Here is a 106104-nt window from a genome sequence, read left to right on the forward strand (position 1 = left end):
CTAACCACTAACCGTGGTAAATACAGCAGCGAGTTTGACACGTATAAAGCAGTAATTAGAGGTCTTATTGGCCTTAATCCTTTTCTCTTTTTTTGTCTGGCTGGATGTGACTTCCACAAAGCTGAAGTCAAACAGGGCAGAGGCCTGTTGTCAATGACATCATCGCCAGTGAAGTCATCTACCTCTTAAACACACGCACGCACGCGCACACACACACACACACACACACACACACACACACACACACACACAGGTTTGTATTACTATACTTGTGAGAACAGTGTTGAAAATAGCAAACAATAGCCAGAAAAATAGCAAATCTGCAATTCTGTATAAGATATGGAAAACTCTAACCCTATCCCATAAATGTAACCTCCAAATGTCTTATTCTAACCCTAACCCCAAATGAAATATTTTTTTATTGTACACATATCTCTAAAGAAATAGTTTTTGAAACAAGAAATGATCACATAGTGATATTTGTCAGGTGAAAGAAGCACTGGTTTCTTTATTTAGTAACGAACGCTCCACTCAACCGGCCGGTCTCAATCATAACATTACGTTACCACACACACACACACGCGCGTGCGCACGTGCACTCGCACACACACACACACACACACACACACACACACACACACACACACACACACACACACACACACACACACACACACACACGCAAAGAGACAGAGTGAAGGAACTGAAAGTCATGCATAAATACTTAATACTCACACAGAGGAGCTGGTGACAATGACATCAGCTCATCAGATATCACACAACTAGACACACGCCACACGGACACATTCACGCTTATCACAGTATTAGTCTCTGCTGCTACAGAGAGGAAGAAAAATGCAAGTCATCTTAATATATCACATCATGTCATAAAATGCATCTTTTGACTTGAACATCTCTTTGTTTTTCTTTAGTTTAGCCAGTGCTTGTCCTTAAACTTTTTCAAGTCAAGGAAAGCAAATTGTTATGTTTGGGTGCGGAAACCCATCTGAAAATGTTTTGTGTCACGGACATAAGAAAAGATTTGTGTTATTCAAACTCTTCAGATTGCGGCTGCAAATTGGGATTGAGTCTGCAGTTCTGACTGCAATGGGGAGTTTGCTCCACAAGTTTTGGAGCCATGAGGGAGAAGAGAGAGAGAGAGAGAGAGAGAGAGAGAGAGAGAGAGTGCATTGTTAATACTACTGCAGTCTCCTGCTCCTAAAGACAGAGACCAAAGACAGACTCATAATAATATAATGTATTCTCCTGCTACAAAGAGTCACACTAGAACAAACCACAGCACACGTACATTCCACTGTTTCATCATCAGTCACATGCGAATAACAGTCCCAACATATCATTGCTGTCGGGCAAAAACCTCCTATCTATATTTTCACTTTTTGTGTTTTTTTTGTGTACAAATTAACACCCTGCCTATACTACTTGATCATACTACAGCGTCACACAAAAAGCATCAAAAGTAGCAGGTCTGAAAGCTTTGAACGTAGCAAGAAGTGACGCGTTTTGAGCTTGTAGATCTGCTACTTTTGCTCCTACTTTTATTAGAATCCTAGTGTAGTTTTGGACTATGAGATTTTCCACCTGACAGAGACGATATTTTCCAACAAATGCAATCTACCATGGCAACACCAGAGACAGAGAGACAAAAAAATTGAAATAAAAAACATTCCATGAGTTCAAAGGGAAGGCGGATTTGAAAAACATCTTGTGGTTGTTGGTTAAACCAATAGTTTAAATCTAACCACTGGTTTAAGCACATATGTGTGGGATAAAAAAGAAACATGGTCTCACGTTTGTTTAAACCAGCAACGAGGAACCCAATCTGAGACTACTGCTTTACTGCTAGTTAAACCAGGGCTTTCTCAGTTCTATCCCCGGGGGTAATCTGTCAGTACCACTGCCTTAAATATGTAGTGTTGTTGTTAGTAGGAATAAACAGAAACACCTAGGAGGAAGTGGATTTAGAAAGGGGTGGAGCCAAACCAAGGTTATGAGGTTATAAGTACTAAGTTGGCCTATTGTGTAATAAACACTCAACAAAATATATATTCAATTACTGTTGGTAACGAGAAAAATAAAACTACTGGCACAGTTTCTATTACAGTTTTTATTTAGTTCAGTTAATGAAAATTATTTTTTTGTTTGTTTTTTATGTTAGTTTTCGTTATTCCATTAACTGTCTATAATATTAATAACCTTGAGCCAACCGGGGGTAACAAACTGGTTTTCATTCTGTGTAGCTGCCTCATCTGGGACGAATTGAACCCTGGGACACCAGGTGAATTCAATTCATGGCACTGATGGCAGAAGTTCTAAGCATAGAGTTCTACGTTGCCTGTAGTGACATCTGGTGGTGACAAGCAATAATCACACTGTTTTGGACCCTGTATTGTATAACATAGTGCGCCTCTATTCAACTAATTTTTCCTTCCTTCCTTCCTTCCTTCCTTCCTTCCTTCCTTCCTTCCTTCCTTCCTTCCTTCCTTCCTTCCTTCCTTCCTTCCTTCCTTCCTTCCTTCCTTCCTCCCTCCCTCCCTCCTTCCTTCTTTGGTTTCTTGTTTCCAGAGTAATGTGAGACACTCCAGCCAACCCTTGACAACTCCTGTGGTGTCAGCTGCCACTCCCAGCCTGCAACACAACCTGCTGTACACTGCATACAACAATGGTACTGTTCCTACATACATATACTTACTGGACAAAAAAAGAGCTAATGCAATAAGTGCAATATAGGTACACTTTGAGCCACATTTTGAGCTTATCTGCTACTTTTGATACTGTTGTGTGACACTGTATAGTAGTATGATCAACTTTGTTGATTTACAAATAAAAATCACACCTGTGTGAAGTGAGTGGTGCAACTCTGTCCGGGAACTTCCAGATCCACAGGAATGCGCAGAGGGTGCCGGCCCGGTTCCGGCGAGCCGCCCCGCGTTCCGAAACGGTCAAGAAATGACACAGTGACAGTGTGGGGGTCCCTATCCCCGGGGGTCTCCAGGGGGTCCGCGGAACATCCAGACCCCCAGGAACGTGCCCAGGGGGCCGGGTCCGGTGAGCCGACCCATGTCCGAAACGGTTGAGAAATGACAGAGTTACCGTGTGGGGTTCCCCCCCTACTGTACTGTATTGTACTGTACTGTCACTCCCGAAATAATCATATATACAGTTAATGTGTGTGTGTGTGTGTGTGTGTGTGTGTGTGTGTGTGTGTGTGTGTGTGTGTGTGTTAGGCTGCGCAACAATGACACTGCGCAACAATGACACTAACCAAACGCTATTTTCGTGCTCGGGCAGACCCAGGGACCCAGGCAGGGACACACAAAGCAACATAATGGAGTGGCTGCACCACTCAAAAACACAAAAAGTGAAAACATGGAGATAAGAGGTTGCTGCTCGAAGCGACGATACGTGTCAGATATGTGGGGGAGACAGACGCCTGTGATCTTCTCTGTTGCTCTCACTGTCCTAGGGGGACTCTCTCACTGTCCTATAGGGGGACTCTCTCACTGTCCTAGGGGGACTCTCTCACTGTCCTATAGGGGGACTCTCTCACTGTCCTAGGGGGACTCTCTCACTGTCCTATAGGGGGACTCTCTCACTGTCCTAGGGGGACTCTCTCACTGTCCTATAGGGGGACTCTCTCACTGTCCTAGGGGGACTCTCTCACTGTCCTATAGGGGGACTCCCTCACTGTCCTAGGGGGACTCTCTCACTGTCCTATAGGGGGACTCTCTCACTGTCCTAGGGGGACTTGAGATCAGCAGCGGTACAGTTCCCGTACCAGAGACAGTGATGCAGGTTGATCCAGGATGCTCTACAATGGCAACCTGCATCACTATCTGGGAACTATACCACCACAGTGCCAGAATACTTCAAATTAGAGCTGTTCGCGGACCCCCCGATTCCGAAAATACAGAGAGGATCCGCACGGGTCAGAATCACTCGGGGCCGGGTCGGAATCGGCCATATATCCAGCGGAAACTCAGGGCTGTCTATCATTATGTGTAATACCTGAGTGAATCCGAGAAGACCCGTCCTACCGTGTCCGTGTGACTGTGTGTGACTGTGTGTGACTGTGTGTGACTGTGTGTGCGGAGCGACCGCGCCAACTGCACCGGTGAAAGAGAAGCGCAATGAAGTGCTGTTTAACTTGATTAGGATAGATCAGTTTAGGATAGATCAGTTTAGGAACAGCAGCCGTGCAGCGCACGGCAAAAAAAGAAGTTGAGCTACATAATGCATGCGTTGGCCTACCATACTGCAAGGCAAGCCAGCTGCCGCTGTTTGCCAGTCTGATCTGATTTGTATAATCAATGATTACTCGTCGGGTCTCTCAGAATCATCTGATTATTATTGGTTTTCTTATTGGAAAATGTTTTCGGAACAGGTCGGAATCGGATCTAATTTCACAAATCCATTTTGGGTTCGGGACTATTTTTTTGGGGACCTGTGAAGGGTTCTACTTCAAATACAGCACGTCTTTTGTCTTCTCCTTCCAGACTACTGTCTGTCCTAAACGTGTCTTTTGTCTTCTCCTTCCAGACTACTGTCTGTCCTAAACGTGTCTTTTTGTCTTCTCCTTCCAGACTACTGTCTGTCCAGCGCTGACCTGTCGGCTCTGCAGAGCTTCAGCCCCCCCTCTGCGCTCCCCCTCAGCTCTGTGTCGTCATGGCAACAGCATCACCAGCTGGGACAGGCTGGGCTCGGCTCCCTGACGTTAGTACACATAATGTACAGAGACTGTCATTGTTCAAAACAAAATCAATGAAATAAACCTCATCATTCTCCTCTCCTCTCCTCTCCTCTCCTCTCCTCTCCTCTCCTCTCCTCTCCTCTCCTCTCCTCTCCTCTCCTCTCCTCTCAGCAGGTCAGCAGACGGTCAGCTGTCCATCAACACCTCCCATCACCACCACAGCATGAACATCAAGGCGGAGCCAGTGTCTCCGCCCCGGGACCGCATCGGCCAATCGGCGGCGTACCTCACCCAGGCTCAGGCTCTCCCTTGTCACAACTCCTCCTCTAATAGGCCGGAGACGGGGCGGTCGCCGGCCAACAGCGTTAGCTCCTCCTGTAGCTCCTACGAGGGGAGTGACCGCGAGGAGGCACACCGAGCGGACTTCCACGCCTCCCATCGTCTGGGGGGAGGCATGGTTGCCAGGCAACTGGCGGGGTCTGAGGGCAGAGAGAGCCCCTCGATGAAGCGCATGCGCATGGATGGCTGGGTGACCTAAGGAGCACAGGGGTCAAGGGTCATCGAGGGTGGGTTGGAAAGACACATCACATGAACACAGCGGACTGCCCCACAGAGGCCAACGGCAGGAACTACAGCTACGGTAGTTGTAAGACAAAAAGTGGTTCTTAAACTATTTTATTTCAAGGACCCCCATAACTCTGAGAGCGCACAAATGGTTCCATTTGTTTGCTCTCAGAGTCACTGACCCTGTGAGGGTCCATTTGGAACCCAAGGAACCCTGAGGGTCCCTGCTGGACCCCACTTTGAGAACCATTGGGTCAAAGCCTTTGGGCTTTTGTTTTAACGTCGACAAAACTTAACCTTCAAATTCATGTACATTATACAATGCCATCTGTTCTTTAGTAGCATTATATATTGCAAAATATAATATTACTAAATGATACACCGTCCAGTTTTGCAACAATACCAACAGGAAGAAGTTTTAATACTCAGGTAGTCTCGTTTGGCCAGACTGTTGCCTCTTGCAATTTTCAAATGCTTCCGTCATACAGTCTGGAGCAACGGAAGCTCTATCATGAGTAAGCGATATAGTGAAATTGGAGCCTCCTCCCCAGTCCCCACTTCCGTTTAGTCTTTACAGTCGTGAAAATGTATCCTAATATAAATAGAAGCATATATAGCTTGCTGCTTAGCAGAAATGGAAATAAACAAATAAATATATTTTCGTGAACGGAAATGCCAGCTTCCTTACTCTGATTTCGGGAGGTGAAGTTCCAGACTATATAGCATTCGGAGATTGTGGAATAGTTGTCTGGCTACGCGAGACTAATAGTCAGGCAGTTACTCTAGCCCCTTTCAGAACCCTGTATACCCTTTTTGTAATTGGGAAAATATTGTTCTCGCTCCATGTCCCGCTTCCCCCGTCTTTGCCTAGCCAATAAAAAGACGGGGGAGGCGGGACATGGAGTGTGGAAGAGAGGAAAGCAGAGTAAAGTATGGATTAAACATGTTTGATGGCAACAGTTTGTAAGGGACCCTACTGCAGTACGGAGTAACTTTGAAATCTCTCTGCAACACTGCATAGATGTTATATTTGTCTGAGTCCAGAGCCTAATACAAAAAGGTATACAGGGTTTGGAAAGGGCCTAACAGTTACTGGTATTGGAAGTTGTAGGGAAAATCAGTCAGGGTTAACATACACAGTGTGTGTGTGTGTGGGGGGGGGGGGGGCGGGGGATGAAAAGACATCGTTTTATGCAAATTAAGTGTTGATTTTTATTGAATTTTATTTTTTTCTTGTCAGATTTTTGGAAGTCCAGAAGCTTTATTTGGACTGAACTGCAGCAGCTGATTGACTTTTTGTCGCAGACGTTTCTCCTCAAATCTGAGAAATACTGAGCAATACTTTTCACCATCGTCTTTCTCTTTATCTCAAACACTTATTTATATCAGCCAATGCCATATGCTGTTTTTTTTGTATGTTGTCACTGTCAGTGTGTGTGTGTGTGTGCATGTGTGACTTGTGTGTGCATTTTAAAATATATATATATTGTACATGGAATATGAAAATATTTCAGACCGATAAAAATTTGAAAGCCATGGACACTTGCTCTATGAATATTTTAGATAATTTACTTGCTTGTTTTCTATATAGTAACTTTAATCCTTTAATATAGTAAATACAATCCATTGTGCTTTTCCATCAACTGTCTCATACCATTGGCTAGGGCTGCTTTCTTCATTGGATTAGGGAAGTGGTTCTCAATCCTTTCTGATCCATGAAGGCACCAAGCCCCCAGAAAGGCTGGCGAACGTTGAAGCCGTCGAGCCTCCTGGTCAAAGCTGGAACTGCAGGCGGGCCCGTGCATTTAGCACGAGGAAACCCTGCGCTGCTGGAGTTTAACATTGAGCACTCGTTTGCACCAACAGTTGGTGGTAAAATGTGAAAGTAGAGTGTTCTTCCGGGTGCTTCAAAACGCCACTGAGCAACTTCCATTGAAATGAATAGCCGAGAGGGGGGGGGGGGTTGGCGCTGGCGCTCTGTGGCCCGCTCTCTGTCCTTTATAAAAGCACCCACGGCAGGAAGGGGATAGATATGATCAATCAGTCAATTATGTTCTGCTTTGATCAACGGCAAAGTTCATATTTATTGGTATGACAATCCCTTTTTTTCTAGGTTTTTAAAGGTTTTATATCTTTTTTTCTATCATCATATATTATAAAAATCTTTTTGGCCAATTATTTGGGGGCCCACTTGCAATATCCTCATGGCCCACCAGTGGGCACCCAGGCCACCACATGTTAAGAACAGCTGCATTAGTGACAGGGGGTCACACATTTCGCTTCAGAAGCTTCCAGAAGTGCCAGCGTCCCGTTCACTGCCATCCTATAGGAGCAAATGGGGGCGGAGCTTCTGGTTGCAGCGTTCAGACGTGACGCAATGTCACTTCATTTCCATCCACCAGCTGTCTAAAAACCAGGAAGAGACGCCTGCTAGGAGCGGCTTTAGGCAGCGCATGGAAGCTCAAGTGTGCTTACACCCATTGGAAAACCATCTTTTTCTCAAGCCACAAAAGATCACGGTGTCTATTGAATGTGAAGGGGAGGTGACACATTGACATGTTGAGCCTACGACACACAGTATGGCATCCCCCTAGTATCCCCCTTTACATTATGTAGATCCCGTGATATTTTGTGGCCAGATGTAGGCCTACGTCATTTCCTGGGGTCTAGTAGGACTATAGTAAATAATAATAAAGAAATTGCCGTAAGATTTTGTAAAAGAAAATGTAGCCACTTGTTCGAATGCCCCCCCCCCCCCCCCCCCCCCCCATGTGAAAATAGCTCAAATTGCTAAAACGAAATAAATAAAATAAATAGTTGTCCTTTTAAGTTTGAATAGCTAAAACACATTTTGACTTGTGCCCATATAATGAAGGAGGATTCTAATAACCAACCTAAATGTTCAACCAATCGACTCCAAACACGAGTTGCCATTTCAATAGTGTTCTGTAATGGTATCAGAAAGTCCCCTCTTTCTACATAGACCATAACGTTGTTTATCAGAGTCGCCTTCCTTTCACTATCAATAATCCGCTAACCTATCACAAGAACACATTATTGTGTTGTGTACAAATGTGTGGGTCTGTGGGACAATAAGAAGGATAAAGTATGTGAAGGTTGTTTGTGTTTTTTTTTCTTCTAAATGTCTTGATAAATCAAACACCATAGTCATTCTGACTCTGACTGACCTGGGCCTATACTTAAACCCTAAGTACTTTGTTGACCGGAGTAACCCCCAGGGAGTCTATACCACCCCCCTCCTTTTTTCTCTCTTCACCAAATTGCTTTGCCGAAAATTACTGATTAGGCCTACAAGCTCCAAAGGCATCGCACTGTGACCTATTGCAAGCTTGTAGATCGGCCTATCTTTGCCCGTGTGACTTGTGTTCCGTTTATTTATTAAGATCATTGGTGTTTAGCTGATTTCCTTAACAGACAGCCTTCAATGAGTGAGAAGGTAGCCTACAGCGGCTCAGCAGGACTCATTGGTACTGTGTTGTTAGCCTGGAAACACAAATCTGCGAGTACAAAAAAACAAATAAAAAATCAAAAAGCCCTCTGCCGTTTTGGTCTGGCCCCGTTCGTGTGATTAGAATTCGCTGACCCCAAAGTTGTGAGGTATCAATCAGGGCCCAGTAGGCCTATGCAAATATGGGGCAGGCATTCACCAGAGGCATTGGAAAGGCAAGCATACACATTGTAAAGTGTGCAATGGTCTTGGATGTTGTATTTCCTTAATGTCAACATGTTTTCATATTAATTAATTACCTAAATGGCTCTTCAATATGATCTAGATTCTAGAAGCATACTGAGATTTTAAACTAACTACATTGTACCATAGTTTTTCAGAGGTGGGGTAGTGGTTTAAACAGCTTACAAGCTGTTTAAACCACTAGACTACCCCACTGAAAAAGTCACAGGTTCAAGTCCCTGCTGAAACCAGCCCAGCGTATCATGTGAATTCCTTCCAACTCATGTCTCACTCATTCATTGTCACCTTCAAATAATGGCCCATGTAATGTTTTGAGTATTTTTTTTGTTGCCTAAATCAGCTCTTCATGACACTGGTAAAATTGCCTATATCCATATTGAAAAGACGGCCTATATGTCAAGAGTGTAACCTAGGCCAGCCATTGTATGCTGCCTATTGTAAGTCTGCAACTTAGGCGTAAGTCACATTCTCTTGTGACAACAATTTACTAAACGTAGAGTAAGTCAGTTATTCCACAAATAATTTGGCTTAAATCAGGTTTACAATTGCCTGCCTGTGTCAAAACACAAATTGGCCCGAGTCATTTACCATAATCCTCTTATGTTACATAACTGACAGATAGTGTTGTGCCAATAGTCATGTATTGTTACAAACCTTTTGGGTCACTTGATTAAGAAATATCATATAGTTTGTTTTGGTTCAGTTTTTTCTGTTTTCTGAAAAAACATTAAAACTAATTAGCCCTACATTAATTTAAGACGGCATGTTCAGCTAAAATACGTCAACCTGGATTCAAGTTTGAAAGAGAAGGAAATGTAATAGCCATATATATGCACAGTATGTGCTCTGAGAAATGTATTAAATGGTTAGGTTTCAATTTGTTGTTTGTTTTGTTTTGTTTTAGTTTGATACATTTTGTCTATAATATTAAGATGTAAATGTGTACATATTTAACTGCTGAAGTCTGATTTAATCTCAGATGTTTGAGTGAAATATATCTATCTGCACACCAATGGTGTTTTTGTATACTGATCATTTTCTTGTGTTGTTTCTTGTGTTGTTGGCATGATGTTATGCATCATACATTTTACATAGCCTAATGCACTAAATGCAGTAGGCTATTATACACACTTACTATTACATTAGTACATTATTTATATCATCAGAAATAGACCGTATTAGATGGATTTAAGTTCTCAGTCACCATAGCATGGCACTGTCATTTGGACTCCATATAAGCCAGCATATGTCTTAACTTATATGAAAGCATGTTGTCTATAGTGAAAATAGACAATCTGTATGTCTGTGACGCATTGAGTCAAGAGCTTAATTTGTAGATATAAATACCCAAATGCGCCCAATGTTCCCAAATGTGCTGATCTCATCACATTTGTCAAGATGGCTATGGCCACTTTTAGGCCAAGGAGTGTTTTTCAAAAGGGACTCCTGAACATCCAAAAAGACCCGTAGGAGGTGCAAGTCTAGTTAGCAGGCATAGACATCAAAAAAGAGAAAAACCTTCCTAGGAAGGGACTGCACACTCCAGGGAACAGAGACAGACAACTTACTGCATCAAACTTATTTATTAGCATGACGCGTTTCGCCGTGAGCTTCGTCAGGTGCTATATATAAATTATATATATATATATATATATATATAACATATATACCGTCTTGACCATCTTGGCCATCTTGACCTTCTTGACACACACACACACACACACACACACACACACACACACACACGTGTGTGTGTGTGTGTGTGTGTGTGTGTGTGTGTGTGTGTGTCAAGATGTGTGTCAAGTGATGGTCAAGATGGTCAAGGTCAAGCTGGTCAAGATGGCCAAGATGATATATATTTAACGTCATTGTCCAGTTTGAAGATTGTAATCATGATCATGATTTTCACACTGTGTGTGTGTGTGTGTGTGTGTGTGTGTGTGTGTGTGTGTGTGTGTGTGTGTGTGTGTGTCAAGATGGCCGAAGATGGTCAAGATGGCCAAGCTGGTCAAGATGATATATATTTAACGTCATTGTCCAGTTTGAAGATTGTAATCATGATTTTATGCATTTTGTTCCAGAAATGTGCAATAGCAGCATCAACACGGTAGGTGAAGAAGAAAGAAAGGTGGCAGCAAATAATCTCCTTTATATCCTTCTGTGACTCTATGGTAAAACTGCGTAAACGCTATATCGAAATAAGTGTCTTATCGAATTATTGACTGTCATTTCTGGAAGATTTGCCGTCGGGAGTTTTAGACAAATTGTGTTTAAGAGTAGAAAATGCTAGGAAATATTTCACATAACAAATTAAAACTAAAAACTAAAATTAATAATACCCTTTCAGCCAAATCGGAACTATAAGGCAGAACAGAACTTAGCAGGCTATACTACTTTCCCACAACGAACAATCTCAAAGATATAAAATATCAGGACTTGCCACACCACCATCATCTGCGTCGACTGCGTGAACAGACTAAACTTCTAAAGCAATACATTTTTACTCCTCCTAAAACCCTTGCAGCTGTCACAGAATCCGATAGGTCGCCAATTTTGGTGTAACCGAGAAACACAGACAGTTGAGTAGTGGATCACTGGCTCTAGCAATGAATTCCTTGGAGCAGGCCGAAGGTAAGGAAATATGGAATCAAACCGTCAGGTTTTAGCAGTACTTCATTGCCGGTCATGCGTAGCAACCAGCGTCTATTGTTCGTCCTGGAAAATACATGTCCTTTACGTGTTTCTAACGGTTGTTGTCTGCTACGTCTGCTAACGCCTGTTAGCTTGTTAGCCAAAACTTCAGTGCTTCTTGTAGTAGAACCAACCATGCAGTGAAGTGAATGTTGTTCACTGCTAAAGTACTGTGATGTTATACAATTTCTGTAACTTCAGAAGATCTGACTGCAACACTGCCAGATTCAAGTTTCCTCTCAGGTTTTTGTTACACATAAACATTGTGTTTCAACTTGTAGTTTAGTTATGTGTAGTAACTATACTGTATCTGTGCACCGTGCTGCCTATTAAACGAGTTCAGTGGCTGCTAGTCCTAGATATGTCTATCTTGTGTTGTAGACAAAAGGTCATCATACGGCACACTTTGCATACAGTGCTTCTTCATTTCCAGATAGGTGGAAATGTTAAGTTGCTAATGGAGTCACTTAATTGTGATCTAATTATTGACAGTGATTCAGAATCACTTCATTTTATTTCCAAGTATGAGATTGATAGTGTATTATTATTATTATTATTATTATTATTATTATTATTATTATTATTATTATTATTATTATTATTTAAATATTATTTATATGCCTTTTATGCCTTCATTGATAGGACAGTAGACTGACAGGAAATAGGGAGAGATATTTGGAGAGTGACATGCAGTAAAGGTCGCCTGGATTGGGATTCGAACCTGAGACACGCTGTCAGGCTGGCATTGCAGCCTAGTCAAAGTCAAAGTCGTACGATTTGTCACACACACGACACGTTACCGCAGTGAAATTTGTTCTCAGCATTTTAGCCATCTCTTGGAGCGGCCGTGCCGCGCTTGGGAATCATTTGATCCCCCAATCCAACCCTTGCCAAGCATCGAACCCCGACCTCCCACAATGCCACTGTTTGGTGGCCATTTAAAATTCATATAAAGTGGAATTTCTTAGGCATGTGATAGTCTTCGATCAAGACGCTGACGGTCATCATTTAATATGACAGTCTTCTTGTATCAAGGCTATAGTACAGTGACAACCCAATAAAATGACTACACTAACTGGCCACACTGGGTCTCTTCATTAGCCCAACAATACAGTATATTGGTTAAATGCATAAAGAAAAACACCAAAACAACCTTGAACCTACCATTTCATGCTTTATTTATAATGTTATTTTAGTCTGGGCTTGTCCTTTAAGCCTTGTTGTCTTAATTTGGGACCATCCTCAGAGTGAGTCTCTTTTTTTCTTTAACCAACCGCTTGTGAATTCAGGCAATAAATAAAAAACACAGAAAAGCTCCCCACGTTTGACAATTGACATTCTTGGCTATACTGATATCATGCAAAATTAATTGCGTGTCCCTCTTTCTTGACAGACTTAAAGGCCTTTGAGAGGAGACTGACAGAATATGTTTCCTGCTTGCAACCTGCCACAGGTCGATGGCGAAGTAAGTAAAGCATGCCCTGACATCATGATCATGTATTACGTAATTTATTTATTTTATAATAATGAGAGATTGGCTTTTTTGTAATAGCAGTGTAATGTAGCAAACCTCTGTTCTGAACATGGGCATAACCAAAATGTATTTTATAATTAATATCGTCTCTGTCGAGTGGAGACCTCATATTTCCAAAAACGTTACTTTTCAGGATTCAACTTCAAAGATAGCAAAAGCAGCAGATCTACAAGCTCAAAACGCTTCGCACCGCGTTTCAATCTTGTTGTTTGATTGGTATCGCGACAAAAAATAAAATGAAAGGTTATTGTCGCTGTAGGACAACAACCATGTCCTTATTTAAACTTTTCCTTTTGTTGTAAATTAATGTCCTACTTTATCATACAAGAATGTCGCACAAAAGTAGTGAACATAGCAGATCTCACATTGCCACCCGACAGCAACGATAGATCACTTACATCCCTATTAAGTGGTACCGTTAACTTAATAATGTTCATATGTGGTTTCAGTGATCTTGATAGTGATCTCCGTTTGCACGGCTACGGGCGCTTGGAACTGGTTGATAGATCCAGACACACAGAAGGTACACTTTATTATTTCACTGTTATTTATGTGGCAAATCTTTCACTTTTATGTCATCCTTCATACCAGTGATTTTCAACCTGTGCGCTGAAGTAGGCCTCCATTGACAAAACAATAAGATTTTAATGATAATATAACATTACTATAAAAAACAATATAATGTAAAAAAGGTCATCATGATATATGTTGTAAAAATGTTTTCTTAATTATACCAATTATCCATGAATTGGAACTTAAAGTATACTACATTAGTGCCATTGATCCAAGCCAGAACACATTGGATTGATTGAACGTTAAAATAAACATCCTCTGGAAATACACGCGGCCCACCCATCTGATCACTTGATACGCTTTTGAGATTTTCCAAGTTGGCCCTGATTCAGAAAAGGTTGAGCATCACTGCTGAAACTCTACAGTAGAATGACCAGGAGCACTGTGACTTGACATATTTTAACATTTCTGTATTGTGTTTCTGCAGGTGTCATTCTTCTCGTCGTTGTGGAATCACCCTTTCTTCACAATCAGCTGTGTCACACTAATAGCTCTCTTTTTCGCTGGAATACATAAGCGAGTTGTTGCACCATCAATGTATCCTTCTCCCCTTCCTTCCTGTGTGTGGCAAAACGATCTCCAATGTAGGCCTTTAGCAGACGCTCTTAGCCAGAGTGGCTTACAATAAGCAAGGTAATCACATACCTCAAATGCAGAGAGACAGTGTAGTTAAGTACCTCTGTATGCAAGGATCACATTCACAGGTAAGCCAGGAATCTAGAATCAGATCAGTCAGAACAATATACTGTCAAAATAATGTACATTTAAACTATAGTACACCAGGTAATCAATCAATGAACCTAGTATCTGTTTAAATAACATACACTGACACGACAACGCATATTCAGGGCGGAGTCACCACCCCCAGGGTAAGTTGTGATTTGCTCTCGTTCACTGCAATGCAATTTGCGGCATTTTCAAAACAATATTGCGCAGAGTAGCGATTATCAAACGTATTTGCAATGACATAGGTTGAAAGATCTGTTGCCCGTAGACAAGGCACGTTACCTCCGCAGGTTAGATATTATCGGCATAGATGTTTGTCCGTATGTGATTAAGGATTGGAAAAAGTTGCATTGGCAGCCATAGAAAGTTCTGCCCAGGGTAAATGTCCCGGATGTGACGTTTTGGGGCGTTCCTGTCTTGTTTCGTGTCAGTGTATAAATGACATGTTCAAATATCTGCACGTTTTCTTTCATGAAGCCATTATGCAGTCGTGCGGCATAGTTTTGACTTGTGATTTAAATAATCTATGGAGAAGTTGGTGTGTGATGTGAATGTTTATGTGGACTTTCACTATAAGAGCTCGTTTAGCTCCTAAACAACATAGTTGTACTTTCGGCCAAGAATGCTGGTCAAAGACATGTTTAATCCATGCTAAACATTAATTAAATTATAGAGGGATTTCTCCTAATGTGATAATAATAATGCATTCTCAAGGTGATATTGTAGTCCGGGTTAATGCATTATACAACACAACCTCTGGTAATATGTTACTTAATGGCTTAAAATGTTCCCATACCTGGCCCCCACACACACATAAAGCCTCTTTGAGTAAGCGCTATATACATTCCATTTGTTAAAAATATTTATAAATATGCATAACAACTTAGATGTGCTGGTCATACTTTACTTTATTTAGAACAGGGGTTCTCAACATTTTTGGCTGGGGACCCCCTGAAATGCTTTTGCCATGTCCCGCGACCCCTGCCCCACCCTCCTCCACACCCCCTCCTCCCCACCCCCAATACAAATTGAACGCTACAATAACTTTAATAATAGAGAAAATACATCATAAATAAATACTAAACCAGATGTAATCATTAAGGAAAGTTTGTGTGCTATGCAAACTTAATTTCCATTTTGCAGCCATTCAGTTTTCTGTTTTTTTAATAATCTGGGGACCACCCAAAATAATTTGGCAACCCCCTCCCTTTATACAGTACAGATGTGATGAATTATAGATAGGCCTGTCACAATTATTTTCGCATAATATCAAATCTAAATTTCCATGATGAAAAATACATTTTCAAATATAAAAAAGTGGAAATGGCTAATCTACAAGATTGATCAGTTTGTAGATTAACAATTTTCTTTTTTAAGTATACAATTATTAAATATGTCTGTAATTTCTTTGTGTATATATATAGGGTGTGTTCGGAAATGTGCCCTGAACACACTGCTGTGCTCTCTTGTCGTTCGTTTTTTCAGTGCACTCGGTGCGTTGTCGTTCGAAAATCCAGTGCGCTGCGCACCGGGTGTGCCGAGTGCCCGCACTGAGCGACCCTACCCTGAAGCTGGGGTCGTCCGGTGTGAATGCGTCACAGCCGTGTCGTTTGTGAATAAGGCACACTGAACGCACTCTGTGACATCACCGCCCACCACACTCAACAAACTGACCACATTCCCGGTGTGCATATCTGAACACACCCAAAGTTATTTGTCATATCTGCACTGTGCAATGTTTAATTACAATGCCTAAAAGCCCAATTTTTATTGTTAATCGCAATTTGTCTGACAATTAATTGTCAACTTCTTGTAATCGTGACAGTCCTAATTATAGACCCAACCTTTAAGTAAAGTGTTACCAAACCTCTTTGACATGAGGTGATATTGTATCCTATCAAATACAGACTGCATCTGTTGACTTCATGCTTCATCCATGAATCTTGTATGTCCTTGACCTTTGTCCTCCAGTATAGCTGCTCGGTGTCGGACAGTTTTAGCAGAATACAACATGTCCTGTGATGATGTAAGTTCCCAATCATTACTAGTCTTTCATTACTTCTGATGTGTGTTTTTTCTTTGTTGTAATTGTAATATATATATATATATATATATATATATTTTTTTTTTTACAGACAGGGAAGCTTATTCTCAAACCTCGGCCAAACATCCAATAACCAGCAACTCTCTGGAGGTGTGTGTGTGTGTGTGTGTGTGTGTGCGCGTATGTGTGCTTGTGAGAGTGCATGCGTGTTGGACTGTGTGGTTAAAACCACTCGACTACAACGGATCACAATATCCAGGGAGTCATTTTGAGATGGAAGAGAAAACAAGGTAGCCGCAAGCACTGTGCCATCTGTATCTAAGTTTGAATACCCTCCACCTCCATTAGACAGCCTTTTTGTGAAACAGAAAATTCCTGTCTTGTTGCATTAAACTGTGATTAACTCGCTAATATTGGACCTGTACGGACAGCTTTGGCTATCCTTTTTGTCTCTGTCAATACTTTGTTTCCTAAAAAAAAATCATTTTTGTCCTATGAGCAATTTTCTGCCAAACTCTGTGCATTTTTGCGTTCCGAGTTTGAAGCACTCGTTGTAAATCAGTCAATGTTTTTCATACGTCACCTATTGTCAATATTGGTCAGTTTATCGCTGTTGAAGCAGATGGGACTTTTCTGTTTCATGACAGGGCTGTCAAGTGTCAATGGAGCCTGGTATTGCAACTTGGATGCAGATTGGATGCTTGCGGCTAGGGGGCAGCACTGGATCAGTTTGTCTTGTATCTGTACAAGTGTACAGACTTGAAAGAAATCCAAGACTTTTGGACAGTGTCTGGTCTTCAATGTCCGTTTCTGTTGACATAACTTTTGGAGATTTATTTTACTCATTTGTCATGAATTCATGTTTATTTCTAATCATACATAATATGTGCATTTGTTTTAGATAAATGTAGTCTGTGATCTATTTTTAAACTGTTATTTGCCAAATAAATGCATTGGTGTGACAATTAAGTGTTTGCTGTTCCTTGAATTCTTGAAATATTTTGTTGACTGTTGTTGCATGGTTGGTTTGGTGGGGGACAGTGCATGGGTCTGGCAGTACTGTAATGTTATCAAATAAGTGTGTCAAACTGCCTAAACTGACCATAGTGAAGTTCACTGGAGATGTGAGTCAATGGCAAAGCTTTTGGAGTCAATTTGAGACAGCAATAGCAAAAACACGAGTCTCAGTAAGTCTGATAAATTCACATTTAAAGTCATTCTTAAGTGGCACAGCCACAGCGGCTATGTAGTCGTGGGATTGGCTTTATCAGACCAGAATTATGACTATGCCATTAAAATGTTTACCAGTCGTTTTGGGCGCAAAGATCTAATAATTAATGCCCACATGAACAAACTGTTAAATCTGACTCCAGTTAAAAGGGCCACAGATGTGATTGCATTACGCAAACTGTATGATGACATTGAGATACAAGTAAGAAGCCTAGATTCAATGGGAGTTGTATCCGACACGTATGCAACGTATTGTGCCCAATTCTCATGGAAATGATGGAAATCACATTAGGGTCGTCAAACTGGCCGGCGGTGATGAGGATGGTGAATGGTGATGGGAAGAACAATTATACGTTCAGTGTAAAAAACCTAATGTGATGTCATTTGTACAAAAAGAAGTGGAGAGCCGTGAGGGTGAGAGAACGGCCAATCTTACGCAAGCAACGCATACAGTACTATGCTAAAGATCATAAAGTCAAGTGTCCATCGTTCCTTTTTAAAATTAATTTACCGGTACTTTTCCCTTTGCGTCGTGTTTACGACGCGCGTCCTGTTTTCCGCCTCAAACAATCGGTTTACGGCAGGGAACTTCCACATGGCGTCTTGTGTGCGTGTGGATGGTTGACAGACTGAGCAGCAGCACACCGCCGACTCAACTCCCATGCTCGGCTTAATTGTCCAACTTATTTCATAAACAAATATAGAAATGGGTAAAGCAAAGAATAATAAGTTTAAACGGTCCCAGTTCAACTCCGCCGGGCTGCCAGTGAACCCTGCGAGAGAAGAACTCGAAGTGGAGGAGGACGAAGACCGTTGTCCAGCTGGAGAGTTACTGGAGAAAGTAGGAACATGCGTGCATGTCAACTTGTTAATTAATGTGCTGACCTAAGAAATAATGTAGGGAACATCGTAGACTGTTGCCAAAGAGCTCTGTGGTTGTCACTTATTGTGGTTAAATGACCAGAGGATGTTATCTTTTGCGCTGTCAAAAAAACCCAACCTTAATTCAACTATTTTGACAATTCAGAAGTGTACACAATGTAAACAAATTGTCATGTCATCTGATTGCATTTGTACACTTCTTAGACTTGCACATCATCATGGATCAATTAAGAGCATTGCACAATGCCAACGACTGGTAGTTAGTATGCTTTACACAAAATGGATAAAATAAAAACACTCGCGTCTGTGTATGGATGGACTAACTCCGACTATACTAGACTTGATGTGAAGTCTAAATTCAGTTACGGTAACTCTGTTTAGTAGCAGAACTCTTCAACAATGTCAAATATTTGGGTGTCATTTCAGAAAGACATTTCCCCTTAAGTGCCATTTTCAAAATAGCAAAAATAGTGCAGCTTGCAGTTGTAGATACAGTTTTCTCAATGTTTGGTGGGGAAAGAGAGGAGACAGTGTTTGAAAAGGTTTGCCTATAATAACATGTCCTCTAGTTAAAGTTGTTAATAAATGTATGGTTTCAGACAAGAAAACACATATTCTATAATCTTTAACATTAGCTCTGGTCCATAGCCTTCTACTGCTTCTACGATTCTTCCCTGCATGTGTATGGGTATTGCATTGGGATTTATCTCCCAAAAACAGTCAGAGTTGGGGAACGTAGGGGCGGCGGTGGCTCAGGGGTAGAGTGCCTGGATGGGAACCGCAAGGTTGCCAGTTCGAACCCGGGCTCCCCCAGAGTTACTGTCGAAGTGTCCTTGAGCAAGACACTGAACCCCTAATTGCTCCCGATGTGCTAGTTGGTGCCTTGCATGGTTTCCGCTGCCATCGGTGTATGAATGGGTGAATGTAATGCACAATCTATGTAAAGCGCCTTGGATAAAGGCGCTATATAAATGCACCATTTTAACGTATGCATAAAATAACTAGCATGCCACTCTGACGCTGAATTTAAAATTTGTTTCACTTTATCACAAGAACAACATTTCATAATGGGCGTGGCTAGTGATTCAGAGGCTATAAAAGAATAACAGAATTTGAGGTTAAATATTATCACTAGGACTAAGACCCCCATGTCTTGTGTGGTGGTGAAAAGTTGCAGAGTCCCAATGCTGACGTGAGAGAGTTTGCATGTGCCAGCATCTCCCGGGTGGTGCAGACGAGTCAGAGCATCCCAGGCTTCCTGCAGAGGGATGCTGTGAGGCGCCTGGGCCCCATGCTGCTGGACCAGAGCCTGGCTGTCAGGGAGACCGCCACAGGGGCACTCAGGTGAGAAGTGCCCGCTAACCACGCTGTAAAGTCCTACAGGGTTTCTTTAAAGTAGTGCTGCACAATTAATCGAAAAAGATTGCGATCTAGATTCAGATTCGGACCTACACAATCTCAATTCCTAAATTTGAGCAAGGATCGGGCAGCACTAGTGTGCTGTCCAATTCATTATAGTTACTCTTATGTATTTGCTACAAGAGAGAGGCGTTAAGAGAAGTTTAAGTCATGCAGTTTGATGTTATCTGTTTAAAGTCACAGTAGTTGGCTCCAGGTTAGCTCTGGTCCATAGCATTAATGCTTCGATTCTGCGAATTTCTTTCCTGCATTAAGGCTATGGGACTTTCCCTATTAAATCTCAAATCGAAATCAGACCAGCCTCTCCTCTTTAGTGGAAATCTCACGAACGTTTGACCTACTCACCAATACAAACACGGGTTGTGTCAATAGAAAGCCTACTTTCCTTAGTGGACGCACTCTGAGCCCCCCACCACACGTATAAACGGTACTTTTTGGCCAAAAAGGGATATTTTTTCACCGGAGGAAAAATATCCTCTATGAGGCAGTTCTCTGGGCAATATCAGTAGAGGGCGCAGCGGAGTAACTAAAAATGTTTTTTTTCCGGTGGAAACAAAATCCCTTTTTGGCCAAAAAGTACAGTTTATACGTGTGGTGGGGGGCTCAGAGTGCTTCCACTAAGGAAAGTAGTCTTTCTATTGACACAACCCGCCTTTGTTTTGGTGAGTAGCAAAAACGTTCTTTTTATTTACACTAAAGAGTAGAGGCTGGTCTGCATTCATGCGAGCGGCGGAAGTTGAAAGTAACATAGCTCTAAGGCACGCATTAGAGCTATGGACCAGAGCTAGCTCCAGGTGCCACATTTTGAATGTAGTAGTAGTCTTAAGCAACTATAGAAAAAAATGACAATCGTGTGAGAATCATGATGGAAAATCGAGATTCACATTTGAGCAAGAATCATGCAGCACTACTTTAAATGCTGTGGTTCCCTAACTAATTAATCTTAAGGACCCCACAAATGATATGTATTTGGCTGCAGACCCCAATCTGGAATGCTTTTTGTGCCAGGGACCCCCTGAAAAGAAGATTTGTTAGGAAAAAATATTCAAAATGTTCCAACGACATCTTCGATATTATTCAAAATCACACCCATGTGAACTGAGTGGTGCAACTCCCCTCTCTCCCCCCCCCTCTCTCTCTCTCTCATTAGCAGGCAACAGTGCAGCACTGTCTCTCTCTCTCTCTCTCTGTTTCTGGTGCCCCTACTGGTACTCAGTCATACTGGTGCTCATTAACGTCACATAGTCACATAGGTGAACACGGACATTGCTGTTCCTTGGAGTGGTTGCACCACTCAAAAATGATTAAAGTGACTTGCTGTGAGCGTTGTTGTCACGCCCGCTATCCGCTCATGTTGATCCCCCCCCCCCGCGCTCTGATCCGCCACGCTCTGATCCCCCCGCGCCGTCCCTCACCTTCATTTGCGCACCAGTCACTCCGCGCTCCACTCAGGCCAGTCCGCTCAGCAGCAAAAAATAAATAAATCTGCATGTCGAAACACTTTATCTTCAGCTTCGATGGACAGCTAGGCCTACTATTTAGCAAATTTTAAGTTTTAAGAATTTTATTATTATTATTATTATTATTATTATTATTATATGTAGGCCTCTTGGAGCCCGACGACTCAAAACCGGCATGCATCTTGGAACGGTCGAGAAAACAGCTCCGGTTAGCATATTAGCGTGTTGCATGCTAGTTTAGGGCCGCATTGAGAGGCGGAGAGGATGCGGTGAATACTTCCGGTTCAAGATGGAAACTGCGATTTGTAGTTTTTGTCTGGCGCAGGTAAACGGGTGCCCGTAGAAATGCCTGCCTTTAAATGTTAAATCTTGTGAGTTAATTATTAATCACCAGATTCAAGAGAAGAGAGTGGGGCACGCAAGAGAGTGGATCATTCAGCCAAAGTCACTTGCGTTTCAAATCGTATCGTTTGACTGGCTGGTGATGGAACATAGCTCACACAGCTCTGCTCCACTCACAGCAACCCCCTGGAACCCCCTCAAGGACCCCTGGGGGTTCCTGGACCCCACTTTGAGAACCACTAAAGGTGTTGGATAAGGATTTGCAGCTTTAACTTTGAATACCCCGTCCCATGCTAGTTGTCTCATGTCCATGAACAAGATTGTGCATTTAAAAGCCTGTGTTCATTTATCCATTTGTAAGTCTGAGTGTAAAACCTGAACTGGGTCCATCTATTTTAGAGAATTCCACACCTACATATTGAGCACAATGCAAATTTGAGCACAGCTTTGTGCGGATGGCCAAGTCATAGACGTATGCGCAAGTGCCGTTCATGCCTGTCCTTTGTGGCCGTAATATGTCACTGACTTCACCTGTGCGTTGAACGCAGCTTTGTGGGTTTTCTACTACTGGCCAATCACAGCGGGGCTTTCCGAGAACTGCGGTAAGCACAGAACACTCGCTCTCCCTGTAGTTTCCCGACGGAACCCCTTCTATCCATGCTCTAGTCTACATGACCTGCCCAGGACGGAACCCCTTCTATCCATGCTCTAGTCTACACGACCTATCCAGGACGGAACCCCTTCTATCCATGCTCTAGTCTACACTACCTATCCAGGACGGAACCCCTTCTATCCATGCTCTAGTCTACACTACCTATCCAGGACGGAACCCCTTCTATCCATGCTCTAGTCTACACTACCTATCCAGGACGGTACCCCTTCTATCCATGCTCTAGTCTACACTACCTGCCCAGGACGGAACCCCTTCTATCCATGCTCTAGTCTACACTACCTATCCAGGACGGAACCCCTTCTATCCATGCTCTAGTCTACACTACCTATCCAGGACGGAACCCCTTCTATCCATGCTCTAGTCTACACTACCTATCCAGGACGGTACCCCTTCTATCCATGCTCTAGTCTACACTACCTGCCCAGGACGGAACCCCTTCTATCCATGCTCTAGTCTACACTACCTATCCAGGACGGAACCCCTTCTATCCATGTTCTACACGACCTGCCCAGGACGGAAGAAACACGCTTAGTGGCCAAAGACACATCGCTGTCTGCCTTCCTTAAAAAATTGCGTTTTTTAACTTTTTTTCACTGCAACACAGATGCGTGGCGTTAGATGTGACCGCAAGAGTTAAAGCTGCAATCCAAAATCCTTATCCAAAATCATTCATTGTATATTTCTATAATTGCAAGGAAAAATAGTTCTTTCCTGAATTAACTTTAATGTGAATTAATGTAAAATGAAATAGAATAACTAGGGCTACAAGATATTCCTCCTGGAATGGGATATCCATATACAGTAACATGACAGAAACATTTTTCAGGATGTGATAAATGCAACATTCTCTTGACAACTTTTTCCCAGTTCTACAGTATTTCAACAGGGGGAGCCATAATCCAGTTATCGACAAGAGTTGCTTGGTAAACACTGAGATGAAGATGGTGTTTGGTTATATCATTATTTTATTCCCCAATTTTATTCAGATTGTTCTCTTTGCCAGACTGAATATTTCTTGCCCACTATACTTCAAGTGTGTAAAAGTTTTAAGTAAAGTCAAATAAATGTTCTCTCTCACTCATATCGTCTCTGTCGGGTAGAAACCTCATACTTTTAGGGATTCAGATTCAAAAACAGCTAAAGTAGCAGATCCACAAGCTCAAACTGCGTCGCGTTTTGAGCTTGTGGATCTGCTACTTCGTTGCTTCTGTGTGACTCTGTAGGATGAACAAGTAGGGCAACTCATTCCCTGCGATCATAGTGGAGATAATTATTCTGTGACTACAAACAAAGGAAATATGGGGGGAAAAAGCTGGCAGTGGGTGGAAATGTATGATTTATGAGCTGAGTTTATTTAGGAAGAAACAGTTAAAATAAGGTTTCTGCCCGACGGCAACAATATACTAAGAATATACTGGTTTTGGTTCATGAGTTTACCAGATTCTTTTTAACTTTTACACACACACCCACACACACACACACACCCCCACACACACACACACACACACACACACACACACACACACACACACCCACAGGAACCTGAGTGCATGTGGAGGCCATGAGGTTTGTGAGGACATGGTGAAACATGATGTCATGACCCCTCTGACAGCCCTTCTCCGAGAGGTGAGACACTGGCTGGCTCTTCCACACCCCCTGTGTTTATATTCAGCTTCTGTTCCGTTACTCTTAAAATGCCTCTTTTTCAGACAGCTGTTGTATGTACGCAATACTCCCTCTAGTCTACTATATACATTTTCCATTAATTTCACGGATGAATCTTGGGGAGAGAGAGGGGTGTGATCTCTGAGTGCTTAAATATGCATACAATATAGGAGAGAGACTCATGTTTGAAAGAGGAATGATAACAAGGACTTTGCTTGCGGGCAAACGATCACTCCCATCATCCCATGTCATTCTCATGTCAGAATTTTAGGTGACTAATTCTTTTTAGCAAAATGCCCTGGGGCCAAGAAGAACAAATAAATTCAGTTGTCATGTACTCAATCATGTATGTACTCAATGTTTATCTCTGTGAGGTACAGGGCGTGCTCACATTAGCTATTCAGATTCTTTGCATTGTTTAGATCCATGGTAGCAGTCAGAGTGGAACCATGTGCACTAAAGTCCCATTTATACATAGTTGAGAGATAGTTGCATGCTGGTGTCGTGCGCTGAAAATAGCCGATCCACAAGCTCACAACGTGTTTCGCAGCAACACGTTGTGAGCTTGTAGATTTGGCTATTTCCGGTCCATGTCGCCACAATCAAAGTAATTTGGCTAAGCTTGTATTTTTTCTCACTAGTGTTGTGCTGGCTTTGAGGCCAGCACTGTGCCCATGAAAGAGCCCAGGAACACGGTGGAAGGCGTGGCCAACGAGGCAGTGAACCTGCTTTGGAATCTGTGGTAAGCTAGGGCTGTTGTTGAAAGTGAACATGATCCCCGCTGAGCTTGCTTTTGTGTGTTATTTGTTTTTACATTTAGTGGAGATGACTATCCAGCGAAAATGTCCTTGCATACCATAAGCATTTGTTTTTTGTTTTAATTTATGTTTCAAATGTATATATATTTATTTTTCTCTGCTCCCTGCCAGTGAAAGCAGCAGCCAGGCTCTTTCGCTGTTCAACAAGTCTGGTTTGTTGGATGTGGTCGTCCAGTGTGTGGAGAGACATCCACACAACACGGAGCTGGCTGTGGTTGCCGGTAGGACATGACTTTTACTTCATATGTACGTTTCTACTATCAAATTTGGTTGCATGGCAGGAACGCCGGCCGGCTTGGACTGCATTCGGACTAAGCCATCCCTAAAATTCCCTGGACAACCCTCCACAGTCATATAGCAGCAGATCTACACGCTGAAGCACCGCACGATGCAATGCGTTTTGATCTTGTCTATCTCCTACTTTAGCAGGTTTTGAATTTTAATCCTGTAACTAACAGTGTTGGACATGAGACGATTTTTTCCAATTCCAAACTGGAATAAACTCCCCATTGCAGTCAGAGCTGCAGACTCACTCCCAAGTGTCTCATGTAGTCGCTGTAGTCACTGTCACTGCTTATCACTTTTGTGCTGGGGGTGGCAGACTGGCAGTGATTCAAGAGGTAGTGCAGCTACTTGGGAATCAGAAGGTTCCCGCCCGGTTCGAGCCCTGGCTCCCCCTGCGTTAGTAGTACCAGTAAGTGTCCTTGAGCAAGACACTGAACCCTCCTTCTCCCGATGAGCAGGTTGGTGCTTTGCATGGTTCAGTGTGTGTCAATCAGTGTGTGAATATACGGAACTTTGTAATATATATGCACAGTATTTATTTACCTTTGACTTATTACTAAACCCTGTACTCAAGTCTAAAGGGCAAATTATACTTTTCATCACATGACGCAAGTTCACCAGCTCATGTCCGCGTGCCTCCCTGATTTTGTCACGACCCGATTTTGTGTACTTCATGCACGAGTACCCTGTCTGCACATGTGGTAGAAACGACAAATGGTTGCTTGCTTTGAGGAGAGGTTGAGTGAGAGGAACTGTCCCTACCCTCTGCATTAAATGAGAGGAAATCTATCTCCTTTAATATTAAACATTTTATGGAACAAGAATGCACAGAAGCGACTGCATAATGCTCTTGCCATTGCACAAGTCCTTCAGTTGTCTAATAGAAGTTTGTGCCGTATTGCTTTTGCTCTCGAACATAATAAAGAAAAGCTTACGGTTCGGCTGCCTGGACCCCTGCACCTGCAGCACACGGTGCATAATGTATGTACATCCCATATTGTGTTGATCAATTGTTGCAGTATGCTATAAATCTAAACGCACACATGGTTGTACTGACGTGACCCTTCCAGCCCACTGCCTGCACACTGTGACAGAGGACAACCTGGAGCTGCTGGGCAGCATCAACGGCTCGGTGCTAGGAGCCCTGGAGAGCGTGATGCTGTCAACGCAGAAGGACATGGCTCACACACTGCTCAGGACGCTGGCTGCAGGTACTGTCCACTCACAGAGACATGGCTCACACACTGCTCAGGACGCTGGCTGCAGGTACTGTCCACTCACAGAGACATGGCTCACACACTGCTCAGGACGCTGGCTGCAGGTACTGTCCACTCACAGAGACATGGCTCACACACTGCTCAGGACGCTGGCTGCAGGTACTGTCCACTCACAGAGACATGGCTCACACACTGCTCAGGACGCTGGCTGCAGGTACTGTCCACTCACAGAGACATGGCTCACACACTGCTCAGGACGCTGGCTGCAGGTACTGTCCACTCACAGAGACATGGCTCACACATGCGGTGCTTATTATCAGATTTATCTTACTGTCACTGGTACTCAAAACAACAGTAACCTTTTTAACACAGTGGTTTACAGCAGTGGTTCTCAAACCTTTTGTTGTAAACTGACAATGCTTTGTGCCAGGGACCCCCAGTAGTGACTATTTGTGTTTTAGAAAATACAAATCAATTAAAATACTTACAAGATAATAAATAAATGCAAACACAAAGGCGCTGCAGCCCTCTTTCCCCCGTGTCCCCTGAACCGTGCAGCAGTTGTTTTCCCAGGTGGGCGTGCTCTAGGGCTGTCACAAATCTCACAAATAATTGCGATTAATGATTTAATTGTGTTTTTTGCATTGAACATTGGAACATGAATAAAGAATACATTTCTATTTGCCTGGTAATCAAAAGAAAATATGCACATGGCAGATAGACAAATATTCAAAGAAATTACTGACATATTCATTATAGGTGCATCACAAAGTGACGCGTTGTAAGCTTGTAGATAAGCTATTGTCGTTGTGTCCTCTCTGTCGCCTCCAATAGGGACATTGTGGAACATGAAGAGCAACTTACCGGCCGGCAGCCAGGCCCAGACCCTTAACGCTTTGGCGGCCGTCTTGGGGCAGACCCTGGAGCTGGACGCCGGCGTGCTGATCCCCGAGCTGCGGCGTGCCGAGGAGGCGCGTCACCTCAGCGGTCCTCTGGCCTCGACCTCGCCGGTCACCAGTGGTGGAAAAAGTACTCATGTTTTACCGTATTGTGCCGAATATAAGACGGACTCTGATTATAAGATGACCCCCATTTTTCAAGTCTCATTTGTGTAAAAGATTTACTTAAATGTTCCTTTCCACCACTGCTGGTCACAGAGGAGCAGGAGCTGGCTGCTGGAGGGCTTGAAGAGGAGGACATGGAGGAGGGAACTGAGCACAGGAGCAACGGAATGGCTGCACGTCATGTAGATACTGACTTCTCTGATCTGCTGCCGGTGAGTGATTATATGTCGTCTCATCAATATGTCCATACATGTAGTGGAGGCTAGACTTGGCCTTGTTCGTGGGCAAATTCTATGTTTAGTTTTTTTTACCCAGCTTTTTATAATATATTTTGATCATAAAGCCCAAACCACGCCAAAGGGTCCCAGCGGTGTGTCCTGTTGTGAGTAGACGCATGCAGACGCAAGTCGACTCGAGTGATTCAATTACCGTAGTTCAATTCAATGGTTGCTTGCAACTACAACTACATGCATCTACTCGCAACCGTTTGGTTGCAAGGAGTTGCATGGCGAATCATTGGTGTGGTTTGGGCTTTTGACCCACAAGTCTCCAGGTTTTCTTCAGAATATGTACGACACTGATTTACTATGACACCATGTATGGAAGTCTACTGGTGTGATTCTCAAACGTTTTATTTCCAAGTACCCCCATATGGGAGTGTACAAATAGGACGGGTCCATTTGGTACCATTTGTACAGTACACTCAGAGTTACAGACCTGGAATGGTCATTCCAGCTCTTTTTTGTGTTTTGTGTACTCATTTTTTGTGTCCGTCACTCTGCTTCCTGTGCCCCCTGTCCAACTGGCGGGTCCGAGATGAGCTTGTCCCTCACAGCACCAATCACAGCGCGGCTGCCATGATCACGGCTGACACTTTACTGGTGATCCTCCGAAAATAGAAGCCCATCATATCATGGAGCAGCTGTTTGTAGCCCTCCTTTCTCTGCTTCTCCTCTATATTAATACCATGGGGGTTCTCACTAATGCTCATTAGCATTAGTAACATTACTGTCTATTCTCTCCGTGTCAGAGGAGGGCTGTTCGTGTAAGTGGACAGTTCTGAAGCCTGCCTACCAGTCACAGCTTTGGTCATTTGTTTCAAACACGTATATCTATCTCCAGGAACAATGGCTTGTCTGTAATTTATTTTTGCTTGGAATCCCCGTCGATGACCATCGATGATCATTGGTAGGCAGGTTTCTTAACTGTCCACAGCCCACCATGAGACGATGAGTGTTACTTAAAGATAATGTTGATTAGTGTTCCTTTATGTATCTTGCTCAAGGACACATACTGGGCGAGCTGGTCGGGTCGAACCAGCAACCTTCTGATTCTCAGATGGCCTCTCTACCCACTCCTCTAATCAAGGCCCACTCCCACTCTTCCACAGCCATGCCATGGACTTCTCGTTAACAGCATTGAAAGCTGGAAAGTCAACCCCTACATGTTTATTCATATTGGATACCCCCACTCCCCCAACTTTATTTATCACTCAAAACAAAGTTACAAAATGTTTCACTTTGAATAAATCTGTGCCAGGGTACAGAACAAACTATCTTCCCTATCTTCAATCTATCAATCGCTTATTAAAACATATATATATATAAACACAGTAACACATACATACAGACATTAAATGTACATAGACTAGGCTGCCATTCAATTTACGTCATAAGTGCATTCATTACTGTGCACCACTGGGCATTAATTAAGATGAAAATAGCAGATCAACAAGCTCACGCTGCGACGCGTAGTAGATCTGCAATTTCCAGCATGTAACTGAACCAAGTATAAAATCAATCAAGCCATTGCCATCAAGGGCCAAAATGCAACAAAATTAACAGGTTAACTGCCACCTGGTGGATGCAAAAGCAAGAGCTAGACTGAGCAAGAGCTAGACTGCTAACCCGGATCTATTTTGTCAATGCTAGCGAGCTTTAATGAGTCCATCCTTGCTCTAGAAAGCACCAATGTTCCGCCGGTTGGATTCTAATTGGCGGAACGTTCCATCACGAGCAGTTATTTTTGTTAACTGTTGATTTAGTCGACTAAAATCATATGTTATTTAGTCGACTAAAACTTTACTAGACTTACACTAAACCATTTCAGATGACTAAAATATGACCAAAACTAAATGAAACTTTTCGTCAAAAGACTGACTAAAACAAAGATTTCTGTCAAAAACAACACTGATCTTGCACTGTGTTGTTGACTCTCAACAACGGCTGATTTCTCTTATGATCCAGAGGGACAAGGCAGAGCTGCGGGAGGCCATCGCATTGCTGACAGCCCAGCAGACGTCCCTGGAGATCATCGTCAACATGTGCTGCCCTGATGGTGAGTGAGTGCCCAGGGTGCCACCGTGCCTGTCCCAGGCAGCCTCCCTTCATCAGCCACTGACTGCACATCGGAGCGCAGCGGTGAAGTGCCAGTCCACCATAATGGAACAGAGTCTGTCGGTTCGAATCCACATATAAGTCAACTTTGAGGCTTAATGAGATTTTGAGGCTTAATTAGGAGTTTGGCCAGGACTAGACTGAGTGATATTTGTCATTGCCCGTAGTAGTCCTACTTGTTTGCGGGGAGGGTTGAGCAGGAGGTTTAGGACGAAGGCTTTACGTCCTCCCAGTGGGGGCTCCTCCTCAATGGCAAGTGAAGTCAGTTGGATACAACAGCAGTGGCAAGGAGTGGGAGGAATTATTTGGCACATAAGACAAAAAAAGGGGGTACAGTTAGGAGCTACGTAAATTTAAATGAAGATGACAAAAAAAAGACTGCCCTCAGCAATTCCACATCCGTGAACGTTCATGTTTTCAGACCCTTCGGATGACGAGTGGGAAGAGGAGTCCAGCAGTGACGAGAGCGAGATGGGCCCTGACAGCCTGTGTGACGGACTGTCCAGCCTGCTGTCTCCCCTGTGTCTGTCTGCTGAGATCCACAGTGCTCTGACCAACCACAGCATCCCACAGAAGGTGTGTTCCACTTTAACTATTGAAAAATAGCAGATCTACAAGCTCATAGCGCTGAGTGCTATGAGCTTGTAGATCTGCTATTCTTTTTTAATTTGTGGAAAAAATCCCCTCATATCTTTGCTTCTGGGGGTCCCTGGAACAACATATTTTCAAATAGGGGTCGGCGGCCAATTACATTATATATATGTTTTTGGGGTCTTTGACATAAAATAGTTTAAGCAACACTGACAGGTTTTTCAGATTTGGAAGACATTAGTAAACTAGACTTAGTAAACTGTACCTGTGTCTGTCTGGGTACACCCAAACATATGCAACAAGAGGTGGCAAGATGCCACCTAGAGCAGGTGTCTCCTCTTTTAAACAGCTGGTGCACGGCTGCAACTTGACGTGACGGCTCGAAACCCGGAAACGCTTTTCCCACACTACAAGTGGTTGGAATAATGGCGTTGGATGGACATTGCCTTTGCTCGCTAGCATTAGCTAAAACAGAGTCTGATCCGGTGGCACCCAAGCGCCACCACTTTTGTCCACCAGGTGGCACTCATTGTGTTAACAAACTGTCCTCATTCAACTCTCCAGGTACTGAAAAAGACGCAGTTCCCCAGCACGGAGGCCATGGATGTGTGTCTGCAGAACGCAGCATGGAAGTGCCTGGTTAAAAGGTAACACTGGTGGTTTCAATAGATATGTCAAATACCTCCATTCAAATCACTGCTGCTAAGAAATAAAAGATCAAAAACATAGTCGTTCACCTTAATTCAGTTATAGCAGTGGTTCTCAAGGTGGTGGTCTTTGAGGGTCCAGGGGGTCCCCAGCAAAATAAGATCCGAGCTTGTAGACTATTTCTTTTAAAATCTCGGGTACAACCTAAATCTTGTTTGAGGGGACTGTGTCCCAAAATATAATGGTAAATGGTGCATTTATATAGCACCTTTATCCAAGGCGCTTTACATAGATTACATTCACCCATACATACACACATTCATACACCGATGGCGGCGTAAACCATGCAAGGCACCAACCAGCACATCAGGAGCAATTAGGGGTTCAGAGTCTTGCTCAAGGACACTACGACACTAACTCTGGGGGAGCCCGGGTTCGAAATGGTAACCTTGCGGTTACCATCCGGCCACTATACCCCTGAGCCACCGCCGCCAAATATGTTGAAATGGGGTTCCGCAGCCAAATATTAATTTGGGAGCACATTAAAATATTTGAAAACCTGTGGTGTGTGTGTGCGTGTGTGTGTGTGTGTGTGTGTGTGTGTGTGTGTGTGTGTGTGTGTGTGTGTGTGTGTGTGTGTGTGTGTGTGTGTGTGCGCGTGTAGGATGCAGCGTGTGCAGCACAGAGCACTGACCTGCCTCAACAACATCCTGTCTGCCATGGATGCAGAGTCCCTGGGAGGTGGCGCCGCCCTGCAGGCCGCCGCGCTCCACCTGTCCTCACTGGTGTTTGGTGCCGCAGGTCTGACAATTATTCATTTACCCCCTTTTCTCCCCAATTTAGTCATTATGCCAATTAATTCCTCCCCACACACACGGTGCCTAATTTGTAAATCATTCTGTGCCGGAGCTCATGAACCCGTCGGTTTTGCCAATTGTGGTGTTTCTTGTCTTCTCATCAAGTCAAGTTGTAAAGATTGACAACTGTTTTGACGTGAGGGGGAGGCGGATCTCTCCGCCACTTTTCTCATCACGTCCAGCTGTAAAAGGGATTCAGCCACTGTCCTTTTCCATTGCAGGAAGGGACATTGAGTAAAAAATCACTAACATTATGAAGTACATCTCAGTGACATCACAAAAATGTACTTCATAATGTTACTGTTTTTTTCAGACCTCCAGTTCTAAGCAACACAGAATGGGGGGACTTTTTATTATTTCCAGTGCACACAACTCCATAGAAAAATGTTGAAAATTAGTGGTATTCCCCTTTAAGCAATAACACTTTTTTATCCCAACAGATAAACAAGTGCAGCAAGTGCCTATATAAAGGGTCTTCAATGTGTATATGAATACTCAAATGTGCTTTACATGACGGGGCATGAGAAAACAAATAAAAACTACTTTATTAGGGGGGGAAACATTTCACATGGCATGAGGTTGGGGCAAACCATTGTCTGACCACGGAATTCCCACACTTGCTACTTCAGTATGTTTCGCATCGAGGACACCTTGACAGCTTCGTGCTGTCACTGCTGTGGTGAAATCACCGTGCGTCTCCGGTGTCCTGTGTTAAACTGAAGCAGTTAGCATGGAAGCTAACGTTGGTCATATATGGATCCTTTCCCTCTGACATTGCACACAGCCATGCCGCTATCCATGCATCCATCCGATCCATCTAAATGTCCCATCCATGGAGCAAAAGCGATATAAGCGGCTTCTTAATTCGATTCATTTGGGTTTGGGCTTTCTGACGGAGCTGTAGCCTGTAGTGTAGAGTGACCTGCTGCTGCTGCTAGCCTCGCTCTATGGAGCAGAGTGTAGAGTATGCGTGCCGCAGCCAATTCAGTACTAGAAACGCGCCCAGTGAGAAACGTTCCGCGGTGAAGAAAAGGTGCGATTAAATGCGTAATTTTTTTTAGCGCGTACGTTTTTCTGTAGTTAATTAATCTCAATTAATTCGTTAAAGTCCCGGCCCTACTCCAAATATAATCACAGTTAATCAAAACGGGCTTTATTGACGCAATTTGACGGCCGATCGTTGGTTATCCATGAGCTAACATCCAGTTAAGCCCCGGGGTAATTGTTTCCCTTGAAAAAGGCTCATAAGGCTCTCATACCCTCGGCACATGAATGGACACAGACTGCAACAATGGTGGCCATAGAATTGTTAATAATAATTAGTCTACTCTAAATAAAGACATTTGTATTTTCTGCATTGGAGGCGACGGTACGCCTTCTAGAGGTACCAAAGTGCAGGAGGTAGGTTGCGGGGCCGAGCTCCGGCATTAATTAAGCCCTGCCCACACTACAGTTCAGTTTGGCGTTATCACTGTTGTATCTAAACGGGCTCACCTGCGGACGTAGAGTACGTTTAGCTCTACGTCCGTCCTACTCCTCCCGCCCCCAGCCCATAGGAGTAACGCTAACATTCACGGGCCAGTTGTGTGGTGTAGATATAGATGCTCAACAAAGCTGGTGGATTTTAACCCCTAGACTAGGCGGTGGTGGGCAGCTACTGTACCGCTGCTCCACCCGAGCATCCGGTCTGACATTTATACCATTGAATTGGAGCACGTTTCTGTTCGTTTGCTTAGTTTATTTGTACATGAATAGATAAAGCACAGAATGATAAAGTGTGTGTGTGTGTGTGTGTGTGTGAGAGAGAGATGGTGACTTTATTTATTTGTCTTTCCAGAGATACCAAAGGACGAGGAGTTCCTGGAGGCCGTCACCAGTGCCATGAGGTCACTCCTGCAGATGATAGCCTCTAAGAACATCCCCCAGGTACAGTCCACACACATGACAGCCTCTATTAAGAACATCAACAACATCAGGTACACACACATCACACACTGCACTACACTGCTTCCTGTCAGTGTGTGTAGCTCTGGTGCTACTTTTAATTACACACTTATGGTTCAGCAGGCTACATTAAAACAGGCTCAAAACATTGTCAGAGATGTTGCCCATGTTTAAAATGGAGAGTTTGTACTTCTGCACTGAAGTGGAAGTACATCAGGTTTAAAAACAGTGTCAACTAAAATGTTGAACGAGGCTCTGAAACAGCAGTGACAGTAAGAGGTTAGATTATTCACACTATGTGTGCACTTGTGTAAATGTTGTGTCTCCCTCTGTTATGTATTTTGTCATTGATGTTTTGTGTAAGACTGCAGCAGGGGTGAAAGCCCAAGACAAATTTCCCTTGTGGACAATAAAGTTTACCTTGACTGCTTCACAACAAAATACGTTGAATTTGAAGATTGGCTACTTTCACTTAACCACTTAAACCCTGTAGTCTTTGAGAACCAGACTGGGGTTACAACTCAAACTGTACTTTATTAACTGCCTTTTCCCGTTTACAAACTTTCGCAAATATGACATGGTGTCAGCTTGTAGGTCTGCTACTTTTGCCAAATGTTCCCCCCAGAATAGCCATGCTGGGGTTCAAGTGGTTAATGTTGGCCTCACAAAATGTTGCGATGCGTAGTAAGCATATATATCGCCTTTTTGGACAAATGATTGCCCCAGAATAGTTTTGTGGTTAAACTGGAAATGTAAGAAAGGCTGTCCTATATAGAAGTCGTAGTACCGCAAACCACTGTTGACCCACTTACACACCCGCAGGTGAAACATTCTCAAACGTGAATGGTGCGCCCAGGAAATGTATATTTTACCGCATATTTTAGTTACATTTAATTAGCTATTTGTGTGTGTCCATGCGTGGAGCAGTTGCACTGTGCTGCCACTGCTGAACAAACACAAATGTGTACAGTACACCAGAATCTGTGAGTCTTGTTGGACTTTGTGTTTCCACCCACACACTTGAACCACGTGAACCCTCATCACATCCCTACTAGTAGCAGATCTACAAGCTCGTAACGCACTCACAACTCAACGTGCCGTGAGCTTGCAGTTTGGCTATTTTCAGAGAAGACCCAAGTAGACCCCTGAGTGACCCTGGTCAACTGTATATCGTCTGTCTGGTGGAATCCTAATTATGTCCAAATCTGTCACTTTTCAGGATTCAAATTCAAACTCAAAACGAGCTTGTGGATCTGCTACTTTTGATGCTTTGTGTAACAGTAGTGATCACGTAGGACAGGTACAGGGTGTTAATTTATGAAAAATAAAAGGAGTATGGAGTAACGAGAGGTTTCTGCCTGAGGGCAACCATATATAGGTTTAAGTGGTTAACAAGTCATCTCACCCATGCATGGCTAACCTCAATCTCCATCATGTTTGTTTTGTGTTGTCAGTGTATGAGCCCCCAGCAGCTGATGAGCCTGTGTGAAGCAGCTACCCGCTGTGAGGGAGTCAGTGTACGGGTCAACGCCCTGGCCATCCTGGGCATCACTGGAAGCACTCTGGCCAAGGAGAAAAACACAGCCGAGACACTTCAGGTGACCTGGGATCTTCCTTTTCCACTCTGTTCTACTGTAGCCTCGTTCCCTTGACCAACTGCGGAGAGTCTGTCTATAGCAGTGGTTCTCAAACTTTTTCATATCAAGAATCTAAATGGCTGCGGACACCCAGCTGAAAGGTTATTGTGTCAGGGACCTAGCCTGGCTCCAGCCCTGAATCGCTAGCCACGGAAAAATAATGTATGGCGATTTAAGTCTCGATCGAAAATGTGATCGCAGCAGCTGATTCAGACTGAGACGACGTCAAACAACAAACATGGCTGCCCCACTGTTCCTAGCACTGTGGTAACTTGCGACTGTATTGATCTGGCTATTAAATCGCCCTATGATAAATAGTTTCTTTACAGAAACGACAGGTTTTACAAACATCATCCAACATATTTTACCGTGTTTGTTTACATGCTAGTAGTGCTCGTTGACTGTTTATTTGGTTAGCAACCGGGTTAGCCACATAACGACGTCATCTGCTTTGCTACTAGCCTATATTGATTGGTTGGTGTGAACCAATCACCGAAGACTGCCACTTTGACAACGGCAATCCCAGAAACGGTCTGTCTGAATAATGAAGTGAAACGAAATGAAAATTCAGGCTGGTGTCAGGCTACCAACATGAAGAGACGATTTGTGTTAAGTCCAGAATGATTCAAAATGTTCCAAACGCTTTCAAGAATGTTCAAAAACAACAGATTGAGCTGTGAGCTTGTATATCTGCTATTTTTTAAATAGCCACCGTATCACATTTCATTCGGGACCCCCTGTAACCCCCCCAATGACCCCTGGATGTACCTGGACCCCACTTCGAGAACCATTTGTCTATAGGTCTGACTTCCGTCATATACAGTATGTACTTCCACCTCAAACGGTCTTCTTCGAAACACGCGCTTCATGCACAGAGAATGTAAGCAGATCTGTAAAGCCCCAGTGTCAATTCCCTGGGCGCTTTACTTCTGCCAAATTCATGCTCTCAACAGGCTAGGTCTTGCCCCAGCATGGTTATACTGTTGTCTAGTGGTTTACCAGTCATGGTTTTCTATCGCACAAGCACCCAGGTACTGGAAAGAATACCAGCGCTACTAGGATGAGGATCAGGAACGGGAAACTATTCTAGTCTAATGTGCTGAAATGTTCAGTTTAGTCGTATTCATACTATCTAAGAAATTTGCTCTTTACTCCATCCTACCTCCGAATTGTGCCATTATACCCTTTAACAAATGTTCAATTGTTTTCCAGGTGAACTCTACCCTAAAACATATTTCACTCTAGGCTTACTGCAAGATATATACTATTTCACTCAAATACAAATTTCATAATTACTCTAGCCCATTTAGACCTGAGGCTGGTACATACTAATCAAATTAGTTTTTTTAAGCAAATACCGGTATAATAAAAACGGTACCTAAAATTACAGTGAAACGTATTACAAAGTACAGTATAGGTGTAACAGGTCTAAATGGGCTAGTCTAACCTGAAGATACAGTATTATTTCACTTCATGAGAATTGTGCCACTTTATTCAAGCCTCATTCCTCTTTTTTTCTTTTTCTTTTATCTGTCTTAACCCATCCGTGTCGTTTTTTATTTCTTTGGCTCCTCAAAACTAGCAGATATACAAGCTCATAGCGTGTCTCTTCACTTGTAATCTCTCAAGACACAACGTGTAAAGTTAGGAATGTTAGGAATATAAACAAAGAAATGCAACCGGAAGAGGAGCACTAAAGGAGTGAACAGCTGGTCTCTACAAGTGGAAGTGGGCGGTGCCCCCAGAGGAAAATTCAAAATAATTATCTTTTTTGTTGATGTCTTCCAAGATTGCTTCACATGTAGCTTTTAGATCTGATATTATTTATTTATTTAAATTTGTGCAAATCTTTGAATCTATAAAACTTTTTTTAAACTCAAAACGTATTGAATTTTTTCAGACTTGACTCAAAAAGATTTGAGCATTGAATATAGCAATTTTTCAGGAGGATTGTCAGGAATTAGAAGATATGTGTCGAATCAGCCTTGGGTCTTAATGGGTTAAGTGAGCCATACTCTTGATTACAAGAACTTTCCTGTTTTTGGAGCTATGATAATTTAAGAAATGTGCTTATTCTCAGATGATTGGAAGTGCCTTACTTAATGTCGCTTCCAAAGACGTCAACCTGGTGGTGAACGGGGAGGCCCTGGACGCCCTGTTTGATGTGTTCGCCGACGGGGCGGAGGCAGAGAAGGCTGCTAAGAGCATCGGGCTGCTGGGCGCTCTGAGAGCCCTGCAGCCCGTCTTCAAGGCCAAGGTACTGGAGCGCTGCTTCTCACCCTCTAGTCTTCAAGGCCAAGGTACTGGAGCGCTGCTTCTCACCCTCTAGTCTTCAAGGCCAAGGTACTGGAGCGCTGCTTCTCACCCGGGCTTCTAGGGTATTGCAAGCGGGCCTCCAAATAACAATTTTAATAATATAACATTAATATAAATTTATAATTTAATGATAATTATAACAAACAAAAAAGTGTATTTTTAAACCTTCGAGAAAGAAAGGTTTTCTTTGTGATACCAATTAATGGGAGCTATTTGATTAGGCACAGATAGGCTGGGAGCTATTTGATTAGGCACAGATAGGCTGCCATGTTAAGTCAGATGGGTCAGCGGGAATGTATTGAGATTTTCAAGTGTTCCCTGATCCAGAAAGGCTTGAAAGGCACATTTCTTCTCCCACAAAACACAGCTATGTGCGTACTGCATAGTGATTTAATTGGTAACAAGTCAACTCACCCCTTTTCCGTTTTTCTCCCGGACGTGCGCTTATAAAAAATAAAATATTCGAAAACAGAAGCCAACGCGAGGATAAAGAAAACATTCAGTCCAAAATGTCCAGTTCGCTTATTCACAACAAGTACTACTACTTTGGTGTTGAAACTTTGAATTTCTCTAACTATAAACTTTCACGACCGCAGACAGCCTAACTAAATTTATGAAAAGGCTACTGCAGTGAAGTTGGTTCACGGAAGTTGTTGTAGGCTATGTGGGGATTATCTGACGAGGTACCATTTGAGTGGGCAAAACCTTACATATACTAAACTACCCGGTATACTAAATTGTTTATAGGGTCAATATGAGTAAAATAATCTAGCCTTTCCATAAGGAGTATCTTTTTATATTTCTCCAAAAAAGAATACAAACGGCCAATAGCATATTACAAGTTATCCCCCTCACTGGAGAAAATTCCGGGAGGAAAAACGGGCAAGCACCAGGGTGAGTTGTCCAGTATTAATTGAATTCTCCTATTTTGTTTTTATTTATTTTTTCCTCCACTAGATCCGTAAGGAGGGAAAGGGGAAGTACAGCCCTGAGCAGCTATGTGTGCTTGACAACATCAAAGTGAACCTGAGGAGGTTCATCGGTTACCTGGAAACGGTGGTGAAAAAATGACCAGCTTGCTTTTCCAGAATTTCATCCATGTGGTCAGCTGAACCGTGAAGCCTGATTTAAAAAAAAATACCCGACCTGCAAGCCCAGGTCTGTAGGTCTGCTGTTTTTGGCATGCTATGTGACAGACTCAGACAGAGCATCAATGAGGCTTAATAAAATTACAGTGAATTGACCGAAATGCCGACAGACTCGGAGCCATTGGGTTCTGGATTTCATTCTCTCCTTTTTGTTTCGTTGTTTATTGAATGAAGCCTGCCAATCAAATATTTATTGTGATGGTAGTGGGAGATTCTTGTTTGCCAGGTTTTGTTTTATTTTATTTTTTCCCCCATTTATCTCTCAGTGAGATGCTTTCTTATTTTTCTTAATAGTGAAAATGTAATAATGTAATGTATACAAAAAAAAGATGAATAATAAGAACATAAAGATTTATGTTACCATATCACAATGCGTGCTCCCAGTCAATCAGTGTGTACTTTAATAATGTGCTTTATTTTACTCTTAACTGTTTGTCATAAAAGGTGGTCCTAGGTGTAGTTGATATTTTGTCCATGCTGCTCTCACAGTGCAAATGGCTATACCCTGTATGTATGCAGAGGCTGAATTTCAGAACAAAATGGGAGTGGCAAAGGTAATAGACACTATTTCAAAAATTAACCTGAACTTGTAGATCCTCTATTTTCACTTAAAAATAAATCAAATTAAAGTGAATAATGAAATGCCCAACATACAGTAGAGATGCTGGGTTGAAAGTGGTAAATGAAGGTGTATCACAATTTGGCTGGATGTGGATTGAGATGCACTCACTCCTGATAGAAATTTGATTTATCTGCAAAAGAAAATCATTCAAAAAAAAAAAGAGTTTAAATGTGGGTGACAATTGGAGCTTTTGTTTAAATTGTATTTGCATTTACCACTTGAACCCTATTCTGGGGGGAACATTTGCCGAATGGAGCCGATCTACAGGCTCACAGTGTGGTGCAGAGGGAGAAAGAGAGCCAATATCAAGTAACCTATTGAGGGTTTAAGTGGTTAAATATCTGAAACGCACATTAACATGAATGATCCAACATATTAATAGAAAATGGAATTTATAAACAAAACAAACATGAATTTACACAACACTGATGATAGTGCTGTCACAGTCAAAGTATAAGAAGCCAGCCATCTATGAAATCTATGGAAAAGTTTAATCTGCAACCATTTTGTACAATATGTGGAGTCGCTGCTTCATCTCTTGTTGGAGACCCTTAGTGCTAAACTATTAAATATTGCCATTTTTGTTGACACCATGTTGGTAAGTAACCACTTAAACCCATTATGGTTGCCCGGAGACCCTCAGGTGTATTTTCAGGTTTTTGTTAAAGTTGAAAATGGATCGACAAGCTCACAACGCAGCATGTTTTGAGCTAGGCAATCTGTAGATTTTTCTGCTGAAGCTTTCCCTGGAATACTGGTAGGGTTTATGTAAGTGGTTAATACTAATTAGACATTCATTTTGACATTCATTGCAGTATGTGTTGTGCATTACTATAATGCAAACATGTCCTTTGTCTCATTCATTACGAGCATGAATTGATCTATTCGTGAATATGAATATGATCCTTTTCATTTTCAATGTAAGCAAATTGGATTTTGTTAATTTAATGACTAGCCTGACTAGTTATCCTGGCAACAACCACGGTCACCATTAAAAAAATCTACGAGGAATGGGATGGAAATATTCATAAAGTTAATGTGCCAGAAACTAAATTGCCTAGAGTTTTACTGAATGCAGCATAAATGAAAGGATGCAATTACTTATTATTGTGCCCAAAGATTACTGGCTGAACATTTGATCACAATACAAGTTGAAATGTACTCAAATTGAATGGTAGGCTTGGTAGCATGTACAGGTGTAGTAAATGTACTACTTTTGAGGTATTTTTTTAGTAGTCTTCAGTATTTTTTTTATACTTTACCTCTACCCCACTGCATCTCAGAGGAAAACAGGACACGTTTTACTCCTATTATATCAGAACTTTAGTTACTTTGTAGATTACAAAACACATAACCACTATAGCCATATTTGTCCATTTGAAAATAGCAAATACAATCTCACAATGTGCTGCAATGTGACGCATTGTGAGATTGTAGATCAGCCTGCAACTGAACAAATGCTAATCATTTTAAACCACAATTAATTCAAACCAGTTGTAGTTAAGTTCTAGCCTACCTAAACATGATTCCTGACTGAAATATCCATATTTAAATGTAATGTAATTTCTAATACCAAGCCTTCCTTAATAGATTTTTACAATTTATTATTTGGAGAAAAACAATATAAAAATACAATCTACCCATATTGATAACATAATCAATCAGCGGTTACATAACCTATCTTGCGTAACCGCTTTCCCACATAGGGTACATTTTTACCTTTAATAATGCATGTAATGTAGCAGAACAGCATCAAACATTAAGAGCTTACATTAGCATAATTTTATAACTTAAATATAATGAAAAACATTTGCCAGTAGACCCAACACATTATTGAACTCTGGGAACACTTGTTTAAATTTCATTTGTGCCTATTTTATTACATTGACTATGTTTTTATTATTTTTTGTAACACCTCAATCATAGACTGCGCTTTCTTCTTTGTGAGCTTGCGGATCTGCTATTTTCCTGCGCAGGGCCATAGAGTAAAGTTACGACAAGAGTTGTAACTCTGTCGCTATGGCATTGGCTCTGGCTGAGCAATTTTTTTTAAATATTTTTTTCCTATTGGTTGATGCGCCTGCGCAGTGCGGGTCGTGTGGTGCTGCTCGTGCTCCGCCATTGAGGGATGGACCCGACCGTGTGATCAGGAGGAGTCAGGGTCAGTAGCTCCTCCACGCTCACACAGCCACTGAGCCGCCGCGGACAACACGTTTTCTACCTCTCAAGTCTCTTATTTGTATGTACTTCTGGATCTTACCCCTTCCTCAACATAACATCCTTCTAACAGCCTCCTCGGTTTATCGGACATCGGGGTCTACTTATTATTTCCAGGGATCGGTCGTTTAATTCAGCCAGCAGCATCCCATTCTCCTGAATAAGTAACGGGGCTCACACACGCACACATACACAGATCCTTTAGCTCTAGCATTATCAGGCTAGGTTAGGCTAACGAGGCTAGCTTGGGCTATCTTCGCCGCTAGCAGCAGCGTTGCCCTGCCCGCCCGGGGGCGGCGGTGTGGTGTTGCCTTGCCTCATTGGCCCCAGCCAGCCTGGTTCGGCTTGGTTTTTGGTTCGTTGATGGATCCGAGGATCGCCTGGTTCCAGCCAGAACAACGGGGACCTGCTAACAACCTGTGGATGCAGATCTGGGAGACCACACAGGGGCTAGGCTATCTGCATGTGAACAACAACAACTACACGTCCTCCTCCGGTGGTTCTGGTTCTTCTCAGTCTGGCCTGAAGTCCAACATCAACGGGACATCTTCGGTTACCCCCTCCATCACCTCCTCATCCTCCTTTGGCAGCAGTAGCAGCAGCAAACACGGAGCTGTCAACTCTACCGGCAGCAGCCACAGTGAAGCCTCCTCCAGGCGGTGTCAGGGGATGTCGACGCCGGGGGGCTCGATGGGGGACAACGGCGAGGTGGTCGTGGAGCAGCTGAAGCAGCAGCGAGACTACATACCGCTGGAAGCCAACAACAACCACAACCTCCACCACCGAGGCGGAGGAGGGGGACTTCAGCATGGCCATGGTGGTGGGGTCGCGGTGGTCTGGAGGGGGGTGTCATCGTCGGACATTGCGGGGGGACAGCAGCACCCCAACAAAAGGAAAAGGGACAATAAGGCCAGCACGTTTGGCTTCAACAGCAGCCTGATCTCCGGCTACGCCTCCTACATCGGCACCCCGTGGAAAGCCAGGAACTACTCAGATGGGATAGTGGGGTAAGGATCTGCTGACATGAAATGTCTGTTTGAAAGTCAGTGCACTGAACACTGGTTTTCAAACTTTTTTACAACAAATGTCCAAGTGGCCGCGGCTCGCGGACCCCCATCTGTAAATGTGTGACAGGGAGCCCCATAACACGGTTTGTGGTGTTAAAATGTAAAGCAAGGGCTTACCGGTAAACTGATTTTGATGCTGCTATATTAGTATATTAACTTCATTTTGCTGGGGACCCTTTTGAAGTTCCTCAAGGACCCCTATGGGTTGAGAACCACTGCTCCAAAAGAAGCTTGATCGAAGTCAGAGCTACTCAAACATTCCCTTTTAAAACGCCTCAAATGTGCTTTCACACATAGGCATGTGTTTGGTCCACACAGTAAAAACCTAACTCATTGTACAAAATGTACACTCAGAGGTACAAATATAAATATGGATCGATAAACACTCAGTATTTGACTGTGTACATTTCAGAACATACATCCAGCTTCACACCTCGGTGTGACGTATTTGTATAAACTTTAATAGCAAAGTGTAGGACAAATAGTGAGTACTCCAGTCACTCCACTAGTTAGGCCACATGCACGTCCATATTTGGCTTGCCAGTGCAATGTCATTGGCGCTGAGCCCTCCTTCACAACGTGCTGGAGTAGTGTGACGTTTTAGTCAATGTGGTGACCACTAGTGTTTCAGCTTCTAGCTGACCCTAGTGATGGAATGTACACGGCTTGTACACTGCCTGGGTTTGCTGTCCAACATGTGTCCTCTCAGCCCATGATTTCTCTTCTAGAAGTCGAAGAATAAAAATAGGATGTAAGATATGAGCATGCCTTATGTCACAGCCAAGACATTACATCAGTACTAGAATGCCCTTCCTTGATTTGGTCCCCACCGTGATTACTAGAAGTACCAAGATAATTATGTCATCTGGTTATTCAAGCAACAAAATGATAACCCAGTGAATATTAATAGTGTTTTTAAGACACATTTGAAGACATTCCATGAGTGATAATCTACTGTGAAGTTAAGCGCTCTCACTTTTTACTTTCAAGTGAACATGTTGGAATACCTTACTTTAATAGGATATGTGATAATGTCCCAAGGCCACAACAGTATTGTTACTTGAATTAAATGAGCAGAGCCAGAGGCAGGTCACAGGTGAAATAGTTGGATGGAACCCGTTTGTCTTTCTGCATGATGATTATCAAGCTCTTTCCAAAATAGCAGATGTACAAGCTCACAGCCTCACACCGCATAACATTGTAGTTCAGAATTTTTTGAATAGTCAAAGTATGACAGAGAGGGAGGGGTATGTAATGTGGTGTGGGAGGTACAAACATTTTATTTATTACCAAACTAAAAGTACTCACATTTTCAGAAAATAGACAGATCTACAAGCTCATAACCTGTCACATTGTAGATCTGCTTTTTCTTCAAACATTAGAAATACACAAAACAAAAGCGACAGAGTAAAAATTGCACGAATGTTAATCTACCGTGTTTCTTGTGTCTAGGTAGCTCAATAAGAAAAGCACTTGTCTCTCTGAATGTCGTGGGATCGAATCCTGGCATAAGTAGTCTCGCGTAGCCAGACAACTATTCCAAAATCTCTGAATTCAGCATAATTTTGAGCAATATGGCTCCCCAATCTGGTTTACAAGAGCATTGTAAAAGATATAGACTTCTTCTTGTTGCTACCCTTTTAATTGGCCATGGCCATTGACATTGCATTGGTCGCTTGAAGTTATATATTTTGAAAACTGCAAATTATTTCAAAGTAATAATCAAGCATGCATGCAAGCCCACAGTAAGGTGGATTTTTTTAAACTGTTAATTGAGGTTCTCGGTGAAAGCATGAAGGAATACGGAGTTTTATCACTTAAGTTTTAAATGTTAAATATAAAAAAAACGAATGTGCACCCAGCCAAACTTTACCCTGTAAGTTGTAAGATATTAACAGTTGTAACTTGTGTTGCTTGCAGCGACACCACAATTTCACAACCCATGAATCCTTAAATTAATTTTTGTCGCATTCCTAAGCCAATAATTTGATGACTGCCGTAGTCTCCAGATCATCATCATTATTGGCTTAGAAATGCAATTATTGGCTTAGTAATCACAAAAAAATCTCCATAAATGAAAGGCTTCATGGGGTGTGTAATTGATAGAAAATAAGTAAATGTTTTGGGTGAACTACTCCTTTAATGTTCATATACAATTTCAATCCCAGCTCATGAGCTACTCAACTATTTGATGCCTTCTGACACACCCCATTTTCATGAACTTGACGATAATGTCCCACATTCTGGGGCCCATTTTTAGCCTGCTAAACTTTTTTTCCCCCTAGGAAAATGTTAATATTCCACAAACAACTTTATCTTATCATCTTGGACTTGCCTACTCTTAGTGTCAGTGAGTGTGGTCTAGTTTTATGTCTGTTTATGAGCTTTTCTACAGGACATCATGTCTGATATCACAATCACTGTAATCACATTCACCTCAGCTGCATGTACAATACTGTAAATAATGTACAGGCTGTGTATTAATTAACTTGTCGTTGGTTCATGCCCCCGCCCACCACCACAACCACACCACCGTGCCATTATAACCCTCATACTGTATCTTCATATGTGTGGGGCTTGGTTTAAAGGCCCTTTAGCTGTTGGATGTGTAGATTTTCCTTCATAATTGTTTTGCACACCCTTTCTGCCTAACAAGTGCAGGCAAGCAATGTACTGAGCCTAGAGCGTACTAGTCTTGGCTTATCCTCATTTATAGTAATATTGAAGGCCTGTGTTTGCATAAGGACATTCCTCAGTGATTATGTCCACTAATACCACAACATGAAGCACATAGACCCCTTTTCCACCGGTTGGTTCCCAATGGGAACCGGTTCAGTTCTTTTTGGTTCTTAGTCCATTTTACCTATATTAAATTGTTTATAGGATCAATATAAGTAAATTAATGTATGATTCACACAGTAGTAGCTTTTTCAGATTTTGTTGCATATTATTATATATTTAAAAATAAGAAATGTAATACAATAAATCACTGTCTTCATGTAAATAATCAACTGGGTAAGTTTCATGGTGCTAACAATCTAATATAGGTATGGTTTTGCACACTCAATTCATAATTAACGTTCCAATTTCATGGATTAAGGAAAATTAACGGAACCGGTTCCCATTGGGAACCAACCGGTGGAAAAGGGGTCATAGAGCCCTGATGATCAGATCAGTTAGGCACTACAACTAGTGGGCCCTCATGTCTTTCTCCTTGATATTCACTAGTACCAGCTATTAATGCTCAGCACAGCAGCTTTGCTTTACTATACTGACTTTACGATACTGATACTTTTCTATACTGACTGCTATCCAGACTCAGAGTCCAGACCATTATCCAATACGTCCATGAGAACTCACAGCCCGCTGTTCTTGAAAGTATTTTTCACTTGTTTTTAATCTCAGGTTCATGGAAGGAGGAACATTTCACTGCCTTGTTATCTGAGACGCATGCTGGGAGAGGGAAGCTAATGGGAACGTGATTACCATCCAAATGTATTTTCCTTTCCAGTACGATTTAACCGACAAATCGTTTATACTCAAGCTTACAGAAAGTCACGTAGGGTATAGGGATTGTCTTTCATTTGCTCTTTCGCTACAGAACTAGAATACAAAACCTTTGCAGCAGGAAGTGAAAAGGGGCGAAGGTAGTAGAGGAAGTAAAGAGTAAAGTAGCTTTTCCTTGGGGAAAGTGAACTTGGTCCTGCGAGGTTGGCTGTCAGAGTGGAGGGAGGCCCCGTCTTCTGCCCATGGAGATTGATTCGTGTCCCATGTTTGTGTGAGCAGCCCGTGGCCCTTCTTTTGAACAACAGTGGCTCAGCCCAGAACGTCCAAATAGGCAAGCGGAGGCCCGCCTCTCGGTGGAAGCGAACCAGTGTTGACATGCTGCACGGCACCTAGCCCTCCCCCTCAAAACAAACCCAGCCCATCTGGGAAAGAAACCAGCGCTCCTTCTTTATGATGTCATTCAGACTCTGTCCAATCAGACGTGGAGCTCCTAAGGGAGTGCTTCCACCTCGTTTACAGTCATGCAAAGCATTTTTCCCCTCAGCTTTTCTTCTCTATATGGGAACAGAATGTCACTGTAAGTTATGACAGCTGTGTGGCGTATTCCTTCTCCTTTGAACCCTGGCTTTCTTCTGTTTATTCATAGAGGCTCTTGTTACTGGTTAGATACCTTTGTCCAAAAAGAAATCTACTTTCAAAGTGGATTCAAACTTAGATGTCCGTTTTAGTTTTAGATTCCCACTGTGAAAATGAAATAACCGTGTTACTTTGTATACAATCTGCAATAGTCCCACTCTCAAAATAAAGCTCATAAAATACATTGACCTGACGTGTGTGTGTGCATGCTCTTTTACATGGACACTTAACACCCGGTTATCCTCATATCGTTGCTGTCGGGTGGAAAATAGCCGATCTACATAAATATGGAGATATACAAGGTTTCTTCCCGACAGTGACAATAATCTTCATGGTATAATGTTTAAAGTGTAAACGCTGTTGCTCAGCCAGGAGCACCAGTAGTTCTTCTGGCATAGACCAGTGTTGAAATGTCCCAGCAGCAGCACTCATAGGATAAGGAAACGTGTGTGGCTGACATGCGATGCTGGCTCATGGCTTTCATGAAGTGACTGTCATGGCACTTTTGTGATAACTCTGTCTGACGGCATCGGAACCACGTGTGTGTGTGAGTGTGTGTGTGTGTGTGTGTGTGGGGGCGGGGGGCTGCTCTTTCTCTCTCTTCTGGCTGTGCACCCCACTGACTGGACCTCCAATTTTTGTTTTTTTACCCTAGTTTCTTACCCTAGTTTCATACAACTAGGTTTTGATGTTCAAGCTCAAAATGTGTCACATAGCAATGTGTTTTAGCTTGTAAATCTGCTATTTTTGGCAAATGCCCCCCCCCCCCCCCCCCCCAGAATAGGCATGACTGGAGTTCAGGTGGTTAAACATTTTGGCAGACTTTGAGGGCTCTCTTTTTCTCTGTGTGTACTCTCATTTTGCATTTTCTCTCCCTCAGTCTCTTATTATTTTGTCTCCACTCTCTCTCTCTCATTCTCTGTTGGCTGTCTGGCTGTCAGCCAAGCTGTGTAAACCTATGAGGTGACGAGGTCTGTCTGCAGTGCACGCTGGGCCCTTTGGACTGTAGGCTCTTTGAATAGCACGTGTGAGTGTCTCTCTGTAACCTAGCCTTCCCATGTGCTGCCAGACAGGAATGTGTTCAACCCCCCTCGCTCCCGTACCAATGGGAATCCTCGAGCCACCAGAGTCCAGACCAATGTAGTCAGCAAAGCTACATACATAGCATTCACAATGATCATCTTATTTCTTGGATTGTTCCTTTTACTTTCATTGACAGTGTGTACTATGCTATGGCATGATGAAGGAATATCACATTTGAGATGGTTTGTGTAACGTGTTCTTTATTAACCTGTAATCTTATAAACATTTCAGTTATTAGCAGCTATTTTCATCATGTTCTGCATCAAGGGAAAAGGAACCGACCGATGCAGTGTAGGACTGCCTGCAACGGTTGACTATATTATTAGCGTGTTTTATACAGTATATATCAACAGTAACACATTGACGTAAAAAAGTTTAATGTTTTTTTTATAATTGACTAAATAGTATATACCGGTAGCTGTAGTATATACTCGCATTGAGTTGCCTAGTGACATGTTGAGCTCACAAATCTGCTATTTTGTTTTAAATTAGTTTGTTTGTTTGACTATTGCACCCCTAATTCAGTGACCTGCCAGGTTATTAAATATATATAACTTTAATAAAAAAACTTTTAACTTCACAAAATAAACTATGGTCAAAATAAAGTGTGCTGGTCTGCCAGCAGTGATGTGTAGATAGGGTTGCCCACCCTGCAGTTCATTGATGAAATATTAATGGATTAGACATCTGAGAGACATTGACACCTCATGCTCAGTTTGCGGTTGACCTCCTTTTTTTAAGGGTTAGGGAAAAAAGGACAGTGTGTACTGTGTTGTACCCCTCCTCACCCCCCCTCCATGATGTCAGGATATACCCTTCCTGGTAGCTGTAAAGACAACAATGTCACATGACACTTCACACCCCTGTATCCTCTTTTAAATGGGCCCTAAGGAATGTACAACATACAGTATGATAATGTAGAACACATTGTCATAGAAATGTATGACATCTTTGTTAGTTATAGAGTACTAGAATTTCGTACGCGCTTCGCGCGCACTCATCCCAGAGCTACTTCGCCACGCACTATGGGAAGAAATAAATGGCGGGAGTTGACTCCACATGTAGTAACGGATGGGTTATTGGAAATGTACCATTGTTTTGTCCTGAATATTTCCACAGCCTAATTACTAAAGGATTGTGACTGGGACAGACATACAGTCTGACATACAATAGGCTACACGTGTGCACAGAGAATAAACAATGACCTATATGGCCAGATTTCTTAAATTAACATAGTTGGATTTTAACAGAAAGACAATGCCATAAATCAGTCAAAGTAAGTGACAGACTCAACAGTAGCACACAGCATGCAAGGCAGCGATGCATGCGTGCCAACATGTTTGTCCAGCTGAGATTTAGTGTCTCCATCTCTCTGTGGAAGAGGTTGCACATGACCTGTACGGCCACACTGAGGTGCTCCAACACAAACACAGACACAAAACAACACCACGCTGTTTGTCCAGTTGACCCAAATCAACACCAATACCTAGCCTGTTTGTCCAAAACACACTATCTGCTCGCCACGTTTCTACTTCGCCACAACCTAATGTTAGTAACAAATGTAGGGGAGAGCCGCCAAGGTTGTAACGCTTCACGGTTGTAACATGGACGTTATCTCTTGATTGGTCAACGCCACCATGACGCCATCGCGTCAGTATGTGTACAGCAAGGAAGTTTGAAGTGTTTACCTTCAAAATGCGTATAATTTTACACCTGGAGTATATGTGTGCTACAATTTTTGTCTTTGGTGTTGGTGAATAAAAATCCACATGGATGTGTTCATGCTTATGTTCTTCATTAGTTTGCATCGTGTTTAGACGGAATTCACATTCATTCTGGTCTGTAAGCAACTGCAAAGAAAACTTGCAAAAGCGGGTCATTTGTAACATGTGTTACAAATGGTCCGCTTCCATTCAATGCCATTATATGTAATATTTACATATTTGACATATTGGCCAATATTATATGTTCTAAAATTGTATTGTATTGTGTAGTGTATTCTAAAAGTAGTTTAGGGTTGTATAAAATTGTACAACTCAATCAATCAAACGTTTGTTTAATCAATGTATTGCCCCATTGAAAAAAAAGAAAAGCCCAAACTGGTACACCCGATACTATTTAATATTTCCCTTATGTTTGATACATTTTCTTATCACATCCATGGTATGAAAACAATGCTAAGGAGTTGCTTCAATGAAATATAATTGCTTTAAGCTGAAAACGGGTTATTAGTTATTATGTGTAGTGTAGTGTAGTCAACATGTTAAGGCTCGCTATAATGACGCCCAGCTGTTATGTAATCGCGCATCTATAAATTCTAAGCGTGTGAGCCGGGAGTGTGTGTGTGTGTGTGTGTGTGTGTATATACATTCCGTCGGTAATTCCCTGTAGGCTTCACGTGAATAATGTTGTGTGCGCGCGTGCGGAGAAATAGTTATTTAATGAATCGCATGTTGGTGTGTGTGTGTGTGTGTGTGTGTGTGGGGGGGGCCTTACAGGCGTGCATGTGCGTGTGTGTGCGCGTGCAGGCGTATGTATACATTAGGGCTGTCACGATTCGCCTAGTCCACGATTCAATTCAATTTTCGATTTGCAGCTCACGATTCGATTCGATGTTCGATTCGCTATCACGATTCGCCTAGTCCACGATTCAATTCAATTTTCGATTTGAAGCTCACGATTTGCTTCGATGTTCGATTAAATTTTTTCAATCTATTTTTTTAAAACCTTCTTTTTCAGCATTGAGGGCTATATTCATTATAATTTAGGCCAATATCTTGGTTTGTAAAGAAAAACACTTGTTTCCCAATAAGTCACATGTATTTTCTATAAATAACAAATCAGAATGAGAATAATAAAAGGTTTAACAACTTTGGGTTTGATGCCCTAACATTTTTTAAATGTTTCTTGAAGATGAGATGACTTGTAACATTCTTGTTAAGCTCTAAGTAAGTAAAAGAAAGAAAAAAAAAAAAGTCAAATAGTATATAGACCCATCTGTTGTTAGTTCAAGTATTAAATACTAATTTAAGTGTTCAATTTCACTTATACACTACCTGGTTATAAATAGCTGCAGTAGGCTACACCATTTTATGCAGTATTTTATACTATTTCTATTTAGTGTACATTTAGTGGATGTGGCTTACATCCGGTCTAAAGCCCACCCACTGTATGCGCTGATTTCCATACACAATCCGTATCCTCCCCTCACCGGATGTTGAATTAACAGTACTAACGGCCATATATTTGACGATCTTTTAGACAAAACGATTTTAACGGGCAACGTTTCACATGTATTATTAGTTTGATACATTTTAGGAGTGAAAACATGTGTGACCTGCATGGCATTTTGTAACGTGGTTCTGCTGTTCTGCAACTCTCATTAAATATTGAAAGCCAGCGTTTTCCACCACTGATAGTGGTCGCATGTCTGCAGCTATGCAGACCGCAACTCCGTGCGTTAATTGTTTTGCACGGGGCGAATTAGCTGAGAGCTTTTCTGTATAAGAATATAGTTGGCTGTGTTGTTGTCTTTGTACCATCGTCGTTGGACAGATCGATTTCTTTGTGATGTCTGCTCGTTTTCTTTTCCACACTTATTTCCGTGTATCATCGTCGTCGCTGTCTACAACAGCACTGGCCATGGTGAAACGCAACAGCCGTCTCGTTCTCTCACTTGTCAACTCCTCTCTGTGTGTGTGTGTGTGTGTGTGTGTGTGACTGACTGTGTGTGTGTGTGGCACTGCTCCGATACAGCTGGATTTTCGTCTCTTTTTTTTCTCCATGCATTCGCATGGGCGGAATGGCCCGGCCGCTCGCGGAAGTAAATTGGCTGTGTGGCGAAAATAGGCAAAGTGATCGGTGTAAGGGTGATATGTTGGCACAATCCGATTAATGTCAAAGAACAATGTTGATGTAACTAAGGGAATCGTCGAGTCATTTTTTTTGTAAATAAAGAGATTTAGATGGAATAAGCGAAATAGCGATCGTATAATCTCTCCTGTTCCTTCTGTCTCTCATCAATGTCCTGCGCGAGGGTCGCCTGCAGACCCAGCTCCCAGCGAGTGCTGCTGCTGCAAGCAGTGAGTGTAGAGTAGGCGTGGCGCAGCATTAGAAGGGCGCAGCAAATACGACATTGAGGGGTAGAAACCATCCCGGGCGCGTGGTTCATGTAACATGTGTGTCACTGTGAAAGACTGGCCCCATTAAGTGAACGTAGTTGGCAACAGAGCTGGTGACGTAAGAGGCAGGGTGTTGCCAGGTTTGCGAATTGTAAGCGAGTTGTAGTGTATGTAAGTAGCGTGGTTTAAAGGGCTTGTTTGTGGGCTGGTTGGGCTTGTTTCTGACCGTGTTGGGGCAGCAGTGATTCCGTGTTCCGTGTAGGAATGTTTCATAAAAGTAATATTTAATAGAGTAAATAAGACACTTGAACGGCTAAAAAATAGCCTATGTCAGTTCGGGGAGCGTTCCGAATTTATTTTGCATATAGAGATGTGTGGTGAAAGTGTGGTTCGGTCGGAGATAGAGCAGAAAGAATGAGTATGGGTACACCTTTTCACTTGTATAGTAGATAGAGAGGAAGTTGAATTTTCACCTTTCCATTTAACTGCATGCGTATCATACCTATTTGGGCATGTCATTAAAGGCTAACATTGTGCTTAAACAGGAGAACATTTGGTGAAACTAGCAGATATATAAGATCATAGCCATGCAGAATATGTATTGTAGTTGCGGTCCATTAGCCCAGTCCCGGATGGATGTAGATTATGTGGGTATATTCAATCTTTAGTACAGAAGTGTTTTGTGGGGTGTTTTCTTTCAGTAGTACAACCTGGGTTCTTAGTAATGCACATGCACCATTAGACCAACAATACCGTAGGTTATATTGACACATAATACAGCTGTTTGTTGTGGGAAAAAGCCAGCCAGAGTGTGTGAGAAGTGCAGCGGTAGTGAATGGGGATGCCTCACAGATGACGCGGGTTTGAAGGTGCCTGTGTTTTGGGACACGCTTTGGAACACCGGGCCTGCATGCGTGCCTGCTTGCTAGCTGCTACTGCACACCGTTTTATTTCTGTCCTTCGCCTGGACGGACTGCAGTATTTATAGACGGCTTCTGTTCGACCAAGGGGCCTTTTAAGCGAGCGGGTTCGCTGGGTTCAACAGAGTGACCCTTTTAGTAAGAACTCTGAAACACTATTTCCGAGTACGAGCCTTTGAATCTGAGGACTGCCATGTGCTACTGGAGCTACTGCAGTCACAGTGACAACCCCACATTTAATGATTAACCCAAGATCACCAGCAATTTACATACAGGATAATGGTGCTATGCAACATGACAAGACATTTATTTCATCCTGTTCAGCCTTTAGCTTTCGATAGTAAGTTACTGTGTGTCTAGATTGTTAACTAAGCTGCAAGTCACAGTGGTGTTCAGTGGCAAAGCTGCACACTAGCATACAGGACAATTGAGACGGCTGCATTGTCAAACTGGCTGCTTGAGGGGATGTCTAGTGCTTGCTTGGATAGTCTGTCCTTTGGTCAAATGGAAAGGTGTGATCTTAACCCATTTTGACCTGAGATCAGATAAAAAAAATATCTTCTACATCCTGACAGTTTTCTGAAAAAGCTATGTTTTGTCAGTCGATTTTTCAAAAATAGCAGGCCTACAAGCTCGTAGCGTGCCACTCGGTGGCGCGCTATGAGCTTGTAGATCTGCTATTTTTCAATAGCTAAAGCATAACATAATGCTAACACCAAAAGGGGTTCCCAGCCAAAATGGGTTTTAAGTAAAAGTATCAATACTGCAGCATATAAAGACTCTGTTACAAAGTACAAAAGTAGAAGTAGAAAGTACTACTGATTATGCGGAATGTCCTGTTTCACAAGTTTTCACTTATATTACACAATATTTGGAAAATAGCAGATCTACAGGCCCACACAATGTATCACGAATCACGATGCAACATATTGTGAGCTTAATCTTAAAATGAAATAGTAACTTTAGTGGTCAAATAATTGTAGTGGAGTAAAAGTACAATATTTGTCTCTGAGATGTAGTGGAGTAAAAGTATCCACCTGTTTCCCAAGGAGCTTACTGGGGCTCCTTTGTGTGTGCTTCACTTCCTCCACACTTCCTATTCTGTTGTCACGGCCAGTGTTGCCATGTCTGCCTATTATAAGCGACCTTTGGCTTAGTTTCTGGTTTTTGGGCTTGTTTCTAAAGTGTAGTTGCTTATTTGGCTTGCTTCCTAATGTTGTTTAAACCAGTGGTTCCCACATTTTTCACGTCAAGGAAAATAGTAGCCTCTTTCGGAACCCTCGGTTACCGTTTCTGAATTTTGGCCGACGGTAGCCCGAGAGTGGTTATTCCACTCTCCATGGGATGCAGATGTACATACCCTCCGTTCACGGAGAGCCGCGCCGCCGTTTGAGATGTTTCAAAGATACATAAAGCGGCTATAGGAGACAACAGAAACGTGGGAGAAACGGCATCGGCGGTTAATGCAACTCAATATCATATCAAAATAACTTCGTTCTTCACTAATCCCTCATTAATATTTTAGTCTAGATTTTATTTGTTGACAAATTTTTCAATATGTTTTAGCCATACTTTTAGTCATCAAAGCTTTGTTTTTATTAGTTTTTTTGTGTTTGTCAGTGAAAAAAGGTAGTCGATTGTTTTTGTCTTAGTTTTAGTCCAAAAAATGAACACTTCCCCATTTCCAGCCCAGAGTTTTCCACTGTGAGTGGGACAGGTGATCAACAACAAACAAGATCTTCAACATGACCACGGGCCAACGGTAGTTCCTTGGCAAATGCCAGGATAAAACTCATTGTCTCTCCTATACATAGTAATACAGTCAAGCCCCTAGCAAGGTAGACATTTGTAGCACATTGTGTATGAATACATGCATCGTCATGATGATGAATGCCTCTGGCTCTAGGTTGACTCATTGAACAATATGTTTGCATTGGGACTATTTGCAGTTCATTCATCTACTATAGTATGTGACTGTTGTTGTTACTAGCACCTCACTATCATAGGCATGGCCAGGGCCCAGCCTCGTTTTTACCAAGTGCTCTCATACACCACTTGTTGTGTGTGTTTATTTAAGTTGGGAGTGTCGTGTACCCTGGAAGATCACGTTAAACTAGTTTACTATGCTTTCTCTTGACCAATCTACTCAACCAAAAGAAATTGCCCACCCCTACCCTAGTAATGGTCTTTAAGCCTTAATCTGTGATTTCTTCACCTGTGGAACCGCAGGAAGATTACAAATGTTACTAAAACATCATCATATAATGTTACATATCTCTGCTGTTGGGAAGAAACCACCTAACTCCAATTCTCTTTGAAAATGAAGATATATTTTTCAGAAAATGAGAAACATAGCATTTTCAGGAAATGAAGAAAACCTTGACAACAAAGCAATATTGCCTCATCAAAGTCGGTTTTGTGACTTTATATAGTGTCAATTATGGGGGGTAGAGGTGGTTGAGTTAGCTGTTTTGCGTGCTTGTGTGTGAGCGTGCGGTGGTGGGGGGCTCCTTTCACACTGTTTCACAAATCACACAGTAGGACTTAAGCATTAAAAGGCCTAACAAAAAAAACTTTGGTTTCCGATTGGCTGTCATTTTTGGGCTGAGTAGGTATGGAATTTATTTTATTTTATTTTATTTTATTTTCGTGGGAAGGATGGGTAGCAAGGAATTTATTTTATTTATTTATTTATTCGTGGGAAGGATGGGTAGCAAGGATCTTTTAAAACTTTCTTTTCCCTATGGCAATGATGGATAGGCTTCTTTTTTAATAACTTCAATATTTGCCTGAAATACCATCTTTTAAATAATGAATGGTTCAAGTACACAAACTGCTGCGCCTCCTCCTGCCTGCAACTCAGTTCATTTGAACTGTGGAATCATGGCAGGTCTAAGACTACATTTGCAAGCCCCCTATTTTATTTAGTTGCGCCTGTGTTTTGGGGTGGCATGAATCTTTCATGCTTGTAAACATTGTGAAATCACGCGTACTTCATTTATTGGCCATCCAGTTTTAGGTAACGGTGGCTACATTGGTGTCAGCAACAACCCACCTAACGTAAAACAACCTCTGCTTTCCAGCTCATGTTTTGATATAAAAAGTTAGAACGTGTTGCTGGCATCAACATAGCTAGCTATAGTGCTAGTGTTTAAAAGACAAAAACATAGCTAACGTTAGCCCCATATGTGCCCTCTCCCTACGCTCATTCTGTAGCTCCGAGCTACAGAATGAGCAGCTACAGAATGAGAGGGCACATATGGGGCTAAGCTTTTTTTTTTATTATATTTTTTATCCCACGATTTTGTAACTCATTTTTCACCCCCTCCGCCAACCTGGGGAGAGCAACGGACTTAACTCATGCTTCCTTCATGCTTGAGTGTCCAAGTTGCTCCTTTACACCTGACAGGGGGGAGTTTCCCTGGTTGGACGTAGCGCGTGGAAGGAACACGTCATTCCAACCAGTTCCTTTCCCCTCCATCAGGCGCCCCGGCCGGCCAGGGGGATGCAGATTACTGGGGCTAAGCTAACGTTAGCTATATAGCTCATACACACTACACAGTATAACATCAACTGAGGGGGGGAGAGTATGTCGGCTGAGATGATAGTCCATTTATCCGCTCGGTCGTGTCTCCCTTCTGCAGACTTAAACCGACACCGGCACGGTTTCACCTCCTTAATTATGTCTTCAAATGTTTTTGTACTCAATCGTATGATCTGTGGCGGTGCTTTGCACGGGCAGAGGACAGACACCGTGCACAGGTCCATGCTGTGTTGTCACTGTTGTGTTGGGTTGGGTTGTGTGTCTCCTCGCGATGACGCATTCCAAAACATTTGCGCACGTGATATTTTAGATGAAAGAGAACTATATTTTGACTTCGCGCGTCCCGATGGTCTCATCAAAGAGAATTTTAATTTTAATAAAGACCTTTTGGGTCTTACTCGGTCGCATTCTGAGCTTTAAAAAAAAAAATCACCAAATGCCAATAAAATAATATGAGTCGCGCATATTTAATAGAGTCGGTCGGCAACCGGAAACCTTTTGTTAGGCCAAATACAAAAATCACTTTATATGAGATTAATCCATGTGCTCCTTTTGAGCGGTAGGTAGCATGGTATCGTAGGCCTCAGCATGCCGATGCGACAGTAAACTGGTTTTCTCACTACTAGCCTACCTAGCAGATGGCCCTGCTACACATGAAGGCACTTCTGCACGACAACCCCCCCCCCCCCCCCCCCCCCCCCCCTCTCTCTCTGTGTTACCGGATTGTGCGAGAGAAAAAGCAACTAGGTCTTACGGCTATCACCATTACAAATTTAAGCTGACGATTAACACACAAATAATTGTGGTTAACAATTGAATTGTGTTTTTTGCATTGAACAATGGAACGTTACAATTTGTATTTCTGTTTGCCTGGTATTCATTTAAAAGTTTGGCTTTGGTATTATACACAAATTGCTCAGGGCAGAGATATGACAAATAACTTAAAGGACCATTCAGTGATTTGGAAAAACCCCGGGCCGCCCTGGTAACAAAATGTGCACATACACGCACTACAGTGGTGGGACACGCGACAGGCCAACAGCACACACACCAAGGCCCGCTCCAGCTCGATCATGATTGGCAGAAACCTATCCTGATTGGATAGGCTGGGCCACCTAGCCAAAAACAAAACCTAAGGTCTTTCCACACCAGGGGTTAACTGGGGACAGGGAGTAACTGGTCAGCACACAGCACATAGTAGGGAAGATTATCCCAACAAAACTAAAAAAGAAGTGATATTTGAATTAAGTGAAATCACTGAATATACCTTTAAATGTACAAAGACATCACACACAATCAATTATTCCATCAAAGCAAACGGCATAAACAATATTAGTTTGCCTCTTCTACAAAAATAAAAAAAAGTTACTGTTGCACATGCCAAGCTGTCATTCTCTTGTATTATATCGTACTTGTATTATTTCCCACCACCAGTAACCTCGCGGCTGACTATTCAGCATATAGCTATCCACCTCGGAGGAATGTCTGGTGCGGCCGGCAGTGTCGGTAAATCAGAGGCAGGCGGGACGTTACCATGTCTATGCTCGGACGTAGAAAAGATTCACACTGTTTACAAGCAACTTTACAGAAAAACCAACCCAACGAACGTCACTTATAATAAACAGACATGGCAACATTGCGAGTCCATCATCGCTCTCTTTCTCTTTCCTTCAATCTGTTCCTTCATTTTTATCCATGTATGTTGTCTTCTATTCTATTCCTCTGGCTCTATGTATCTCTGTCTGTATCTGTCTATCTCTGTATCTGTCTATTTCTGTATCTGTCTCGCTATGTGTCCCTCTCAGTATGTCATTTATCTCTTGTTATCACTCTGCCACTTCTCTCATCACCACCCTCCTCCCTCCCTCAGGACCCACATACAAGATTTATGTAGCTAAAATGTTTAAAAAAACATTATTTATAACAGTATTCCCCCCCCCCCCCAGATCTACACGCTCACAACGCGTTGAATTTGGACGCGTTGTATGTCAGGGGTTAAACCTGTAAAATGTTTTTGATGCTATATTAATATGAACGTATTTGCCTGTGTGTGTGTGTGTGTATGTGCGTTTGCGACCATGCAAACTAGTTGCTTCTTTTTGGGCTTGTCTTTCATAGACCTTTTTTGCTTCTTTCTCTCACACAATCTGGCAACTCTCCCTCTCCTCCAGCCCCAGTATTTACAGTATATTAGCTCATGGTCCTTCCTCCATAGCTCTCCTCTCAGCCTGTCATCTCTCCCCCCTCTGTGGCTGGCTGGCTTCCCACACAAGCCTGTCCTCCTTTATGCTTTCCAGCACTACAAGCCTGGCTTACTAGCAGCCACTGCCTGAGAGACGGCTTCTGTGGGAGGGAGGCAGAACACGCTGAGAGTAGTAGGGGATTACATAACAACCGTATGAATGATATAGGCTGTGGCAGATTAGAGATTATATGATAAACTGTAGTGCCAAGGGTCCATGTCGTTAGACTCATTACTGGCTGGCCTCACAGGCCTGTGCGCAACGGCTCACCTGTAATTCCATTTGAGGAGGAGGTAGCTGTAGTTTCTGTCCTCCCAGCCCTGTTTGACTTCTTGGTGTGACTTAACCACTTATGTCCCAACATCCTTAACAGGCCTGAAATTACCGCAGCATAAACGGCCACGGTATTGATATTGTGAGATTTTACTTGACCGTTGGCTCTGTACTTGGTCTTCTCTTTTTTCCCTCAACACCAAAACTCTTTGGCTAATGTTCTTCTAGGGGTGCTAGGGTTCTAGTGGTTAGTGTAAAAATAAGGGTGAAAAAAGAGTCCCTACAAAGATTTGGCGACCCCCGTAGGGGCCCCAGACCCCCTGTTGAAGACCTGTGTTGTAGTGAATGAAACTGACCCCAAGGGACGGGGAGAAAGACACAAAGTGGCTGTGTTGTCAACATGGCTGCAACTCAATTAGTTTCCGCTCTGAGCAATTATTCTTTTGATGACTTTTCAATGACTGTAATCAAATAGTCTTGTGAGCTTGTAGAGCTGCTATTTTACACATGGCAAAAACAGGGATTGATTACTTTTTTTTAACTTTTAATTATCGATTGTTCAATGAAACCGATTAGTTTGTGTTCGTGTCAGTACGGGCGACCACTATTTGAGATAATCACAATTTCTTTCATATTTTCAAATAATGGCAAAAATAGCTAATTATGCCACATTGCTTACAATATTTTGAAAGTATGAAATGATCAAATATGTCATTTTCTTAATTTTTTTATATGTAAGTGTATTGTATGACAATGAATAAATGTCCAGATGGTGACAGTCCCTAGTTGTTAGGTTTCCCTAACACAGAAATGAAAGCTAGCTATTGGTGCAGAAATGAAACCTAAACTCAGTGGACTGAAGCCACTGATCTCTGATGCTCCAGTATGTCTCCACTAGGGCTTCACCACACAGAATGCAGGCACCCCTCCTGATTCCAATTTCACTTATCCATTTGCAGCTGGTATCTCTGTCTTGTCGATGAAACGATGTGTGTGTGTGTGTGTGTGTGTGTGTCACAAATTCACAATGAACTTAACATTTTAAACATAATTAAAAATGAATTAAAGTTCATTAAAAAATGACATTTGAGGACCCCCTTAGTTGTTATATTGAGTATTGCTAGTTTTCCATATCCACTAAGCAGGAGCAGCACTGTAGTACATCCTTAGTGCTAGCAGAATGAACGTCTTATACCTGCATGTGACCTGTCGCCAGTTGTTATTTCCTGAATCACACATTTCTTTCTTCACCCCCCCCCCCCCCCCCCATTTACAACTCCCCTCTGTGTTTATAGTCCCTGTCACTGCCAACCCCTCTACTGTTTGCTCCACTGAGAATTGCAATTCTGATATCTTTATTACCATTTACCCCATAAAGACAAAACCAATTCGTACCATAATATCATACAGCAGTTGTTCCCAATGTGGGGTCCGGTGACCCCTAGGGGTCCTTGAGGGATCTCCCAACTAAATGATCGTTTGGAACCAAATGGACCCTTATGATGAGTCTGTAATTAACATTGATTATACAATATAAATTGGTCCCAGAGATTAACCTGACTCCGCCAGATTGCGGCATTACTGAGTTCACCAGTTCCCTCCTCCTGCCTGCATCTGGGATTTCTCAGGCAGAAACGATGAACCGGAAGCAGCGGGACAACAATCTGATATCTCTATAACATTTTCAATTTGTAGTCTTGTTAGGTTGTGTTTACATTGCGCTGTGGCACAGCTTCAATATGTCATCAGTCTCGCGTTGATCCCGCCTCTAGCGGCCGCATACGGCTGCATATCGCTCCGTTCTGATTTGGTCCGGAGTACATCGTCTCTGCCTGAGAGACACCAGACTCCCTTCTGGCAGAATGCAAATGTTGTCCAGCAGGGGGAGTGGTTTTACCAGGCTACCCAGAGATAGAAATACTATTAAATGGGGGTCCTTAGGCTAGCCTGTTGCATATCAAACTGGGGATCCTTGAAATTAAAATGGTTGAAAATCACTGCTAGAGCTGTAAAATTCTTCTCTTATGGGGGTCCTTGGCATATCTTTTCAAACGGGGGTCCACAGGCTAATGAGTGTGATTTTGGAGGTCCTTGACATGAAAAAGTTTGGGAACCACTGTTCACTGTTATCAGTTGACAAACATGAATGAAAACCCCTTCCGTGGTGTGCTCTGTGTGTTGCTCCGTGCAAGTATTTCTTCTGGCCCAGTCTGTGCCATTCCAGACAAAAAGACGGAAGCCTCTCCTGGAGGCTGGACATGCATGTGTGTGTGTGTTCCCTCCCTCCCTGATGCTCTTTTGTTGCAGCCTTAAGGCGGCGTACTGCAGACCCTAGAGTGTGTGTGTGTGTGTGTGTGTGTGTGTGTGTGTGGGGAGGGGAAGGCACAGCAGAGTGGGTGTGTTCACGTTGCAGTCTTTATCGCAGTGACTGAGCGTGACGGATACTGTCAGCCAGATCGCCTATCGCTGCAGAGTCGCATTCTGCATGACATGCACACGGTATCGTGCACGGGAGGGCGGGTGGCTGCTTTTGTTGCCTTGTGAGAGTGAACGAAACAACTCAAGCATGCCACGTTCTGGGTGTACCTGTGCATTCGGAAGGACGCCTGAACTGAAGCCTGATTTATACTTTATACTCTATACATTGTGAGCTTATAGGTCGGCTATGTTAAGTCTGCAACGCCAGCATATGAGCAGTTAGAATGAGAATCAACTTATTTTTCATGTAGATGTCTGTGACATTGGTGCAGAGAGACTCATTGATGGCACACACCGATGCACGTGGACTTCAGTGCGAAAGGAACAGAGCAGCGCGACTGACCCAACTGATACAATGAATGAATGGGAGCGTAGATCACATTTATGACTCTACAAATATTGCCCTCGAGGTAATGAGTCACTTTGTGCGTTACGTTCAACATTGTGACGCTAGTGTCACCGCCTCCCCTCCCCAGTCAGTCACTGAGCTGTCTCGCAGTGTCATGCGCTGTCAGCTACGCTCGCATACCTCACCTCACTCAGTCACCACACCTAGAATGCCTCGGAAAAATGAATTGGATGCCTCTGTAGGAGAGCGGGTATATCAGACCGTTCAAACAGGTCGTTTTGATGACACTCTTTGCAGTGGCGTGCACAGACATTTTGTGGGGCAGGTGCTCAAGTGAAAAAAGGGCAACCTTGTGCGGTGTGTGGAGCCTTAATTCAGAATTGATCGATGTCACAATGAATGGCCCACATACTGTACAATGATTAAACCAAAATAAAGTGAACAAACTGTACAAAAGAACTTTCACATTGCTGTCCACTGTCCAGAGGGCAAAATGGAAGGTGCTCTAGCACCACTTAGTGTCTATTAGAGTATATATTAATAGAGACGTCACCAGATTTCTCCTCTCATCCATTTGCATTGAGTTGCTCACCCAGCGCATGAGGTGTTCTTCCGGGTTGGAAACGGTGCATTCTGGGATTGCTTATAGGTCAGACGTGAACGTGCTGAGCCGTTGACTATCATTGCAGTTTCCTCTCGGTGACGTCTCTTTATACTCTTAAGGTCTATATGTGCACGCCCATGACTCTTTGGATCTCGCCGCGACCACGCACTCACGTGGTTCATGTAGCGGCCATGCCTTTATACGCATCACCATATCAGTGTTGCCAGGTTTTATGAGAGATACGAGCAACCAACCAGGTCTATGAACAGGTTTATTGTTTAATGTTTTAGAGCATTTTCATGTCAAAGACCCCCAAATTAATACAGGCCTATTGTTGTATTTGGCTGCGGACCAATATTTTGTGCTCAGCGAAGGACCCCTCCATACATGATTTGTACAGATTTGACACAATTGTTTTGCCAAAGCCCAGCTTTGTGTTTGTGTGTACCCCATAGCGATAATTTGATTGGCTGAGCAACCCATAGCGATTTGATTGGCTGAGCATGGGAAACCGCCAAACCGAAACGTGATTGGCCGGAATCTGATGTATGATGATAAGACTGCTGCTCACTTCACCCCAGTGTGATATTTTTTTCAAGATTATATGAAAATGGAATAGCCGATATTCTTTTACATTAGAACCTCAACGTTGACCCGAATAGGAACAGATATGAGACAAAACTAGAATTATTGCCCAAAGCACCACCAGCTGTTCAAATTCCTGGAATAATTATCAGTGAATATGAAATAATATTTGTTCTTGAAATACCCTTCTCTAGAGACTATGGTCATTAATATGCATTACTGGCCATAAGGTAGATAAAATATGTTTTATGCAGTAATATTCACGTACCTGGGTTCAGTGTATATAGCTAATAATGGCAGGCAATACATGTCATTAAGGTCATGCTTAAGCTTAACACAGAATTATTATACAGAAACAAATACAGAAACAGAATACTTGCCCACAATGGCACAACTTACAAACAATTTAACATTTTCCGTGTTTCTGAAACATTCCATCTATGCTGTGTACACAATTTTGTAAAACTAAGGAAAGCATCTTCACATAAGAGTCATAATCGTCTCTGTCAGGTGGATGTCCAATATACTTTATAGCAGGGGTTTTCAAACGGTGGTCTGCGGAGGTATTGCAGGTGGTCCCTGGCCATGCATTAAAACCCCTAAAGAGAGAGAGAGAGAGAACTTACAGGAGTTCTTAAAATGTATGGTGTGTGTGATATGAAATGTGAGCTTATCATATTCAAACAGGTCAAGACAGGAACATTGGGTCAAGCTCCCTAAATGACATTGTAACCAGCAGGCTGTAATTTGCTGGTGGGGATGTGTCTGTCCATTGATATTTATTTGGCACAGCACTAATGCACAGTGTACTGCACCAACTAACTACTCTAGTCTAGTTGCAATGGCTTGTCAACTAGCTACAGTAGCTTAGCCATGGCTAAAGTACCTTGTCATCCTTAATTATTGGTAATTATGCTGTCTGTAATGATGGCATATATTGTTAGCCCATGTATGTACTTAGACATCTTTATTGATAACAAACCATGTAAAATACATACATTTAGCTTGAGTCCCAAAAGACAAATTTGGTGTCTTCCTGAGGCCAAAAATGAAAAATTTGAAATAATTTATTTAAAAGAAAGAGGATATTTACTCGCGAGACACAACCCATGAAAAATGGTTCTTGACCCACTGTTTGGGAAGCACTGTCTTAGGGCATGGAACGGACTTTCTTCTTGGTGGCCAGTCCGTTACTCCGTTCACAGTTGTTAATAGTTTTGATTTAAAATGTGTCACTTTCACATATTCACACGCTGTCCAGCGGTAGCTTAGAAAACAGACAAATCTGACACAGGAAAAAATAAATAAAATGATATTAGTCTGGCCATGCCAGGCCTCTTTAAGGCACCAACCTTGGTTAGCGAGTGAAGCTAGAGACAGAGAGGCCTTCTGGGAACTGGAAGGTCGCAGGTTCTCCCCTAAGGGTAATGTTTTAAAGTGTCCCTGAGCAAGACACTTAACCCGCAATACCTCCCTCCCTCCCTCCCTCCCATGCACTTCTCCTGACTATTTTAGCAGCCTGAAACTGAAATTACGCCGGGGGAGCAATGGATTGTACCGTTTTGTTTCTGGTCCATAGCTTGGTTCTCAACCCGTTTCAGGCGGTGACACCCCAAAATAATCCTATTTTTCAACTGGGGGACCCCCCCACCCTACCAAGCACTTGGAATCGTAGGAGTTGAGGCATTCCATTTTGAAAATAGCCGATCTACAAGGTCACAAAGCCTCGAGGTGCGAGGTGTTGTGAGCTAGAGAGGGATGAGATAGATTGTAGATTGTTTAATTTATTTGACAATTTGACCCCTTTTTCTTGTATACTATAGATTCATTGTTGATTACTTTTGATGCAGTAATGTTTATATTGTTATTATTACTATTTTAATTTCTTTTTTTTAGGTATTAAAAAGGTTTAATAATATAATAATAATAATGTGGGAACCCCCAGGTTGAGAACCTAGGAGGAGCTGATGATTGAACCAGGAACCTTCCAGCCGTAAATGGTACATTTATATCGTGCCTTTATCCAAGGCACTTTACATAGATTGTGCATTACATCACACACACATTCATAGTTCATACACCGATGGCGGCGGAAACCATGCAAGGCACCAACCAGCACATCAGGAGAAATTAAGGCATACATGGGCAACTGGCGGCCCTGGGGCCACATGCGGCCCCAACCTTCACTTAATGTGTTAAATTGATATCGGAAAATACATTGATTTCAGCGGCTATAATTCCAAACATGCAAATATGGCCCACTTTAATTAGGCCTACTTCAGTCTAAATTATTAGCGTAATGAGTAGTATTAAAATGTTATTGATTAATTATATAAGGTTAACATGGAGTGAGTGTGGAACTATAGTGGCCCTCTAGAGTGAGTGTGGAACTATAGTGGCCCTCTGGAGTAAGTGTGGAACTACGTATAGTGGCCCTCTGGAGTGAGTGTGAACTATAGTGGCCCTCTCCATCATCAAAGTTGCCCATCTCTGAATTAGGGGTTCAGTGTCTTGCTCAAGGACACTTCGACACTAACTCTGAGGGAGCCCGGGTTCGAACTGGCAACCTTGCGGTTACCATCCAGTCACTCTAGTCTACCCCTGAGCTACCGCCGCCACCGCCGTCTCTACTTCATGCCACCCCGTAAACGTTCTAAAAGTTAAACACACACGGCAAAGTGCCTTGCTCAAGGGTGCATTGCACTGTAGGTGGAGGTGGTTGTACTGTGCGTTTACTTTTCCCAGACTCCGCCCGGGGATCGAATCTCCTGTGACCTTTTTACGCCTAATTTATGCTTTGTCGCCATACATAAGTATAAATTAAACATAAAGCATTAATTAGGCATTGCCCTCCTGGGTTGGGTTTCAGTGACCTGCGGAAGCATAGAGGTGAAACCTGCATGGTCACCTTCACGTGTTGGGCAAACACACGCACGCATGCGCGCTCACACGTCACACACACACACACACACACACACACACACACACACACACACACGACACACACATACACACACACACACACGACACACACATACACACACACACAAACACACTGTAAAGGCTTTTTGGGATGACGAAGTCTATAGATCATCTATCAATGTTTTCGGAGAAATCGTTCAAAAGGGTCAACATGCAAGAACAAATGTTAAATAAAAATACTACGTTGGATTATGTTGAGATATATGGGCCAACAACATTTCAATATCATGTGTCCCTAGTTTTAGAATAAAGAGGCATTGTTTTTCAAATTCACTGTTTACATGACACGTGTTTTCCAGAATGGACATTTTTTAATGCAGATACAGAAAGGAAAATAGCAGTTTCTTCTCCCTCCACTGTCTGTCTGCCAAAGGGACGGGAAGGAGCATCGCTGCAAGCCTGCTATTGTCCTGATTATATGTTTTACACAGCTGTTTGTGTGCATATATAATACTTTGCACGTGTGTGTCTGTGTGACTGTGTGTGTGTGTTTGTGTAGACCTGCTTAGATGGAAGGGTCAGTGCATGTGGGCAGAATGACCTGCTAATGTTGACTCTCCATCAGAACATGATGTTTTACACATTACAGCCGTGCACTAGGGCACCCATTAGGAAACCCCTATAGGAATCGTTATAGGGAACCGTTAAGGAATCAGAATTGTTACAATCCTAAAGGGTCGCAATCCTGAATCCTATGCATTTTGGGGGTCTTGCTCTGCTGTCACAATTATTATAATCGCAATTATTTGAGATAGCGCTAGATGGATTTCTTTTTTTGTAAAAATGTCCCAGAGATTGAAATGGCTTTAAATGGGGGTCAGTAGCTAATACTGGGGGTCCTTGAAATTAAATCACTGCTAGATCCATAAAAACACACAGCTGCTGTATTGAGGCAAATTAGTTTCAAAACTGTAAATATTCAGAATTACCTATGCTATTGAAAAATATATAACACAACAAACCTGATCAATGAGTGTGAAGTGAGTAAGTTCAAGTTGGTAAAAGAAATAAAATGGGTCAGTTATTCTCATAACCTACGGTTGTGGAACTTTGTTGACTATTATTCTGGGGTGGTTATGTTCTATGTTTTGAGTAATATCACTTGATCAATCCTGATTTTAACATTCCAGACTAGAAAATCAGTAATAAAAAGTATATCAGATATAGAGAGACTTAAATATGTGCTGGATCGGATTGGTATAGGATCTGTATCGAATCGGTTTTGCTGATGGTTGATCGGTATCGGATCGAGAGTGGTAAAAGTGTGATCGAGGCATCCCTAATTTACTGAGAACGAAACCGACACTCAACTCGGTATAACTGAGGCTTTTAATTTGGGTCGTTTTGTGTCCCGAGTTCCAGTTGCACATGAATGTTTTTGTAACTTGTTTTCCTTTTTACTCCTCCTCCTGACCTGCATGTCAGCAGTTCTTTTGAGAGCCACGACTTTGACCACTCGCGTTCCTCTCTGTGATCCTGTCCGTATGTTCAGAGTAGAGACAGAGAGGAAGCCACAGTGTCTCAATTAGCTGGAAGTTGCTAGATGTGTAGATATTATTTGGGACCCTCGTCTGAAATTATAATTTGTGCCAGGGACTCCCGTACCAGTTGGAATATTTCAAAAATATTCCACATTTTGCACTTTTTCCCCCTCCAAGATGTTTTCACAGATTGGGTGCTTGTATAGGTCTGAAGTGCTCATGTGCCTAGTCCCTTCTTTTGGATTCATTTTTCATAGACCTAGTTGCTTATCTCTCTTGCAAAACCCGGCAACATGTCTTGCTGACAGCTTGTGAATATAGTACGCAGACACAAGTATACAAGGTTGAGTTTGAGTGAGGCGAGTTATCTTTCCTTTTCAACCGGAGGCCTTGTTTGGGAAGCATAATGATGATTGGGGCCAGTAGAGCTCTGACACCAGCAGAGAGCTGATTACAGAACTATTCATGGGGCTAGAAGTCTGCTGCAGATGCAGCATGCTCTCTCTTTAGTAATCTGTGTTTACCAAGGGAAGGTTGACCAACCTGAGCACCACCTGCTTCACAGTTCTGTCACACAAATGCATTAATGTGAAGCATTAGGCAGTTTTACAGGCCATTGGTTCTCAAAACGTTTTTAGTGCCAAGGACCCCCACATTAATATGTAATTTGACCACGCACCATTTTATTGTGTTTACTTTTTGACATTGAACATCGTCTAAATGGGTTAATCACTGCCATAGCTGCGGCTATGATCGGCTATTTCCACTATTTCTGAACATGTTTGAAAAGGTATCGACATGTTTCAACATAAACAGCTATGACGATTATTATGCAAAATAACTGATTATCTAAAATAATTGTGATGAGGCAATTATGTAATAATTGTGAGCAGCCTAAATGGTCTACTTTTGGCCACTGTCTGGCAGATATAGACTCTCTATCAACTCTCCTATGGCGTAGGACGTAGTGCGCTAGTATGACATTTTTACTGTATATAAGACTGAAGTGGGTAATGTCTGTTCTGTAATAACAATCAAAATCTATAAAGTAACTAGTTACTAATTAGTAACTAAAGTTTTCAAATAATTGTAGTGCAGTAAAATACAAATAAATACCTTTCTAAATTGTATTTAAGTACAGTACTTAACAATTTGCCGGGGAATCGTTTCAGAATGAAGGCACGATTTTACTCTGAAAAGCCTGCCTTCAAGGAAGGAAACCGAGGAAGTGAACAGCTGCACGCTTGCACAAAACATGGCGTTGCCGTTGCCTAGCAATGGCCCTGTCAAAAAATTGATTACAGCGATCCGGTTATATATAAAAAGGACCTACAGTCTACAGACGTCTCCACACGTCCTTAGCACCCTGCATTTTTTATTGAGAGGTGTGGACACTTCTTTAGAACAAAAGTTGTTAATTGTACTTTACTTCACTGCACAGTACACCACATTTGTACACATGTCTTATCTAGAGCAGTGGTTCCCAAACTTTGTCATGTCAAGGACCCCCAAAATGATACTCATTAGCCTGCGGAAATCCCATTTGAATATATATGCCAAGGACCCTCCTGCCCCCTATTTAATGGCATTTCTATCTCTGGGACCCCAATACATATTCTAATTTAACTCTGAGTGTACAAATGGAACCAAATGGACCCGTCAAGGTTTCAGAGTGTACAAATGGAACGACCCATAAGGGTCCATTTGGTTCCTAATCCTAACTATCATTTAGCGGGGGACCCCCTGGAACTCCCTCAAGGACCCCTAGGGGAACCATTGGAGTGGAACTGGTGACGGCAGGCACTCAAGCAGGTCACATGATTTGGTGACTGATGAGCGGGCGGTGCTGGGGGAAGTCCAGCATGACCCAGTGACGGCGTTGGACTGCAGCTGTGTGATGTAACGGGGCCTGGCCTGTTTTTGTGGCTGTGTGTGACGTGATTGCACTTCTGGCACTGGTTCCCCCCTGGCCGTGTGTAGGTGTGGCATCAGCATCACACCGGCTGCTTTGATTCTGCTGGTGAATGAAGGTGCACCAGACCGTCACTGCACCTATTCTCTGTGTGTTGTTCCCTCCCTATACCATCATTTTGTATCATTTAACGTTGCTATTTGGCATTCACCTGCAGCCTCACCACGTTTGGATGTATCGTTGCTGTCGGGGCAGAAACTCTTATTACTCTTATTCTTTGTCTGTAAATTAATGCCCTACTACTTGGTCATACTACAGCATCACACAAAAGTAACAGATTTACAAGCTCGAAACGTGGCACGAACCAACATGTTTTGAGCTTGTAGATCTGCTACTTTTGCCATTTTTTTCTATTTGAATCCTGAAAATCAACTCTGAGGCTAGACAGGAACCCACCTATGCTTTCTATGGCATAGGCAGCTCCCGACAGGATCCGCCGAGAGAAACTAGACACAGCTGCGAGAGACATGAGACTAATTCATTAGAGCGACAGAGAGAGAGAGGAGTGTGTGTGTGTGTGTGTACGTGTGCATCAATCACATATTCGCCACCACAATCTGCGACACGAGACGGAGAGACAAAGACAGACATACTACTGCCTGCCGCAACAGAGACACATACTGTACCGCAACTTCATACTGTGTGTGTGTCTGTGTGTGTGTGTGTGTGTGTGTGTGTGTCCTGCTGAGTATTTATTTAATTATTACACCACTCCGCGGAATACCTTGGGCTCTTTCGCTCTGCACGTGTGCATGCGCAACAGTTACAAACTACTATTCCCCTGTGTGCCTCCATTCAACAATCAACAGTCGCTGCCTGTATTCAATGCAACGCATATGCGGTTATGCGGTGTGTACATAATATACAAGTGCTTCTAAATCGGCCCAATATGTTTGTGTAAACATCATCTCTGCAGTTCATGGTGTTCAATTACTCCACGTGGACCAATGTGTTCACTTGTGGAGTTGCAGCCGCACCAACTCACAACCCCTGTCACACAAGTCTCAACGACATCCAGATATCAAACAACTCTATTATATAACTACACTGTTACAAACATACACATAATGGACAGGGAGGGGTCCTTGCTCATTGGGGCCAAAACGGATTAACATTTAAAATGGCTTTCATATAATCTTCATATCTATCTTTTTTTCCCCCTCAAACATGTCAGTAAAATTAATTTAACCTTTAATGAATTGCATTTTTTATTAAGGGGGAGAGAGAGTTGAAAGGGACCACGGTGGTTGGAAAAATGCTCCTGTTGGCTTTTTCTTGAATCTAAGGGCGGTTGTGTCGAGGCTACTAGGCAAACGGCTGCTTGTATTTGTAGTCACAGACACATGGAGTGGCCTTTCTGACTCTGAAATATATAGTTAGAAGCATTTACACAGTCCTCTAAGCCGGCTTGCTGTTAATTGAAGCAGCTGTGTAGTGTATGCATGTTTTCTCCTCAGTACTAAGTAGTCTATAGGGCTCGGGGCTGCCCCTGTGCCCTGTGACAAACATTATTTAAAAAACGAATCATTTTGAATAAAGATTTGAAGTTGTTTTGGATTCCTTTAGAGAGGAATAAATTCCACCAACCAGAAGATGGGAACTCTGTGCCCTGCAGTAGGAGGCTAGGCAACGTTTAGTGGGGCGGGCCCGTGTCACTTTCCCCTCCTGACATTAGACTCATAACTGAATCCATCCTATATCATTATCACCGCTAGAGTCTTACTTTCCTGTCAAAGGTCACAGCATGTGTTTAGGCCTGATCTGTATACTTAGCTGCATGTAGGTGTCACACGTTGTAAAGATCTCAAAGTGGTGTCTTGCGGACCCCCAGGGGTCCTTGAGGAGGAACTCTGAGAGTGTACACCCCGTGCGAAATAAGAATAACAGACAAACAAAACAAAACATTTTCAGTTAGGGTCTGCACCCAGTTAGGCGTCCTTGACATGAAAAACGTTGAGAACCACTGCACTACACCATCAACACGGACGAGTCCTGCTTGATAGACGCTAGAGATCTCAAATTCTGACCGAACCTGGCCCGGCCCGACCTGACATTTTAGAGCTGCGTTCGTTCAGTCGAAAGTCACACAACCACAAACTGCTCACATACCTGTACACTATCTCTGTTGCACTCTAATAATGACACAACCCATCCATATGAACAACGCTATCTGGCTGAGAACAGGTTTATGTCACTCTGCTCTCATCTCTTTAGAGTAGACGCCTTGTCGTATAAGCCCTTTGGGCCTCTTGCCTCCTCCTTGCACTTTGTACACACATTTGGTACTGTTTTTATTTTAAAAAATCACACCCGTGTGAACTGAGTGGTGCAACTCCCCTCTCCCTTCTCCCCCTGCCCCCCCTTCCCTCTCTCTCTCTCTCTCATTAGCAGGCAACAGTGACTATCTCTCTCTCTCTGTTTCTGGCACAGTAGTGCCACTTTTGCCCCTACTGGTACTCATAGTCACATAGTCACACGCATAGTCACATATGTTAACACGGACATTGCTGTTCCTTGGAGTGGTTGCACCACTCAAAAATGTGCTAAATAAATCAAATAAAGAGTACTGTGCCAGCCTACAGTTGGCCTCCATGGCTCTTACTGTGTGAGCCCACAAGGCATTCTCCATTTTTCACAACACACCCTGGATAATGAAGGCACTTGAACTTCTATGCAAGTCTTTGCTGGTTGTGTTGTGTGTGTGTATTGTGTCGCCATACTATGATTCAGTGGTGTTAAAAAGATTTTATCAGGTCATGGCTGGTCAGTTTTGAAAGTGCAGGTGACCAACGGCGACGGGTTTCTGCTCGGATGCCTTCATCCCCAAGTTCACCTGATTCTATCACGTTGATGTTAACCTACCACAAAGGGAAGGAACCTAAATGTTTTAACCTACGACAAAGGGAAGGAACTTACATATTTGAACCTACAATTGAACTCTCTTCAAAGAGCACCTGTTTCAGTTTCTGATCATTACGGACCCACACAGTGCTTCCTCGTCTCTTAATTCAACTCTCTGCTTTGAGTTATGTTGTGTTAAAGCTGGGAGCAGCCCAGTGCAGTGCTGTCCTCTTGGTGTTAAAGCTGGGAGCAGCCCAGTGCAGTGCTGTCCTCTTGGTGTTAAAGCTGGGAGCAGCCCAGTGCAGTGCTGTCCTCTTGGTGTTAAAGCTGGGAGCAGCCCAGTGCAGTGCTGTCCTCTTGGTGTTAAAGCTGGGAGCAGCCCAGTGCAGTGCTGTCCTCTTGGAGTTAAAGCTGGGAGCAGCCCAGTGCAGTGCTGTCCTCTTGGAGTTAAACTGGGAGCAGCCCAGTGCAGTGCTGTCCTCTTGGTGTTAAAGCTGGGAGCAGCCCAGTGCAGTGCTGTCCTCTTGGTGTTAAAGCTGGGAGCAGCCCAGTGCAGTGCTGTCCTCTTGGAGTTAAAGCTGGGAGCAGCCCAGTGCAGTGCTGTCCTCTTGGTGTTAAAGCTGGGAGCAGCCCAGTGCAGTGCTGTCCTCTTGCTGGCCGACTGACCAGCTCTATTCAACAAGTTGCCTTGATTCCCTCAGGGCTCTATACTAGGGACTGTTCAGTATTCTGTTATTGTAGAGGAAGCTTTCCCTTATAATAGACAATTGACGCGTCACACGTTGTGAGCTTTTCGACGAAGGCTTTCCCCACATTCTAGATGCTAGAATGTGTATTTACTCAGTATTTGGCAAATCAACATGTCGTGGCCATTTACCGACGTGTCGATCAATTTTCTCTTTTAGTTTTTTGTTGTTGTTGCTGTGCATCAGTTGACAGGAGAGCGCAACTGTGCATCGACTGCTGCATCCATCACATTTAGAATTGGCATCAAAGCCCCAATGAGGATAAAAAATAGACTTTATTTTGTAAACGTGTGTTTATTTAACAGAGCAGTTCCACAGTATGATTCACTAGCCTAAGTACTCTGGTAAACAGAAAGTACTCTGGTAAACGGAACAGTGCACATCAAGAGACGAGCATAGAGTTCTGGAGACAAGACATGCACAGAGATACAGGTCCATCTCAATGAATTATGAATATTGTGTAAAAGTTAATTTTCTTCCGTCCCTCACGCTTCTGTGTGTTTCTCTCTGTGTGGTGTCGCTCAGGCTCCACGAGGAGATCACGGACTTCTACGGCTACATCTCCCCGCGGCCGGAGGAGGAGAAGATGAGGCTGGAGGTGGTGGACAGGATCAAGGGAGTCATCCACGACCTGTGGCCCAGCGCTGAGGTGAGAGGCCTCTCGTAGCCCACTGTGGGAGTAACTGGAGAGGTATCGGGAGGTTTGTTGGGGGGCGAGCAGTATTTTAAAGATTGAGTGCTGTGATTGTTTTCCCCCCTGAACATGATCATCGGGTACCATGATTTTATTGTGTACAAAAAGTGTTAAAACTATGTTTTCTTTTGTGGCCAACTGGCCGGAAAAACCAAAAATACACAGGGAAGACATATTTGATTATTATGAACACACCTGGCGGTCTATTAATTAGAGTAATGTTAACTCCTAGTCCATAGACGCATACGAAACGGCAAAAGTTAAAACAATCACGACACTTCATTATTTATGAATTACCGGTACTTCATTTCACAATAGTGTCTTCAAAATAGATCTACAAGCTCATAATGCAAGGTGATGCATTGTGAGGGTGTAGATTGGCTATTTTTTTTCTTTCTTTTTTGTACATTATGGATTATCAATATATTTAATTTAAAACACATGGGTAATGGGTCTTCAACTGACAAATGTTTGTGTGATAGTTTTTACAAAAGTGTCTCAGAAAAGTCGATTAAGTGATGTCGGACATTGTGATCCTGAAAAATACATTACACATGCTGGAATGTTGAATGTTGTCTGTGTGTTTGTCTGTCCGTTTGCTCAAACCAGTAAGACGCGCAAACGCGGGAAGCGAACGCAGCTGAGACCCTGCAGATCGATGTCTGTCTGTCTGTGTGTCTGTCCCGCTGTTACTGTATATGTTGACCTGGCCCCTTTTGTGCCCATACATGGAGCTGAGTGATTCGTTTGTTGATGCAACACTTTTGTGCCCATATATGGAGCTGAGTGATTGTGTTGATGCAACACACTCCATATTTGGACGTATAGCGGGACAGACAGACAAACAGACAGACAGACAGACAGACAGACACACACAGACAGACAGACACACAGACATGATCTGCTAGGTCTCATAGTAAGTGCTCACTGCGTTCGCAATCACTGCGTTCGCAATTATGCCCAAATCATTTATGGACACAAATCCATAGATTGAGAGATCATTTGTTTTGCGCAAATCGACATTGTTAGGCAAATGGATGATGTCGGCGCAAAGCACCCATTGTTGGGCAACGGTTTTGTGTGTGACATCATCAGAGCTCGGACAGAAAGAGAAGGGGAGGGACAGAGAGCCTCCTTCACGTGACGCTTCATGCCACATTTCCAGCTTGTGGACACTGTAGTATGATGAAGAAGTTAGAATATGGAGCAACGGTATGAGGAATTTGAACTCCTTCCCCCATTGCCAGATTGACACAAGACACTTGGATCCCGTGTCGATGCTTGTGGAGCAAACTGAGAGGCAGCTATAAATAAGTGGACAAGCATTCATAAGTCTGTACTACAGACTGACATGGGGTCTGCAGTAGCCCGCTGGAGGGTGGTCCTCCGTCCTCCGTTTTAATTTCAAGGACCCCCAGTTTGATGTGCATTATGCCATGCCTCAGGGACTAAGGGTCCATTTGGTTCCTTGTACACTCTTGCGTTACAGTCCTGTAGCTTCTCAAGGACTCCTGGGTGTCCCCGGACCCCCACTTTGAGAACCACTGCTCTATTCTATTGATCATGCACACTAGGGCTGCGAATCTTTAGGTGTCCCACGATTCGATTCGATTCCGATTCTTGGGGTGACGATTCGATTCAAAAACGATCTTTTCGATTTTTCCGATTCTCGATTCAAAAAAGATTTTTTTTTCGATTCTAAAGCAGTTTATTTTATTTTATTAAAAACAATTAAATAGAATTTTAGCATGATCTACTCCAGTCTTCTGGCATGAAAGCAGAGTACATTTAGTAAAAAGCTTGTATAATTGTAAAGGTTTTATCAACTGAATGATTTAAACACACAAAGGTTAAATCCAAGAGTAAGAACATGTCTCATGTATTTAGCTTGCACAAATTTGAACCAGTACAAAAGTTACAAAATCTCTTCTCACTCAAAACCAGAACAATACATTAGTATTAAAACAGGTGTAAAATAAATACAATTGGCAGGCTTAGCTTAGCTGGTAGTAAATGCACTATGCAGAAACCCAGGCCATAATGCATTGCATGCACAGGTACATTTGTGAAAGAAAAGAAAAAAAAAAAAAAAAAAAAGGTTTTTCTAACTCGAATCGATTTTTTTTGACAGGCCTAATGCACACGGTAGGCAAGGAGAAGCAACATTTGCGTTTTCACAGCTGATCCAAGATTCATAGGAAGCAAACGTATTTTTTTTTAATTTTATTTGACACTACGATGGAATGAGACGGGGAAGATAAAGCATCGCAGGTGGAGGCCAACACCAATAAACGTATCTTTTCTGATGTAGAGAGCATCGATCTCATCTATTAGTCATTTTAGATTAAAAAAAATACTTACAATAATAGTTTTGCAGTGATTATCATTTATCGTGGTAATTGTTCTGTAATACACGGGCCATGAGTTAGCTCTGTACTACTGCTTTTTTTTTGTTTAGTTTTTTAGTTTTTTTTAGTCCATCCCAAATCTGGCAAAAATAGCAGATCTTGTAGATCTGCCTTTTTTGGCGACTTTTGGCTAAGAGTTTTAAACATATTTTAATTATCGTGATAATATTGATAATGACTCATTCACTGCCATTGACGAATATTTATCGTCATTTCAATCCGAGGCACAGCCTGTCATTGATTTGATTTGTCAGTGTTTATGATAGAGGGCGCTCTTCCTTAACCTGTGAGTGATCCTAGGACTTTCTAAGAAGAGTACACCCGGAAATAACGTGATCTAAAATTGGAAAAATCCATGCGGTCCAGTCAAATTTGTTTCTCCGCTTTCTTTATTTTTCTTGTAATTTGGTGAAAACAAGCTATGTTCAACTGCCAATAACATCACCAGAGTGTACACAGCAACATTGGTTAATATAGCGTCACAATCACACACAATCCGCTGTACATGAATTTTGGGGGTCCTTGACGTGAAAAGGTTTGAGAACTAACTGGCCTAGAGGAAGACCAAATAGGAGATTTGTGGATGTTAGTGAAAGAGGACATGAAGTTAGTTGGTGTGAGAGAAGACAGGGCAGAGGCTAGGGTGAGATGATTCGCTGTGGCGACCCCTGTAGGGAACAGCCCTGAAAGGAAGAGAAGAATGCCCTACTTAATCATCAAGAGTCTCTCACAAAAGTAGTGAAAATAGCCATTCTGAGCTTGTACATTGGTTCTTTTCACCATCTTAAAATGTTTTTAAAATAATAATACATATGGAAACTTATCTTGGACGTACAAAGTTTCCAACCGACAGCAACAATATAGAACCTACATAAATACATCCATACCTCCAGGCTCCTACTAGCACACTATATTATTGTCAGTGAGTTGTTTTTTTTTACCACATGAACCCTACTGTCCCGCACAATGCATTGTGAGATTGTAGAGCAGCTATTTTTAGCAAAGCTATTTGGTGTGTAGAAACTTAAGTGAAGAAAACGGGTAAAGCCAGCTTTTTTCCCATTCTTTTTTGTCTTATATGACCATCCATATGGCAAGTGTGAATATTTAAGGTGGAAGAACAGCATACAGATCATAGGAACGTGCCTCCTAAAAGAGGTATTTTTGTGTTTAGTGTTTAACTGCATCTCTGGCCTGTTCCGGTAGGCCCTTGGCGCACAGGCCTCCATCAACCCCAGTCTCAGGCACTTCTCACAGTCCACTCTAAATGTTCATATAAGGTGAAACACCACTAGTCTCACCCTGGCTGACAGGGTGAGACTACGCATGGACAAGTTAGCTTAGCTGTTAGATTTACAGCTGTAGTTGAGTTAGAATTAGCACATTGTATTGTGAAAGCTTTCAATGAGATTGGAAGGTCATTGTGTACACAAGAAGTATATTTAGCATTCTACAAATTTCCGCCATCACATTCAAAATGAAATTTGGGGAAAAAAAGGATTCTTATAACGAAACTTCTTCACATAACTTTAACCCATTTAGAAGACATTCTACAAAATGTCTTCTAAATCATGGGTTCTCAACATTTTTGGCTGGGGACGCCCGAAAATGCTTTGGCCATGTCTCGTGACCCCTGCCCCGCCCACCAATACAAATTGACCGCTATAATAGGGAAAATACATCAAATTAATACTGAAACCAGATATAATCATTAAGGAACGTTTATGCATGCACTATGTGAACTCTAAATGTCCATTTTCCAGCCATTCAGTTGTCAAAAAAATAAATATATATAATTTCAGGACCCCCCCAAAATACTTTCAGTTTCAGGGACCCCCGAGGGGTCGCAACCCCCAAGTTGAGAGACAGTGTTCTCAGTGGTTCTCAAACATTTTCATGTCAATTATTTGTATTTGGCCGCGGACCCTCATCTCAAAATATATTGTTCCAGTAACGCCCAGAAGCAAAGATTTTAGTTAAAAATGTTCTCTTTGGCCCAGGCGGTGGCGTAACCGTCTGGGCACCCGACTGGTAATCCAGTCGCAGTGTGCCGCGGGTTCGACTCCCGAGCCCGACACGGCCTTTACTGCATGTCTTCCCCCATCTCTCTCCCGTTTCCTGTCAGCCTACTGTCTGTCCCTTCAAAAAACCAATAAAAGGCGTAAGCTGCAAAAAAGTATCTTAAAAAAAAGAAAAAATGTTCTCTTTAAAATATATATTATATTCAACACAAATATCCAAGATTTTTCTACAAGCTTGTAGTGCTGCACAAAACGACACAGATGCTTTCTGGGTTAAAAGTAACTTTCAACAACTGCAAGCAAGATGTGTACTGTATGTGTGTGCATGTTGAACACACTCTTTTTAAAGTGTTTTTCTGTCTCGCTTGTCAACCATCGGTGCGTTCTAGGTTTTCATTCAGCGCGTGTGTGGTGGTGTGCTACCGTACCGGGTAATATTATGCAAGAACTACGATTTCTAAGAAGACAAGATTTATTGTCAATGTCAACTTTATGAGCAGTCAAACGGAGGGTAATGGCATCTTGCTCACACCTAGTACAGCAGCATGCGGCTGTTGAGCGCCGCGCACGGTGCCAAGTCGTAGGGGTGTTCCCGGCTAGGCCTGCATTCATAGGGCCGTCCGCTCAGCCAGATGAGAAGCTTGGCAGCGGGCCCTGGCACTGCTGGGAGCTCTCCACGTGCCACGCCCACACAGGTGACTGCTTGGAATTCTGGTATGCTGAGAGAGAGAGAGAGAGGGGGGAACACTAACTATCCTGTGAGTGTGAAGTTGTCTTTAGTGAGCCTAGGCCAGAGAAATAAGTGGGTTTTTCCGTTTTGTATATCGGCACAGTTGAACAGAAACCTTTATATGTCAAATACTTAGTTTTAAATACTTTTCAGGACATTTCCATGTGTTAATAATTTTCTTTGGTTCAATATCTTGCCACACTAATTGAAAGCCCTGCGCCCGTTTATCCGTTCGCCTTTGTCTGCCTTCTACCAAACCACACTGTTTGCACAAATCTCTCCATGCACAATACCTGTACTGTCCAGACATAACGCACTATGTTGCATCTATGCAACTGTCATAATTACAAGTTCATGTATGTGCAGACTCTTTAAATCACGGTGTGTTTTATATTTGGGTTTTAGTTTTAGGATATAAGATTTTTTTTAAGCTGCACATTTTGTATTGTGAACTTGCTTAATAATTCATTAATTATTTTCATGGCACCCGTCTTTAACCCATTCTGACCTGAGATCAGATTCTATAAATGTCTTCTATATCCTGACAGTTTTCTGAAAATGTTTTTCAAAAATAGCAGACCTACAAGCTCGTAGCGCGCCACTCTGTGTCGCTCTATGATCTTGTAGATCTGCTATTTTTAAATAGCTAAAGCATAACCTAATGCTAACACAAAAAGCGCCCAAAATGGGTTAAACATGTGATCACGCAAAAGTTAAATCCACATACAAACAACAACACAACAAAAAATAGCCGATGTACAAGCTCACCACTCGTGGCAAGCTTGTACATCGGCTGCTTTTGAAAGAGTTTTGCCTCTAATGATGGCACGCTCAACATAGGGATGAAGCCGGGTTGAAAGTGGTCACATCTTCTTGTCTGTTTTTATATTGAACCAATGAAAAGTATTAACAAGAACTTAAATAATAATTGGAACACAGGCTATTTTTCCAAACGCAGGTTATTCTCCCCCAACTCCTCTAGTGTGTTCTGTTTTCGCTCTACATAAAATATCTTTGTTGAAAAAATAGCATTGTGAGCTTGTAGGTCGCCTATTTTCACCATTTCTCTTTTGGGTTTCATGCCCAAAGGTTGGACCTCTGTTAGCAGTGGTTTCTAAAGCATCCTTTCTACTGTCTGTCTGCTGTTATCTTATCCATCCAGTTTGGCACCCTAATCAGCAGGTGTCCTGGCTGTCCTCATTCTCACTGGCTGATAGACATGTTATTTTAACATGGTAATTAACTAGTCACGATCATAAAATTGTACTCGATGAATTGTCATACAAAATGTTCACGTTGTGATTAACGATAATATTGTGCTTTGGCTATGGAATCCGTTTTGGGCGTTTGGACAATTTAAACAAAGTCTGCATGGGGCAAATACGACAAATAACTTAAATGTGGAAGAAGTGAAAAATAAAAAAACATGTCTAAAACTATGACCATTATGTAATAACTTTATACTCAAGATTTGTTAAATAATAGTGGAAATAGCGGATTTCAAGACAACTTGTAGCGTGTTCCACTATTTTTGAAAATGTTTGTAAAAATAAAATTATGATGATTATGCAAAATAATTGTACTTAAGTACATTACTCAAGTAAACATACTTATTTACTGTCCACCACTGTGGATTGGTACTCTGTATTGACCAATAGGATTGGTATTCAGAATTGGCCAATAAGATTGGTACTCGTTGGGTGCAGGTCTTTTTTCCGACAGCATATTGATCCGAAACCTCAATCCTAACCTAACCCTAACCGCAAGCACGGGAGCAGCGCATGTCGGACCATCGCTTTATCGCATCGCAGCGAATGTCCCCCCGCTGCGGATCGGATCGTTGCCCCGTCGGCTAGAATGCTGTCGGAAAAAAGGCCGCCTCCCGTACTCGTTAGGGATGTCCCGATCACATCATGTATATATAACACTTATGCTATATCACAATAGAAAATATCCTAATGTATGTCACTCTAGTGTAGTCTGTTTTGTTGCCTTTCAATTTTTGAAAGGCAAAATGTGACTATACTTTTATTAGAATGACTGTCATTGTGGGTTTTTTTTTTCTATGAAAGCATGGAATCATAGCAAAAATAATTATGTATTGGTCAATTTGAGTGAAATAGTGAATATAGTTCTATAGCTTATAGAACTGAAGTCAAGTTAAAACTCTTAAAGAGTATCTCTTTCATTCAGAGACTACAGACACCTATACCTTCATTCATAGCGGGGGTTGCATTTGGGGGTTTCCTTTGTTTTCATCATAGGTGTCTTTCACGCCTCTGAGTGTGACTAGTCTTTGTTTGATGATCTCTGACTGGAGACAGAAGGAAAACTAGCATAAACACAACAGTTTTTACAAAATCTCATTGCTTATACATCTTTCTTTGAGATTTACATTGGACAATTAAAAATCTGATCTTTTCTCCCCGATTCGGATCTTTTGAAAATCATGAGATCGGAGCCGATTTCCGATCACCCGATCCGATCGGGACAACCCTAGTACTCGGTATTGACCAATAGGATTGGTACTCGGTATTGACCAATAGGATTAGTACTCAGTATCGTATAGTATTTTATAGCCATTCAGTTGCAATTATTTTGGGGACCCCCCAAAACAATTTGGCGACCCCTTGAGAACCCCTTTTTTATTCATTAATTTGACAGGAAATTTTCGAAAAAAATCATTTGAGTCATATTTTAGTAATCTGAATTGTCTGTCTAGTTTTAGTTAACTAAATATCATGTCAATATATTTTAGTCAGTTTGATCATCATTGCTTCGTTTTTGTTTAGTTTTAGTCATTGAAAAAACTTGGCAAAATTAACATGGACTAGGTACATCTCTATAAAGATGGGTATGGTGATATGACGCCATCGGGTCAAGAAGAGAGGTCTCTTTTTGCCCATGCTGTCAGGCCCATGCTTGCAGTATGTTTTAGGCATACCAACTGGCATTGCCACCAGGGTGCCCAGGGCTGTGCGTTGGAGCCTAGAGCTCCCTCTCTCTCTCTCTTCAAGATAAAGAGCACAGTTCATCTCCTGGCTGTCCTGTTCCCACTGAGACCAGAAGTGCAGTGAGCTTATGGATATCCACTCTGTTGGATAGGTGTTTGTTTGATCCGCCTGGACGGCTAGACACCCACCAGGCGGATTACAAAGTGCTCTGAGGTGAGCTCACCAGGTAGCTACAGTAACGGGGCTGCACAATTAAAAGAAAACAAATTCTGTCCCGGACAAATATAGCAAGCCAATGATTTACAATGTGCGTTACATTAAAGCATAGTAAAGTGACTTTGCCCTGTGTTTACATAACATAACAATAAATACATTTTATTCCCTCTGTACCAGCAACAGTCACTGGAGTAGTGTGGTGGTGTTTTACTGCAGAAACACACTGCTTCTCTCCCTGTATTTTTTTTCACTCTTTGTTGTGGTTACCCTGCCTTAAAAGTCCCCATCTATCAAAACAAATAGGGAAATCACCAAAATGCAGCGAGAGGGCAGTGTGTTTCTGCAGGTAAACGGTAAAGGTAAATTGCTGTTTACTGCTGGTACAGAGGGAAATGATGGGTTTGTTTTGTTACGCAAACACAGGTTAAAGTTGCATACTATTCCTTTAAGACACATTGACTTCACACAACAGTGGAAGAGGCAGCAATGCGAGGCACAGTTAGGGGTTCACCGTGTTTTACCAATTGTGTCTCGACTGTCTACTCGTCAGCAATGAAGGAACAGGCAAACCACACCCGTAAGACATGAAACAAACAGAAATATAATTAGATATACCTATGTCACGTCACAGAAATCGAACACCAAATATTTCCTTTCTACCCTGACACCTGGATATACACAGAATAGCTGCTGTACGTAAACATCAGAAAGCTCTGAAACTAGAAACCTATGAGAAATTTGTTATGCATTGCTCCCTATCACAAAGCACAGATTTTTTTTTTTGTTAAAATCTAAGAAGAGATTTTGGGTGTCCTGACCCTTTTAAGTGTTGTTGGCTTGTGACCATTAGATATGACATCCTAAAGTTATGCTGGCTGTTGTGGGTTAATATTCACACCCTACCTGTGCCTCTTGTCTACACGTTATGCTTTGACACTGTACCATACAATTATCATTGTGATAATTTGTTGGCAATGGAACATTGGAGTTACTGTTGATTGTGTTCATTTTGTAGACGAAAAGACGAAACAATGTCCGTCCAATACCTTATTGTCACTGGCAAACTAAATAAATGCATTCACTCACTCATTCATTCATTCATTCTCTATTCCAGTCACATGCACAGGGACCGTAAGCTGATTGAGGAGATAACGTAGTGCTGGTTGAGGGAGGAAGAGGCCCGCCAGGGTTTAAGGGGAATAAAGGCAGGTTTACAGCTTAAGGCTCTATTTCTGTGGCCTTTCTCTCTGTCCTGGACCAGTGCACTTGAATGAAGTGGGGATGGTGGGAAGAACAGCCTTATCCACTTAAACCCTATATGGTTTGACTGGAGTCCCTCAGGGCTCCATACTAGTGTATTATCTGTTTTCACTCTACATTAAAAAAAGTACACTAGAAAAAGTGCCCATCGGGGCACAGGTCTCCACCAGGCCAGGTCTGGTGGCACTCTAATAGGCCAATGTGAAAAGGGTGCCAGTTATCACGCCCTTGATGGCAATTGGACAATTTGAGCCGGCATTTTGTTCCAAAAATGTCTTTAGCAAAAATCCTGTTGGTTGCGCTATCACAGGCCAATGTGGAAAGGGTGGGATTTATTCCTCTGCCTAGTAGGAAAGTGTGTGAAAAATGTCACGTTGCACACTGCGTTCATGATTTGAGGCTTTTTGTTCAAAACGGGCCAACTCTGCAAACTTTGGAAGCCAATGTTAGGCAATTAGGATGGAATATGAAATATCGGACACATCCGTCTTGAGCACATGACTATAGAGATACTGTGTAACGATTTGCAGGATTTTTGGACAGAATCTGGAGGAGTAATATAAATATATATAATAATATAATATAATGTGTTTTACAAAAGTCGGCCTCCTGGTGGTGCTATAAAAGGCACATGTGAAAAATGCAGGTCAAAGGTTTTTCCTTAGCCTCTAGGGAGTGTGCATGCATGCAACGTTTCAAGCAGATCTGTGCAGTTATAGGTAAACATGTGAAAAGCTGCCTCATGCTCATGGTGGCCGTTCTGGAAATTTTGGGACAGAGGTTCGTCGTTGGCATCCAGGGAGTGTGTGTGTAAAATTTGGCCGGGTTAACGGTGCCATAGATTAGCTGTACACAGACGGACGGACGCACGCACGCGCGCGCGCACACGGACGGACGGAAGGACAGACAGAGTGCAAAAATCTTGTATGGGGGTCCAAAATATATTCAGGTGGGGGTCCGCGGCCAAATACTGTAATATGCATTTGGGCGTCCGTCCTTGACATGGAACAGTTAAGAACCATCGTCAAATTTGTTGTAATAGAAGTTCTATTACAACCAATTTGACGATTGCTTTCCCCTGGCACCCCAAATGTAAATGTCTATATGAGCCCCAGGTTAGACAGCTAGAACTAAATCTTGCAACCCTCCCTTCAAATAACTGGGGCTGCGTGCTACTGTATTAGCAGGATCTGCAGAACAGCAAATTACACAGTAATTCTGTCTTTCACTTCCTTTTAATAGCTAGTTGTTTCTAGGGGCCTGTGTCATGTTCCGTCTTGTTCCTCCCTAATAAAAAACAATGGCACAGTTTTGGTCTTGTCAAACCATAATGCCGCTGAGTTAACTCGAAGAACGTGTTTCTCATGACAGCGAAACTCCAAGTGATAGAACTGCTTAGATGTATGTGTGTGGGAAAAAGTAACCCCTTCAAATTTGAGCATGATTGAATCTAGGTTGCAATCTTTTTTCGAACAGACACCTATGCGATCTTATTTCTAAATTTGAGCAAGAATCGTGCAGCACTAGTTGGCTGTCCAATTAATTTTAGTTACTCTTGTGTTTTTGCTACAAGAGAGAGACTTAAAGAGAGGTTTAAGTCAAGCACTTTGATGTCTGTTTAAAGCCACAGTAGTTGGCTCCAGGTGCCACATTTTGAATGTAGTTAGTTAGTTAGTTAGTTATTTACTTTCTTTCTTACTTACTCCTCTTCGTCCCCTTTGGGACATAAGGCTTCAATGAGCGCTCTCCATTGCATCAGATCCCTGGCAGCATGTTGCGCCTCTCCCCAGGACAGGTTCATCTGTCAGGTGGTTTTGGGCCTCCCATGTTTTCTCTTGCCTGGTGGTGTCCATCTTAAGGCCACCTTTGTGATGTGGTCCAGCTCCATCCTCAGCACATGTCCCAGGCATCGATGTGTAAACTCTTTGGGTGATGCTCTGGCTCCCTTTTTGTTTATACAGTTCATTATTGGAGATTGTATTTGGCCAAAAGATCTGGCATATTCGCCGGAGGCATCGGTTGTGGAACACTTCAATTTTCCTCACGTCTGATTTAATTACTCGCCAGGTCTCGGAGTCGTACAGCAGAACAGACTTTACATTGCTGTTGTATAGGAGCATCTTGGTTTTAAGGCTGTGTTGCTTTGATCTAGCCTGGTAGAACCACTCCCCCTGCTGGACAACATTTCAACTAAGCGTGAGTCTGGGATCTCTCAGGCAGAGATGTACTCCGGACCAATTCTGTCCGGAGCGATATGCAGCCGTATGCGGCCGCTAGAGGCGGGATCAACGTGAGACTGATGACATATTGAAGCTGTGCCACAGCGCAATGTAAACACAACCTAACAAGACTACAACTCGAAATTATTAGATTATTAGAATTATTAGAGATATCAGATTTGTGTCTCGCTGCTTCCGAGTTCATCGTTTCTGCCTGAGAGATCCCAGATGCAGGCAGGAGGAGGGAACTGGTGAACTCAGTACAGCTGCAATCTGGCGGAGTCAGGTTAGCTTTGATCTCCAGATGGAACAGAGTTGGGAAACGGCACTTTGAGCCTTTCCCAGCCTTGCCTATATGGCCTTTGATTCCCTGCTGTCCTTACTGATGAGGCTGCCCAGATAGGTGAAGTCTTCCACAACAAAAGTGTTTCCTCATCAATAATGACGGATTGTGTGGTGGTGGAGTTGACACACAACACAACTGGCAAAGTTGTTAAGCCTGTCAGTTTTAGCCTGCATGTTGTTGTGGTCGGTTGATATGTTTGAATGTAGTAATGTTCAGCAACTACAGACTGTAGTTTCATGGAAAACATTAGAATCGTGTGAGAATCTTGATCTCAATTCTTGTGTTGAACTGATTTTGCTGGGACCCCCTGGAACCCCTTCAAAGACCCCTGGAGGTCACCGGACCCCACCTTGAGAATCACTGTTTTAAATACTGTAACTGATCTCATACTATCGCCTCACCCACCTTAATTATTTTTCTGCTAAGTCCGTATATATACGGACCCGTCACTAGAGGATGCTAGCGGACCTTATAAGCCGTATACTCGTGGGGAGAGCTGTCCTTGGTGGATCTTAGCCATACAAATTATGGATTTAATTTGTGCCTATGTAACGCGTCGCTTCCGCCATGTAAACGCTTCTGACGTGTGTGCTTGCGTGTGTGGGGGGCGGGGGGCGGGCAAACTCTGACTCTTAAAGTGAACACGTATGGTGGCACTGGGAACTGCTAGCCGGCAATAAAAGAATGAATTCATTTAAACCTCTTCATGACATTTAGGGAGAAGCACTCCTCATATTCCATGGTCACAGGCACTCCCTCTTCAATTGGTTTTCTGCGTGGAAAAACTAATTTGCAATTTTGCATAATTTGTTATGATTCCTTAAATATCCATTATGCCTAGTTAACCTCTTAATATGGATGTAAATGAGCATTTCATTCAGCAGACGTGTGTGTGTGTGTGTGTGTGTGTGTGTGTGTGGGGGGGGGGGGGTTATTTGGAGATATTTTCAATGCAATTTCAAAGCTAAAGTAATACTAACCTGTGTGTTTTTTTTGCCTCTCCAGGTCCAAGTGTTTGGAAGCTTCAGCACAGGCTTATATCTGCCAACAAGGTAAGCTGTGTGTGAGGCCCTCAGGCTGCTTTTAGATAACTGCTAGTGCTAAGTGTTAATCTCACAGACGCACCAAACCGTCGCGCAGAACCTCAACAAAAGAGGCCCTCATAAACTCTGCCGTGGCGAAAGCCCTGCCGTTTGGCCTTTTGTTTCACAGATTTAGAGGGCTTGATAATTATAGCACCTGCTAATCTGCCACAGAAGCCTTATTATTTAAAAGACTCACTGAGCCTACTTAATAAACAACCACCCAATACACACACACACACACACACACACACACACACACACACACACATACACACACATACACACACTCTTTCCCCTCACTGCCCCTGCTGCAATAACGCATCGATGTATACACTGTGTGCATTATGTGAACACACACAGTAATGCAAATACTCACTGACGCGTCACCTTTAGTGGACTCTTGACACCACACTGAGGACTGGAGAATGAGATTAGCTCACCGTTTAAGGATTTCACGCTATCGTAATTAAACTAACACTACAGCTTTTAGGGTGTGTGTGTGTGTGTGTGTGTTTACTGTATGGATGGATGATTTTATGTTGTCACATAGAATACAAGTGCACAAAAAACAGCGTGACTATCACTAGATTTAGAGTTAAACAGAATAATATCTGGGTAGTTATACAGTTTCTGGTGCATTTGTGACCACGACCGGCCGAGGCAGAGTTTTCGGCAGATGCCATTGTTCAGTCCCAAATACCTTTCTGTCCAAAATGGTCTGGAGGCATCTGTGAGCGGAGGGGGCAGAACAGTCCATTGTTGGGGTGAGAGGCGTCCTTGATGGTGCTGAGAGCCTTTAGACTGAGAGCCTTGTTGCTAGATGGACTTGATTGTTGCTAATGAAAAGCCTATGATGGCTGAGAGGTGTCCCCCAGCCCCTCTGCTGTCAGTTCCCTCTGCTGTCAGTTCCGTTCCAGAAGCAGTGCTGTGCATACAGCTGCCATTATTGGAAAGAAATTGATCATCTTCCTCAACTCACAGGTGTTACCAATGATACCAATGAAGGCTCTGTTACATTTGATTGTAGCACAGTGGTTCTCATGCCTTTTAATTTCAAGGACCCCATAACTCTGAGAGTGTACAATTCACCCTTTGTCAAGTCCCGCCCGTGATTGTGCCCCTCTTCGCACCCATTGGTTGATGTTTCTCCATCCACTACCATTGAAATAACATGTTGTTCAATTGTTATTTTAAACTTGGTGTCAGTAAAAAGGAACATCACGGGTGCAGCATGGTGACTGGGCATATCATGTTTGTTTTTAGTTTTTTCCAAAAAAATATGTTTTAGCAAATTCAATATAAACAAGGTGGAACCAGGGCGGAACGAGGGAGAAAGAGTCTGCTGGTTAGTCAGTCAGGGACCAATCAGAAGGCTGACATTTGTACACTCAGAGTTACACACTCTTAACGGGCCATTTGGAAACCCCTTCAAGGAACCATGAGGGTCCCAGGACCCCAATTTTGAGACCCACAGTCTGGTGTAGCAGAGTGTCTCCAGTGAGCCAACATGCACAATATCAGCACCCTGACAGTTTCTTCTGATTGGAACTGAGCCTTCATTAGTATCATTGGTAACACCTATGAAGGAGGCTCAATCTCTATATAGTTGAACAAAGGTAGTCATGATTTTAGTGGAAGAAATGAACACTGGTGTGTGACTGACGTATTCCGTCTGGTCTGGTCTCCTCTCTCAGTGACATAGACCTGGTGGTGTTTGGGAAGTGGGAGACCCTACCTCTGTGGACGCTGGAGGAGGCCTTACGCAGGAGGAACGTAGCAGATGAGAACTCCATCAAAGTGCTGGACAAAGCCACGGTAAGTGTCAACCCATTTACGACCCATTCTCATTATTCTTTTTCATGCTTTTTCACACATTTAAAAGAAAAATAAATCAGTAATTTCTTTGTATACTTATTGTAGTGGCTATTTGTCAAAAACAATAAATTAACTTTTGATATTATTAGTTCCGTGTACAGGGAGAGCAGCACAACGTTTTGTGTGTGCATGCAGATTGTATATATTTTTCTCTCCAAATAGTTTATATACCCATTTTTTTTTGTTATTTCTTTATTTGAGGATTATTTTATCCAGAACTGATGAAGCTCTGAAAGACTCCTGTACCCATCCACCATCACTCACTTCTTGTCTGTCTGTCTGTCTGTCTGTCTGTAGGTCCCCATCATCAAGCTGACAGACTCCTTCACTGAGGTCAAGGTCGACATCAGCTTCAATGTGAAGAGTGGGGTCAAAGCGGCGTGCCTCATCAAAGAATTCAAAGAGGTACAGTAGTGCAAGTACATACTGTAACCATGGTCTAGAGGTCTTCGGTTAAACCTGAGACCTGAAAATACCCGGACCCCGCTTGGTCGCGGTTCCATGCACAAGAAGTGACTCTGGGACCGGGTCGTAACCGCTACCGTATGTCACTGGGCTCTGACAGTGAAATGACGGTTCCACTAATACCCAAGTGGATTCATTGGCTGTCACAGACGTCAATTAAATGGTCTGTTAAGATGGGTGGGCCAGATGGGATGCACCCTCGGACTAGGGGTGAAAGTTCACACGTTGGATTCCTTCATCTAACCTGCTCACACAGTGTTACCAGTTTTATTGTGTAAAGTAAAGCTTTCCCTTTAACAATTATACTTAAAAGTTCACTACACCCACTAGAGGGTGATATAATCGTGTGTGTGTGGTGTAAGTAAACCAACAAATTATAATTTTGATAGTATACTGTTTAGACTGATGCTAGGTTCTTGGTTGATTCTAGTTTACCGAGTTTATGTATGTGTTTACCTTCTGTAGAAGTATCCTGTGCTGCCTTACCTGGTGCTGGTGCTCAAGCAGTTCCTGTTGCAGAGAGACCTGAACGAGGTGTTCACCGGTGGGATCGGCTCCTACAGCCTCTTCCTCATGGCTGTCAGCTTCCTGCAGGTCAGAACATACCACATGGACAACTGGACAAAGTTCCAGGAGTCAAACCGGTTCTATGTGGATCCCAGCATCCACATACTTTCCTAGTTTTCCTCCCAGATCCATTAATTCATTAAAATCAAATATGTTTTTTTATGTAGTTCAATTAACCGTTGCACCATAGCAGTTGTGTTCCTTCCCACGGGATCTAACAAAACGCAGAATGGTTTCACTCTACCGTAGGCGGGAGCAGGCGGTCGGCATGTCGAGCAAGGAATGAAAAATGTACGGTATCTGTTATTGGGCTTAACTGCATTGTCCTCCAGAAAACCCAATGCATCCAGATCTGATAAACAACACACGCATTTTTGTCTCGATTTCTGACCGCTATAACTCTCACGTGCTGTAAATAAACATTAAATCTCCATATCCACATGCGGAACGTCAAGTTCATCACGGTCATCTCTGGTGTGAGCGGGCGGGCGGCAGCGTGGACGGGCGTTATAGTGGTCAGAAAGCATGCGTCGGTGGGAGGGCGTTATAGTGGTCAGAAAGCATGCGTCGGTGGGAGGGCGTTATAGTGGTCAGAAAGCATGCGTCGGTGGGAGGGCGTTATAGTGGTCAGAAAGCATGCGTCGGTGGGAGGGCGTTATAGTGGTCAGAAAGCATGCGTCGGTGGGAGGGGACGGAATTTGCACCGAGGACAGCTTTGGAATCTAACAAGAATGTTGTTGCCCTGCAGTGTTGCTGCCAGCTGTAATGTACAGTATGTGCATGTGACTGAAAATATAACCACTTAAACTTTGAACTAGAAGGGAACATATACAAAGTCCCACGCAGGGTGGACGTGCTTGGCGTTTCACCACTCGAGCAGGGCAGTGTAATGAGTGCTGAGTGTATGGTACAGTATGATACAGTATAATACAGTTTGATACACTCAAGCAGGGCAGTGTAATGAGTGCTGAGTGTATGATACAGTATGTGAACAGGGTTGGGGTGCAACAGTTCGAGATGTAAGACATATTTATTTGGTTAACCCATTTTGACCTGAGATCAGATTCTAAAAACATCCTGACAGTTTTCTGAAAAAAAGTTTCTTTGTCAGTCGTGAGCTTGTCCTACAAGCTCGTGAGCTTGTAGATCTGCTATTTTTCAATGGCTAAAGCATAACAATGCTAAAACCAAAAGGGGTTCCCGCCCAAAATGGGTTAAAAAGGAAAAAGTTAATTTGCTCTTTATTCTGATATAGCGTTAAGGACAACTCCATGCCAACGCCATGAACTAGAGCTAGTACTGTTTTATGATACAGCGGTATGATTAATGTTATATGAAGTTGATGCGACCGCGATCGGCTGTCAATAACGCTTGTTTTGATTAGAATCGTAATCTGTGATTTAGATTCAGAAAAAAGTAGTTATCATGAAACATGCGTAAGCTAAGAACGTAACGGAGTATCTATATCATGAAACTATATACTATACTATACTACACTACACTACACACTACACTACACACTACACTACACTACACACTACACACTACACACTACACTACACTACACTACACTACACTACACTACACACTACACTACACTACACTACACTACACTACACTACACTACACTACACTACACTACACTACACTACACTACACTACACTACACACTACACTACACTACACTACACTACACTACACACTACACACTACACTACACTACACACTACACTACACACTACACTACACACTACACTACACTACACTACACTACACTACACTACACTACACTACACACTACACACTACACTACACTACACTACACTACACTACACACTACACTACACTACACTACACTACACTACACTACACTACACTACACTACACTACACTACACTACACACTACACTACACTATACTATACTATACTACACTACACACTACACTACACTATACTATACTACACTATACATTATGTACTATAAAGTGCTATGACTACATAAAATGCAATTCTAGTGTTGTCTATGTAACATGCTATAAGTCTGTTTAAAATGCTATCTAAGTCTACATAAAGTGCTATCTAAGGAGGGAATATGAGGGGGTGGGGGTCATTATGCTGACGGACCATCAGACTGTGTGTGTGTGTGTGTGCAGCTCCACTACAGGGAGGACGTGTGCAGTCCCAACACCAACATGGGCGTGCTGCTTATCGAGTTCTTCGAACTGTATGGGCGACACTTTAACTACCTGAAGACGGGCATCAGGATAAAGGACGGCGGCTGCTACGTAGCAAAGGACGAGGTGCAGAAGAGCATGATGGACGGATACAGGCCGTCCATGCTGTACATCGAGGACCCATTGCAGCCAGGTAGGGACTAGGACTGGTTTTCAACCCTTTTCATATCAATTTATTCAGCATTTGAGCCACGCGCCACCATTTTGATGAGATTTAGCCAGGGGGGCGGACGTGACGTGGCGTAAAGTTTACGCCATCGTTGGATGTGACGTTTCGAGCCTTACCGTATCTTCATCAGTCTGATGTCGGTCTTCTTGTTTGTTTTTTTCATTACTGTAAACCAGTGAGATTGACCGTCGGTTACAGTAAAGCTGTACTTTGTGTAATAGGTCTTGGATGTCAAAATATCACTTCACGGAAAGAATAAGAAATATATCTATCCTAGTCCAGCAGTTCTCAATCTTCTGGATCAGGTCATCTGGCCAAACGGCTGCGTGTTAACGCAAAGACTGCGGCCGTGTGGCCACAAGTGGTAAATACCTTCGCGGGGCCAAGTGGAGATTACTACTGGCATTAGCTCACGGTCACGCTAGCTATCTTTCTCGAGAAACGTTTGTATTTTGAATTTTCGATCGTGATGCGATGAAAAATCTGAAATCGTATCCGAACCTCGGATGTCTGATCAGCAAGATCCTAATTATAATGGTAGTCTATGTTCCGTGCATGCTGGGTGAGCAAGGCGTTGCCTAGCAACTGGCTCAGGGCAAAAAGTTGTTTTTTAGCGGTGCAGTTTCAGATCCATATAAAGCAATATAAGACATATACAGTATATACGTCGATCGCAGACAACAGATGGCTATTAAAACGCGTATACAGTATATAGATTTCTTACAGCGAGAGGGAGGACGAGTTGTGGATGTTTACAAAGAGTCTTATCGGAACAACAGCGAAGGACACGCATCCATAATAAATCCTTGTATTGTTGGTTTTTTCCTTCCAGACAACGATGTGGGCCGGAGCTCATACGGAGCCATGCAAGTGAAGCAGGCTTTTGACTACGCCTATGTGGTGCTCAGCCACGCCGTGTCTCCCATCGCCAAGTATTACCCCAACAATGACACAGAGAGGTAAGGGAGGACATCCTTGGTCATTGTTGACGAGCACCAAAGCACCATGAGTTGCAGAGAACAGCGTTTTGCTCCCTCGTATGCCTAGCGTGTATTATATGGATGTGACATAGAACTGATTCGCCCACATATTGTTGCTATCGGGCAGAAACCTCTGCATCTCCATATTCTAACCTTTTGTGGGTTTTTGCCCATCTTTGTGTGTCTGTGTGTACCCCATAGCAATGATTTATTGGCTGAGCAATGTGTGTACCGCATAGAGATGATTTGATTGGCTGAAGAATGTGTGTACCCCATAGCCAGGGCTTAAAGTTCTCCGTCGGATTTCCGTCCTGGGGATTTCATAGGGACCATTAGGGATCAGTGTAGATCCGCAGAAAAATATTATTAATGTGTACAGTGTAGAGATTGCCTTGGTGTGAATGACATGACGGAAGCAGTCACAACGCAGCAGGCTTGCTATGCTAGTGAAGTGATATGAGGGGCTCAGGGGGCCTGCATTTTAATCTTTGCAACCTAAAAATATATTCGGGAGCACCAGTGCCACTACAAATAATTACTGTGGTGCGCCTGGCTTCGATCGATTGTAGAAAAACGGGCGCTCTGAGCCGCTCTCTGACATCCAACTCCACTGTACTGCCAGTGCTCCTGTCTGCTAGCTGCACTAGCACCTGATGCTAACAAAGTTGTAGTTAGTTGTAGTGTGTAGTTAACTACTCTTTGACACAACGGTACGGGACAACGTTGAGCGCTGCATCGCTCACATTCCAGAGCAACTTCACCATGTGTCAGAAAGTACATTATTTCAAGCGTTCAGATTCAGAAAAGACAGGAGACTCTAGCCAGCGGCAGCTAGACTGTGATTGTGAATGTAAAAGAAGGAGGCGGACCGTGTGTGTGTGTGTGTGTGTGCGTGTGCAAGAGAGAGGGAATGAGAGAGAGAGAATAGCAGACTTGTAAGTGTTTCTACAGTATTGATACTTTACTTAAGTAAAACATTAGAGTAATTTTTCCACCACTGATTAGAAGTGAGTATAGGCATAGCTATAAATACCATGTTTTACAATTCTAATAATCTAAATGGGCTATGAAGGTGAAAAACACAAAACAAAGAAAAAGAAAACAGGTCATGTGACTGGCCGGAATCAGTGTAGACTAGAGGGTAAACTATTGTTTTTATGAATGTAAAAATTAGATCTTGGTGGGTGCTCCTTCATTTTGAAATTGGTAGCACAAGTGCTACCAAGTAAAAAAGTTAATTTCGAGCCCTGTCAGGGGGGCAGCAAAAACTGCCAATCCGATCCTCATAATAATAATTTGATTAATAATGAGCGAGTGCCCGTGTGTGCACTGACTCCTAGTTGCATGCCTGCCACTCAGCCTGCCCTGGTCTACGAATGACAAACATTAGGACAAATCAAAGTTATCAAACGGCGAAAGTTGCCGATCTGCATGAGGAAACTAATATACTTTTGTAGAGATCTTTTACAGCCTCCTGTTACGCACCAATTAGTCTAGGGGTAAAGGGTACGCATAACGACAACAGGAAACCTCACTCAAAAGTTGAAAATGGGATAAACACAGTAACGACAGCAGCACTGGCCGTAGTGGCACAGCGTAAACAAGACTGCTGGTAGTCCTGATATATAAGCTTAGCTCCATAACTGTAAACAACTATTGGTCCTTTATTATTTTATTATTATTATAATTTTTCTTCGTAATCTAATGCCCTATCATCATACTACAGCGTCACTCACATGCTGCATTTTGAGCTTGTAGATCTGCTACATTTGCTGTTTTTTTTAACAGTAACTGTTTTGGACATAATGAGGTTTCCACCTGACAGAGACAATGTATTTGTTACATGGAGCTGTTGACATGCCCGGCGGCCACTAGATGTCTCTCTTCCCTTGTGCATCCACAGTATACTGGGGCGAATAATCCGGGTGACCCAGGAGGTGGACGAGTACAGGGAATGGATCAGCAAGCAGTGGGGGTCCCAGTCTCAGAACGACATGCCTCTCAACAGTAAGTTCCACACCTGCTTTCATTCATTCATTCCAAATGGCCCCTTTTGGGTGTGTAACTCAGAGAGTGTAAAAATGGAACCAAATGGACCCTTACGGGTCCATTTAATTCCGTAAATGTTTCCAAGAGTTTTGCCTTCAAGATGAAAACGTCCCTGACCGTGTGTCACACACTCTCTCTCTCTCTCTCTCTCCTCTCCATCAGGGAACGAAGTCACCCTGCTGGTAGAACCCCAACAACAACAACAACAACTGGACGAGTGCAACAACAACGTCCCCGACAGCGACGAGCCGGTGGTGGTGGTGCTGCCGCCGCCCGTCCCCCGTGGCAGCAAGACCTCCTCCAACTCCTCGTCTCCGTCTCCTTCACTGCGCTCCTCCCCTTCCTCCTCCCCACTGTCTCCATCCTCCTCCTCCACCGCGTCCAGCTCCAGTGACGCGGTCAGTCCCAAGAACCTACGACATGTCGCACAATGTTGTAGAGCAGTGTTTCTCTGATCTTTTTCATATCAAGGACCACCTTTTGATGATTAAGCTTAGATTTAGCCTCTCAGACCCAGAACGTAGAATATTTTGTTATCGTTGGATTAGATTTGGTCCACAATGCCATGCTGTACTGATGTGGTACCATGGGAGAGATAACAGGCCAACATTGAGCCAAAACAAAAGGTAGTCGACAAACATTTTGTCATCGTTTGTCGTCAAAATCCACCGTCCCTCCCTGTGCTCTAAATGCTCCCAGAGCACAGTGGTAACGGCAACACACTTTCTGAATAACTTGAGAACGCACCCAAACTTTGACCCAGGAATAGTAGTTACTTTTTGAATTGTCGGCTAAAGATTAGCTTGAACTGTGTTTCTCCCCATGCAGGACTCGGACGGGACCCCCTGTAAAACGGCCAAGCAGCAGTCTGGCGGACGTGCCGCCAGCGGCCACAGAGAGCAGACAGGGGGTGTGAGCAACCACAGAACACAGAGCCACTCCACCAGCACTCCACAAGGAAACAACAAGGGAGGCAAGGTACTGTACAGGCTCTCTCCATGGCTCCCAGTGAACCACCAGCACCCAGAGTTTGGGTTTACCTACTGTCGTACCACACTGTTGTCTCTCTGCATCTGCTGCTTCTGATGTCACTCTGGAGGGGGCTGTCATGATTACAAAATGAAGTTGACAATCAATTGTCACAAAGATAATTGCAATTAACAATTTCATTGTGTTTTTGGCTTTGAACATTGGAATGTATGAATAAAGAATACATTTCTGTTTGCCTGTAATCAAAAAAATGCACAAGGCAGATATGACAAATAACAAATATACAAAGAAGTTACTGACATCATTTTTATACTTAAAAAAGGTCAATATAGCTTTTTTTAATGTATATACATTTTTCAACATGGAAACGGTTACGACGATTATGACAAAATAATGGCGATGATCTAAAATAATTGCGATTGGACAATTATGTAATAATTGTGACAGGCCTAACTCTGGTCAAAGAGCGTCTGCTAAATGCCTAAATTGTACATTTTAACCCAGATGTGAGTTCATGCTATAGTGTCAAGGGGAGATCAGCATGAAATATATTAACCCATTTTGGGCAGGAACACCTTTTGGTGTTAGCATTATGTTATGCTTTAGCTATTGAAAAATAGCAGATCTACAAGCTCATAGCGCGCCACTCGGTGGCACGCTATGAGCTTGTAGGTCTGCTATTTTTGAAAAATCGAAGAACGACTGACATAGAAACACAGCTTTTTCAGAAAACTCAGGATGTAGAAGACATTTTTTGAATCTGATCTCAGGTCAGAATGGGTTCAAATCTAATGTGTTTTTGGCATGCAATCCTCCCTGCAGGCCCGGCCATCTCGCTCTCATCACAAGAACATCCACCACGGCCAGCAGGGGTCCTCGTCCTCCAGCGCCAAAACGACAAGCCATCAGAACAACAAGCCTCATCACCAGGGCAACGGCAAGAAGAGGAAAAATCAGCGAGACGCCACAACAGCGCACGAGGACCTGTGTAGATAGGGGGCAGCAGACCCTCCCCTAACCCCACCATGTCACCCGAAACCCCCCCCCCCCGCTCCTCTCCTAAACTCCTGTCCCTGCTGCTGCTGAGTTAAACTGACTGACTGTCCCGCTGCCTTTGGGACATTGTTAGTAGTATTAAGGATCTTTATTTGTCTCTCTCTCTCTCTTTCGAGCCTTTGTGTAAAGGGGCGGGGCACATATGCAAGCGTTTTATAGTAGAAAAATGACACGCAAAAATAGATAAAGTAATTTCTTTAGGAAATGGAAGAGCTGAAGTTCTTTGGACGTGAACTGAAGTCATGAAGGAGGAACGGCTTGTTTCGCTTCACGGTGGGATCGACCCCCCCCCACCACCACCACACACACACCTAACATAATCTTGGATCTTGTAGCCCCCCTGGGGACAGGACAGGACATGGTGTTTTTTTGGACATGACTGTGGGAGCAATACCCTGGAACTGCTGGCTACAACATTACAGAGAGGAACAGAAAAGAAAAGGAAGAAAAAAAAATAAGGAAAAAAAGACGCAAATGTTATGTTGAACAAAAAAATCAAATGTAATTTTTTTTTTTTTTTTTTAGATGGTAACCTGAAAATGCAATCTGAAAGATTGGGGGCTATAACTTATGCATGACAATTTTCTTTTGTTGATGGGTGGTCTTTTTTTTGTTACGTCTAAAACAGATTATACAAAGATTTGTACAAAAAAAAGACAAAAACAAGCTACAAAAAAACTTTAAAAAAATAAAAAACTTAAAAACCCCAACAAAATGAACAAAAATCATAAAAACTACTTGTTTCATATGACTTTTTACAGGTTGTACCGATTCAATACGTGTAGATGATGTGCACATTTTGCCCCCGAGCCCTGCATTTTTGGTATAGCCAAGAGTTTTGGGTTTGGGGTTCCATTGCCAACATGAATCATCAGCATCTATTTGTATTCGTGGCTGCTCTCTCTACGAGTGTGCTAATTAGTGAGCTAATTGTGCGCGCGCACACACACACACACACACACACACACAATTAATTTGTGCTCTGTTGTACGACTGTGTCACACACCCGAAAGTAGGCGATCTACAAGCTCACAATGCCTTGTGGATGCAATGCCTTGTGAGTTTATAGATCGTCTATTTTCCGCACATGCGACACCATACAACAAAGTATACCTGGGCTACACACGCACAAACACACACACACACACACACACACACACACACACACACACACACACACACACACCCACACCGAGCCTGATAGATGACTGGATAGAGACTGTTTCTGTCACATACAGCTCAATAGCACAGCCATACAGCAGTTTAGTGGCTTTATATGAATGCAGGTTCAAATTAGTAAAGGGTGATAATTATTTTATTAAAATCCTACACTTGAAAAAGAAAAAGTATAAACAATCTGACTGGGTGCTTAATCTGTTCCCTTGGTAATTTACCTACTACAAAAAAATCATTTGTATCTGTTAAATGTATTTATTTTTTTATTAATTATATGAATATAGTATGAATATGTTATTAACATTAGAAAGCGATTATATCCTTCAAGTCCTTTGGGATAGGATAAATTGAGGTATCGGAGGGCGGCGAGGAGGGGTTCATGTACCGTACAATGATGCCGTTATGTTATATATCATTGCCTTCTATTTTTTCCTTTTTTTTTCAGTGATAGTTGAAGTGACCAAGTTACTTTGAAAAGTTGAGAGACCATTTTACAAGTCATAACGGAGCATTTTCCTTTCTTTTTTTCTGTTTCCCCTTTTTATTTTGAATATGTGGCTGGTCTACTTACTTTAAAAGGGATCCGAGTGGTTTTTTTTTCTTTTCGTTTTAAACAAAACCTCCCCCCCCCCCTTTTTTGAGGGGGAGAAATCAAATGACTTCATTGGTGGTCAACCCTTCCCCCATCTCTCACTGCAGTTCAGCAACTTAACCCGTAGGTGGCATCATTGCTCAAGGTCTGAACCTTCATTGGAGTTTGCGTCTGTATACTGCATTTGGACATTTCATCATTACAACATACATTCAGGTGGAAATGGTGAATCATTTTGGGGTGAAGTGGTCCAGGTGATGATGATACATCACTTAGAACAGATCAAATCCTCTCTGTCGGGGTGGAAACCTCATTATGTCCAAAACTGTTTTCAGGATTCCAAAAAAATAAATGAAGTAGCAGCTCGAAATGTATGAATTCATGAAAAAAACCCACAAAAAGTTAACCCATTCTGACCCGAGATTAGATTAAAAAAAATGTCTTCTACATCCTGACAGTTTTCATTCTGACCTGAGATCAAATTCTAAAAATGTCTTCTATGTCAGTCGCTCTTCGATTTTTCAAAAATAGCAGACCTACAAGCTCGTAGCGCACCACTCGGTGGCACGCTATGAGCTTGTAGATCTGCTATTTTTCAATAGCTAAAGCACGACATGATGCTAACACCAAAATGGGTTAAACTATGGAGATTAGAGGTTTCTGCCCGTCGGCAATGGAGCATACTCTCAGAAGCACACAAAGGACCCGTTGTATGAGAAATATTCTGCTGTCCATAACACGCAAGATATCCACAGCAATAACTACCTACCGCCCTATACTGTACCTACTAGTTAGGACATGTATTACTGTACTTTGCTATTACTACTATTATGATTAGTCGAGAACTGCTATTACACTTTTCACCATTGCAGTCACCTGGATGATCACGGCCTACTCCTTTGTGTTTAGACAACTTTTCCTTTATATACGTTGAATGAATGAATGAATGCACTACTACTACTTATCTGGTATTGAATTGAAGACGGTAGTCCTTCCAATATGTTTTTTTTCTTTCTTTTTTTGTCTAAATGCAGTATATAAGTGCGGGCCTGGGGGTGAAGGACGGCAAAAGGGTGAGATTTGTCAACAGTGCCATCAAGAATGTTCCGTCACGATCTCTCTTTCAATCCCAAACTGTACTCATCCAAATTGTTTCTCTGCAGCTATATTTACAATTCATGCAATAAAAACAACCACAGTACAATTCAAATCTGGCGTATTTGAAACTAAGGTCTTGTGTATGTTAGGAACTTGTATTGCTGTAAATTCCTGTGATTTGTTTGTTTGCTTACCAACAGTAGAATGGACCTAGGGATGGGACAGTATGAACATTTCATGTCTCAATGATTGTGGCAAAAATGATTGTGATAATCCGAATGCAAACTCATTCAGGACGGGAACCCCCTTTTGAGGTTCTTGTTGCTATCTACAGTATAGCAATTATCTGCCTCAGTTCTAAATGGGTTAAGGGACCACTTCGCCACTTTTCAACCTATTGGTCCTCACTAATGCCACAATTATTTTCTACTCGGTCTGTGTCTCACGGGAGGGCTGTGGGTAGTTCAGAAAGTCCACCAGTGACATCATCGATGGGGAATCCAAGCTAATAGAAACTGCGCGCTTTCTATTCCTGAAAAGTTGCAATGTGATAATGGAAGCAATCGTTCTCACGATATTTAAAAAATATATATTGTTTAAAAAAAAACCTGCCTAATGATGTCACTGGTGGACGGGTTTCTGAACTGCAGCGCCCACAGCCCTCCTATGAGATACAGACTGGTATTTCATTAGTGAGTACCAAATATATGAAGATAAGTTGAAAAGTGGTGAAGTGGTCCTTTAAGTTAAAACTTAATAAAATGGCACTATTGTTATCCCTCTTCTGGGGTGAATGTTTGGCAAAAATAGCTGATCTATAAGATCACAATCCGTCGCGAGATCTGCAATTTTTTGCTAAATGGAGTTGTGTTGAGCATACCAAATGAGCTTTTTTTTTTAATGTTTTTTTGTGGTAAAGGCCGTCGGGATCGGGAGTCTAACCCACGGCACACTGCCAGACTGGATTACCAGCCAAGGTGCCTGGACCGCTGAGCCATTGCCCAGGCCACCAAATGAGCTCTTTACAGGAACCCCATTTCCAGAAGCGGTTTTATCACACCGACACTGTCAGAGCTGGTACGTGAACTTCACATCTGCTATACCGGTCAATTACACACACCGTGAAGCGTTGAATTCATGGATATTTTTGAGGGGTGCTAGCCCTTCCTATGTCCAGCTTTGAGGATTTGTGTCCTAACACAAACATTGAATGCTATTGACAATGAATGGCCAGTTTTTAGTGTTTGTCCTAACACAAACATTGAAGACCAAAGTGAGGATGCAAATTGTGATTGGCCGGAATAATGAGATGATGTATGATAAGAGCGCCCCTAATTTCACAACGGGTGTGATTTTTATTTATTTTTTGCCAACAATTCGATGACCAGGTGGCTGCTCAGTAGGAGACTGTCCATGTGTCCCTGAGCAACAGACTTGACCCCTAAATGCTCCCTGGGTGCCGTGTTAATGGCGTCCAGCCATCCACTACTCCGGGGAGCCACAGGCCCAAAAGCTCAACGTTTAAGGATTAACCATGTGATGTCATGACATACTTTTTATTTGTGTTTTTTCTATTCACTTGGTCATTAAGGTACACAGAAAGAAAGGTCTGCTCTGCCGGAAACATCGCGGAGAAAAAAGGTTATGGCCATTTTTGTATACCACACACACCATAGACAACCAATATAAGGCAAAATGTCATCATGTGACATGTCAAACTAGAGGGGTTTTCATGATTCTGAATCCATTCCAACTCCAAGAATTTTGCACGAAAAACACTCCTTAATTCGCCTAAATTTGGCCATATCCACTGTGCAAAACTACTGCTTGGAATGGATTGAAATTTCTCTCTGGATTTTCGGTGGTGAGGTGACCACCACTCCGATGATGAGGTGACCACCGGAGCTGAAATAACGTTGAGCGGTGGTGAGTAAAAACAAAGAGAAGGGCTGCGGCGGTGCATGGTGGTGGTTTGCTCTTCACCGTGGCTCGTGACGTCATGTTGTAGTTCAGTTCGGTGGTCACCTCACCACCGAAAATCCAGACTATGAATGAGCCTTTAGTTTCCCATTGGCCGTGACTATTCATAGTCTGGATTTTCGGTGGTGAGGTGACCACTGAACTACAACATGACGTCACGAGCCGCGGTGAAGAGCAAACCACCGCCCCAGCCCTTCTCTCTGTTTTTACTCACCACTGCTCAATGTTATTTCAGCTCCAGTGGTCACCTCACCACCGGAGCGGTCGTCACCTCACCACCGAAAATCCAGACTATGAATGAGCCTTGAATTTCCTATTGGTTTAGAGGCCATAGCCGGGCTATGGCCTCTAAACCAATGGGAAATTTAAGTCCATCGCCTGTTCACCTGCTATCGCCTGTGCCGGGTCCCATTGACAAATAATGCACTTCCGGAACATTTGTCTGGCTCTCAGTCTCAGTGCTGTTATCAGCTCTGCAAGCTGATAAAAAACACCTTTATTTAATGTAATGTAGGCCTATACTCTTTTATACTTTACTATATTTATATGTATACTGTTTCCATCTGGTGCTGTGTATTATTTATTGAATTAATTTAAATGTATTTTTATGCAAGAGGAATTACCAAGTCAAATTGCAGCCAGATTTTTTCACGGTGCCAGTGCGACCCTCACTTAAACTGGCAAACTTGACATCTATAGGCTACAATATTTGTATGTATAATTTTAGTTCAGACAAAAACAAAATGTCAACTAAAAATATAATAATAATACTAATAATACTACTACTACTACTACTACTAATTATTATTATTATTATAATTATAATAATTATAATTATTATTATTATTATTATTATTATTATTATTATTATTATTATTATTATTATGTCGGGAGATATATGTCGAACGGATGTTCAACTGCATAACGTGTCGTAACCTGTCTTGACGCAACAGGTGGGACGGACGACTTTGGAGACAGTAGACAGTGTAGTGCGTGCTGCAAATACACACTGAAACCTTATTTTGTGTGTGTGTGTGTGTGTGTGTGTGTGTGTGTGTGTGTGTGTGTGCGCGCGCAGTGAGGAACTGCAGCGGAGCTCTGCTCAGTGTCTGCAGGCAGCAGCTCAAGTCAAACATCAGTATCAGTATCATCATCGGCTAAAAACCGCGCGTCTCAACTTCGTCTGTCTCCCTGGACGTGTGAGTGTGTGAAGTTATGAAATAAGGTAAGAAAAGAAGAGAACAATTAGCTTTAATAATAAATATGCATATCAGTTGACTTGATTCCACAAGTGTTTGTCTAAGGCGTGTAGGTATGTTTTCTCCTTTTCTCCTTCCCCTTTTCAGTGAAAGTCTTCTACTACAGCTTGCGTTTTGAAAAGGAAATATTCTTTAGAGCCGTGAATATAATGGCTAGTCTGAATATACTCTGGTCTGGGGCATTTTTTGTGTTTATTTGTATATGGTCTGTGTTGGCTGTTGTATTGTCTCACTCATAGTGGAACCACAATGGAAACAAGCTTCGGCTTGTTTGTGTCTCTAATCCACGTGTCTGAATCCGCACTCTGAGGATGACTACACTACCGTTGTTGAGATTTCATTGCCATGCTATATTTGTAGCCCAGCCCTAGAATGGCTGGCTGGCTGTGGTACGTTTCATGTATTCCAGATAATAATGCAAATGTATGTGAAATCACAGCGTTTCTACTTTCTAGGGCTAATTATAGTGTTACATTCTCTTCAGTAGTGAATATGTGTAGCCATGCAGCTGCAGTGTCAACACATTGTTCGTCGTATTGAAAAAGGAAGCTTTTGGCGTAACTAACCTGCACTGTAGTGAGTCTGTGTTCTCTTCAGTGAATTAAACGAGTGTTCTGTTCTCTAGTATGTTTTCACCTGCCTGCAGTGACAGTGCTGCTGCTGCTGCTGCGTTAAACTGCTCATTTGTGGATGACATTTAGGACACTTTGACGCCTTTTTGAATGTTATTCAAACTTTACAATTTATCCCCACGTTGGTGTATATTATTTATATAGCAAGCATGTAGGGTTAACCGTTTGGCCAACTATTTAATATGTAAAATGGTAAAAGAAAAAAAAAGCATTCTAGTCAACTTTGGTGTGACACAAACCAACACAACGTCCACTTGTGTTTGTTGTAGCCCTTTAATGTCTGTTTGATGTTTAATTTATTGTTGGCTGGTATAGGTATACATGATTTTTTCTTCTAATTAAGCCCCAATTGTTCCAAGGCAGGACATTGTTTTAAAATGATAAAGAAATCAAAATATGCTGCTCATCATCACTGCCCAGAAACACCACAGTGTTGCCTTCCAAATCTGACTCCTTTAAGAAAAAATATTGGTAGTTTCTGTGTGGGTGTGTGGAATGTGGGTGTGGACTGTGGAGCTTGTTTGAAAGTGAAGTTGATATCTGGACTAAAAAGGACCCTCCCATTTTATATGCACGCCGAGAATAATATTTTGTGCCATGGACTGTAGCCTAAGTTTTGTGGTTATTCCAAATATTCATATTCATTTTTAGTACCAGCTGCTTGACAAAGCCAGCTGGGCTATTTTCTCTCGGGATGGCTTCCGCCGACCAATTTCTCATTGGATGCCGTAGTCACAACCTGGCATCCTGATTGGCTGCCTCGTCTCTAGGCAACCAGACATCTTTAATGCCAGCAACAACCCATCATCTATCTAAACGGTCGTGCGCAGCCAGCGAGTTAGGCAACCAGACACTTTTTGCCTCTAACTGACCTCTCAGCCAATAGGATAGCTCAGCCAATGGGATTGACATAGCATTGCAGCCAGAAAGTTGCAACAACAACCCACTAGTATTTATCACGTTGCGTGCGAATGTTATTTCACCAACGGATTCTAGTCTGCGGACCCCTGGGCTATGCCGACCTACGCGGGGACCACCTCTGTTCCCGTGCATCCCCATGCAGACTACCGTGGACCCCCGTGCCGACCTCCGGGGACCCCCGCTGTACCCACGGACCCCCACGCAGACTACCACGGACCCTCACGTTGACTACTGCGGACCCCTGTGCCGACCTCCTCGTGGACCCCGCTATACCCGTGGACTCCCACGCAGGCTACCGCGGGACTTCTTTATACATGCCAAGCCAATGTCAACACTACAACCGTCAGCTGTCCGTGAGGTGTGATATATGATGGTTTGGAGAATGGGCTACCCGAGAGTGTACAAATACAACCAAATGGACCCATAAGAGTCCATTTGTACAGTCTCAGAGGTTTATTGTTATAAAAGGGTCCTTTGGTTCCATTTGGAGTAGGCTACACTCTCAGAGTTAGAGTCACCAGGACAGATTCTGTTGTTTCCACACATACACACACATATGTACAGATAGACACAGATTTTTACATTTTATAGCACAATTCTGCAGATATAATAAGGCACTGTTTTTGTTTTGTTTTTATTCCCCAAGATTCTTTTTTTCTAAATAGCCAAAATGTGCATATGTTTGAGAATATTTAATATATAACTTCGA

The 106104-nt window shown here is 42.7% G+C and overlaps 4 protein-coding genes and 1 long non-coding RNA gene across 8 annotated transcripts in view; all 5 read left to right on the plus strand.

Moving 5' to 3' along the window:
* LOC308309924 (myocyte-specific enhancer factor 2A-like) overlaps positions 1-9164 on the plus strand; it is a 78090-nt gene extending 68926 nt beyond the window's left edge. For 2 of the 3 annotated variants that reach the window (XM_080755902.1, XM_080755900.1), the window contains exons 8-10: positions 2587-2686; positions 4605-4734; positions 4883-9164. In XM_080755902.1, the coding sequence (XP_080612028.1) occupies positions 2587-2686; positions 4605-4734; positions 4883-5249 (597 nt within the window). In that variant the 3' untranslated portion in view covers positions 5250-9164. The remainder of the gene's footprint in view (positions 1-2586; positions 2687-4604; positions 4735-4882) is intronic. The other variant, XM_080755901.1, reaches the window with a different exon arrangement.
* The window catches only part of LOC308310523, a 64296-nt gene extending 55132 nt beyond the window's left edge, over positions 1-9164 (plus strand). The window contains exon 2 of the long non-coding RNA XR_013963504.1: positions 5955-9164. This is a non-coding gene — a long non-coding RNA (uncharacterized lncRNA). The remainder of the gene's footprint in view (positions 1-5954) is intronic.
* A 2085-nt stretch (positions 9165-11249) lies between these two features.
* cnep1r1 (CTD nuclear envelope phosphatase 1 regulatory subunit 1) lies at positions 11250-17518 on the plus strand. Of its 2 annotated transcripts, none has more exons than XM_080759807.1 (6): positions 11250-11618; positions 13072-13143; positions 13662-13735; positions 14213-14322; positions 16488-16537; positions 16647-17518. In XM_080759807.1, exons 1-5 carry the CDS (start codon positions 11594-11596, stop codon positions 16531-16533), a joined length of 327 nt encoding a protein of 108 aa, XP_080615933.1. In that variant the 5' UTR covers positions 11250-11593; the 3' UTR covers positions 16534-16537; positions 16647-17518. The 2 variants fall into 2 exon arrangements, with proteins under 2 accessions (XP_080615933.1, XP_080615932.1); XM_080759806.1 differs by having other exon boundaries at positions 11259-11618; positions 16483-16537.
* An 857-nt stretch (positions 17519-18375) lies between these two features.
* Positions 18376-39512, plus strand: heatr3 (HEAT repeat containing 3). Its single transcript, XM_080765930.1, has 16 exons — positions 18376-18626; positions 19839-20011; positions 24100-24187; positions 24868-24968; positions 25156-25265; positions 26400-26540; positions 27381-27575; positions 27704-27822; positions 29857-29947; positions 30428-30582; positions 31162-31244; positions 31910-32046; positions 33940-34028; positions 35501-35644; positions 37764-37940; positions 38957-39512. The coding sequence occupies exons 1-16, from the start codon at positions 18492-18494 to the stop codon at positions 39068-39070; spliced, it is 2052 nt and encodes a 683-aa protein (XP_080622056.1). The 5' UTR covers positions 18376-18491; the 3' UTR covers positions 39071-39512.
* Positions 39513-41941: 2429 nt separating this feature from the next.
* On the plus strand, positions 41942-100715 carry tent4b (terminal nucleotidyltransferase 4B). Its single transcript, XM_080766711.1, has 12 exons — positions 41942-42993; positions 73944-74067; positions 87272-87318; positions 89046-89166; positions 89524-89631; positions 90157-90285; positions 92413-92626; positions 93495-93621; positions 95546-95649; positions 95854-96089; positions 96520-96669; positions 97504-100715. Exons 1-12 carry the CDS (start codon positions 42350-42352, stop codon positions 97675-97677), a joined length of 2178 nt encoding a protein of 725 aa, XP_080622837.1. The 5' UTR covers positions 41942-42349; the 3' UTR covers positions 97678-100715.
* Positions 100716-106104: the final 5389 nt, after the last annotated feature.

The sequence above is a fragment of the Protomyctophum bolini genome, assembly GCF_963924005.1.
Source record: "Protomyctophum bolini genome assembly, chromosome: 1".
NCBI lineage: Eukaryota > Metazoa > Chordata > Actinopteri > Myctophiformes > Myctophidae > Protomyctophum > Protomyctophum bolini.

Bases quoted from the DNA above. Each gene is read 5' to 3' on its own strand.
- cnep1r1 (XM_080759806.1), top strand. From the start codon at position 11,594: ATGAATTCCTTGGAGCAGGCCGAAG. The intron at 13,144-13,661 runs GTAAGTAAAGCA...ATGTGGTTTCAG, and splicing joins TGCCACAGGTCGATGGCGAA to TGATCTTGATAGTGATCTCC. The intron at 16,538-16,646 runs GTAAGTTCCCAA...TTTTTTTTACAG, and splicing joins ACAACATGTCCTGTGATGAT to ACAGGGAAGCTTATTCTCAA.
- heatr3 (XM_080765930.1), top strand. From the start codon at position 18,492: ATGGGTAAAGCAAAGAATAATAAGTTTAAACGGTCCCAGTTCAACTCC. The intron at 26,541-27,380 runs GTACTGTCCACT...CGCCTCCAATAG, and splicing joins GCTCAGGACGCTGGCTGCAG to GGACATTGTGGAACATGAAG. The intron at 31,245-31,909 runs GTAACACTGGTG...GTGCGCGTGTAG, and splicing joins TGGAAGTGCCTGGTTAAAAG to GATGCAGCGTGTGCAGCACA.
- tent4b (XM_080766711.1), top strand. From the start codon at position 42,350: ATGGATCCGAGGATCGCCTGGTTCCAGCCAGAACAACGGGGACCTGCT. The intron at 90,286-92,412 runs GTCAGAACATAC...GTGTGTGTGCAG, and splicing joins TGGCTGTCAGCTTCCTGCAG to CTCCACTACAGGGAGGACGT. The intron at 95,650-95,853 runs GTAAGTTCCACA...CCTCTCCATCAG, and splicing joins GAACGACATGCCTCTCAACA to GGAACGAAGTCACCCTGCTG.